Below are 109,608 nucleotides of genomic sequence, written 5' to 3' on the forward strand. Positions count from 1 at the left end.
AGTAAGTGTATCAAAGTGTGTTAAGGTTCACATCGGACTGCTATTGGTCAAAATCTACCACACTTCCATGTATGACTATCGTTACTGTATGACAATCAGGACTGCCCAGTAGAAAAATGGTTATACCTGGGCGATTACCTGTATTCTCCATCCAGGTGGAAAGAATCTCCATTGGCGTGAACCAGATATTAGGATTTGTTCATTACTATTAATTAATTAATTGCGGCGCTTCTCAGAACATGTTTATGTTAATAAATACAACAAGGAAAGTGGTAAGTTGGTCTGAACAATGTCGACTTGTCTTTGTCATAAACATAAGAGGTCCCCAAGAGGATATCTGCCCTAAACAGGCGCCTATCATTCGATAGTTTGATAATTAAGATCGCAATTAACCTCTAGGTCATTCTTTATGCCATTATGACGATACAGCAGGTAAATTGATATAAAAAGGACCCAAGCATGCTTCAGAACATCACTTCTCAAGTATAACCTTATCAACAACAGCAATAATGCCAGAGGAACCGGCTTCCGTAACAAAAGTTATCAGCTCTACTTTGAAAAAACTTCGGTACGGAGGAAAGAGTAAATCCCGGAAAGAATTGGAAAGTGGTAAAATGGAACCCGGAAAAGTCATCCAGAGACAGGAGATTGAGCTGCAGAGATGCTGGGAGGGAAAGCTGGTCTTCCTTCTTCACAACGTCTTCACCAAGAAGGCAAGCCTTGATTTCGCGCATAATAGCAACAGTCATCCCACAAAACCATTTCATACGTCTGTGTGAAAGAACGGTTTTCGTGTGTGTGATATTGTGCTTTAGTTTATATCTTAAACCAATGATTCTTTCATTCTTTGAACTCAAAATGATAGTTTGAATGATATGTTAAGAAATAATATAACCTAATTCTTATATCTATTTGTAGGAATGCTTGCAGTTGATCAAGGAATCTGAAATGAGAGGTTTCAGTCCTGCTATGATCCATACTGCTGATGGAAAGTAAGTATGACATCTTTCCTGGAAAATGTGTTTCTAGAATGTGGATAAGTACATAGACAGTGTACACTGTGTGCCTGAAATAATGTTTAATCCAATAACTATGATTATATGTCTATACATGATAAAGATTTTAGTCAACTAAGTTGAGCTCTGAATAAGTTATGAATGATAATTTTGCAGAGAAATTACAAAGACTGACACAAGAAACAATTACCACAACTTCCTGGATTCTGTGGAGGAAATGGAGAAAATACAGAAGAGATTGAGACCATACATTCCAGAACTTTGGCGAAATCACAAAATAGTAGGACTGAACGAAAGGTAACAAAACAGAAAAGTATTCTTCTGCACGTATATATTTTGAACCAAATTAAAATCTTGCTAATCTGATGAATGTCGTTTGGAACTTTTAAATGTATTATTTGAATATCATGCATTTCGGTATGAAATATAAGAAAACTTTGAAATACTAGTATACAGTAGATAAACGTATGTTATAGAAGTAAATTTTTCATTTAGACTTCGTGTTCAGCGCTACGACTCAGGAGAGTACTTCAAGCCTCACTTCGATGCCGGATTTCGCAGAGAAAATGGCGAGAAAAGTTTCCTAAGTGTGCAGATTTTTCTAAACGATGTAAGGAAACGTTGATGCTGTTTTTTAATGTTAATTTATCATTGACTATATGTCTGTGCCAAAAACTAATCATAAAGTATTACTGTACACGGTAATTCTTATCTGTAACAATGTTCTAATTTGTTTGCAGGACTTTCTAGGAGGCGACACAACGTTTTTAGACCTTGAAGAATCCGAGAGAATTGAAGTGGAACCCAGAACAGGTGAGCATTTTTTTTTTACTAAATATAGATTATCTTGTACAAATATTGAAACGTATGTATAAACTGAAAACGAAAAAAAGTCACAGGAGCACAAGAGTTTTGGGCAAATTATTTTTCGTAAAATCAAAATATTTATTTTATTCAACAATTAACAGACATTTACTTGATTTTTACGATGTCAACTTTCCAAAGAATTATACATTAAACGTTTCGAAATTTCTTCGATATAGGTTCAGTTCTAATCTACCAACACGACATCTTACATGAAGATTCGGCCGTCCTTTCCGGAAGGAAGTACGCACTCCGTACCGACGTCATGTACTCCGCAGAAAAGGTGGAGGACGAAAAAGAGCTCAGGCGACTGAGGAAAAACGACAAGGGAAAATTCGGGATGTTTATGTGAAAAATCGTCACTATACAAGATACTTTTTTCGATAATATTGTGTCCCACTTCTGGTTTCACTTTGCAGCCAGCATCACTTCATTGACATGTACCCAAAGCTTTGGCTTCGAGTGCACTTTATCATTAGTAGTCTTATCTATAGTGATTAGGTGTATCTTGTGAACACGCGCTTTTTTCATGTATGATTTTTTTATTGAGGTCTCTGTGTGATATGTGAGAATTCCCATTATATTTTCTTTTATATATACTAACGTTGTATATTTAATCTTTGTACAAAGAGAGATATTTATTGAAGTTTACTTCACTAATAAAAGCTGTAATTTGGTACCAGATTTTTTTTTTAATTCCAGTCAATGACAGTCTTAATTCGTCAGTCTGATAGCAAGCATTGCATTTTCTACATGAAAATGCATCCTTTTAAATCAGGCTTGGTCAGCTGACTAAATACACGTATAGGTATAATACAGTACAAATACAATACAAAAAATCTAAACGCGACTACCATACGTGCATGTATATAGTTCTAGATCTTTTTACCATACGTGCATGCATATAGTTCTAGATCTTCACTGTCGAAGACTGTTGTCAATCTGCTTGCATTTTTTTACTTCCAGGCAACAAATAATGCAAATTGATATAGACAGAATCAATTACTGAGTATGTTTCTGTCTGAATTAGACTGAGAGCCCAAATTTTGATAATTAGCTTCAAAAGAGAAAATGATAAAACCAAGAAAATCAATCATCAATGCCTATGGAATAGTCATCGTTTTTTAGATTTGCAAACAAACCCCTGTCAAGTTTAACATTTTCTCCATTTGATAAAAGTATTAATAAACATTTTTATTTACAAAAATGAAAAAGTGAAAAAAAGTTTCATTAAAGAAAAAAAATTAACACAAGTTGTTAGAAAATGGTAAAATAATTAAAGAATTAAGTAAACTAGTCTGTTAGGTCTATCAGCGTCCTCGGTTCCTTGACTTTCATTAAAGTCGGTTTTGACTCATTCTTCTTATCATATGGAGCAGACCTCTGCGATTTAGTTTGTCTTTTCCCCGACTCTTTGTCCAGTAAATATTTCCGTCGGTTTTGTAACGCTTCCCTAAGTCTGATCCACACAGTGTCCATTCTCTCGGAAAGCTGAGGAGCGAATGCCAATAAAGACCTGATAAACTGGTCCTTCTTGGCCACAGAAATTTCCCTCATTACAGGTGGGTTATCCCATATTTGGGCCGCCTGGGCAGCGTTACGGATAGCCAGTGATCCGAGATGCTGTGCTTCGTTTGGTTTACTGCGAATGCATTTTTTCTCGAGAAGGGCGTCTGCTTTGTACTTTTTTATCCTCTGCTTCTCTTCGACTGTAATATTAATGTTAGAAGACCGAACGATTTGATTTTGAGAAGCAATTTGAGCTGATTCTCCCATAGGTCCTGGTACCGTCTCAGATCTAGCTCCAGACAAGCGATCTTCTACAGAACTAGACACCACGTGGTGCATTAAGGGACTCCTGACTGGAGGTGGAAATGACTGAACTTCCGGTTGGGAAGAATGCGATACCCTACTTCCTGTTGCGCAAGAATAACCCGGTCTGGGAACGCTCTCCAACTTAATCTCTGGTGAAGTTGGTATTCTTGGATGTTCTCTTCGTGACTGATTGAAAAGTAACTGATGTTGTGATTTGTGAAGTTGATTTGTAGAAGGTACTGTAGAAAATCCTGCATTAACATTAGCACAGACATCAGAAATCTTAGTCGGGGAAACTGAATGCTGTGGGTTGCGTTGTGGTGCTTTTGTCGGAAGTTTAATTGCTGTACTATCCCTTTGGTTTTTACAAGATGAAGAAGTAGTGTTAGAGAATACTTTGTCGTGGATTCCCGTTTGAGTTTTGTGTTCTCGTATCATCTTTCGTATGATGAACCTGTCCTTAAATACAGAGAAGGCATCATGGATGTCTTCTTCACAAAACTGCACCAGCATTTCACCAGTTATCCCATTGTCTAAAAAATTTAGATATATGAAGGCCTGTTATGTCAGTAATAAAAGTTACGATAAGAAATGCTGAGAGAGAGAGAGAGAGAGAGAGAGAGAGAGGGAGAGAGAGAGAGAGAAAGAGAGAGAGAGAGAGAGAGAGAGAGAGAGAGAGAGAGAGAGAGATTTCAACCTCTGACACTTTGAGCTCCGCCTAGACTGATTCCACGTGCAGTTAGGTGATTACTTAACATGTTGGGGTCCAAATTATTAATTTGAAATCCGGACATGGTCATTACCGATTTCCTTAAGAAACTGTAAAATACAAAAGTACAATAATATCAAGAAAAGCATGTCAAAATCCATATATCAAACAAAATACATTTCATATGATTTGCTGATGATAAAGAGATATGTTTGTACTAAATGCACATATATATTCAACCCCCTGAACTCCTCAATAAACCTCGTTCCACCCCCTAAACTCTAAAAAATCTAAATTAATAAAGTCCTTCATAATTCAAAATAAGCATGACTTTTCGCGCCGCAATTACCTTTCGATCAAATTCCATTAATATTGAATGATCGTTCACGCTTTAAAAACTACACAAAAACTGATTACGCGCACGTTAATGGCCGAGCCTTCATCGACACAGCGAGTGTATGGCATGCTCAACATACACGGATGTCATTAAACTGCACACTTGTATTAGTGTTGTTCACTAGCATACCAATTTTCTCATCTTATATGCTAAAATTCATACTGACCTGAATTCGGCAAATCTTACTTCAAAAACAATAACGGAAGGCAATAACAATCTTTGTTCCTCTTTCCTCTTCCTCTTAATAGATTAATATGCATCCACTCCGGGGAAAAATCATTAAAAGTAATGGGAATCACGTGATCCATTACTAAGTAGATGAGTCGTCTGCTCTACATCCATTAAAGCGTTCCTGGTATAGAAATATCGATCTATACACGGGCACGGCATAGAAGATTGTTGAAACATATATTGCCGTAACTTGAATGGAATTGATGAATTTCTTTAAATATCCACTCTATGGGTGTAACATCAAATGAATACAGACAGACTTAAAATTGTACTCAGACGTTCAATTATTTCATGATACATGTATCAGTCATTGCAATGGCTGATCCATAGGGGGTTGGTCCGGGGGTTAATTCCCCACCATCCAAAACAAATGCTTTACAAATCACCGATTTTTAAGGATTACGTACAACATACCGTAATTCATTTCTTATAAACAAAACCCCATCGATATTTTAACGAAGTAAATACTCTCCTACTGTATAGCATCCGGTGTTGGTTTTTTTCCCCACTGAATTAACACGTGGAAAATTAAAAGTGAAATAAAGCAATATAGCGAAAAATTAAGACCCATGCACTAGGTATTTATTTTCTTCTCTACTTCTTAAAGATCGATTGTAGTTCATACACTTTAGAACTGGCAGGCTAGAAATCTACGCGATCGAGTAAAACGTTCGCGTATGAGTACACACATTCGTTTTACGTTCAAAAACAGCTCTGTCGAATGCACATTTGTATTGCTTAGCTAATTAAATTTCAGCAATAATTTAAGTACCTATAATACGTAAGTTTTACTTCGTATGATATCTTCTTTGTACTTTTGTGTTGACTTTGCGTGGATTATTTCTTGATCGATCAAAACTATAACTACATTGAGACCCCAAACTCCACGGATTTAAACGAACCGACCCCAGACCTCCAAGTCAGAGTTGTTGGTATATGTACAATAGTAAACTTCATATACCTGGAGAAATCAGCTACTCTATTCCTTCTCTGTGAAGGTATGGTCGACAGTATAATTGATATTTAAGGTGGTATGTGACATATTTTGACGTATTATTTATTGAAATAAAGAATAAAGTTAAGTATAATTTTATAAATACAGTGTAGTTTCTTTCCCAGAATTGTTACCTAAAAGCGTAGCACAGTCGGTTAGAGGTTTCACTACGAATTTGAAAGTCATGAGCTCGAATGGCGCTAGGGATTTTAAGATTTTTACCTTTCCAAACTTTTTTCATCTTCGCTAGCCAAGGGTTTTCGGTCCACTCTGCTCCCCATAAACCCTTGGCGGATTTCATTACGAAAACTCGGTGATGTGGTGGCGCTATCTAGCGAGCAACTTGAGTTGCGCCCCTTGCATATTTACATTTTAATCGAAATAAACAACGGGATATATACACACTACGGCATTAATACAACTTGAAAACATGTTGACTACCGAATATGGGAACATAATTAATGATGCTATTAAATACGAATTAAGTTATAACCCAGGGAAAGCACGGAATGTTTTATTCATAGTGTTTTGTAAGGACCTGTACTGGGAGCGAAAAAGTCACCGATTTATATGAAAACTTTCATGCCATAAAACCAGGTATCGATGTTGTGAATATTGCAAACCAAAGAAATTAAATAAAACAGAGCTCATTTAACCTTTTTAAAAAGCAATAACCATAAGCAGGAACGTATATACTAACGGGATAGGCAACTTCTACATTCGCCCTGTTTACTTCCCATGCTATCACGCGAGCCTTGACAAGTTTTTAGAACTTTGTGTAATCCCAGTAAAATATATACCTTAGTTTTTTAAAGCGACCTGGTTAGACCATCGTTGGGGAGGCACTGTACTCGAGAACTTGAGCCTCAACATGTTAAAAGCACCGAATGTTTTACCAAAGATCACACATGTGTTTTCTTTTAAAGTTTATATTTACACGCACTGCGATTGGATCAGCTACTCGCAGCTGCAGCCAATCATAAAACGGATCTTGTCACCGAGTTTTCGTAATGAAATCCGCCAAGGGTTTATGGGGAGCAAAGTGGACCGAAAACCCTTGGCTAGCGAAGATGAACTTTTTTAAAACTTTTTTTTTTAAAATGTGATTTGAGAATTCTAAACCGATGAAAGTATTTTATTTATAATGTACTTTAATCAACATTCATATCGACAGATATTCCATACCACCTATATAAAATTAAAAAAAATGTATTTTTAATAACTCTTTATGGATAATAAATTAATTAAATGAATCAAAGGCTTATGAAACTATGAAAAGTGTTTAATGATTTATGTATATGGTTTTTCATAGAGCTAGGAAGGAAGCAACATTGCAGAAAAAATAACATAACGCGCATTAGCGGGTTATGTTATTTCTTCTGCAATTCTAGCTGCTTTCTTATAGCTGCATGAAACACACACAAAACATCTTCGCTAGCCAAGTGTCCGATTCGTTTTTCTAATCTCCCCAAAAACGAATCGGACACTTGGCTAGCGAAGATGCACACAAAAATAATGATCGAAAATTCTGTTTTACAAAAATGCCATAAAAATGTTTTACATAAAAACCATAATGAACATGAGCAAATTTTTTTTAAACTTTCCTGATCTTGCATATACATTGCAGAAAAATTACACAACCCACTTAAATCTTTATCCATAATGATACCGAATATCACTTGATATTTCAACCCAAGTTTTCTCTAGAATTTTTGAATATTTACAGAGAAGAATCGTGTAACATTGATCAAATTTTGGTTTGGTTACCTTTGATCACTTCACTAAAATTAAAATTTATCGTATTTACAAGCGATATACTTAGCAATGCAACAATTCAGAGAAAGCAATGACTATGCTGATATACGATTCTTTTTATTTTCTTTTAAAAGGACTCAGAACCGATTTGAGCTCAAATTTAATTTTTTTGTCAAATATTGCGTCACAAGCAAGATACAGAGTTTGAAATTCTGTGTTTTGTAAACGAAGCTCGAGTCTGATTTTTGTTTACATGCGTGTTTTTTTGGAATAAGTTTAAATTAAACGTTTCTTTTTTCTGTTGATAATATTATTTATATAATAAATATATTTACCACGAGTCATTTTGTCAAAGGAAAGGTTATTCCTTACTTTACATTACTTGATAACAAATATAAGACACCATTTTTGTTTAAATAACGATAAAGTATTACCTCTGTATCTCTCTTATTACTTGACTTTTAAAATTGAATTTTTTGGTCAACCATTCATATCTAACCATTCAAAATGCACTAGTAATAAATTTAAGTCATTTTATTATATATACATAATTTCAAAACTGTCTAGGTCAATTTGATTTCTTTTCCTTATTTACTTTTTTTTTTAATGTATTCAATAACTATCCTCTGTATTATTAGATTCATTAGAATTTGATTCAATCCGTCATTAGAGTTTCTATGAGCCCGACGCATGTCAGTTAATTAGTTCGGGGTCGACATTCGTCGTGTCAACCCGGAAATAAAGCCAAGATGGCGACCATGGAAGAAGGTTTACGGTTGCACTACAGTATTAAATTCTACTATATATTCTTACCAAAATTGCACAACTTTACATACAGATTAAAAATTCAAAACGAACTTCTGGAAAAAATCCTCTTGACATCTTTTTAAACAACGCTTCATTTACAAGTTTCTAGCAAAATACACACGTGCATCCAGCAAGGCGTGCGACTTTGTTTACATCGAAGTTACACATGTGCTTGAAAATCAAGCCCGGGACTTTTCACCCCCCTCCAGAAACAACGCGCATCAAAAATTCAAATGACCTCGCATTATTACAAAACTGGGATAGTTAGACCTCTTACACATTGTTTTTCATCTCATAAAAAAAATCAGCTCCTGTCTCGAGCGGAACCGCCCCGGATTCAAAGGAAAATTCGGGAATTATTTTGGCTCAGCCATGTTTTGACGTGAACCTTCAGTGAAATACTGTTATGACACCTGCAATATAACTCATTTTTTGTTATCGCAAAATCAACATTAATAAATTGATTAATACTCATTGTGTTGTGTGACTAAAAAAAAATTATGAAGATATCTACTCATTTCAGAAAGTCATGAGCGATTTTTTAACACCACGGTGTACACGGTGGCCACTGATTTATGAAAATATGATCAAAGTTATACTGTATGCATTTACACGGTGTTTTGATATTCAGTGATTTTTTGGTTTTAAATTGACAAGTGATGTATGAAAATGTATAAAATGACGCAAATTAATTAATATCATGTGGACCCCAGAAATTATGTCGGCCAAAAATTCAATGACCCTGCCTCTGGGGGGTGGGGTAGAGAAAACGTCATTATTTCATACAATTTATGAAAATGGTGAGAACCTTTGTCCAAAATAGCACGGTATTGTTCTAATCTAACTAACATGAGTGATACATCTCAGCTTTTTTCCGCTTTCGTATCAATATTTCTCAATTTTGGACATAAATTGAGCATTTCTTACTGCAACACAAGGGCCTAAACAACCGATTTTATTTGATATTCACACCCCGTAGAATATTTTGTTGTTTACGACGATGAATACTACATCGTATTTGATCTGCTAAAAATTTTCCGGACAGTTTAGACGGTCCGATCTACTATAAATGGCTCATTGTTTTGAGGCAGTAGAACATTTCAGAGGAAATCTGGGCTAATTTTGTATGCATCATTAAAAGCAAAATAAGCGTGCTGCTGGCTACAAAACCCCATTGTTTGTCATTTTTCGTCTAAACACACTGATTTAACACCTAAAACACAGGTAAAACAATTTTTAACATTGCAAGCCCGTTTTCCTGCAGGTTGCACTACAGTATTAAATTCTACTATATATTCTTACCAAAATTGCACAACTTTACATACAGATTAAAAATTCAAAACGAACTTCTGGAAAAAATCCTCTTGACATCTTTTTAAACAACGCTTCATTTACAAGTTTCTAGCAAAATACACACGTGCATCCAGCAAGGCGTGCGACTTTGTTTACATCGAAGTTACACATGTGCTTGAAAATCAAGCCCGGGACTTTTCACCCCCCTCCAGAAACAACGCGCATCAAAAATTCAAATGACCTCGCATTATTACAAAACTGGGATAGTTAGACCTCTTACACATTGTTTTTCATCTCATAAAAAAAATCAGCTCCTGTCTCGAGCGGAACCGCCCCGGATTCAAAGGAAAATTCGGGAATTATTTTGGCTCAGCCATGTTTTGACGTGAACCTTCAGTGAAATACTGTTATGACACCTTACACTTGGAGAAAGGTTTGTTGATCAACAGTAGTATTATTTGCCACCAGAAGAAGTTTTTAATGAGAAACAAGATGTATAGCATATTCACAACATTGACCACGTGTGAAAATACGCGATTGCTCTTTTTAATATCTAGTCACATGAATGAAACTTGTGTGTTTTTTTAAAGGCCCTTCTTTTAACCACGACAGCGTTTTAAGTGTAAATTGTATGTATTACTTTTGATTATTTCAGATGTCAACAGAGCAATAGACCTTTTGGATGCACTTCAGAAAAGTAAGTTGAAGTTTTGTATCGTACAACTTGTATGCAATTTTTCGATAATAGTTGCATATTCATAATCTGATAATCTCTCTGAAAGGATTTATATTGTTTTCAATTTTGTTTCCATTAAAAAAAAGAAGTTTGTTCTATATTGTTATATTTTTGATGGATCAAAATATGTCAAATTTATGGTTACTGTCTTGATATATTGGCTATGTTGGATATAGAAAGAATGATCTTAATGTGACCAGGCTATGCTCAGGTCACAGTAAGAATTCGTCCCATATACTTGTAATGTAGCAGCCGCAAAGCAGATCAGCTTCGCTTCGATTTTAAGTCTGTTAAAAATAATCTGCAGAGGAAAAACTCATTTTTATACATTACAAACCTTTTTGAACATGCATATTTAGTTTAGTCCACAAAATATCCATTTAATGAGTCGTACCAAGGCATTTTGTTAAAATACGGTTTGAATTTGCCTGCCATTTTGTTGGAAATCGCACTCGGAATGTCTTGGATTTTATCGTTAACATGGCAACCATAAACAGCGAATTTTCAAACGTGATGTTAAAAGTGGAAGCGATTTCGTTGCAAAAACAGTTAATGTGGTATTATGGGATTATAAAAGAGCAACATTGTAGGCATTTGAGACCAATCATATGAAAATTGAGGCAAGATACAGCGCGATAAAAAAATTTTGTTTGCTACGAAGCGAGTATATGGGACAAATTCTACGTTAAACCGGGTCCGTAGGACATCTGTCATTTTAACGATAGAACATTCTATCTATATTGGATAGGATGGACATACTGGTATATGAGTGAAAGAGGGTTTGGCATGTTGAGGTCTTTGTAAGCTTTCGATCAATCTTATCCAAAAAAAAATAATGTCTTTTAGTTCAGTAAGTATGAAATGTTTTTGTTTTAAATCCTGCACCAAAATGTCACAATTGGTTGTATGAATAGGCTATTTTTGACAAAGATCAGTGCAGATCTGCGGTTGAAATTAAGTAGTCATAGCATGAACAATGCAATATGGACAGTACATCAATTTACCCAAAAGGACCCAAAGAAAATCATAAGATTCAAAAGCCTTGGAATTTATTTACAAATCGCGAAGCAAGGTGTAATGGTAACACATGTATATAAGAAAATTGGTGAAAAGTAAGAGTTGAATCAGGGTACTATGGGCTAAAAACAAAACAGAGAAGTATTCTTCTGCACGTATATATTTTGAACCAAATTAAAATCTTGCTAATCTGATGAATGTCATTTGGAACTTTTAAATGTATTGTTTTAATATCATACATTACGGTATAAAATATAAGAAAACTTTGAAATACTATATAGTATATAAACGTATGTGTGTATAGAAGTACGTTTTTCATTTAGACTTCGTGTTCAGCGCTACGACTCAGGAGAGTATTTCAAGCCTCACTTCGATGCCGGATTTCGCAGAGAAAATGGCGAGAAAAGTTTCCTAAGTGTGCAGATTTTCCTAAACGATGTAAGGAAACGTTGATGCTGCTTTTTAAAACGTTAATTTATCACTGGCCATATATCTGTGCAAAAATTAATCATAAAGTAATGCTGTACACGGTAATTCTTATCTGTAACAATGTTCTAATTTGTTTGCAGGACTTTCTAGGAGGCGACACAACGTTTTTAGACCTTGAAGAATCCGAGAGAATTGAAGTCGAACCCAGAACAGGTGAACATTTTTTTTAAATAAAAATTTGCTTGTACAAATATTGAAACGTATGTATAAACTGAAAACGAAAAGTGTTTTGGGCAAATTATTTCTCGTAAAATCAAATTACTTATTTTATTCAACAAATAACAGACATTTACTTAATTAAAAATTGATATTTACGATGTCAACTTTCCAAAGAACTATTTTTAAACACTTTGAAATTTCTTCGATATATAGGTTCAGTTCTGATCTACCAACACGACATCTTACACGAAGATTCGGCCGTCCTTTCCGGAAGGAAGTACGCACTCCGTACCGACGTCATGTACTCCGCAGAAAAGGTGGAGGACGAAAAAGAGCTCAGGCGACTCAGGAAAAACGACAAGGGAAAATTCGGGATGTTTATGTGAAAAATCTTCACTATACAAGATACTTTTTTCGATAATATTATGTCCCACTTTCAGTTTTACTTTGCAGCCAGCTTCACTTCATTGACATGTACCCAAAGCTTTGGCTTCGAGTGCACTTTATCATATAGTGATTAGGTGTATCTTGTGAACACGCGCTTTTTTCATGTGTGATTTTTTTTCTTATTTGAGGTCTCTGTGTGATATGTGAGAATTCCTATTATATTTTCCCTTATTTTATATAACGTTGTATATTTAATCTTTGTACAAAGAGAGATATTTATTGAAGACTTAGTCTTACTTTACTAATAAAAGCTGTAATTGGTATAAGAATTTTGTTTGTTTTAATTTGAGTCAATGACAGTCAAAATTAATCAGTCTGATAGCAAGCATTGCATTTTCTTCACGAAAAAATGCATCCTTTTAAATCAGGCTTGGTCAACTGACTAAATACACAGATAGGCATAATACAGTACAAATACAATACAAAAAATTCTAAACGTGCATGCAAAAAGTTCTAGATCTTTCACTGCCAAAGACTGTTATCAATTACATGCATTTTTTACTTCCAGGCAACAAATAATGCAAATTGATATAGACAGAATCAATTACAGAGTATGTATCTGAATTAGATTGAGAGCCCAAATTTTGATAATTAGCTTCAAAAGAGAAAATGATAAAACCAAGGAAATCAATCATCAATGCCTTATGAATATAGTCATTGTTTTTTTTTTTAGATTTGCAAACAAAAACCTGTCAAGTTTAACATTTTCTCCATTTGATAAAAGTATTAATAAACATTTTTATTTACAAAAATGAAAAAGTGAAAAAAAAGTTTCAATAAAGAAAAAAAATTAACACAAGTTGTTAGAAAATGGTAAAATAATTAAAGAATTAAGTAAACTAGTCTGTTAGGTCTATCAGCGTCCTCGGTTCCTTGACTTTCATTAAAGTCGGTTTTGACTCATTCTTCTTATCATATGGAGCAGACCTCTGCGATTTAGTTTGTCTTTTCCCCGACTCTTTGTCCAGTAAATATTTCCGTCGGTTTTGTAACGCTTCCCTAAGTCTGATCCACACAGTGTCCATTCTCTCGGAAAGCTGAGGAGCGAATGCCAATAAAGACCTGATAAACTGGTCCTTCTTGGCCACAGAAATTTCCCTCATTACAGGTGGGTTATCCCATATTTGGGCCGCCTGGGCAGCGTTACGGATAGCCAGTGATCCGAGATGCTGTGCTTCGTTTGGTTTACTGCGAATGCATTTTTTCTCGAGAAGGGCGTCTGCTTTGTACTTTTTTATCCTCTGCTTCTCTTCGACTGTAATATTAATGTTAGAAGACCGAACGATTTGATTTTGAGAAGCAATTTGAGCTGATTCTCCCATAGGTCCTGGTACCGTCTCAGATCTAGCTCCAGACAAGCGATCTTCTACAGAACTAGACACCACGTGGTGCATTAAGGGACTCCTGACTGGAGGTGGAAATGACTGAACTTCCGGTTGGGAAGAATGCGATACCCTACTTCCTGTTGCGCAAGAATAACCCGGTCTGGGAACGCTCTCCAACTTAATCTCTGGTGAAGTTGGTATTCTTGGATGTTCTCTTCGTGACTGATTGAAAAGTAACTGATGTTGTGATTTGTGAAGTTGATTTGTAGAAGGTACTGTAGAATATCCTGCATTAACATTAGCACAGACATCAGAAATCTTAGTCGGGGAAACTGAATGCTGTGGGTTGCGTTGTGGTGCTTTTGTCGGAAGTTTAATTGCTGTACTATCCCTTTGGTTTTTACAAGATGAAGAAGTAGTGTTAGAGAATACTTTGTCGTGGATTCCCGTTTGAGTTTTGTGTTCTCGTATCATCTTTCGTATGATGAACCTGTCCTTAAATACAGAGAAGGCATCATGGATGTCTTCTTCACAAAACTGCACCAGCATTTCACCAGTTATCCCATTGTCTAAAAAATTTAGATATAAGAAGGCCTGTTATGTCAGTAATAAAAGTTACGATAAGAAATGCTGAGAGAGAGAGAGAGAGAGAGAGAGAGAGAGAGAGAGAGAGAGAGAGAGAGAGAGATTTCAACCTCTGACACTTTGAGCTCCGCCTAGACTGATTCCACGTGCAGTTAGGTGATTACTTAACATGTTGGGGTCCAAATTATTAATTTGAAATCCGGACATGGTCATTACCGATTTCCTTAAGAAACTGTAAAATACAAAAGTACAATAATATGAAGAAAAGCATGTCAAAATCCATATATCAAACAAAATACATTTCATATGATTTGCTGATGATAAAGAGATATGTTTGTACTAAATGCACATATATATTCAACCCCCTGAACTCCTCAATAAACCTCGTTCCACCCCCTAAACTCTAAAAAATCTAAATTAATAAAGTCCTTCATAATTCAAAATAAGCATGACTTTTCGCGCCGCAATTACCTTTCGATCAAATTCCATTAATATTGAATGATCGTTCACGCTTTAAAAACTACACAAAAACTGATTACGCGCACGTTAATGGCCGAGCCTTCATCGACACAGCGAGTGTATGGCATGCTCAACATACACGGATGTCATTAAACTGCACACTTGTATTAGTGTTGTTCACTAGCATACCAATTTTCTCATCTTATATGCTAAAATTCATACTGACCTGAATTCGGCAAATCTTACTTCAAAAACAATAACGGAAGGCAATAACAATCTTTGTTCCTCTTTCCTCTTCCTCTTAATAGATTAATATGCATCCACTTCGAGGGAAAATCATTAAAAGTAATGGGAATCACGTGATCCATTACTAAGTAGATGAGTCGTCTGCTCTACATCCATTAAAGCGCGTTCCTGGTATAGAAATATCGATCTATACACGGGCACGGCATAGAAGATTGTTGAAACATATATTGCCGTAACTTGAATGGAATTGATGAATTTCTTTAAATATCCACTCTATGGGTGTAACGTCAAATGAATACATTGTACTCAGACGTTCAATTATTTCATAATACATGTATCAGTCATTGCAATGGCTGATCCATAGGGGGTTGGTCCGGGGGTTAATTCCCCACCATCCAAAACAAATGCTTTACAAATCACCGATTTTTAAGGATTACGTACAACATACCGTAATTCATTTCTTATAAACAAAACCCCATCGATATTTTAACGAAGTAAATACTCTCCTACTGTATAGCATCCGGTGTTGGTTTTTTCCCCCACTGAATTAACACGTGGAAAATTAAAAGTGAAATAAAGCAATATAGCGAAAAATTAAGACCCATGCATTAGGTATTTATTTTCTTCTCTACTTCTTAAAGATCGATTGTAGTTCATACACTTTAGAACTGGCAGGCTAGAAATCTACGCGATCGAGTAAAACGTTCGCGCATGAGTACACACATTCGTTTTACGTTCAAAAACAGCTCTGTCGAATGCACATTTGTATTGCTTAGCTAATTAAATTTCAGCAATAATTTAAGTACCTATAATACGTAAGTTTTACTTCGTATGATATCTTCTTTGTACTTTTGTGTTGACTTTGCGTGGATTATTTCTTGATCGATCAAAACTATAACTACATTGAGACCCCAAACTCCACGAATTTAAACGAACCCGGACCCCAGACCTCCAAGTCAGAGTTGTTGGTACATGTACAATAGTAAACTTCATACACCTGGAGAAATCAGCTACTCTATTCCTTCTCTGTTAAGGTATGGTCGACAGTATAATTGATATTTAAGGTGGTATGTGACATATTTTGACGTATTATTTATTGAAATAAAGAATAAAGTTAAGTATAATTTTATAAATACAGTGTAGTTTCTTTCCCAAAATTGTTACCTAAAAGCGTAGCACAGTGGGTTAGAGGTTTCACTACGAATTTGAAAGTCATGAGCTCGAATGGCGCTAGGGATTTTAAGATTTTTACCTTTCCAAACTTTTTTATAACTTTTTTTTAAAATGTGAAATTTGAGAATTCTAAACCGATGAAAGTATTTTATTTATAATGTACTTTAATCAACATTCAAATCGACAGATATTCCATACCACCTATATAAAATTAAAAAAAATGTATTTTTAATAACTCTTTATGGATAATAAATTAATTAAATGAATCAAAGGCTTATGAAACTATGAAAAGTGTTTAATGATTTATGTATATGGTTTTTCATAGAGCTAGGAAGGAAGCAACATTGCAGAAAAAATAACATAACGCGCATTAGCGGGTTATGTTATTTCTTCTGCAATTCTAGCTGCTTTCTTATAGCTGCATGAAACACACACAAAACATCTTCGCTAGCCAAGTGTCCGATTCGTTTTTCTAATCTCCCCAAAAACGAATCGGACACTTGGCTAGCGAAGATGCACACAAAAATAATGATCGAAAATTCTGTTTTACAAAAATGCCATAATAATGTTTTACATAAAAACCATAATGAACATGAGCAAATTTTTTTAAAACTTTCCTGATCTTGCATATACATTGCAGAAAAATTACACAACTCACTTAAATCTTTATCCATAATGATACCGAATATCACTTGATATTTCAACCCAAGTTTTCTCTAGAATATTTGAATATTTACAGAGAAGAATCGTGTAACATTGATCAAATTTTGGTTTGGTTACCTTTGATCACTTCACTAAAATTAAAATTTATCGTATTTACAAGCGATATACTTAGCAATGCAACAATTCAGAGAAAGCAATGACTATGCTGATATACGATTCTTTTTATTTTCTTTTAAAGGGACTCAGAACCGATTTGAGCTCAAATTTAATTTTTTTGTTTCCGTTTTTAATGTTTAAAATGGTTAATATTGGTAATTTTAATGCCTTGTCAAAACTTGAAAGTCAAATATTGCGTCACAAGCAAGATACAGAGTTTGAAATTCTGTGTTTTGTAAACGAAGCTCGAGTCTGATTTTTGTTTACATGCGTGTTTTATTGGTATAAGTTTAAATTAAACGTTTCTTTTTTCTGTTGATAATATTATTTATTATAATATATATATTTACCACGAGTCATTTTGTCAAAGGAAAGGTAATTCCTTACTTTACATTACTTGATAACAAATATAAGACACCATTTTTGTTTAAATAACAATAAAGTATTACCTCTGTATCTCTCTTATTACTTGACTTTTAAAAGTGAATTTTTTGGTCAATAATTCATATCTCACCATTCAAAATGCACTAGTAATAAATTTAGTCATTTTATTATATATACATAATTTCAAAACTGTCTAGGTCAATTTGATTTCTTTTCCTTATTTACTTTTTTTTTTAAAATTTATTCAATAACTATCCTCTGTATTATTAGATTCATTAGAATTTGATTCAATCCGTCATTAGAGTTTTCTATGAGCCCGACGCATGTCAGTTAATTAGTTCGGGGTCGACATTCGTCGTGTCAACCCGGAAATAAAGCCAAGATGGCGACCATGGAAGAAGGTTTACACTTGGAGAAAGGTTTGTTGATCAGCAGTAGTATTATTTGCCACCAGAAGAAGTTTTTAATGAGAAACAAGATGCATAGCATATTCACAACATTGACCACGTGTGAAAATACGCGATTGCTCTTTTTAAAATCTAGTCACATGAATGAAACTTGTGTGTGTTTTTTAAAGGCCCTTCTTTTAACCACGACAGCGTTTTAAGTGTAAATTGTATGTATTACTTTTGATCATTTCAGATGTCAACAGAGCAATAGACCTTTTGGATGCACTTCAGAAAAGTAAGTTGAAGTTTTGTATCGTACAACTTGTATGCAATTTTTCGATAATAGTTGCATATTCATAATCTGATAATCTCTCTGAAAGGATTTATATTGTTTTCAATTTTGTTTCCATTAAAAAAAGAAGTTTGTTCTATATTGTTATATTTTTGATGGATCAAAATATGTCAAAGAACTATATATGATAAGAGTTAAATTTGGCCCCCATAATTCGCCATTTTTTAAGTGTTTCGGGTACAATAAAATGTTAACTAATTTTTTTAAAGAGTTGATATAAAATTTATTTTTCATCTATTTATTTGATTTATATGCACTCACTGGCAGTATATGACGTCAGAAGTGACGCCATTTCTATAATTCAATCAAAATCAGCCAAAAGTTGACATTTTTCTTATCTATTTACGAATGGGAAATATAGAGCGCATGCTTGAACAAGGAATATTTTCTTGTCACTTATTAGTCTTGGCTAGATACATCTCTGATTAAAATATTTTATTTGTTCAAGAATGCGCTCTATGTTTTCGGAAGGAAAAACTGCTTGAAAACAAGCTGTTTTACGCTAAAAATGCAAAAATGGCGGGAAAAGGTTGTCTTTACAATGTCATATTTCTAAATTGTGGGCACTTGAACCAAAATGAATATTATGCAAACACATCAAATACATATCTGTACTAAGAAAACAAAGAATGATAGTAAAATGATGATGTTCATTTTAGGGGGCCATTTTAGGCCCTTATCATATATAGTCCTTTATGGTTACTGTCTTGATATATTGGCTATATTGGATATAGAAAGAATGATCTTAATGTGACCAGGCTACGCTCAGGTCACAGTAAGAATTCGTCCCATATACTTGTAATGTAGCAGTCGCAAAGCGGATCAGCTTCGCTTCGATTTTAAGTCTGTTAAAAATAATCTGCAGAGGAAAAACTCATTTTTATACATTACAAACCTTTTTGAACATGCATATGTAGTTTAGTCCACAAAATATCCATTTAATGAGTCGTACCAAGGCATTTTGTTAAAATACGGTTTGAATTTGCCTGCCATTTTGTTGGAAATCGCACTCGGAATGTCTTGGATTTTATCGTTAACATGGCGACCATAAACAGCGAATTTTCAAACGTGATGTTAAAAGTGGCAGCGATTTCGTTGCAAAAACAGTTAATGTGGTATTATGGGATTATAAAAGAGCAACATTGTAGGTATTTGAGACCAATCATATGAAAATTGAGGCAAGATACAGCGCGATAAAAAAATTTTGTTTGCTACGAAGCGAGTATATGGGACGAATTCTATCGTTAAACCGGGTCCGTAGGACATCTGTCATTTTAACGATAGAACATTCTATCTATATTGGATAGGATGGACATACTGGTATATGAGTGAAAGAGGGTTTGGCATGTTGAGGTCTTTGTAAGCTTTCGATCAACCTTATCCAAAAAAAAATAATGTCTTTTAGTTCAGTAAGTATGAAATGTTTTTGTTTTAAATCCTGCACCAAAATGTCACAATTGGTTGTATATATAAATAGGCTATTTTTGACAAAGATCAGTGCAGATCTGCGGATGAAATTAAGTAGTCATAGCATGAACAATGCAATATGGACAGTATGATGTACTGTCCATATTGCATTGTTTACCCAAAAGGACCCAAAGGAAATCATAAGATTCAAAAGCCTTGGAATTTATTTACAAATCGCGAAGCAAGGTGTAATGGTAACACATGTATATAAGAAAATTGGTGAAAAGTAAGAGTTGAATCAGGGTACTATGGGCTAAAAAACTTTCTTCCAGCTTCTGGTGCCGCCATATTGGCTGCCAATATTAATAAATAAAGATAGTTTGATTATTGATTGACTGGCACTTATCCATTGTTTATTGCCTGTAAACTTGATTAAAAACTTTCCAGTGTTTTAAAGGGGAATGGTCACAATTTGGGTCAAAATTATTTTTCCGTTTTAAATGTTTACAATGCTTAAGTAAGTCATTTGTGATGGTCAACCAAAATTTGAGTGTCAGTCTTTGTGTTATAAGTGAGATACAGAGCTTCAATCCTTTGTCTTGTAAACGTTTGCTTTGTTTACCTTTTGAAAGTAGAAGTGAAAATTCCAGTTTTAGGCCCAAAATGAATGTGATAAACACTATAGGTACTATTTATTTACGCTAAAAACGAATTAGAACAGAGAGAAATCTGCTTGAAATAGAATGTTTACTGGTATATTGAACCAATGTAAACAAAAACTGGGCACAAACCTTGTTTACATAACAAAATATTGTGAACTCTGTATCTTGCTCATAACTCAACTGACACTCAAATATTGGTTGATAATTAGAAATGTATTTCTGGATAACCGGTATTATAAACACTAAAAATAGAAAAATGAAACTTGACCAAAATCGTGACCTTGCCTCTTCAATTGAAGAAAATTTAAATTAAAAGAATTTAAAGTGGAAACCAGATAAGTTTCAATAGTGCTTCAATCAAGAAACACAACTAATTCTATGTATGTCTTATCAAATTATCAGATTGAAAATAAAAACATTAACACCAATGAACTGATCTTTCAGATACTGAATAAAGTATTCAATTTTACTACTGGTAGTCAACATATGAATTAAAATGATAAACCATTAAAAAAAAGAAATAACATTTTCAGAATCACGTGACTCTGTTTGGCTATTTCTGAAGATAAAACTTTACGTCGTTTGACGTCATAATCATGATAATGTGGACTGAGAATGCAACGTTTAGTTCAACTTTGGCTAATGATTTGATTAGGCAAATAGGCGAACAATACTGTGTGCTTTTCAAATAAATTTTGTTTTACAAAAATCAAACTGCACTGTGTTAAATCGTAGATTGTGTGAATTTTTTTCATTTATTTTATTTGCTTCACATAAACTTGTACCTTTTAATATGAAGGTGGCCAAATTCCATCCCAGAAGTTAGCAGCCTTACAGAGAGTGCTTCAGAGTGATTTTCTAAATTCAGTGAGAGAAGTCTATGAACACGTCTACCAGACTGTGGATATAACAGGGAATGAGGAAGTCCGAGCGAATGCTACAGCTAAGGTATTGCATTTAAACTCCACCTTCAAATAATTTCATTTTGCCTATAGTTCTGAGTCTTGATTCTGAGTAAATCAATTATATTATACATCTCTACAATAATGCATTAATGTACATACATGACATGTAAACCCTAAAAGTGATCTATGAAACATTTTGTAAATAACTCACTATCTTTTTAAAAAAGTATGTGCTTATACTGAAATAATTTTATCCTCCCTTTCTGTCAGCCTTATAATCTTTTTGATCCCTCAGTAAACAAACATTAATCATAATGCTCATTAGTGTTAATAAACTGCAATATCAGTAATAAAATGGAGAAAGTTCATTGCCATAATGAATCATTTCATTTTGATACATCTACTAGTATGTAGTTTTAGTACTGAAATGCCCATAAATATAATTTTAATGTACCCCTCTCTATTTGTTGCAGGCCACAGTAGCTGCCTTTGCTGCAAGTGAAGGACATGCCCACCCCAGGGTTGTAGAACTACCAAAGACTGAAGAGGGATTGGGATTCAATGTTATGGGAGGAAAAGAACAGAATTCACCCATCTACATATCCAGAATCATTCAGGATGGAGTTGCTGACAGGCATGGAGGTCTGAAACGAGGAGATCAGCTGCTCTCAGTGAATGGAGTGGTAAGTATCTTGAGTAGGGTTTACACATATTTTGAATGTGACAACGGAAATAAGAAGAAACACACGAAATTTCTTCATACAGAAGGTTTCATGCATTATAAGCCATCACCTGTCAGTTAACAAGTAGTGTTAACTCATATGGAAATTATACATACATTATAAATAAACAAGTTGCTTTGGGCGTTGTTTTGAGTGTCAGGTGATTGCATTTGCTGTCTAAAAATAGATACAATGGGAATGACATGCTAAGAAAAGAAATTAAATTTTAAGTTATTTGATTTCTGTAGTAAGAAATATGCATTTATTGAGAGTGTATCTTAATAAAAATTGGTTTCACTGAGAGGCCGCTGGTTCATGATATATGCAATGCTGCAGTACATGTACTAGTACATGTATTTACTTTCCCCTGTATGTATGGGGCTATGAAATGGAAGGGAAGCTCAATATTTATGTATTTGCCCAATGCTTACTTCTATTTTTCTCTATTAATTTGGTTTATTTACTTTTGAACACCATAATTTTTCAAAAGTTTATCTATTCATATGATATATAAAATGTGTGGAAATTGTGTAAAAATTCTATACTTGGTAAATCATGGGTTTGTGCGTTACTGTGTCTCTTTAAACAAATCATTTATTCACAAATAACATATGTTAACACCAGCAGTCACAATCTCATTTTATACTCAAATGAAATTTTGATTTGACATATTGCTTCCAAAATCATGCCTGATTTTAGTATTCTGAAATGCTTAAAATGCAGATACCGGTACATTCATATTTGTTTCAGAATCCAAATGGGTTTTTCTTTTATACTAAAGCCAATAACATGTAATACCACAGAACTAAATAGATTTTTTTTATATGATTATATATTTTCTATGATTATGATTCAAATCAAAATTCAATCATCTCAAAATCAATTAAGATCACAAAGAAATTTTATCCCATTCCAATCTAATTAAAACTAGAACTTTTATTCGCTCCCGGGTGTTCGATATGTCCACTTGTATGTATATCGAAAACCGGGGAGTGCATGGAAGTTTTACTTTTAATTAGATTGATCCCATTCTTCTACACTAGTATATACAGTCAAACTTTGTTATCTTGATGGGATGGTTTAAAAACTTTGATATATCCGAGTATCAAGATATTGAGGGTGAAATACTCATAAAAATAAGTGGTTGAGACCTACAAATCACTTCTACATATCCATTGTATTCCAGATATCAATGTTCAACTGTAATTAGAAAAAATCTTGATTTGATGATGTTTGATATGAAGCAACAGGCAATGAGTCTTTTAATTAATTTAGGTGGTTGTGCGAGATATATTTCTGCAAGGGAAATTGACTTTTAGACAGCCCCCCCCCCCCCAACTTCTGGGTGACGACTTACATGGATTAGAAAGTTCTAGACAAGTCATGAAATAATTCATTAACAATAACACATACTTTTAAGTACATGTCAATTTCACATTTTAAATTTTAGAGTGTGGAGGGAGAACACCATGAAAAAGCTGTTGAACTTTTGAAACAGGCCAAAGGTAGGTGTACATGAGCCATATTGGTATCCTAAATGCCAGCTCATCATTACGAACTTAAGATGGACAAAAGTCTAAAATGAGTAAATTTAAAACACATAAACCTTTCTTTTTCTACCATAATTACAGTAGATTCCTTATTTTATATGAGTACTTAATTCTACAATTCGGCTGTTTTGTATCAAATAGTGAGAATATAAAATAGATAACACAGAACTTTAATCCAAATTTTTTATACGTTCAAATCTCGCAAAATGACAAAGACTGAGATTTCATGCATTTAATTAGAAATCTACAGTATAATCACAAATTTTTTTTATATCTTTTTTTCTTGAAGTTTACCAACTTTTATACAAGGTTTCTGACTTTCAAAATCACTATTTAATATAGGGGTGTTTTGTTTATTATTTTATACTTAAGGATTATTTCAATCATACTTTATAACAATTATTTCAGGAACTGTGCGGTTGGTGGTTCGTTATAATCCAAGAGTTCTAGAAGAAATGGAGGCAAGATTTGATAAACAAAGGGTATCCACGAGAAGGAGACAGTCACCATAGCAATAAAACATCAACCGATCCTAGCAATTTTACAAGTACCCAAGGAATAAGCCAGGGATATAATCCAGAGTTGTAGTTTATTCTTTGTTTATGTAGAAAGTCAGCAAAATGTGTAATGGGGGTTATTACCAGATAATGTTGTATATTTGGTTATCTATTCGTGTATGTGACAAATAAGGTTAGTGAATCTTGTCTATGGATTAAAATAACTTGTTGTAAAATCTCATATTTTTTACAGTTCCATTAACATTTCATCATAATGAATGCAATTGAAATAATGCTTTGATTGTTTTGTTTGTTTTTTTTATTTAAAGAAAACAATTTGGTTGCTGACAGAAATGCTAGCTAGTATAAGTTTGATCAGGGTGAAAACAAAACATATATATAAAGAGTGTTTTAAGTTCCTCGACCAACCCTTTTGATATTTTCAAGACTTATGCTTCATAGATTTTATCAATATTTTTTAAAAATTTATTATCTTTCATATCACTGATAAAGATTTTCTATGTTAAAAAAAATGATAGTCACTGCTTGTATACCTTCATTAAAAAATGTAATTTTGTGTTTATTGTACCTAAAATGCCTGTTGTTGAACCATTTGACAAGTCAAGTGTCAAAACAACAACAAATTATATTAATAAAATATCTGTTTGACTTGGCTACCAAACCCATTTCTCCCCAGTTGAAATCAGAAAAACTTGTTTTTACCATAGTTAATTGTATATATAGTAGTATTATAGAAATACGTATCATGATGAATGAATATATACATGTAATGTTTAACATTATTTTTGAAATAAATTTGTTTTACTCAGGCCAAAATAGTGCTTTTTCGTTCATTGGTGTTGCTACTTTATAAAAAGACTATTGTAAACTTTTTTTTTCAAATATGAAACATGAAAAGTTTTGTTTAAATGTATTTCAAAGGTAGATTAAAAAAGGGAGTTGTTGGAATTTTAGATGCTCCATTTTGTCCTGATAATCTGGTTAATGACCATGCATGCAGTGATTATCCTTAACAGGGTGTTAAATTTTAAATACCTTTTGAAAAACTGGGCCAGACATATAAAGCAGTATAATATGCAGTGAGTGTAATAATCAAAATAATTCAGGTAATATGTGTTTCTGCTTGTGGAAACAATGAGTGAGAAAAAGACAAGAAAAAGATATCTCAAGACTAAAAATTGACATTTCATCTGATGACTAAAGAAATGGTTAACTTTTTTTTTTTTTTTTTTTCTTATTAAAAAGCTTAGGTTTAACAGCTAGAATAGCATTTAGGATTAAAATTTCCTATAAAATAATGTGTGATATAACGTTGGGCAATATCGAGGATTTTTCTACCTCTATTGTCACACTATATTCAAGACTTTTTTTATTGTTTGTATTTATTAAACACAATACATTTGGATGCGAGATAATACCTCCGCAGAGGCTCTCCAGATATACATCACCTTGGGTGCCAGGGGCCCCCTGGATCAGTAATGCTATTCAGCGGTATAAATAAATCATACATCTTTATATACAATGTACAAAGTATCTGTTTCCTTCAGTATTTATAATTGTATTTTTTAAGCGTAAATAGACGTAGATATGAAATTATAACACAATGTAATACAAGTAATATTAAAGTAAAATAAGAGTACTATTCGGGGAGGTATCATTCAGTCAATTGATATAATATTCGTATCAATATTGTACATATATTTGTAGAGCTTTTATATATATTGTACAAATTATCTGTTTTCTTCAATATTTATAATTGTATTTTTTTAAAAGAGTGATTAGACGTAAATTTATATGAAATAACTCATTTTAATACAAGTAATAGTAAAGTAAAATTAATAAGAGTACTATTCGGGGAGGTATCATTCAGTCAATTGATATAATATTCGTATCAATATTGTACGTATGTTAATTGTAGAACATACCTGTTCAGTAAAAATATTTTCAGTAATAAATATACAATCGGAACATAAAGCATAAATATGAATAATCAGTATTTTGATTGACCTAAAAATTCTAAAGAAAAAATAGATTTGTAAAACCAGGGACGTATATAGTAAAACGAAACTTCGATTTTTTTAATGATAACTTTAACACATTAACATTATGAAACTAATTTTTTAATGGTTATTTTCAATTTTATATGACGCGCGTTTTTTCTATGGACCTATCCTTTTGCTATAAATAACATTAAAAAACCATGCGTTGCAGTACTGCGTGTTTACCATTTCGAAGGCACAACGATTACTAATTTTCTCATTCTTAATGATAATTTAATGTTTAAAATGTTTTAATATAATATATTCACTATCACGATTGATTCAGAAGGCTGTGAAAAGAATGATGCAATTTTCATGAATATGACATTGACCTTTGATTTAAAAATAGTTTAATATTACTACGCAACTATGATAATTTTGTGTTTCCTAAATATCGCACCTATATATAAGGTAGTTTTACTAAAATATTTCTTTAAGTTTTAATTGAATAGATAAATTGAAAAATCTAGCCAACGTATAGAAAGAGAAAGTTTTGTGTTATAAATTTGGCAGATCTATTTTTGCAGAAGTATTGTTAAAGCGGGAATTTTCCGGAACTCCCTCGAATGAGACAGATAGTAGAAAACATATGACAACATGAATTCCAAATCATACCTATCAACAAAGTCAACAAGTAAGGAATGAAAAAATGAATCGATCAAGGAAAGAGTCCCAAAGTGTAACTACAGTTTCTAAAGAAAACGTATCAGCTACATTGCCCGTGAGAAAGGAAACCGATCATCGAGAAACTCCGCCCGGATTTGCTAGGTCCATGTTAAGGTGGCCATTTCATAATCCTTTTGAGTGTGTCGAATTTACTCCAATTGAATACAGTGAACGAATTAGAGACCTTATACCCGAAGAGCAAGACGACAATACGGCAACAATGCCTTAAGTGCATGTTTATGGAGGTAAACTTAACTGCCATGAACCCATATGGAAATTGGTTTTGTCGGAGGAAAGAACATTGTGATAATACTCCGGTGAAAAGAAGTGTTCCTAGTCTACTAAGACTCGACAGTACGGGTAATACATGTTGTGAGAAAGGATTAAATTCCTCAATTCAAAAGAGTATGGCTTCGTGTATAGCAAAAACTTTTAGTGGCATGACATCAAGAAGCAATTCTCGATCACCTGACAATATTGTTGGTTGTATGTCTGATTATCCTATTTTGCAAAATTCTTTTGACAGTGCTTGTGATAAAAATATGGCAGCAAAAAACTATGCTATAATGCACATGAGGCCTGAAACTTCATGCATTGGAAGTTTTCAGAGTCTTGCTGGGTGCAAGGGAATGAATACAAGTAGTTCCATTTCTCAACACCCAGGATTGCATCAGAGTAAATTTCAAATACCTTACCTTCAGTTTCATCCAGCTGTTTTTAGTGCACATCCACAGCAAAGTGACTCAGCAAAGAAACAGGTTACAAAGTGTCAAAGCCAGAGAACCGGCAAAAAGAGTAACCGCTATTTCAGATATGGATGGAATGCTCCTCAAAGAAAGCAGTCCCCTGAGGGTATAAAAAATGGTACTCCCAAAAAGTCTGAAAACACAACTCTACCGAAGAAACAAAAATGTGAAAGCAAAGAATGTGATAACCAAGTTGAAAAGAAAGTCAGTAATAGGGAACATTGTGATAGAAAAAACGACAAAAAACAAAAAACTGATAACGAAGGAAAGGATATATTATCTAGTCCATTGTCTAATTTAAGTCTTGGGGAAAGCGTTGCAATAAAAAATGCCTTAAATCAATGTTCAATGTCCAGTTCAGCAAGCAATGACATTGAAAAACCTAAACCAGACTGGTTTAGTTTTGGTAGAAGAGACTCTGAATCTAAACTTTCACCATCAAACACAGTCATAGTGTTAGACAATTGGGATGATGAAATATCTGAAGAATTTCAGTCAGAAAATATCAAGCTACAGAATGATATGATTGACCTATTAGCAACCGAGGAGGAAAAGACAAACTCATTAGAAGATAATATTATTTCAACTGAAACTTCTAAAAGTAACTCTTTTCATAATGTGGAGAAAATTTGTGATACTTTATGTACTGATGAAAAAGTGTCCAATGAGTCAAAGAGCCAAGAAAATGTTGCAGATACCAGTGCGGTGGTCACCCAAATGTGCCAAAACAGTGAGCCTCATGCTGTTCTCTATCAGCGTAACATGAATAAGAAGGGTCGTCCTTCTCACAAAAAACGAAGCAGAAAGAAAGGCAGCAAACATTCCAAGTCTAACAACATTGAACAGGGTCAAAAAAGAAAATTTGAGGATGGTACATCCTCCAAATCTGGTGCTTGCACTATAGCGTTCATCATGGGAGGTTCTGATCCCCACTCATTGGACAGCGAAAGTGATTTTTCCTTTGATAGTGATGAAGATTCATCTGACTCTGTTGATGATGACATTGACTTTGTGTGTCACTTTCCTGAACCTCTTCTTGTGAACTCGGCACCTCTCCTCATGAACATTATTTGCTCTGCCAAGTCTAGTCCTGTCAGCCAAGCAGTCAGTGCCGCTAATCGTGAATGGGAAACCATGTCAGAAAAGCCAAGTACTACAGCAACACAGAATGACAGAAAAGTAAGTCAAATACTAAATCTTATATCTTCATGGGAAATAACTACATGTATTTAAACTTTGCTCTCATCTACTTTGCTAATTCTTTAAAGCAATTTAATTTTACATTTATAGACATATGGTACTAAATTTTATTTTTATTTTGATAGGTACACTTCGCAGAACCTGAGAGTCTCACCGAAACTCATATAGCAGATGACTGGAACAGAAGAGGTCCATGGGAAGAGTATGCTCGAGACAGAGAAAGATTTAAGCGAAGAATAGAAGAAGTAAAAAGCGTCATTGATCCTATTCTGTGTGAAGATCACCGTCAGCATGTGTATTCCAATCTGATGCATCCAAATGAATAAATAAAAAAGTGCGAATTGGTTGTGGTGTAATCATGTTTGGTTGTGCCAATATAGCATAAGTCATTAGGCCACTTTTAGAGAATTGTTAGTTTACCATCTTTAAAATAACTACAAGTAACGAAAAAAGTACTTGACTGGGATGACTTTTTTTTAACACTGTGAGCCTTGATGTTTTAAAGTTGTTTATGATGTATTTTCTGTTTTAATTATGGTTGCCTTATCTACTGATTTAAAGTTAAATCACGGAGATAAGAGAGAGCAAACATAGGATTTAAGGTGGCCTTTATGCTGGTGTTTATTTGGTTATGTTTTATTTTAAAATCCACATTGAGATAAATATTGTTAACCTCATTTGTTGCTGAGCACATCATTTTTCTGGGCTTTTATTACAGCTCTTTCTTGCAGAAACTTGAGACATTTTCATGCCACAGAAAGTACACTATAAATCTGTAATTTGGACTGATTGAAAGAAGTACTGAATTTTTTATATCAGTTGAATAAAAAAGAAAACGAATATATATATTTTTGTATAAAAAGCTTGTTAAAAAGTCTCAACACAACAATCTAGTTTACGACTGGTACTTAGTGGTAATTTTCATGCAGTTAACTGTAATTTCATGCCTTGTTTCTTCTGCTTGAATTTTTTAGTGTGTTAATTGCATTCCTTAATCTAAAGTTGCTCTCTGAACTTACATTTTATGCACATTTTTACTGTATGTACATTTACTATTATGTAATGAGAGAAATGACAATAATAAAATATTTATTCTTTAGTTTATTATGACTTCAACTATATATACTCCTATTAGATGATATAAACAATACTGAATAAGAATTGATAGAAAGAAAGAATCTAACCCCCCCCCCCCTTCCCCCAATTTTTAGAAATGTTTTTTTATGTCTTGCACAAAGCAAAGCATTCTCCTTGACATGAAGCATCTTCCTCTGTCCATACACGTGTCCAATTTTTTTTTTTTTTTTTTGGGGGGGGGGTTGTAAAATGAAAAAAAAATGACAATAACAAACCTTGAACTATCTCAAAAATTGAACATTATATGCGATGTGATAAATACATGTACTATACGAGGATATGTATATATATATCGTACATGAAGATACAGAATGGAGACCACTTTTATATTTTAGTAAAATGTCAGGAATCCAAAAAACTGTAGAGAAAAAAACCCCCCAATAATAACATGTTCACCGTGTTTAATTATATATGCTTCAATAATTGATAAACAAATTCATCACGCATTATATTTTTTTAAGCATCTTGCACCAAAAAAGCACCAAAATATTGGAGCCAGAAAGCACAAGTACCCATGTGAATTCATGACCGAGGGGGAAAACCGCAATATTCTCTGTATGTATTATTGGGTGTGCGAAGTAATGTGCTTGCATCATATAGGCTATCCCCATCTAATTTCGGAAATGACGAATAAGTCTATATATATACCGTACATACATGTCTACCCGCCCTTTATAGCTGTAGAAGGTAGATACGTACGGCATGTGCGAATCAAGAGGGATGTCTAGACCCCCCCCCCTTCTACAAAATTCAAGTTTCTTTAAATTTTATGATAGAATTACCAAAAATATTCCTCGGACCCCCCCCCCCCCCTGCCCCCTGCAAACTCAAATAACCATTGCCATTGGATTCTGGATCCGCGCATGATACGTCCATATACATGTATACTCATTCGCCAGTGGGGAGTGTAACGAATAATTTTGACCCGGGTTGAAAATTGACCCAGGGATCATTTTTTAACGTTGAATATTGAGACCAATATTAAATTGGCTGCAACATATATTATGAATTTTGCTCTTAAACCCCTGTCACACCGGAGCTGCGTACTCAAGGCGATCCCGCTGCGTCCTTAATGATGTAAAACGCCAAAGTAAACGCACTAGAGTCTCCCACAGCGCCGTAACAACGCAACGGCATCTTCGTCTGTCGCGGTGGGATCGCCTAGAACATTTTAGAACGCCATGCGACGGCGCGCACTTTGAACATGCACAAAGCACGCGCCGTGGCTCTGCGTTCTGATAAACACGATGTAGAAGCGTAGTGCGGTCGCCGTGACAGCGCCGTAAGATCTCCAACAGCGCCACGGGAGCTCCGTCGGCGCGCTCAAGGAACGCAGCTAATCGCAGTGTAGACGCAGTGACAAGTCAATTGCGCATGCACGGAGACCTCAAGGAGTCCTTTGGGATCTCACTGCGTCTCTATCGCGCTCTCACTGCGCACTCAATGCGCATCCACAGCGTTTGAACAAGTTTTTTTTTTTTTCATTTGGCTGCAACCCCAAAGAGCTGTTGCTGCGTTCATCGCTCTCTCGTGACGTTTCTTCTGCGTTTATATGGCTGTTGCACAATTGCAAACGATGTAATAATTATCAAACTGGATGTAGATGACTATGTAAAAAGTAGCATTTGCTAATATTCCAAGACCTATCAATAAACGTAGATGGAATGCATGCCAACTGGTTCTGATGTTTTCAAATCTTTTCTATGTTTTATAACAACTAATAACGGATCATTTTTGTAGACTACTAAGAGTTTTGTCATAGTCATTTACAAATTGTTTAGAAGTAATTATGTTTCAATTACAATGTACCTTTTCATAAAATAATCAAAACAATTTTTTAATCATTTATTTACTATAGTTGTAAATTCTTGTTTGTTTCCTATACAAATTGTACAAATTAATAATAACCTACCAAGAAGTAAAGAACGTCTTGTGCACGCAGTCAGCGCGCAGAGCACGCCGTGGATGCGCGGTAAAAACTCCTAGCACGTCATGAGCGCTCGGCGGAGACTCAGCGAGGGCGCAGTTATAATAATCGCCAAATAGAACTGTGGAAACACAGTTACACGCCGTGGAAGCTCCGTAAGAACGCCTCGGTCGCCGTCAGGACGCCGTGACATCTCCACTTGTAAAATTTTCAAATAAAACTATACATTTTTTTCTGAAATTTCCTTGCGATCCTACGGCGGCTCCATTAATTTTACAACTCCGTGAACACGCAGTTGGGACGCAACTTGGTGTGACAGGGCCTTTACACATGCTAAGTATATTTAAACTGTAATTTTTAAAAATATTTTATTTTCACCCGCCCATTACAACATAAAAGGATATTTTTCACCCACTCTGTAAACTTTACGATATGAAAATACAGTGCGGATTTAGGGGGGGGGGGGTCGGGGGAGGGAGGGGTCCCGACCCCCCTCATATATTGAAAATTTATTAAATTTACATAGTCAAATTCTCGCAAATAAGCTTCGGACCCCTCGCGCAAACGCCACCCCCCCCCCATGGATTAGGAATTTCTTGATTTAGGGAAAATTATTATTTGATTAGTGTACCCCCCTCCCCCTCCGACTTTCAATTCAGACCCCCCCCCCCCCCCCCCGGTGGAAAAAAAATTCTGGATCCGCGCATAACAATAGGGTAACAGAATTGAGTTCGCCAAAGAGAAACGTTTTACAGCAGTCATCTTTAAAAGTTCATATTCCTAAAAGGACAAGAGCGTACAAGGCCCGACAAATCCCCCGTACCCAGGACTTTGAAATGGCATATCAGAACATATAAAAAATCTTTTCTTTTAGAAGTGTACATCAGTACATGTATACATGTATACTATATAACTGCATTCTCTGACAAATAAATAATATCTCAGCTATGTTAAGGAAGGTCTAAGAATTTTACCACGTGTGATTTAGAAAAATTTGCATAAGCCCCGCCCCTTATTCATGAGATTTTCCGAGATATGGGTATTTCGGTAATTAACAAACATCTACCAAAATGAATATGATTAATTATTGGGTTTGAATGGTTCAAGAAAGGTGTACTGAAATAAAATCATAAACTATTCTTTATATCTCGCGAAATCATGAAATTCCTAAGTCGTCTGATGACGTGTCGAGGCTGACTACGTCACATCGGCGCTTGCAGCTGTGATCAGAATAAACATGTGGACTTCAGTGATATATCTCGGAATTTAACTCGTTTACAACCAGCGTGGACAGAAATCGGCATAGGATTCAACTGAACAAGGTAAGATTTATCTGTACTTCCCCTAGATATTGTTTTATATTATTTAATATTGTTGGATGGAGCGGAAACGAAGTGAAATTCCTCGGCTTCGATTTTGTTTACTTGTTTACATTTGTTTTTTTATGTAATATTGTGTTCAAACATCAGTTTGGTGACTCAGTCAGGCAAAGTAATTGTTCTGCGTTTCGGTAGTCTTGATCATAAAGAGCATTGAGGCTCATTGTAGCTTTTTACTGGTCTCATATCGCGATAATATTAGATCGCATTTCCTCCAAGTTCAAAGTACACAATAAAAAGTCCATGGCCAAACACTGTATGTGCTAGCACTACAAAGATTACTGTGAGGATCTGGAATGATTATAGACAAGATTGTAATGTTGTTTAAGTAAATCGAAATGTGTTATTTTATTAAGCCTTCTTTTATGAAGATCTAATTAGGCCTAATTTTATTTAAGACAAAATTAAAGTGTCTTCAAACTGAATTTCCACACATTTTAAAGAATAAACATTTGATTATGCCTGTTGTAATATCACTGAAATTGAAACCGCCATTAATATGCCCAATTATAGAGTAATGTTTCATTTTCATGTTATCTTTAACACAATAGCTTGCTAATTATGACACATTATTCATTTTCAGGGTTACTTAGGCAGTAGATGGTCCACTGAAAACACTTCTTGGGATGTTGATAAAAAGTAGGTACTATATATAAATATTTCTTTTACTCACTAACTTCAACTTCATGTATAGTTTGTTGTTTTTTAATATCATATTGATAATGACACTATTGTAACCTATTATAAAAATTTGCATTGATATCTATTGAAATGAAATTTGAAATTGATATATATTCATCATTTCAGGTATTGGTTTTCTTATCACCTGGACTACCTCCTAATATAAAAAAGACAGAAGAGAAGAACATGTAGTGTGCAAGAAGAATTGTCAATTTCCATAAATTCCACATTATGACTGAAAAATACTAAAAATCAGAAAACACTAGTCTTGTTGAACAGTTTGTCACAAAAAAGCAATCTCTATAGTATTTGTAAAGTTGATTATTAAAAAAAATTCTTTATAATATTGATACATTGTTTCTTCTTGCTTTCTTTAATTAGTACTGAAATATCAATTATGATTACAAGTAGACCTGATTATACATTAAAAGAATTTATTCACCAGCAAAGTAACATAAATTATTATGAAACATACATGTGTAAATTACAAACTCAACACTTACACCCCCCCCCCCCCAAATAAAGGCAACTGATGAAATTATTTTTTTCCAATTTCAACAATTTTGTAATGATGATTGGTGTGAACAGAAACAACATTTTAACATTATTTTAGTTAAATTCACAGCGTTTAATTGTTTTAAGAATGAAAATTAAAATCATGATCTTAGTCAGTGTTGCGTTTGAATTTCACGCAAATCACGCTGAAAGTGAAATGGGTCAGTGCAAGGGCATACACTTGATCAAATATATTGAAAATTTCCATGTCTTACCATTGTATCCCCATTATGTCAAAAAGTGCTGGGAGCTGTATGAAGTCGCTACGCATTTCATAAAAATAAGCGTTAAATGCGGGAAATCCCAGTAAATTGCTGTTCATACACTGTTTACATTGAATTTAATAATTGTTCTTACTTGAATATTTTAAGCTCCCAGCACTTTTCGAAATTTTGAAGGTTCATTTTACAAGTTAGAAACAGAAATAACTATATTTGTTTATGTTTTGCCCTTGCACTTTGTTTTTTTTCGTATTATTCCTGGTTCATCTATTTTTAGCAGTATCACGTGACAGGGTATCCCCAAGAGACTAAAAAATTGCTCATGCGATAACAAATTATTTAATTTTTATAATCGATAAAATATCACTTTGTTTAACAATTTTTTGGAGTAGAATATCAAAATTGTTCAAAGGCTAACATTTTATGTGATAAATATCGCTATTTTTTTATGGACGCCCTTAACATAGCTGAGATACATTTATACATGTACTTGGTTCTTATATCCTTTGTTTTATTTGTTGCATGATCTCATATCTGTGCTAGCGCTATTTTTATCCGACATTGTGTGTACAGAACATGAACATTACTTAATTGTTGTCATAAATTGTATTAGAATTTTTGTTTTATGATAATCCAATAAAAAATAAAAAAAAATGTTTTAGTTTATAGCAAATGAATTAAAATAAAACGCCGTCTATACGATTCGAACACCCTCTACATCGAGAAGGACTACAAGTATCCGCCTATCACAGTGAGCTACGTTGAAACATTAGAGTACGAATGAATAATTAACTGTTTGACAATAATTCATTAAGTAAAACATTTTTGGCGAAAACTACGAATTTGACCCATTATGGGCCTAGAATCCATTTTAATAAATCAATAATTAAAATCAATATCAACTTATTTTTTAACTAAAAGTGACCATTCATATCTAAATTTTGGATTTTAGAACAGTGTATGTTTCACCAATGGATTTTAAATGTAATGTTCATATCCCGAATTTTCCGTGAAGTTGCGGTTAGCCCGGTAGCATGCCAATCGGCTTTCTACTAAAAATACTACCCAACTTTCACGAACGTATCTTGTATTTGATTTGTATTCTAGACTGTAAATTGTAATGTAAAAGTTCTTAAAATCCATATGGTGAATTCAGGGGAAAGCTCAATTCGTTACACTCGCTCAAGTTTACGCTGAATAAAAACTCCAAAACGAAACAAAAGTTCAACAAGTTGTATTTAAGTTGATGAAATAACGGTACATGGTATTCCAATGAAAACCGATTCTCGGAGTTCCGAGATAACAACTTGATAACGTGCGGAGATTCCAGCACGGACAGTCCGATATAATTCTGTGCACAAAATCAACACTAACGTGCGGAAATCCAGCACAGCTAGCCCGATATCACACACACTCCACTAACGTGCGGGGTTCCAGCACAGTTAGCCCAACATATCACTCTATGCTAACGTGCGGGGTTCCAGCACAGTTAGCCCAACCGTTCTCTTCCAGATCTTAAACCATTCTCCCTTACAATTATTATTATTATTTTTTTTTTGACAGGCATTGCTTTTTTGACAAAGGAATAGTAATGGCATGCCAGAAAAGTAAACATTCACACATATAGCTGTTATGATAATTTCACACTTCTATTGTCCAACAATTATTTAATTTGCCTGGAGATTAACTTAAGAAGAAATCAAAGACTAGTGTCAAGAGGATTAACATTTTGTCACATGAAAGCATCTCCGTTTGTTTGTTTGGTTATTTCCTTCTTTTTTTGTTACAAACTAAATTGCGTAATTAATTTGAGAAAAAAAAATTAAACTTAAGTTCTCATAGCAGCTTGTAAATTTTAAATCGTTAACCTGTTATATTAAAAGTTTGTTATAGATAAGTTTAAAAATCTTTGATTTTAAACTTTTAATATAACATATGATCAAAATTTCGGTATTAAACGCTGTACAACTTAGTTTGGAAACCTATACCTGTCGTGTTTAAAAAATGAAAGCACGATATTGACTTCAATCGTGAAAATTATACTAAACAATGCATACAAGCCAAAAATTAATATTCTAACTTACACTGAAATTCTGTTGTCTTTATTGCTCCGAGTGGGGGATATATAACGCCTTGTACGCCCTTGTTCTTTGTAATTTTTGTGTATTTCAGGAAGTTAATCAGTGGTTTGGGGCATTCTGCATGTACATTTTCATGCATACCCATTCCTGTACCGGGTAACTGACTATATCCACCTTAAAAACCGGTATTTTTACGTAGTTTGTTTTGTTTTGAAAATATGCTATTTAATTATTAAAATTTTACGTCACTATAAATATGCATGATGAACAGGATTTAAAAAAAAATGCATGTTTATTTTTCTATATAAATTTAATAGTTCTGCATATAATGGAATATATATCAACACAACTGTTTTATAATAATGAAATTCTGCTTCGGCCTGCCCCCCCCCCCCCACTTTTTCTCGCAGCAACAAATGTTTTAAAATTTACATACAAAAAAATGAATTATAATGGAGTTGGCCTCCCCACTTTTTTGGAAGTAAGTAAAAAATTGATATGAAAATAAGGAAATGAGGAGTCAAACTGACAAATTGAAGTTACCTCCCCCCCCCCCCCCCCCCCCCACACACACGGATTAGGCATTTCATGATTTGGAGGGGAAAAAAATTTGGTAGAGAAGAATTTTTTTTGGAAGTATAGTTTAGTCTACCCCCCCCCCCCCCCCCCCCCCCCCCCCCCCCCACGGATTAGGAGTTGGAAGATGTTTGGAAACCTTAAATTTTTTTTTTTTTTTTGCTTGTCAAGATTTTTTGGATGGGTCTGCCCCCCCCCCCCCCCCCCCCACTTTCAAAAACGATGCTACGTGCCTGTCATCTGGGATAAAAAAAAATATCAAGCCGTTGAAAAATGACCCCGGGTATAATTAATAGCTTCGAAAAGGCACACCCTGGTCAGTATTTGAACAACGTTAATAAGAAGTGACATCCGCGGCAATTTTAAACCTTACAGCGAATTACAGAATACCGGTAGAGTTTTCAATAGCTTGTTGGATTGCTCAATATGGTATTCAATTTGGTCAGCAAGGTATCACATCAGGTTTAAATCTAGGTCCTGTGTTTACCCAAGTGTAGATTGTTATTTTGCACTCAACCCATTCATTTGGCACAAAGAAAACCTCTACAACACTCTCTCCTATTGTTAGCTATTCTATTCATAGACTTTTAAAAAGAATGTTCACCTGAACAGCACTGGATTCTATAGAGCATCAATTCTGCTTGGAGTAATTTGAATTTTGTTTTTCAAAAAATGTAATTCAAAAGACATTTCTGAAGAAACAAACAAAAGAGAAAAGCATAACCTTAAGAATTACGGAGATATTTTGTTCCTGCAAAAAATCATTAGACATTTTGGTTCCCCAACTCCTGGTGCTACATACAGCACTAAGAGTATTTTTGTGTTGTGACTGCTTAATTAGTTCAGACTTTTATAGCAGTAATGTAGGATAACAGGGAGAAACAAAAAAGGCCAAAATGTGCAAATGTTTACTTAACTCACTTTATCGCTGTCATACCTGAGTAATCACATGACCTAGATTTAAACCTAATGTGATACCTTGCTGACCAAATTGAATACCCTATTGAGCAATCCAACAAGCTATTGAAAACTCTACTGGTATTCTGTAACTCGCTGTAATTGGTCGATATTCTTCGTTACAGGAAGCGCCTATGGTTTGAATGTGAAATGAGCGTGTTCATAATTTGAGCTAAAAGGACAAGGGCGTATATATTTGTATAATGTGTTATGACCCCCCCCCCCCCCCAGGGTCCCTACTCCACACATTTTAAACAATAAAATGACCTTTAATTGTAAAATGAAGACTTAAAGATAAAAAAAAAAATTAATTGGGTCGGTAGATTGATAAAGAAAATAGTGAAGAGACCATCTAGAAATTTATAATTGTATTAGTAATACCACATCCTCCCGCATCTAATACCCAAACGTACAGATTTAGAAAAGTTTGTTGATTTAAATATTGGGCAATTTTTAAGATCATAGGTCACCATAGGTAATACATGTAAATAAAGAGAAATTGGCTTGCGCAATCTAGTGTAATTAAACCGCCAGGTATATTAAATCATTTGATCCATTGAAATTTGGTTTGAAAGTAAAATAATAAAAAAAAACAAACCATTTTTTTCTATAGATACTGTAACAATTTTCGTCCTTACCGTGATTTTTTTTTGAAAGAAAATAACATATTTGTTTTATCATACATATACATGTAAAAAAAAAAAAAGTCGGTAAAGACTGGTTTGAGAAAATGTTTTTGAAAAAATGCACCAATCGGAACATTTTTTGTATATTATATTGTACATAAAGTGCTTATGACTTGGAATGAGTTTATAACAAATATTTATAATATACTGTCGATATAAAGCTTTGAAAAACCATAAACGAAATCTAAGATTCTACTAACTTCTCAAGGCATTTCTATGCGGTATGCGGTATCTAAATTACATCTAAATGAAGTTCATTGCATGGTATCTAAGACGCCTTAATTAAAGTGTGTTTGGCATGGATTTTGTCAACGACTGCTGGGATTGTATTCCCTTGTGAGTATGTATACAGCATAACCAATGAAGATAGTATGTCTTTTTTGGCAAAATGTGTATGCTTGAGCATAAGAAAGCATACATAATAGCAACGCTTTATATAATTATTTTGGTAAAATATTCAGGACCAATCAGTGTTACTTTTTGTGATAAAGTTTACCTATTATACATGTTATAGAAAAGGGGTAGACTTTATCAGAGACCAGACATGTATATGTGTTATACAGGCACGTAGCATAGTTTCGGGGGGGGGGGGGGGGGGGGGGGGGGGAGAGAGAAAATGCAACTTCTCAAAATAATGAAAATCCTAATCCGGGAGGGAATGGGGGCATTATATAACTTCAATTTCACAGTCCTTTTCCTTATTTTCACTTCAAATTTTGTCGTGGTCCTAATCTCAGCGAGATTCGTGGACTGACTGAAAAGAGATTCAGTCTCGACGAATCTCGCTGAGATTAACTAGTCCGAAAAGAATTGGGTGGAGGCCAACTTCATGATAATTCATTTTTTTTATGTAAGCACTAAAACGATTGCTGCGACAAAAATTGGGGCGGGGTTCAGCTCCCCGGCACGCTACGTGCCTGTTGCATTAAGCTCCCCCTAGCCCCCCCCCCCCCGGTTCCGGCACCTATGGTTCTATACTATTTTAAACATTTTAATCACAAGGGAGGGGGTGGGTGGGTCCCCACTCTGAATCCGCCAGTGATTAGATCAAATTCATTAAAAAAATTAAGTCGAGCTAGAGTGGTCGAGCTCATTCCGGATTTCAAATATCTGCCGTTTATTTCCAAGATTAGCGTGCAAAATCTGTTTCCTTAGGTTTTTTCCCTTAGAAGTACGAGTTCCACTTCTAAAGTTGAATACGTGTAAGAAAGAACTTTGAAACACATTTTGATTTTCAGCCTAGACTGGTATATGAGTACATGAATCATATATGTATATATATAGTTGAAGAAAAAGTAATTATACCTGATAGTTTTTAAAGCGCATAAACATGCATATTCTATTTCAAAGTACGTGCATCAATGAGTAAAATAACACTTTTCTTTACTCTCCTCAAACCATTGAATTTGATCTTGGGATGTATAGAAAGCAATGCGGGAGATCAGAATGATATAAGAGATCTAGAATTTCATCGCCACTCTTATCGAAAGTTAAGTGGCCCTTGGCTCTCATCTCTCATCTTTGTGCAGAATACCATCTTGTATTTTATTACCCTGGGAATGGACACTCAGTCAATTGAAAAATGAAACCCAAAAATCTTAATTAGGAGTTTGACCTTACTATAAAGAATATTATATCATTCTCTTTTTGCAAAGTATGGATTACACTATATATTGCAAATATTCGAGGATTTATATATTTTAAATTTCAGTATTTCAACCTCCAAGACATGAATCTGGGATGGTTCGCACCTATTCTGTTTCGCGCTGAGATGATTCGCACCTCCATGTTTCGCACCTCCCTCGGAGCGAAACATCTCACTGTATTTAGATATTTTTCTCGTGTTATTATTGCTCTGAAATTAATCATAAACTATATAAGAATTGAAATAAGTTATTAAAAAACTATTGAAACGGTGTTTGCATTTATATATGCGCCGCTAGGAAAATGTTTTTTTAGTTTTCGTTGGTTTTTTTATGAAGCCTTTGAAGCTATGGCCTTATTATATAGGTTCAGAACAAGAGGTATTAATTGTGTTGTGATAACAATTATAGCACGTCTTTCACTTGAGATTTCCCTGTATTTTTATAAAAAAGAAAATTGGGGTGTTATTGCAGGTAATTAAGTACCACAGATCTAAAGGTGGGGATAATTTAATTTCCGTTCCGATATATTTATTAATTAATAATTATGTCATTGGAGAATGACATGCTAATTACTGAAAAATACACTCAAAAATAACACATAACGTTATATAGTTCTATATGCAGAATCATTACTCCTTGTATAAGGAATAATTTGGGATAAATATTCAGGGACACACTTATTGAGGATCTTGTACAGAGTGATAAGTTTAGAGGAAATTGTATCTTTTAAAACAACTTGCAAACGATTGATAGCTCAAATTCCGTATATGCAAAATAATACTAATTTTTCATAGCACACATATTTATTGTCGGATTCATTTAAATACTATTTTAAGCAGCAAATAAAACTAAATATTTAAGATATGGCCCTACTCAAGTGACTTTTTAAAATTTATTTTCTAATTCACTTATATTCTTGTAATATCTACGATAAAAAAAAAAACTATGTGTTTACTATTTATGTTTACATAATATGTCAGTGTTTATTCTACCGACACCGGCTACTTAAAATTAACATTTACATGTACATGTTTCATAAATCATTCATTGTTAAGAATGTATTCGATGCGAAACATCGCGGTGCGAACCATCTCAGCGCAAAACAGAATAGGTGCGAACCATCTCAGCGCGAAACATGTTTAGGTGCGAAACATCCCGTACCCCAAGACATGAGGGCTTTGAAAATTGTATTCCTTTTTTTATGCTTGTTGCACTTTTTTTCAACTCTTAATTTTTTTTGAGAAATATAATTTTTCTTTTTTTTCCTTATAGGTCTTTTTCTATGGACGAATCACAAATTCTGAGATTAAATGTAGGTGGTTACATTTACACAACCACAAGATCCACTCTTGTCAAATATCCAGACTCCATGTTGGGAGTGATGTTCAAAGGCGATATTCCATCCAAGACAGACCAGGATGGAAATTTCTTTATAGACCGTGATGGACAAATGTTCAGATACATACTTAATTTCTGTAGATCTGGAAAACTATGTCTGCCACAAAATTTTTTAGAGTTTGATTTACTTGAAAATGAAGCAGATTTCTTTCAAATTCAGCCTTTAATTTCAAGCATTGCAACAGCTAGACAGCATGAAAATAAAGAGAATTTGGAAGTTCATTATGTGGAAATTGTAGAAGTAAGAACTGGTACTACAGCAACTATGCCTTCAAAGAATTCTAGAGTTAAGACAATTTTGCTCGGAAGAAAAGAAGATTTACTTGCATTGCCTTCGAATATCATAGGTGAAGAGGCAGCAGAACGTTTGGAGTGTAAAAACGGATCAAATTATGTGGAACTAGAAATCTATGGAAGTAACATGAGAATTCAGCTAGCTGACTTTTTAAGTAACAATGGCTGGATCAATGAAAATTCTGACTTATCATCCTCATCTTGTTTACCAAAGGGATCAAATATTCTATGTATCGAACAAAGTTACAGAGACAGATGGAAGATATACAGACATATATGTAGATAGATTTTGTTCACAGACTTTGCTACAGTTCTTACAGAATTACATGTGTCACCTTTTATATATCTGTATTTTAATATTGTACATTTTGATTAACGGTAACAGGATTTCAAAAATTGATTTAAAGAAATATAAGAAGAAATGGAAGATAAAATTCAAAGTATTCTATAATAGTAATGCAAATTCTTTCATGCCATTTTTTAAACCTGTTTTACACTGTACTACATGTACATTTTCTGACGAATCTCATTGTTTATTCATTTTAAGACATAGGTGCTTTGTGAATAATTGTTAATTAATAAATTGTTAATCAATAAATTGTTAATTATAAACATTCTCAAAACCTCAGAAGGTGTTGTATGCTCCTGCAATACAATGGAAAAGAAATAATTGTAAGCTGAAATTTGGTTCTATTGAAATGCCCTCAAAGCATTGAATGATAAATATATCTGCTTTGAAACACTAATATCTTTTATTTCTATGTAGATCCTCAATTAAGGGAACCATATAAAACTGTTTACGATTAATATTTTGAGAGATCGATGTCGGGGTTTCTTCTCTAGTGTAACAGACAAGTAGCAAGCCATTGGAGGGTGGGTGGGGGTGGTGTTTCTAATTCTGTTGGTTTTTTTTGTTTTTTTAAGGCAAATTAAACATTTTCTAAAATTTACATACATGTATTATATAAAAATATTTTTCTAAGCAAACTGTCCCTTCCAGATTTATGCATATAACAAAGTCTACCTCCTCCATTTTGTATCTGAACATATATTTTATTGTATATATATAATTACTTTTTATTCAAAAGGTTTGTATACAAGTTCTTTAAACTTACGTGATTTTCCACTTTTAAGTCTAGTTAAGATATGTTGACCTTGAACCACTTGTTATATCATTTAACTGACTTTAGAAATTATTCAATCTACTTAGACATTCTGTTATCTTGAGCGATAACTTTCAAACAATTTTTTATTTCTCAAATTACTGTAGTATTCAGGCATGCAGATCCAAACATATGGCGGAGTTTTCATCAAGTGATTCAAAATTAAGTTAGATAAATAATTTAATATTTAAAAATTTGAGTCTATTTTCTAATACTACCAGTTACATGGTGAAAAATAATTTCAAAAAGCTCACAAAATGATAAAGAACAATACTATCCCCTAAACTAAAAAGCAATCAGTTGATCCGATAGTCGTTCTGACGTATGTGTTCGAAAATATAATTAAATGGTTTATAAACAGTCAATCTTGTTTTTTTTTAAATAAATGTTTTTATTATCATTTACATGCAATTAAAATCCCTTTCTTTAATTGTGTCTTTTTACGGTTTAGAGAGATATGAAATTCAAAATAGATTTCAGAAAAAATAAAATAATTTCTTTTTAAATATAATTAAAGAAAGAGAAAGTCTTTGCATCAAAACACAACAAGATGATGAAATGTGTATATATGATCGGGATCGAGATGCAGAAAACGTTTTAGCAGAGGAATATAATTTCTGTAAAATATGATAAATATTATGTAAAAACCATTAATATTGACATATATAGAAAAGGTATCTAAGAAAGTTTGATACAGATATTCATTTTAACTCTCTATGCATATTAAAATGTTGTATATTATATCGTAATTTTAAGAATCGTTACTCATGGAGGAAACGTACGCGTACAAACTCAGGGGCTCGTCACGAAGTTTTTTCAACCTTTTATATCTACCACCTCTATACAAGTTGTATTTTATTGCATAGAGATGGTAGATATAAAAGGTTGGAAAAAACTTCGTGACGAGCCCCTGTGGTACAAAATGAAAAATTTCCTCACAGATTTATTGATCAAGAAGGTTTTATTTTTACCATTAATTTTTTTTAACCAAATTTTGTATTATTCATAGGTTAATCTCTTAAAAAAAAGGCGACATATGGCTATGTCAATGCACTAATCTTATACATATTATAATGTTTTTTTTTTACATAATTGATAGTGATATAAACACTAAAGTTGAAAATTAGATGATAAACATATTGGTGATAAAGATATATTGAACTGATTACATTTTTCTCTGTTGGTTAGTAAAGTGAATTTTTGTTGAAGTTTGGCCTTTATTTTTTATATTACCTGTTCTTCATTTTTTTATGAATACAACCTTTATTACTTTTCTTTTACTGGTAATTATTACAAGCTTCAATTTCAAAGGATTAGATATTTCATAACTTACATGTAAAGAAATGTTGTGAGTTTCATGTGACACAAAGTGCAGGTTAATGAAGTTCTTGGATTTTGAACAAAAGTGATTTTCAGTGTCTTTGATTTATTGGAAACTATTCACTGGTATTCAATGCGTTAGTAGAATGGGTGGCTGCAGGAGTAATATATCGTAACATTTAAATATTAGTAGATTTTTAGGAATGAAACTAATTTCATACCTAAGAAATTTCTTCATTATTGCCACCTCATCTGAATTGCTATACATCTCTCTCTTTCTGACAGATGGAAACATCAATGCAACCTGTGAAGGAATACTTCACGGTATCGGTGGATGTTGCAAGAGGAGTGACTTTTGTCAGTGGAACAACTTTTGGCAAACAGTTTCTTCTTGAGAACCTCAGTAGAATGGCCAAAACAAACATTTTTTCTGCCTTCCTTGCATTTTGCCGAGAGAAAATGATAGGTACTTGTATTTGAAAATTTTATAGGGATGAAATCATAATTGAAAATTCAATCGATGTCTGAAGTACATGTACAAAATTAGATCTATATGAATTTTATTTTAGATTCTCATATTTCATTTATTTTCTGTAAACTGAAAGTCCTTGTATATGAAAGTTTAGATTTATTGTCAAGAAATATAAATGTCTACTCCATTTTCAAAGAGCTTTTCAGCTTTTAGTACATGTATAATTTAACATCTTGAGAGCAAATTGAGAAATACACTTATGTGCAGTTTCTTTTCAGGCTGTTAGTGAAAAGTTTCTTGATTATGTTAACAATGATTTATTTGACAGATTGAATTGAAGCACTGTTTTCTCTTAAATGCAAAAATTATCAAATAGTAAGATATATCTGTAATTTTCCAGATTCAAAGAGAGTTGACATCGAGGAAAGTCTTTCCAATTCAAATTCTAAGTCACCAAAAACCATGAAGGTTTTGTATCCAGAAGAAACAGCTTTTGGATCAACTTCAGAAATTTCATTGAGGGAAACATCAGGTACTGCTGCTACAACATGTGTACATGTTTTGGTGGGTTTTTTTACACCGGAAAATTTATTTTATATAATAAAAACTTATTTTAAAAGAATACCTTCTTTACATGATAACATTGGGGAAATATTTGATAAAGAAAGCATAGCAATGTACAATAAAATCCTGGAAGAAGGTTATCAGTAAGATATTTGGAAAGTTTTTACCCAGTAAATGAAATACCTTTACTATAAATAAGTCATAAAACTTTTGTATAGGTAAAAAGGCAACTAAGAGTGGCAATGAGACTCACCAACACGATGACTCATCTGACTTGGACAATGATGTAGAGAGCAATGTAACCAATGCAGATATTGTGAGCAATGGTTGGTCATTGCAAAAAGAGAGACAACCAATTTGTACACAAGAACTTGAGGACAGTGATCAACTAACAAAAGGTACATAAACTTCATACTAGACTAGTATTACTAGTATGCTTATGTTTAATATTTAATTTTCTTCTATTCTGATGATTTTCATTGCTCTTCAACGATTTTTCTTTTATGTTTCTATAATATACATGTAGTATATATAGATAGTACTACAAAATATATACGGTACATAAAAAAACATTGAAAATTTTGGAATTTTAATTTTTTTCTGTTGAAACAATGTATTCATGTGAGGGTAGTATTTTCAAAAGGAAAATCTTAAATGACAAGTACTATTGTTTTGAGAATATTATAAGTTATAACTTGATACTTTGTTGATATATATTGTTAAAAATGTTTTAGATGTGAAGCCTGAAGTGGATTCTGAGATGGATATCACAGAGTGTGGAAACATTGCAGGGAATGGAGAAATCCCAGCAGGCCAGAAGGACCACAGCAGGAATGAAAAAGGTAATCTTCATGAATGCTTCATGAGCTGAAATCTATACAATGGGGTCATTGAGGAATAAATATTGAAAATTTTGGCTGTAGTTCCACTTCAGAATTTTAGCTGTATGGGGAAAACAGTTTGACGGGTCATGAAGTACAGATTCTGTACATATATACATGCATGCATAAAACTTGCAATTTATGGTGCACTATAACATGTGTTAATTAATTATCCTACACAGCTTTCGGAAATATTTAACACATAGAATTGTTTGGTGACATTATTTATCTTATAGCTTGCCCCAGAAAATCTTTATATATCATCAGCCACCTTGTAGGCTGAAGTGTTTTAAATGAAATGCAAATCAAGAATAATTAGTATTGCATGAAATTTTACTGTAAACACAATCACTCTTCAGTTTTATTGGGGTTGGTTGTACGAAAACAAGTAAGTGAAGTGGCTCAATATTTTGATAGGAATATCTTCAAAGACATATTAAGAATTGCGATCAACTGAAAATTATGAAAAATTTCTTTGCAAATTTGTTTTACATGTGTCCAAAAAGCCATATTATTTTTTTTTTATACAAAATAGAAGACTGACCTTAAAATAAATTGTACAGTGTTTAAAGTGATTAAAACTTGGTGCCTGTACTTGAAATGCATGGAGTAGAGCTTATATACGTGTACCTAGTTTATTTTAAATGTCTCTATTTTTTTACTTCCAATTTGATGTTGCTTTTTTTTTTGTAGAAACGAGTACCAATAAGGGTGTTGTAAATGATCAGCACCAAGAAACCAAGAACAGTTTATCCATGGAAACTGTAGGCAGCAATAGCACTGAGATCATTGATTCCATTGTCATCAAGCAGAAGCCTGATTGGGATGACCAGGAAGAGGGAGTGGGGGTAAACGATGAAGACATGCCTGACTCACTGCAAGAAAATGAAGAGAACAATGAGGATGGCTTGAACAGTGCAGATGAAGAGGAGATTGATGAAAACAATGAGATCCTGAACGAGAGTGACGGTAATTCTATTGATGTGAGAGTAATCAGGCCTAAAGAATTAGGCAATCAATTTGAAAATACATGCAGCAGGAAAGGGTTTTTTTATCTTTATTGCTAGAGATTTGAAAAGGGGAATAATTCAGTTTTCATTTTATTATTCTAAATGTAAAGGTATTAAGGTGGCTCGACACACCAATGCATTATTTGATGGATCGATGAAGAATTCTCTTTGAGAAATGATTATTCAAAAATGACACCTATATTGGCCTCTGATTATTTTATATGAATTTTTTTGTATTTTTTTATAGAAACCGGAAACATCATTTTAGCTGCGAACAAGATATATTAGAGCTAAAAATTTGTAATCAATTAATGCACAATACAATTATCTATAAATACATATCAAAAACGGCCAGATAAACTTTGAAATAATTTTGTAAAAAAAATATTTATGAAAATGAAAAAAAAGGATTGTAGATATTTTTTAAATCTATGGATAAAAACTGCAGATAAACTGTTACTCGCATTTAACAATTGCTGTACGATCATATTTCAACAAGAAATTGAAACCAAATAGTGAAATTAAAGTATAAATGGAAAATTTTAAAATCGAACCGATCCCGATTGTAATTAAACTGATCCCGAACGAAATCACATAAAGTTAGAATGACTCAGAATTTTGCAAAAATTTCAGGTTGTTTAGCTGTAAAATGGTTTTGTCAATTATATCAATTACTTAGAAAAAAAACTGCAGTTTATTTGTAAAATTTCAATTTTAAAATAATTCTGATCAGGATCCTTTTTTTTACAATCGGGATCGGTTCAAATTTGATAAATAGCAATTTTTCCAAAATTTCGCATTTTCATTTCAATTTCTTTGTAAAATATCATTGTTTAGTAAATAGTTTATGTGACTATATGTTATTTTTAAAATTTTATCCATAGATTAAAAAGATATTAAAGAATTACAATTTTGATTTTCAGAAATATTTTTTTAATTAAAAAATTAAACACTTGACCAAATGATCTTTGGCATGAATTTATTTATAATTATATTACACATTAATTGACAACAAGTTTTAAGCTCTAATATATTCTGTTATGTAGAAAATAGATATTACTGCAATCAAATGGATAGACTTTGTTTCTTTTTGTGTTAGTGCTATAAACTTGTGAAAATGTTTGAGGAAGTTCCTTAGTACTTTAATATTTTTTTAACAGAAGAAAGAAAAGACACAGGTGATATAAGCCAGGCTGGAGTTTACACTGTAGGAAATAATATGTATCTATTGCCAAAACATGATACCTTGATTTCCTTAAACAGCAAAGGTAAAAAAACTTATTTATTCTTAGATTGCCTAAATTTACCCTACTTTTTTTGTGGGTATGTTCATGAATAATGTTTTTTGCCATGGTAACTTGGCTACAAAAGGAAATCTGATTTTGAAATGGGCTAAATTGTCAGTGTAAATTGTGTATAGATAAATCAAACCACTTATTTGATTTAATTATAGGAAGCAAAATTTTGAATGCGAAGACAACAGGAGGAGAGGAGACACAGGCTGTAAAGCACCAATCGCAAGAAGTAAGAAAAAAGGATGAAGACACAGGGCTGGACAACAGTGCTGGGAAGAAGATTCCAAATTATCAGCTCCAGTTCAGACATCCAAAAACTGGGAAATTTTGTAGTTATAAGCAGCTGAAAAGAATAGAAAATGTTAGAAATTCTTTGAACAAAAGGCAAAAGCAAAGTCAAGAAAATGAGAAGAATTTAGGTAGTGGTGATTGTGTGAAAGAGAGAAACCAAGATGAAGAAGAGGAAGGAGACAGGAATAGAGTCCAGACAGTTTACTACGTCCATAAGGTTTGTACAGAATGGAAATGTCACTGTGGCCAGACATTCTCAAGTCTGCCAGAATTTGCAGAACATGACAAAGAATATCACAACACTAAGCTGAAGCTGTGTGAATATTGTGGACAATTTATGAAACGAGCGAAATACAGGTACCATGTGAAAAGCCATTTACCGGTCGTCAAGAATTATCAGTGCAGTCTGTGTGAGAAGAAATATGTCAATCGTCTGTGCTTGAAAAAGCACATGGAGTTTACTCATGACGGAAAGAGGTTGATCTGTGATGAATGCGGAAAAGAGTTCAAAGGCTGGGCGTCTCTTTACAGGCACCAGCTAACTCACCAGAATATCTTGAACCACCTGTGTACATTCTGTGGTAAAAAGTTTGTGACAAATTACGGCATGATGTCACACATGCGAGTGCATACTGGAGAAAAACCTTTTTCCTGTGAGTACTGTGGGTTGAAGTTTAATCACAACATTAGCAGACGCAATCACATTAAAAAGGCCCACCCTGGATGTGAAATTCATGACTCTGGAAGGAGTGCTTCTCATCAGGACCTTGATGCTGTCTGACTTAAAAGGACACAATGAGACTATATTTATTCATCTACATGTGTGATTCCATGCATATTTATAAATATTTAGGTGTGCTTTCACAATCATTTTTTTATTTTGTTCAAAATTTGCATTGTTCATTGCTTTTGGTCGTTGTGTTCCATCTTCTCTCCAGTTTCTTTTGAATTTGTGTTGATAATAGTTGGTTATGAAGAGTTCCAATTTGTACACATTATCTTCATCAACTGATCAGTTTTGTGTTAGATTTGTTCAGTCAACATTTTTAAAAACTGCATATAATGCTGAAATATAGGTTGGAGAATTGAAAAATCAAAAGGTTGTCAAAATGTCATATTTTCTAATTTAAACATTTAAAAAAATCAGTGAGTATGTAAACATAATGTAGCATTCATATTGTTCAAAACACAGCAATATTTTTTTTCATGATGATCTGAAACAATATGATGTTGCGAATGAATACTCAATCTTATACATGTAAATAACAACTGAGGACATGCTTTTGTTGAATGTTTTCAAAGTTGTTGAATATTACAAAATAAGAACTGTACATCTATCTAGAGTTTAAGTATTTTATGACCTGTTTTAAATTTGGTGCAAATGGTCAAGATTGATCTCAAAATATTGAGAATCACAGAATCAGTAGAATGTGTTCCAATATTGTTGTTATAGTTGTTTTTGTTTTGCATATATGTTATTTAAAAGGTTAACTTTAAAAATTGTAAAAATAAATCAATCATGATCGTACATTATTGTTGGTCATTCTGTCATATACACAAGTTTGTCATGGTTAAAGTTGATCAGGAAGTGTGTATCTTTTAAATCTTTTATAGATTCCATGACATTTAATTTGGAATTAAACCCAGTCAAATAATATTTTGGATATATAATATTAAATTTTTTAAAATTGAATACAAATTCTACCAACCATCCTCAGCAATATTAAAATGAAATATGTGTACATTGTTATAATACAGCAAACCGGGTTATCTTTTATTTGAACTGTATCCAAATAATTACTATCCAGAGAAATGGTGCAGTGGCGTCGGAAGCAAATTGAAAGTGAAAGGGGGGGGGGGGGGGGTGTTATATACATACGTATATTTTATTGATAAAGACAACATTTTTATATATTTCATTCATATTGAATTAATTTCCTTTTGTAGACCGAGTGGTATTTTATGTTTGAAATTTAATTTGTTTGATCATTTTAGAAATACATTGCCGCATCTGTTTGTGATCTCTCATGTTGACATCTCCCTCCTCTCCCTTATCCATTTCTCACAGTGATCCCCTGTTTATTGCCATTTGTTTATTTTCGTTTATCTGATTGATGGTCAGATCTTAAGACTTGCGTGTCTTTGAATTTATTATAGTAATTCCCTCCTGTATCCTGTTTTGAGAATTTATGTCTTTGAGCGTTCCCCAAATTTTGGTTCCATCTTGGAGTTATTTCATTGGTCCTTTATAGAAAAAGGGGAGGAGTTGTCAAAGATGAGACATGCGGGATTGATAATTATTTGTCACTCTCACTTTGGATTTCTTTTTAAAATGATGTTTCTTTAATTGTGATTTTGAACTTTAATAAATTCTAAATTTTAAAACTGGATATTTTTATTTACGTTACATTACGTAACCAATATTACGTAATCACAACATGGTGGAGAATCTAAATTCGTATTGTGCTTCTTTTGGACTATTTTTGCGTTAATTTATTGAGTTAAAAAAACAAAACAATGTTTACGCCTGTACGAGGACTAAACAGTGATTTTAGTACACCTCCAACTGTTATCAATATGGAAGCAGGGCTAGATGACACTCCTGTCTTCAATCCTCGAAGTTCACTAAATTATTCACGAGGAAACAATGTTTCATCAATTTCGGACAAAGTATCTTTGAAAAAATTCAGTGGATTTAGTTCCGAAAATGGCAAAAACTTTCTTATGGAATTCGAATCATTTTGTATATACCAAAATCTTACAACTGATGATAGACGTGTTGCAGCTTTCCATCTCCATCTATCTGGACCGGCATTGATTTGGTTTAATTCGTTAGAGATCCCTGTAAAACGCACATGGTTTACCTTAAAAAATGCGTTTACAGAGCAGTATGCAAAACAGGGAATGTTTGACCCTGATATGGTTGCAGAGAGTGCAGTTTTCGAAGCGCTGAGGTTGGCATCTTCACAGCCCTTGGAAGATTTTCACAGCAAGATAATGGAAAAGGGTTCCCGCCTGCAAAAACCCGAGAGAGATTTAATCACAAAATTCGTCAACGAACTACCTGATCAGTTGGCATTTTTCGTACGGACAGCGTCCGTTAAATCTTTCAAGGATGCTTTGCAACAAGCAAAGTTAGGCGAGGCCTATGGATATAGATCCCTTTCCGCCACAGCACCAATGGTCGCAGCCGTACAGCCAGCAGAGTCGAACACCAACCAGGGCCATAATCAACACCTCTTTAGCATGTTGCGCGACATCAGTCATCGTCTAGAAAAACTAGAGGCACCAACTTCTAGACCGCGGACTGGACGTGACCGGGATTTACCTACCTGCCACGCGTGTGGGGGAGCAGGACACTTGAAACGAAGCTGTAATTGGACCGGGCACGGTTCCCCAAAGTCTCAAGCAAAGTGCCAGATCTGTTTCCAGACCGGACATACCGCCGCGGAATGTCGTCTGTTCGCTACAAAGAAAACAGTCCGTAATTCCGAACCAAAAAACGCACAGCGCCCGGGATAAATGCGGCATCTGTCTTGGGCTCCAAGAATGACGTGTCAAATGGTGCCGATAAGTGTGACATTTCTCAGCAAGGAAAACTTGTGTATTTACCTGTACGTTTTGGTTCTAATTCAGTTTCTGCACTTTTGGATTCGGGTAGTACAATCAATATCATTTCATCCAAATTTTACCAAAGTTTGGGCTCAAAATCAAAAAGTGCTCTCTCACCCTCTGAAAATCCTCAAGTCAAATTAGCAAATGGCCAGTACGTTAATATTTTAGGTACTACCAGAATTCATATGCAGTTACCCGATAGGGAATCCAATTCAGTGATTCCAGTGTTTGTGCTTCAGGAATTATCTCATCCAATTATTCTTGGAACTCAGTTTTTAATGTCATTAGGGATTGTGTTAGATTTTAAATCAATGTCTGTATATATGGATTCTTACTCGCATATTAAGGTAAGGAATGCAAATTTTGTAACATTACCTCCGCATTCAAGCATGATTGTCGAAGCAAAAATACCAAAACATGTTAGTATTGGTTTAACTGGTGTATGTTTACCCAGTGAAGCTATGATGAATAGAGGTTTGATGGTAGCTAAGTCAGTTGCTTTAGTAGATATAGGGCATACTATGCCAGTCAAAGTTTTGAATGTTTCTGACAAGAATGTAAATATAGGTAGAAACAATGTTATTGCTTATTTTGAGCCTTTGAATGATCATGTTATCTCCAACCTGTCTGAAAATGATGCCTTAAACATGTGTGCAAATGTATGTGTTAATAATACTGGTGGCGAGTCATCTGAAAGTTTAGAAAAATTTATGACAAATTTTACCGTTAATGCTGAATTGCATGCTGACGAGAAGATAACGTTGCAAAATACACTTTGGGCAAACAAAGACTGTTTTGTTACCGCTGAAAATCCTGATATTGGTGTCACGAATATTGTTCAACACACAATTCATCTCAAACCAGACGCGATCTCTAAACATCACAAGCCGTACAGACTTCCACCCGAAAAACGGGAAGTGTTACGTCACCAGTTGGATGAATTATTACGTCAAGGCATAATCGTACCTGTGAATGAAAACGAAGATTTGCCGATTACAAGTCCCATTGTTTTAATTTCAAAGCGAAATAAACCTGTCGAAAAACCGGAATCTATTACAAAAGAGTACAGTATGACATCATACCGATTTTGCTGCGATTTTCGATACCTAAACTCGCAAAGTCAGGATTTCCGGTACAATATACCGAATTTACAAGAACTCACAGAATCCTTTTCTGAGAAAACACCGAACTACATTAGTAGTATTGATCTTAGTTCCGGATTCTTTCAAATGGGTATTTCACCGGAATCAACAAAGTATACTGCATTTAACACCTGTTTTGGAACTTATAAATTCAAACGCTTACCGATGGGACTGAAAACGAGCCCGAATTCATTTCAAATGTTGATGGATAAAGTTTTCAGTGGAATGACTTTCCGATCTGTACTGTGCTATATTGATGATGCAATTGTTGCCTCATCAACATTTGAAGAACATATTAAAGACCTCAACGAAGTTTTTCAACGTTTGAAAAACGCCGGACTTAAAATCAATCCTAAAAAGTGCGTATTCGCCCAATCTTCGTGTAAGTTTCTTGGTCATGTTGTATGCAAACATGGAATTAGTCCCCCATCCGACAAATTACAAGCTATTGAAACGTTACCTGAACCGAAGAACACTAATGAATTGCGACGTACTCTTGGACTTTTTAACTGGTTTCGGAAATTTATACCAAACTATTCTGCAGTTGCTAACCCGCTGAATAAACTTCTTAAGTCCAATACAAAATATAATTGGACTGATGAGCAACAATCAGCGTTTGTGGAATTAAAACGTTTATTGTTACAAAGTCCTGTGCTGGCCTTTCCGCGTTTTGACTTGGAATTTAGACTAGCAGTAGATACGTCTAGCAAAGGAATAGGCTACATGTTATACCAAAAACATCCTGATGGTACTTCCCGTGTCGTACGATTTGGATCCAAAGGACTAACAAAATGGCAAAGTTCATATGGACCGACAAAATTAGAACTTTTAGGCATGGTTACCGCTATTCTTGATTGTTCAACATATTTAAGCGGGAAGCACTTTATAGTAGAATGTGATCACCAAGCTTTGAAACCCTTGTTTCAAAAGCAGTTACGCGGTGCGATATATGAACGGTGGCTAGCTTTGTTACAACGTTATGACTTTTCCATCGAGTACAAACCCGCAGCCCAGATGGTGGTACCTGATGCATTGTCCAGAAATTCTAATTTTCCGTCAGTGATGGAAGCAAGTCCGGACGAGGACGACCCGTTTTTCCCGTATGTATCGGAACCACAAACGTCAATTACTTTACCAAACGGACAGTGCCTCAAATCTTTATTAAGCCAAGATCTTGTTTGTAGCAATTTTGTAAATGTTGAAAATGTGTATGATGCAGACACTGAGGACAATTTAGAAATTCCCTGTTATAATCCCAAAACAGCAGGTGTAAATTTTCCTATTAAGTCACACATGCGTGAAACGTCTATACAAATTAAGGACTTAGCGCCTAATATCGATAATGATTTAATTGCGACCGACGGCGGGGAATGCAGCAGTACTGGTCACAACCATCTTGATGTAACTGATGAGCACACTTCTCATGAGGTCAGTTCCGATCAGCCCGTTCGTGGTGAATTAGAATTGGATACATCAACACGCTCGCGTCCGCAGATAATTAATGAAATTGGTGTGACTGAGGATTTTATTATCCAATTACAAAGAAATGACCCAACCCTAATGCAGCTTATCTCTTATCTGAAAGATGGTGAACTACCGCAATCTCAAAAAGCAGCCCGTGAAATTCTACTGAAACATACAGACTTTGCAATCTTTGACGGCATTCTGTATCATTCAAAAATCGTGAAATCTAAGAGATCAAAAACTTTAAATCCATACCAGATGGTATTACCCCATGATTTAGTATTAAAAGTCCTAGAGATATACCACGATTCTCCAATGGGCGGACACGGAGGAATTCAGGACACATTGGACAAAATAAAAGAACATTTCTACTGTCCAAAATTGGCCACACTTGTGTATGAATATGTCAAATCATGCGACTTTTGTCAAAAACGAAAAATGACACAAAATGCTACAAAATCTAACATAACAGCATTTCGAATGCCATCAGAACCCTTTGAAGTCTGGGAGATTGATTTATATGGGCGCTTACCCCCGACATCGGATGGCGATTCTTACATTTTCACAGCTGTGGATTTGTTTTCAAAGTATTTGTTTGCAACACCAATTAGAAACAAAGATGCGTTAACGGTATCTAATGCACTGTTTAAATTGTTTACATATTTTGGTGTGTGTAATACACTTATTAGTGACCAAGGCAGTGAATTCATCGCAGAAATTACCAGGGAACTGTGTAAAACTCTCCATGTCACTCAGGAGTTTACGCCAAGCTTTGTTCATCATTGTCTTGGGGCATGCGAACGAACGCATTCAACATTAGCTGAAAAATTAACACCATATATTTCAAATGATAGAAAATCCTGGAATAAATTCCTGCCAGCTGTGGTGTTTGCTATGAACACGTCTGCGAACTCCAGTTCAGGATTTTCATCTTATGAAATCATTTATGGACAGCGACCAAAATTTCCCTTAACAAATCCCATTAGAAATTTTGAAACAATGAACAAAGGTATACAAACCTACATGAAAGAACACACAGAGAAACTTAATGTTATTAGAAAAATTGCAAAGGAAAATGTGGAATACAAAGCAGAAAAAATGGTAACATCGGCAAATAAAACATCCAAAGAACTTAATATCCAAGAAAGAAGTTATGTATACCTACAAACCGAAACATCAGGAGAAGGACAAAAACTACAAAATCGATTCAGTGGTCCGTATGTTGTTGAACAATTGTCAAGTCCGCACATGGTGGTACTGCGTGACCCGGCGACTAACAAACTCCTAAACCCTGTACACCGGGATAGACTCAAAACTGCGTTTATACGGGAACCTACACCAACCAATTTTTTCACAGTTTCAAATTGCGCCAAACCAAAAACCTATAAATCGATAGAAACACAAACAGAAAAACAACATCAACCATCGCCCACTGAAGTTCGTAAGTCAGACAGAGCAAGAAGAAAACCCATAAGATTTAGAGACGACGATCATGTGAATCCAAACGAACTTCCAAACTTTTCCATTTCGAGTGAATCAGACGGTTATCATAAAATAAAACGTGTTTTAGGAAAACGCGATTCAAATTATTTAATTCAAATCGTTGGTGAACCGGCAGACAATGCAGTTTGGGTTCCGTGGTCTGCACTTAACAACAAAGCCAGACGCGCAATTGAAATAAGACCGCCACCTAATCTGTAATTTTCTTATGCATTCTGTTGATATATTTATTGACAGTGTGCTATATTTAGTTGTGTGTATTTTCATTTTACTGCAGAGTATGTTTGACCTGTAGTAATTTATGAAGATAACTGTTTACAAATTTTGTCATTGAATGTAATCACGGATGTTTTATTCCAAAAGGATTACATGTACAACTTTTGAAATGTAAATGAATTGTTTAGAATAGAAATGTATCTTGTCTGTATTGTGTTAACTTAGATGGATGCATCGACAAGGTTTAACAATTATGATACAAGTCGAGATATATTGAGAGTTCATTTTGTTTATGTCATATAAAAATATATGCAACTTTTTGTTGTGGTTTACATAGATATTGCTCTCTCTAACCAAGGATGTGTTATTCCGACAGGGTTATAATTTATGCAATTCTATAGTATTTGAGATATCTTGAATAATTGACATAGTTATTGCTGTTTCTAACCAAGGATGTGTTATTCCGACAGGGTTATATTTTATGCATTTCTATGGTGACTGAAATATTTTCAAGACAAGATTGATATAATTTAGTTGTTAAACTTTTCAGTAGTTTTTGTGTGCAAAGAATAAAAAAGTAAAGAAAAAAAAAAAAGTTTAAAAGTTAGGATAATGACCATGACATTGCAGTGTAAGGAGAATGTGTGAGTACATGTACTGCGCAAATCATGTACAGTGTGAAAGTGATAAAAATAATTTTCGGGTGACATGATCATTATCTTTTCAGTTGTGTTTAATGTTTACTTGCATGACTTGAGTTTTGTGTTTTTATATGGTGAGTAATGTGTATTTTTTTAATGTTTTTGCAGTATGATTTTATTGTCTTTATCAATTTTTTTTATATCTAAAATTGAATGTCAATTTTTTTTTCGGGGCGGATGTTATATACATACGTATATTTTATTGATAAAGACAACATTTTTATATATTTCATTCATATTGAATTAATTTCCTTTTGTAGACCGAGTGGTATTTTATGTTTGAAATTTAATTTGTTTGATCATTTTAGAAATACATTGCCGCATCTGTTTGTGATCTCTCATGTTGACATCTCCCTCCTCTCCCTTATCCATTTCTCACAGTGATCCCCTGTTTATTGCCATTTGTTTATTTTCGTTTATCTGATTGATGGTCAGATCTTAAGACTTGCGTGTCTTTGAATTTATTATAGTAATTCCCTCCTGTATCCTGTTTTGAGAATTTATGTCTTTGAGCGTTCCCCAAATTTTGGTTCCATCTTGGAGTTATTTCATTGGTCCTTTATAGAAAAAGGGGAGGAGTTGTCAAAGATGAGACATGCGGGATTGATAATTATTTGTCACTCTCACTTTGGATTTCTTTTTAAAATGATGTTTCTTTAATTGTGATTTTGAACTTTAATAAATTCTAAATTTTAAAACTGGATATTTTTATTTACGTTACATTACGTAACCAATATTACGTAATCACAACAGGGGAGGCTAGACTTATCATCAGAAATCTTGACATGGAAAAAAAACAATTAATTCCCAAAATCATAAAAATCCTAATCCGTGGGAGAGAGAGAGAGAGAGTATACCTATGACTCCAATCTTTAATACACTGTATGTGCCATTTTCCAAATCATGAAATTCCAAATACATGGGGGGGGGGGGCTGAACCCTCCCTGATGCTATGTTCCTAATGGTTAGGTCTAACTTTGCAAAAAAAGTAAGCCCCAGCCCCCCATCCGGTTCCAACGCCTAATTGGTCTACCCTAAATGCAATATTCAGCGAAAAAATGACCTAAGTTCCACAGCTGGTATTTATTATGGCGTCGAGCGAAGCTCGAAAGCCATCTAGGGATCGTACGTCCGGAAGTTACATTTTTACGAGCCAAAAAACTCAAATGAGTGCAAAGTTTTCGTATGTGTTTGAAGAAAAATAGATGACATACTTCAATTTCGAGCAGAACTGTATGTCAACAAAACAAGTTTGCAGATTCGAAATGGTTGCCGTCTTTAAAAATGTTCACATTTTATTGAAAACAATATGTCTCGGTTTCAGCGGATGAATACACTAGCACCGAGACACATGCGATAGCTGGGCTTACATACTCAATTTGGTTATGAAATGTACTAGCCTGCAAAATAGATTATTTTGTATCCATATCGAAAATTGACAATGCACAAATGTTTGATCTTGTAGAAACAAAACTTCCTAATCGAGCGATAAGTACATCTACAAACAAAAGTTATTTTAAACCAACTAGTGAACTACTTTCACTTTGTAAACAACGTGAATGGGTGCTTTCTTTTATCTACCCCTGATCTTTTCGGCCCGTGTCATTTGGATCCTTGTGAATTTTAGATGAAATTGATAATGAGAGACAGAGTGGTTATCAGCAGTATACAATATATAAGATTAAACACAATAATAATTTTAATATTCATTTTCATATAAAATAGAGAAAAAAAATCTAAAAAATTTTTAACTCCTAAGATATTTCTATAAACTTAAATTTTCAATTGAAATTCAAAACCTTTTAAGAATTAGGTGAGCAAATTTGTAATGAGTTGTTATTTTATTAGTTATGTGATAAATAACATTTTCTATTTTTAATTTTTTTTTATTTTCGATAATTTATGAAAAAAAATACCAGCTTTTGAACTTGGTCATTTTTTTGGGCAAAATATTGCATATAGGGTACCCTCATTGTACGGATAAGTCCTCCTACAGTTTTCAAAATAGGAAGTTGTTCTTTTGCAGATCAATTATACATATATCAGAGGTATGCATACTGCTAGGATTTTGATTTTCGATAATTTATGAAAAAAATACCAGCTTTTGAACTTGGTCATTTTTTGGCAAAATATTGCATATAGGGTACCCTCATTGTACGGATAAGTCCTCCTACAGTTTTCAAAATAGGAAGTTGTTCTTTTGCAGATCAATTATACATATATCAGAGGTATGCATACTGCTAGGATTTTGATTTTCGATAATTTATGAAAAAAATACCAGCTTTTGAACTTGGTCATTTATTGGCAAAATATTGCATATAGGGTACCCTCATTGTACGGATAAGTCCTCCTACAGTTTTCAAAATAGGAAGTTGTTCTTTTGCAGATCAATTATACGTATATCAGAGGTATGCATACTGCTAGGATTTTGATTTTCGATAATTTATGAAAAAATACCAGCTTTTGAACTTTGTCATTTTTTGGCAAAATATTGCATAAAGGGTACCCTCATTGTACGGATAACTCCTCCTACAGTTCTCAAGATAGGAATTTTTCTTTTGCAGATCAGTTATACATATATCAGAGGTGTGCTTATTGCTAAGAGTTTGGTTACTGATAATTTATGAAAAAAAATTGCTTGGATTTTGGTTACTGATAATTTATGAAAAAAAATCAAAAAATTTAGTCATTTTTGGGCAAAGTATTGCATATAGCATACCCTCATTGTACGGATAGCTCCTCTTACAGTTTTCAAGATAAGAAGTTGTTCTTTTGCAAATCAATTATACATATATCAGAGGTGTGCATATTGCTAGGATTTTGATTACTGATAATTTGTGAAAAAAATACCAGCTTTTGAAGTTAGTCAATTTTTAGCAAAATATTGCATATAGAGTAACCTCATTGTACAGATAACTTTTCCTACAGTTTTATAGATAAAAAGTTGTTCTTTTGCAGATTAATTGTACATGTATCAGAGGTGTGAATATTTCTAGGATTTTTATTTCTGATTATCTATGAAAAAAATACCAGCTTTTGAACTAAGTCTTTTTAGCAAAATATTGCATATGGGGTACTTTATTTCACTGGATATGGGTTGACATGGATTATGGTTACAGTTCGCATATAAAAAGAAAACCCGGTTAGCTGTCACATTGACAGCTTTTCACTTGTTAAAAAAATTATTTAGGTTTTTACTCTTCAAATTAACTTTAACTCGACGCCATTGTGGCCCTTCAGGCCTTTGATTTTTATAATTCATCAAAAGTCAAAAATCCAAGAAATATGCACATCTCTGTTATATATGTCCAATGGATCTGCAAAACAACTTTCCATCTTGAAATATCCATACAATAGTGGAGCACATGGCTCGGTGATCATGAGCATTAGGCAGGTAAACGAAAGGTCGCTGGTTCAAACCCCGCTGTGGTCAATTGATGTTGTCTGTTGTGCACCTGGGGCCCGTTTCTCAAAAAGGCCTACGTCCAGGCATAAGCTTAGTCCGGACTAAATCAGGGACTAAACCTCGAAACCAGACTAAGTTGCGTTTCACAAAAAGGCGGAAACTTAGTCGGTACTAAATTTGGGTTTAAATCTACGCCTGCTAATGGGTAGGCGTAAGTCCTTAGTCTGTGCACAAAAATGGCGAGTGTTTTGTTTTTAAGGCAAAATAAACAGAGAATTTAAATTTTTTGGTTTGTTTTACGTGTTATTAAGGGTAAAAATTCTCATCTATTGAAATATTTGTACATGTACGTATAAGTTTAAAAGATACCTATTGTTCGATAACTGTTTCTATTTCTAAATAAATTAAGATTAAATCAAATTGATAATTAATGGGCTTACCTTATTAAACGCGTGTAATATACATTACTACTCTTTAAAGAAATCTACTTTAAGTATGAAGAATTAAAGATGGTATACTCCGATAAATGATATAAACACAATAATTAAAAAGATGATATAATTCTAAATTGAACATGTATTCCCCAACAAGATAGATGTATACATAAGTACGAATAGATTATTGATTTTTAAATCAATACTCAGTAAGCATAGACTAGAATTTAATGTTTCTAATCAAATTTGAACCTTTGAAACGAAACAGATTTCAAAATATTGAGAATATTACTTTGAATAGGAGCAACGCAAAACGTTTACGGTTGTAATTTGTCCTTGTGTGTGGTTGTTTATTTTTTACCTATATTACTAACAACTTGACAACACGTATACATTCTCATTTTCATTTTTTTTACCCCTAGTATCTTTACAAAACTGCACGAAAGCTACATGTATTTTGATTGTTTATAAACTCGCATATAAACGTGCAAAGCGTGTATCAATTCATCGATTGTAATTCCTTTAAATAGGTATGGTTTACATGTACTATCAATGATCTTCGTGCTTGTATCATTTAACTGAATTGATCTTTATTTACTCGAGTTGATGATTGTTTTGTTTCATCATATTTACATGTAAGATGTATGTATATCAAGGGATGTTTTTTTCCCGAAGTTGTCGGCTTGCAATCGATGTTAAATATGAAGGCAATTATTCACTTAATCCTAGAATAAATAAGATTAATGAATTTGATTCCCGAAAATTCAAGGAAGTGTGCATGTGAAATTTATAATCTTCAAGAACCTTGACAAACGCTTGTCAAGAGTTCTTGATCTAGAATTGATACACGCTCTGCACGCTTTGAAAACATATATTTTTAAGTAATTAATATTTTAACAAAAATTGATTGTACATCAATCTAAATGCGAGTTTATAAACAATCAAAATACATGTAGCTTTCATGCAGTTTTGTAAAGATACTAGGGGTAAAAAAATGAAAATGAGAATGTATACGTGTTGTAAAGTTGTTAGTAATATAGGTAAAAAATAAACAACCACACACAAGGACAAATTACAACCGTAAACGTTTTGCGTTGCTCCTATTCAAAGTAATATTCTCAATATTTTGAAATCTGTTTCGTTTCAAAGGTTCAAATTTGATTAGAAACATTAAATTCTAGTCTATGCTTACTGAGTATTGATTTAAAAATCAATAATCTATTCGTACTTATGTATACATCTATCTTGTTGGGGAATACATGTTCAATTTAGAATTATATCATCTTTTTAATTATTGTGTTTATATCATTTATCGGAGTATACCATCTTTAATTCTTCATACTTAAAGTAGATTTCTTTAAAGAGTAGTAATGTATATTACACGCGTTTAATAAGGTAAGCCCATTAATTATCAAATTGATTTAATCTTAATTTATTTAGAAATAGAAACAGTTATCGAACAATAGGTATTTTTTAAACTTATACGTACATGTACAAATATTTCAATAGATGAGAATTTTTACCCTTAATAACACGTAAAACAAACCAAAAATTTAAATTCTCTGTTTATTTTGCCTTAAAAACAAAACACTCGCCATTTTTGTGCACAGAGTAAGGACTTACGCCTACCTATTAGCAGGCGTAGATTTAAACCCAAATTTAGTACCGACTAAGTTTCCGCCTTTTTGTGAAACGCAACTTAGTCTGGTTTCGAGGTTTAGTCCCTGATTTAGTCCGGACTAAGCTTACGCCTGGACGTAGGCCTTTTTGAGAAACGGGCCCCTGGACAAGGCAACTTATCTACATTGTCTCAGTTCACCCAGCTGAAATTGGGTACCGGCTTACGCTGGGCGTTAACCTACGATGGACTTGTGTCCCATCCAGGGGGAGTCAATGATCTCATCCGCTTTGCACCACGGAAACCAGGGATACTCACCAGCCTTATGCACCTTCCTGGCACGGAGGAGGATTTAACTTTAACTTATTCTGCGAGAAAACGATTAAGTTCATCAGCTGATATGTTTTTCATAAATTATCAAAAATCAAAATCCAAGTGATATCCACATCTCTGATATATACAGTACAGGCAACGCGGATCCCGTGTTTCCCGCGACCCGTCACGGTATAAACACATCGAGGTGATCGGCCAGGTGAGACAGGTATACCGCGTTCCCATCACGGTAAACTCATCATCTACCTGTCCCCGCCACGGTAAAATTATCGATGGAAGAGTATCGTATACAAGCGGGAGTTATCTCCCCGAATGACAAATAAATTGCATGTTTCTTTATATTTAATGACGATATTTAACCAGATTTTGACAGAGATTATAATCGAAATACTTGGAGTCTTTTTTAATTTTTTTTTTATTTCATAGCTATTAATTAAATTATAAAAGTATTTAATTTAATACTTGTGCAGCAATTGCAAATAAAATATTTTCGAATCCATTATCATATTTTAAAAAGGTCGTTAAATTAAAAATTATCATGAAATGATTTTAATTGCCAATAAAATTATAAATGTGTACGCAGTGTGATTGTGTTTTCTTAACAATTAATTGGTCCGCCTACATTTGTATTGTTTGTTGTTGAAGTCCATGCGTGTCAACTAATCATGAGCAAGTGATTAAAAATTAGGGCTTCCTATAAAATTACCAACCCAGTATTTTTAGCACGTTCCGTTCATTTCTTACAAGGTCTTTTTGTGTAAAGAACATTTTTTGTGAATTCACGTTTTAGTGAATTTGTGTTGCGTTACTTTAGGTACATGTATGGCTCGTCGTTTGTCATTGCGCGAGGATTCCCACTTTCTAGTGCGTTACGTTTGCGACGACAATCTTTAAGTGCAAAGCCGTGTGTTCTTCAAGACTCAGTCTGACTTGAATATTCAGTGTGGAAATGAGAATGACGTTCAGTGGGGCCGGCCTGAGGAAGTCGATCGAGCTGTGGTCTTGCATACTGGATGTGAGCAGGACATGAGGGCCAAGCTGCGAGAGATGGAAGATGCCGGGTGTCTACCAGCCTCTCCTTTCTCATCAAAATCTTTGCCACCTTCGAATACGCCCCATTGTAATGCGAAAAGTCAAATTAACGTATATCTCTCTGAACTGAATTATAACAAATAGAGAGTATGGAGCCTTAGAGATACCCAGAGTTGCATAAAATTATGTAATCGAAAGATATTGTGGGTATCCCATGTGGTGTACCAGCTACCTGCCGTGACGGAGGTTAGCGTTCGCTCGCGACCGAGCCTCTCTCTCTCTCTCTCTCTCTCTCTCTCTTAACAGAATAACTAGATAAAAAATTTTGAGAAGGAAATGTTGTTAAACCGTTCTTTTGTTCTTTCACATTTCAAAGAAATTAAGAACATGTTTTGAAAGTGTTGCTGTTGATATTTCATGCCGATAAAAAAACATTTCAGTAAATGTATTGATATTATTTTATGTGTGCATGTACATGTAATCTTATTGAAAGCTTGACTAAAAATATATAAACCCGTTTCCTGTTATCGTAACCTTACCCCCCCCCCCCCCACCGCTTTATGACTGTCGGAGTTAACTTTATTTGACTTTAGTCCCAATTGTTTTACACAAAGGTGTGAAACCTGTGGCCGCACTGACAGGAAATCACTCTACGCTTGAACGCACAGAATACACAGGAATGAGGCAGGTAGATAATCTGTGTAACGATTGACCAAGAAGAATTCTACATGCATATCAAACAATTTTACTAATAGTTACATCAAATAATTAATTCATTTTACTGCGTTCTTTAACCGCTAAACGTGTTGAAGATGTTCCTTCCCGCAAAAAACCTCCATAATAAACTAAACGGGAGATAGGGAAAAACAACAACGAATTAAACTTTCCAAACACAGTATATCATGCATCACGAACATTGTAAAAAAACTAAACTGTTAAACATACCTCTTATTTTCTTTATTGAAAATAAAACTAATAGAACGAAACTTTATCATGGAGGAAACATGTGGTAGAGCTAGCGGGCTAATTTGATTGACAGATGCAGCACGTGGACTCAAATTTGAAATTGCATGATGGATTCAATCACAGTGTACCATAATCTTTTATGAATACTAATTTTATGAATATTTAGTATTGGATATTAGTATATTTCACATAAGTGTAAGTTAAATTACGCCTAAACGCCTCTCTCTCTCTATCTCTCTCTGTCTTTCCCCTCTCTCTCTCTCTCTCTCTCTCTCTCTCTCTCTCTCTCTCCTGTAAGTTGTTGTGCGATTAGACGAAGCCGTACGCGATATAGACTTTTTCTTTTGTCGTGAATAGGTGTGAAAACCCTCAAGGGCATGTCGTTTTCTACCCTGAGTTTGTTAATCACAACATTTATACACAGAAAATGATCGTGACTTAAACTGTATAATTATGTATACACAGGAAACGCATACTGATAACACGTTACGATTCCATGTGTTTTAACGCAGCACCAACTTTATATATGAATGATAATTCTATTACTGAATGGAAAAATAGATTTGTTAGTTGATTCCCGACATTTGTTCATTTCTCAATTTAAAACATACACATGTATTGACAGTTTACGGCGCTATGCGTGTCAACTTATAAAGTGAGAAGATGAAATTGCTCTGCATTGATACGAGTTCATCTAATGAAAATATTCAATGTTAATATTGTTATAAAAACAGGATTATCAACTAATAGAAATAATAACTGAAATAAGCACGTCAAATAAAAAGATATGTGTTCTTATTTACACATCACAAAATTTAACAGCGTAATAATCATGTTATGTTGTAATTCGAATGTAGTTTCCGATTTCATGAAATTCTTTTCCATAAATTTAATCTATTAATTATATAATAATATGGATCACAATTTATTTACAATGCAGCTGTTATGCTTAAATCTGAAGTCACATATTTGACGTGGATTTACGCGACCCACATTGCCTGTAATGTACAGCACAGGTAAAGTAACAACAACAAGCAGCAGCGGGATAAACGGTAAATCACACCGTCGCGGTGTCATCACGGTCGCAATCCATACCGCGATCAAAAACCGCGATGATGTATCGCGGGAACGGTAAAAATACCGTGACGGTAACGCGGGCCAATACGGGATCTGCGTTGCCTGTACTGTATACATGTATGTCCAATTTATCTGCAAAACAACTTTTTATCTTGAAAATCAAAGGAGGAGTTATCCATACAATAGGGGTACCCTATATGCAATATTTTGCCAAAAAATGAATAAGTTCAACAGCTGGTATTTTTTGCATTAATTAAATATGGGTTTGGGGTGGTGCACGGTTTTGTTCACAAGTACATATGTACCTGTAAAACATATGGTGAAATAGAAATAAAGGTAAATTAGATTTAAAAATGTTTTTGAAAAACTATTAAAAGGGCCGGGGTACGTTATGCTTAGAAGTAGCCTGTCCTTTACACTAGTACGTGTGAAAATGACCACGTGCACGAATCACAATCTGACTCTCATTAGGCTACAGTGTTGTATATTCCTGATTAAACGCGAGGAATTAATATCCGCGTAACATTCCGATTAGCACACCTTCCAGGTTTTAAAATCTCACTTATTTTTCTGAAATTTGTGAACTTATGAAATTAAAACAAAGTTTAGTCAAGCGATTTTATATTCTTGCGATTTAGCACCAAACTGCGGAATCGCAGAATTAAATACATGTATACTCAGTAAAATACATTTTCGACTTTTAGTGGACTGTACATGTACAACAGCAAATTCATAAAAAGATACTCAACCGACTTTTCAAGACCCGATCAAATTTCTTTTTAATCAAAAGATCAATCTTCAATCACACTTAATGCTCTTTACAAGAGAAATGTCAAATAATTATGTCCTTTTTTGGAATGCAAAATGATAGCGAAATTTCCTGAATGATTATTACAAGCTGACTACACAGTATATATAATTATATGATATATGCGACGCAAATATGACACCAGTACCTTGGTTTGCTTCAGTCGTTTAGGTAAGAGAAAAAAATATGAAGCAGGGATGTATAGACTTGTAAAATAGAATTTAAGCACACTGTGCTGTTCGAATATTTTTATCTCAGAGAATTCAAAGCTTTTATAAATATTTTTCTTTTTTTATCATGACAAATTTAGAAGATTTGAAATTTTAATTAGCAGAGAAGAAAATGAAAGTTCGTATTGTAGATCGGAAGTAAGACGCAGATGAAAATGTACGGAAATGTATCAATCCCTGTATTATCAAATTGTGATGTTATCTAAATATTTATATCGTGTATATATGGCCGATTCCATGTAATTAGAAATGGCATCTCTCTATAGTTTTCTGAAATATGCAATTAATTTGAGTACTTCAGTTTTTGAAGAAATTGCAATGATTTGTTTTCAAGTTATGCTTGGAAAATATGAAGAAATTTGCAATAAATTAATAAAAAAAATAATAACTTTAAATTAAACTCATTATATAAGTGTTTAATAAAGAATTATTCGCAGTGCCTTTCTGTGACCTATACTCAAACAAAATATATAATGATGTAGATACATGTACATCTATAGAAAGTCTAAGAAAAGAAGTACTTATATTAATATTGGTTTGTGATAATTATTCTTTCTTCTCATAGCCTCTTTTATCAACGACTAAAGTAAAAACTTTTTTTTTCTCAAGGTCTGAACAATGAGTTGGGCGTTTATTCTCATCGCCGTCGTCGTTTTCACAACATGCCAATCAGAGGCTGAGGGACAGTCATGCCAACGCCATAAGAACATTAATGGCTGCAGCATTCCTTTGGGAATGACCTTCTTTTACAAACGAAAGTTTAAATCTGCCTGCAATTTGCACGACCATTGTTACAACTGTGTAAGTATTCTATATAAATACATAATAGATAATTGATCAGGAGGAAAACCTAATATTCTTTATGTATAGAGTTGTAGACCAATATATTGACATCATCGTCTTTTGTTATTTTTTCCAAATATTGTTAAAAAACTTGAAAATTCAAAACATTATTCATTGAATTAAACGTTGAGTGTTTTGCTTGCTTTACAAGGCCTTGTATTTCAACCTTGATCGGAGATACTGCGATCGGAAATTCCGGAGGGACATGCAGAGAATCTGTGTTAAAACAAACAAGACTTTTGTTGGGAGGATTGCATGTTTGACTGTGAGAGAGACCTACTTTACTGCGGTACAAACTGCCGGAAGTTTGTATTTCGCGAGACCTTCAAAGAATTACTGCAAGCAGTCATGGGTCAGAGACTGTGTTTTCTAAAATTTTAAATTCTAAAATTTATTTAAATTTTTTTTTGAAAAATGCACTTTTATGCTGACACAGGGATGTACCTTTTAGTCTCTTTAATTATCTAGTGCATTGTTTACCAATAAAATTTTCCTTGAAAGTCAGGGAAAAGTTTTGCTGTTGGTTTTATTTTTGAATAATTCATAACGTTGAAATAAATTGGTAGCAATGACAAATCAATAGATTATTTTGTTATACGTATTCGTTAACCCAATTTGTTTTATCGCCCGCGAGCATCAATCCATCATTTACAAAGTGTACTTGTTACGTGATCAAGATAAAATCATGATAAATTATTTTTCTGTTGATCAAAGTGTTGTATTTTAACTAAAGCATCAAATACATGTAATGGGAATTTTATACTGTTAAGTGGAGGTGAATTTATTTTAAGAAATTGATATGCTCAAATTATCTCACTACTCCTTATACATTTTAGACACTACGTCACAAGATGGCGATTTAAATGTGTTTTTAAACGGTTTGTACCAATCGATTTGATTGAATATCGTCATAGCTCAGTGGCTAAAGTATCGATCTTAATTACACAACATTCGTAAAGAAAATCCATTTGAATTCAAGAAACGAACAAGTTTTGGGGGGAACTATTTTCTCGTGCGGAAGGTTTTTTAGTCGAATATGACAGAAACAAGCAATTTTATGAATTTTCAATATACTTTTCTTTTTATTATACTTTATTCATTATTTTCATTTTTAACATTTGATAGGTTTGTGACATGTTCTATAGGTTCTCTATGACTTGTACTAAACTAAATTTTGAAAGAATAATAGACGTTTAGTATAAAATCATGCAAATATATAGAAAATGTCCGAATTTTTTTAAGCCAAATTTTGCAATAATTTTACCTTTGAAGCCATGTATCTAAAATTTGAAATCACTGACCCCCATGTTTTATTATGTCAAAATGATACTGAATACATATGTTGGCAAACTGGATTAATCTTCTAAAATTCTTGATATTCAAAATGTTTTTATTTCAAATCAAATTGTAACTATTATAAAAATTGTCTATTTTAAGTGCAAAAAGGTCAAACAAACATTTATGCAGCTTCATGCCATTTTTTTTTTCGTAATCCCTCTATTCAGTGTGACCTTGTACATAATTAAAAATAACATTTTAAGAAAAGAGTTTGCTTAATCAAAAATTCTGACAACAAATTCTAATCAGGCTGAAATCGCATTTTAGGTGCAAAAAGGTCAAATTTAATTGACCATAACTCAGAGGGATGAACACTGACCTCCCATTATCTTTGTATTATTTAAGTGTGTTTTGTCTACAGATTTCAATAGAATACTTCTCAAGAAATTCTTGATACAAGAACATTGAGGAGTGGGATACCTTAAATTAGGATGATCTTAGAACTAGATATGTGTTATCCTAAAGTAAGGACAAAGAAATGACGGTTCCTAAGTTTACGAAAGCTTCGAGAAACATACTTTAGACTCAGACGTTGACTATCCTTGGACGTATTTTGGACGCACATAGTCCTAAGATACTTTTGTGAACATACTGCACGTTATTATTATTATGTCAAACAACAAATTCATCTTTGATTGCAGAAATAATGGTTTCAAATAATGGTAGGAATTTCATACCTCAGCCCTAAAGCTGAGATATTCTGTATTCGTATCAGCGCAATTAAATAAAAAAATTACTATTACCCTCTTCATATTTTTGACCTAAAATTACAGCTACACAAATAAAAAAAAACATGTAGAAAGGCAACAATTAAGACAAAATATACTTTATTATCATTTGTTACACCAAAATATACGCCTTTATTATCCTTTCAAAAATGTATATCAAGATATGAGAAAATATACATTTACATAAGGCACATTGTAAACCTTTATTTTCTATGCATGTAATCCTTGATCTCGCAGTCCATGTGTAAATCGAATAAAGAGACAATATCCGCCACTTTATTACTTGTTAGTGACTTTTATATGACTTTCATTGGTATTAGATCTGTTTTATTCCCTCAATACAAAAATATAACCCCCTTATCGAAGGAAAGAAAAGTGTCCTATTCTCTCTTCAGTGTACAGGTTAGTACAGTGACTGTACAATTCCTTATTTTTTTTTTATGATTACTTAACATGTAAAAACGTTATTTTTAAGTTTGATAAAGAAAATCATTTTTGAATCATTCCGGATCTGCACGGACATTTACTGCTTTTGTTGTTTGTTCCAGTCAGTTGTTCCGGGCGATGGTGGCCATTCTCTCAATTTTCACACTCCCGTTTCTGTTTCCTTTCATCGTTGTCGGACAAAACTGTAATGAAGCAATCGAGGGATGGGTTAACGGGTGTTCCATTCCATTTGGAATTGACTTCTTTTACAAGGAGAGATTCAAGTTAGCCTGTAACAAGCATGATCACTGCTATAATTGTGTAAGAATTACTATGCACATTTTTATCTTGTATCGCTTTTAAACACTGAAATTTAAAAATCCACGCCATAAAATTACCTAGTCGTACAATAATATGTCTATATACGTTTACCTGATATAAGTTTTATATATCATTTGTAATAAATGAACCGGGAGCTATTCAATGTTCAAAGAGAAATGTTTGTGGATTACGTCTTACCCTTTCTTCCAGACAAATACAAATGAAATTAAAGTTATACAGGCATATGACATTTTCACCTGAAAATTAATAGGATACATCCATCAATGGTCACATATTATTTTAAGTCTGATCACTGTTTAGAGCTCTCAAGATATATATGTACCCTTTTCAATTGAAAGTTACTGATCTTGCCAACTTATGCATTAAAATTGATGACTGCTCTTCAGATAATATTTGGACAATAATCCATTAGCCTGGTACTGTAACCTTTAATCTTTCAAAATTAATTAGGAATATCTATGGAATATTTATTAATATATATTGGTCTACCCCACATTTGAATGTCAATTGCAAAAGAATGTCTATGGCCAATATTTCAAACATACAAATGTAAAAGATATTTCGAGAGAGTTGCATGTAAATTCCGTGAAGCTAATCTAGTAATGATTATTAATTGACAGGCTAGACATGCAGATTTCCTGAAAACAAGAGCGTTTTGCGATGACCAATTCAAAGCAAACATGAAGAAGACCTGCAATCAAATTAAAAACCCGCTGATTCGGGGACCGTGCACCATGTTCGCCAAACTATACTTTAAAGCAGTTCACAAACTTGGCGTATTTTTCTTTGAACAGAAGCCACCACCTTATTGTTCTTCCACGTGGGTAAAAAAGTGTGTTCTGAAATAAAAGTAATCTGTTTTATGAAACCAATAAAATAATTTTTTAAAACCTGATTACACAAATGATATTATTTATGCTTTGCTTATAAAAAAGTGTTAAATTGGTTAAATGAAAGCAAATGTTACTATTAATGGTATAGATTAAAAAACAAATAGAAGCCAAACATGTTTTATTAATTTAATCCAATTAGTTTACACAAGAATGAAACCAGCAATAGAAGGTTAAAATTTTTTCTGTTTTATCATTCATGTTATAACGTTATAATTGCATGTAAACTTAGGCATTTTCACAACGCGCATAAAATTCAACACAGGTTAAGTGTTAGTTTTCTTTTCATGTACTAACATATATACATATATTTCAGTAATTCACTCGTCCTTACTCTTCCCCAAAATCAAAGGCATGCTGTCAAATGCATCTGAGAGAGAGAGAGAGAGAGAGAGAGAGAGAGAGAGAGAGAGAGAGAGAGAGAGAGAGAGAGAGAGAGAGAGAACAATTTCCCACATAGTTTGAACTATGACGTCTAGACAAAAGCGGATGAAAGATAACAAGAAAATAGTTTGATAAAGTAAATGGATTGCACTCTTTGCTGTATAATTGTTTAACAAAAATTTTTATGGGTGTATCATTTTCGCTAGCCATCAATATAATGAACAAGGAGAAAGATTCAAGTGTAAAATTATGGAACAATCCATATAACGTAGGTTTCAAGTTCTGTCATAATCTGTATATACCAGCTAGGGTATATATATCGATCTCTTCGTCATCAGAAGACTCTAAAACTGGCTACGATCTTCCAGCTTCTAAAACCTCAGACAGACAATGATCGTGAAAAATTTCAAATAAACTCGTATCTATCCTCAAATTCACATACAAACGATTTGATAAGCCTTTTAATGAGAAAATTGGGGTGTTTTTATAACGAGAGAAAAAAGTTTTATATAAAAATCACAAAAAATTAAATATACTTGGATGAAAACACCAACAATGCGCCAAACTTTCATCTTCAAACTAATCTAGGAACCTTGCACTTTTTGAACTGCTTAATGAAAAATATGTACTCTTTAAATAAGTAAACTACTGGCTTTAACCTATAAAATTTCAGCAAGATTTAACTTGTATTTAGAACTATGAGGTTTGTATTTCCAATTCTTTCTTACAAAAAAAAAAATAAAAATAAAAAATAAAGATACATGCTTCAAACTTGATTTTATGGAAAATTTGTTCATGTAATTCAACTGATACACAATTTGATTGATTTTTGAATAAGTAAGAAAAACTTAAAACAATATTAATATAGACACTATCATGAACAAGAGGCCCATGGGTCCACATCGCTCATCCGAGCAACAATGTGCGTTCAAAAGATATTGTGCCATATGACCCCCAGAATAGTAAGAAAAAATAAATATTGTAAAGTATTCGAATTTTACACTTATTTTTGCTTACACGTAATCTTTGACATTGGACCTTTATGGAATACTATTTTTACCCAGAATAAGAAATTCAACGCAAGATATTAAACTTAACGTTTGGTAGGGATACATTGTTAACTTCCAATTCTCTATATTTTCGTTCTGCCCCCCCCCCCCCCCCCATTTTACCAAGACTCATGGAATACCGAATCTGAAGCTATAAATTGATTGAAACACGCCTTTACTTTATCATTATTTTCGTAATAACTCAGATTTGAAACAGAATTAGCCCTTAATTTTTGCAATTTATATTTTCTTTTCCATAATGATTATTCATGTTGAATAACATTGAATTTGACTCAGAAGTTCTTGAGAAGAAGATTTTTAAAAATGCACCCCCTTTTCTACAGTTTCGAGGTTTTCTCCGCTTTGAATTAAGATTGGTCTTTCATTTTTGCAATTTATATTCGCCTCCCCATAAGAATGCTTTGTGTCAAATTTGGTTGTTCGGCCATGCGGTTTTAGAGAAGAGCTTAAAAATCTATCTATCTATCTATCTATCTATCTATCTATCTATCTATCTATCTATCTATCTATCTAACTATCTATCTATCTATCTATCTATCTATCTATCTATCTATCTATCTATCTATCTATCTGTCTGTCTGTCTATCTATCTATCTATCTATCTATCTATCTATCTATCTATCTATCTATCTATCTATCTATCTATCTATCTATCTATCTATCTATCTATCTATCTATCTATCTATCTATCTATCACTCACACAGTATGGTGCCTGTGAAAAGGTAGTCTTTGCAATATGAATGCCTCGACCGGTAAGCAACTAGCCGTACAACATTTCTCGAAAATAAATTTTATACACGTACCTCTGAAACAGTGGATGTACTATTGAAAAAATAAACGTAAGCGTCGAGATACCTTTATAGCTCTGCATGTGTCGGCTATAATCAAATGTTACTCATTATGGGTAAGCAGTATGCTAAGGTTTATGGATAATGATCAGAAAATTTAAAATTGTTCAACAACTGAATAGTGCAAAATATTTGCAATTAAATTTGTCTTAATTTTCCACATCACACGACTTGACGTTCTTTAATTCGAGCATGTTAAAGCAAAAGTTTAAAAAAATGCTACAAAAAAGATTGTTATCTATCAAATTTAAGGGAAACATTAAAAATAAATGTGGTTTCAAAATATTTTGACTGTTTCTATAGCGATTTCAATACTATAAACGGTATTCATCAGCATGGGAAAGCAATTAGTTTACTGCGGAAACAGACATAGAAAAAGGTAAATTCAAAATGTTTATGTACGTATGTTTTGTTGAAATAGTTATAATAGATATGGAGTTTACACTTCTCCCCTGTGGATTGATTTGTCATATCTTGTCAATCACAGTAAATCTTTACCTTTATAGCCCGTATATACTTTCTATGATGCTTAAAATACTACAGTAAAACTCGGTTATAGCGAAGTCCTAGGGACCAATGGAATTACTTCGTTATATCCGTAATTCGTTATATACGTATAATGAATTCGTAATAATAACTATAGCGAAATCACAATGTATATGTTTTCTTTCACCAGACTACAATTTTTGCTAATTGAGGCTTAGAATGAATATACATTTTTTGATACCTTTATAAATCGGATTGTAAATTGAAGAACTTATGTAAAAATAAATTCATTCAAACTATTATGTTAAGGTCAGACGACACGTTCCTCAATTTTAGATAACTTTTTCCAGGAATTTGTTAATGGTTTACTACTACTTTGACAAGCTTTCTTGCAAAAAATTAGGGTACCTTACCAGGCATTTCTGCAAAATACTAGAGTATGCAATTTCCTATATAATCTTCTTGAAAATACACTTGAATTGCTGATATAAAAATAAATACATCTACAGCAGAGAAATTCACTAAATTAGAACTATATCTCCGCCGGGGCGGGGCTTTGAACTCACGACCTCTAGAACCTATACACTTCTGGCAGTGAGCGGCCACGATTTTAACCACTCGACCATGTACACATATAACCAAATTCAAGTTAAATTTGATCATTTTTAAAGTAATTAAAAAATTAATATATTTTATTGGAACTCTTTATTACGAGGAGATACAAAAAAGATTCTCGAGGAACGTGTCGTCTGACCTTAAATGGTACTGAAAGCTTTTTAAACTGTAAAGAAATTCGTTATAAAAGTGTTAAATTCCGTCATTATTCATCTCTACGGGACTCAAAATCAGTACGCTAATTCCGTAAATTCGTCATATTAACCGTAAAATTTTGCAACGATTTGATAAGAATTTTACCGGAGACTCAAGAAAACTTCTCTATATCGTTATATCGAATATATTCGATATATCGAATTCGCTATATCCGTGTTCGTACTAAACGAGTTTTATTGTTTTTTTTTTAAATTTCAGATTAAAGTTTTGAAACGGGTATTTTAAAGAAAAATCTGTTTCTAAATAGATAAACAGAGGAAAACTGAACAGCTGATAGAAATTTGGTAGTGAAAAATTCATCATGAAAAGTTCATTTACAAAGGAACTGTGTCGTATGTTGAACGTAACAGACCTGGAACAGCTTATAACAATATATTAAAACATTTACTTATAATTCTTATAGAAATATTCAGAAAACTAGTGCAATCATCAAACGGGATATCGATGCTGAATCTTTAAATCGGTTTTTCATTTGTTATCATAAATAAACCAGACATTAAGTAATTGTAAAATGTTAATTCAGATTAAAAATCAAATTTGATATGATATCATGTCTTGGTGCATTTAGTTCAAAATTCAACTATTTATGACGGAGCAGCATTTGACCCATGTAAATGCATTTAAAAAAGTTACTTTTCATCTTTTTGATTATCATATATTAAAGAGACATGGTCACAATTTTGGTAAAAATTTATTTTCCTGTTTTTAATGTCTACATCACCTCGGTAAGGCATAGCTACTGCTAGTAATCAACCAACATTTAAGATCCAGTCATCGAGTTATGAGCGATCGAGATATAGAGCTCACAATTCTTTGGAGTGTAAACAAAGCTCTGGTCATGTTGTTGGTTTGATTTTGAATTTTGAAACGAAATTTTCAGTTTTAGGTCTTAAATGAATGTGTTAAACTCTAGCAACTGTTTATTTAGTTCAAAACAAATTAACAGATAGAAAAATCAGCTTGAATTAGAACTTTGGGTGATCATAAGAAATGCAGAACTAAATCATTGTAATCAATAAAAAATGATTCAAAATTGTGTCCATACAATTAAATAGACAAATTGTATTTTCTTTTATGATTACGTGATATTGATTATCGCACAACTTTGATACATTTATTTATGAACGTTATAAAAAATCTTAATGTCTAAGATGCATCAGCCAGATAAATTGACGAAGTATTTCATACTGACCAGCAGGTTTAGCCATGGACGCCCCTATGATGTTAAAAGTGGCACTCGTGCTGACTATATGTGCATTGGTATTCCAAATCATCGGTCTGGCAAGCCCGTATTGGGTCTACATGGAATTTAGAACTGGCAAGTTCTTTTCCGGTTTGTGGAAGGAATGCACAGAATTAAAGGAAGCAACATGTACAGATACAAAAGATGATAAAGGTACAAAATATCACAAAAATGGCAGAAATATACTTGTAGGACTTGTTCATATGGTTTGCTTCTCAAGTCTTAAAACCTTGCACTTACATAATCAAGTTTGACATGCGAATAGAGCACGACTCTATTGACCGTTTTGATCAGCAAGTAAAATCATCTACTTAGTTTAAAACCTACTTACTCTTAGTAGTTGATGGGTTCTTAATTTAAAAGTAACTGACAAAGTTTAGATGAAATCATTTAAGTATCTCAAGACAAATTTTTTTTTTTTGAAAATTACGGATTCTTATTTATTCATTTTCTTTTCGGGCGCGCTGTACGTCTACTGAAACATTGGCATATTTTAGTAGCTACCTAAATATTTTGTACAATCATTTCTGAACGAGAATCACAGTTCTAATCAGAGTTTTTACTTATTGATGGGAAAATATATTGGAAGCTCTAGCTAGCTAGAGCGTTTTGCAAATGCATGATAACTGAGATATTTCACACCGCGTAGACATATACATGTTTAACCTAGACATATACATGTTTAACCTATTCAGTCTACGAAACATGTCTGATATTGTTCATTTGAGAATTCATCAATCATATTGTGTTTCAGTTTTTAATCAACATAGGGACATCAACGTTTACATTATATCGTTTATCTTGTTTATTAATTAATGTAAATACAGCAAGTAAAATTATACGTATGACTGAAATTAAAAGTTTGCTTAAGTGAACCTCAGTTTCATGCATTTGCTTACTTAGTAACACCAAAGAGCAAAGAACAAAATAATGGTTTGATATTTACATTGAAGGATGTGCTTGGGAAATCAATGATAAACAACAAAGATGATGTTTTATCCTTACTTTACTTTCCTACTCTATTGTAGAAGACTGGTTTAAAGCTGTACAAGCTATGAGCATTCTGGGGTTTCTTGTGTTGATTGTCGCTGTTGTCATGACTGTTCTGAAACTTTTCGTCATGAAAGACAATAAGCCTGTCCTGTTCGCCGGTATAGGAACATCATTTGCTGGAGGAACAAACATCTATAGAACCCATTTGAGTGACATAGACAATGTTAAATAACCACACACTCTTTAGAAACAAAACTCAAGAAAAAATGTAGCTTATGATATCAAACAAACATTGTGTAGCAAGTAAATTTAGATGCCAATTAATTAAGATTAAGTAGAGGATTGTGATATTTCACATTATTATTGCATTTGTGTACAAGTTTCTAGAATGAAACCTTATTCTATCTATATTGCAGGGATCTTCATTTTGATAGCAGTAGCAGTCTATGCAGCGAAAATGAATGACCTTCTCACTATTGATTTTGACTATCATTTTGCGTTTGCCTTCAGTATCATTGCAATGATAACGGCATTTGCAGCAGGAGGTGTGATGCTAGTCGGAATAATGAAAGAATGAATGTCAAAAACATTTAAGGAATTTTTAAATACATGTGTATTTAAGATAAGACTACATTAGAATCTTTAGTGCTTTCCAGTATTTTTTTTTATTTAAAAGGATCAAAACTTTCATTTTTATTCATAAGAGACGCTTAAATTAAAAATGTCATTATTAAAAGGACCTAGACACGATTTGAGCTAAAGAATTTCAATTTTTTTTATTCATTCTTAGAGACCAGAATTTTTAATTTGGGTATTTTTCATGCTTTGTAAGAATGTAAAAAGTTAAATATCGAGTTTGAAGCACGATACAAAGTTTGAAATTCCTTGTTTTGTAAACAAAGCTCGAGTCTTGTGATTGTTTACATATGTTTTAAAAATATGTATATTTCAATCAGATGTTGTATTCTTTTTTGATAATATTATATATGAAGACATTGAATCAGTTTGCCACAAGTCGTTTTATCAAAGAAATAGTTGTTTCTTTTCTATACAATAACTATAAACAAATATATGACGTGACCTTTTGTTACATAACATTGAATTCTTACCTCTATATCTCGCTTGTTACTTAACTTTACCATTATAATTTTGGTTAATCATTCAAAATTTACAAGTAAACTATTTTATGCATAAAAAATAAAATTCCATCTCAAATCGTGTCTTGATCCTCTTAAAAGCAATCTCTTGTGTGATTTTTTCTCTCAAAATAATCGAAATAAATGTAATGGGAGATAATTCGGATGATAACTCTTGTCTTTTAAAGATGACCTCATATGAACTTTGACCACTGGACTTTGCTTAGCGACGTGCGTTGTTTGTTAACAATTCAATAAATATATATCATTTGATATCATATTTGAGTAAAAGCAAATCCAAATTATGCAATGCAACCATATAGTCAAATATCTGTTCAATTATGTCAATAGCATAGTGTGCTACTTCCCAAGAAAGAAAGGTGTATCATTTTGATTAGGTATACCATGTTGTCAGCTACCCCATTGTTGTAACTATTTTGTCCACTGTGAACTTCACCTGCCAATTTTACTAAAGTAGTTTTAAAAAAAAGTTGTGTTGTTTGGCATATACTAACATAAAGTCTTTGATAAATATCTAACATTTGATTTCCATCAACATTAAAAAACTGTACAAAGTTTTAAAAAATGCAGTCTTTTCGAGTATTCTTACTAAACCATCTGATACAATTTTTTGGGACCCCCCATCAATTATATATATATATATATATATATATATATATATATATATATATATATATATATATATATATATATATATATATATATATATATATATATATATAACTCTTGAATAGTGATTAAAAAAGATAAAGCCCATGTGACAAGATAATGATTACACATGTAACTAAACTGGTGAAGTTACTGAACACATTGATGTCATGGAAGTTTTTTTTTTAAATACCCTTCACCCTCCAGAATCCTAGAACAAGGTCTTTTAATGTGGTTTTCAAGAGTTTAAAGAGGAAAATAGTCTACATGCCTTTAAAATATAAAACAGACATAACTTGTCATGTTTCTAATGCAAATTTGTTTTTGTAGTATTGTTTTTCTCTCAATATTGTTGGCATAAAGCCATTTTAAACGAGAAGTGTTTATTGATCCCAGTCAACATTGCAAAGATATTTGGTAATGGATAACTTGTTAATTTAATACAAGACATCATGTTAAGTAGGTAAATTTGAGTCCAATTCTCTATACACATACCACTAAGAGTAAATACAAAAAGCTATGCTTCAAAGAAACCTTTTAAGTGAAAATCAACATTACTTAGTGTTTGTTATTCAATCAATCTAAATTAAGCAGTATATTTTTAAGAAAACTAACAAAGAGCAACAACTGAAGATTGGCAGTCAATTACTTTTCAGTTACTTTAATATTTTATAAGTAAATAATTTAATTTTGGTTGTAACGCGCTTTCTGATTGGCTAAAAAAATATTTTATATCGTATTAAGAATGTTGCCTACGTCATAGTAAGACTAACGTCATAAACGTATTAATACGCCTGAGTTACGTTTGAATTTTGTACAATTTAACGTCATTTTTAAGGTCAAATGACCGTTTTTATCTACAATGAAGAGTTAAAAAATTAAATTATAAGCAATGAATTCAATATTTATTAGTTTTCATACGATATAAAATGGTTTGAAACAGTATACGCTTTTCTATAAACCGCTTCGCGGTTTACAAAGCGTAAACTGCCCCAAACCATTTTATATCTTATTAAACAAATAAATATTGAATTAATTCCTTATTTATTAATTTCTACGTATGGCATATGATAACGACTTTTTCCAGTCGGAAAGCGATGTTGGGCGCTCCTTATTAAAGGCAGAGAATGGTCGCTTTACTGTTGAAAAAGGTGATTGCAAGTCAAAGAAAAAGAACTCTACGTAATTCGGAGTTAGATACCAATGTGTTATTATTAATATACCATTGGGTAAACCATCGCGGAAACAAGTGCATGTGTAAATTTGTTAGAGTATCACGCAATATGGCCTTAAATTTATATAAAAGATAGAGTTGTGGCCACAACGAGGAAATAATAGGAAAAATGTAAACAAAAATGTTTATGTTTTTTCTCTATCTTGTTTATATGCATTCAAATCTTGGTCCAATTCCATAAATGCTAAATTTGCATATATTTGTTTAAACGATTTTCCGTTGAAACATTTTTTAAACATGCAAATTAATAATCATTTATTAGTATATTGTGTGTAACCAATACTTTCTTGTACATGTATGTGTTGAATTAAAGGACATGTATACACTAGTACTGCTTCCAGGATAACCGTGTATTCACCTATATGCATACATATAATGACAGATTCTCATTTTTTTTCTCGTATTTACTGGTGACAGGTAAAGAACATTTAAAAAAACATGAACCATCAAAGTTGATCAACAAAAAAATGAAAATGATTATTCAAAATTTAATAACAATAAGCGATTAAATTTCAACAAATTTGTACAGTTACTAAAACTTGAAGCACGAAATATTACTTCTTAATAATATTACTTATCTAAGGCTTCTCTAAAAATGGCGAAGCACTATTTCTAAGCTACATTCCGCGCCTATCTTTCCGACTGATGCAAACCATTTGATTACGATCGTGTCACAAAAAGTTACCACCATAATTATGTATAATACGAGTTGTAATACTTCAATTATTACTTTGTAACAAAACACATTTTTATATTGAGTGTTTTTAATTAACCATATTCTCATAGCGGTCAGGCACCGCCTTTTCCAATGTATACGCTTATCCGTCCAGCCTCCGCTATCCCCAATAAAAAAAAAATTAAAAAAAACCTCACAAAGTTAAAACGCTTCATTTTTAAATTTGTTTACACAAATGTGATACCGGTACCGTATCAAAAAATTTAAAACTAATAAACATGAACACCTTAAAAAAAAATTAAATCCTTGTATCTATTCTCACTTTCATACTAAGTATGTGATAAAACTCAACTAAATAGGTAATTACACATCTCAACTTAACACCTTAGCATTTTCATAACCTGAAAAAATTCCTGCATTCCTAAAGTAATCGAAACTAAGCATGCTTATTTTCATTCATTTCAAAACCTCAAAGAAACACACAAGTGTAATCATCCGAAAACCATTCAATACAAAATGTGATATTTGACCTTGGCCATTGGATCTTAAAATCAATACGGTCTTTTTATTCACAAAAGGTCTTTAAGTAATATAATTGCATAAATTCAAGAGTTTTAAAAAGTTTACTACATAGAAACTTTAGATTCATCTCTATGCGGGATCTGTTTGAAAAAAAAATTAAAGGGTTTTGTATTTTTAAAAAACCAAAACTTGGTCTCAACACACAAAAAAAACAATGTTATGAATAAATATTAATAGGATTTGTTCAGGCACGTAGCATCGTTTTTTGAAAGTGGGGGGGGGGGGGGGGGGGCAGACTCATTCAAGAAATCCCGACAAGCCAAAAAAAAAAAAAAAGGAAATTTAAACTTTCCAAAAAATCTTCAAAATCCTAATCCGTGTGTGTGTGTTATTTTCATATCAATTATTTTACATACTCCCAAAAAAGTGGGGGGGGGGGGGCAACTCCATGGTAATTCAATTTTCTATATGTAAATTTTAAAAAATTTGTTGCTGCGAGAAAAAGTGGGGGGCCAGGCCCCCCCTGCCCCCCCCCCCCCCCCCCCCTGATGCTACGTGCCTGTTGTTGATTCAACGTTATGTTTTAAAGGTAAAGTATTATATGCAACGATAAAGAAAATTTATATTGAAGCAGGAAAAGAAATCTTTTTTCTTTTTTTGCTTCACCGTTTTATGCAGCAATATTATCGCAGAAGTTTGTTTCTACCATCCTCACAATGTCAGGAATCCTGAGTCCATTCACGGCCACGAGTGGACTCAGGACCCCTGACATTGTGAGGATGGGTTTCTACGTGGTTTTTGTTTTAACGAAAAAACCTTATTGCGCAATTAGTGTTGTACGATAATTTAATGTACAGGCTGATACGCAATTGAAACAAATCGAAAAAGTACATTCATTCCAGATAGCGTATTTAAAAAATCTAATTAATCATTGACTTTATCCTGAGTGGACTCAAATAAATATGAAATGCTTGTCATTGAATGTATTGTATGTCTCATGTGACCTTAATATTGACTATAAAACTCAGTTCAGTGAATTAATTGTATCCAATTCCAGAAACTCAAAGAAGCATTTTGGAATTAAATATAAATAGCAGAAATAAGTGAAATTATACAGATATATTATTAGAAGAAAGCTTATAAAAATAAAATATATGTGAGTTAATGCTTAAAGTGAAACCCCTGCTGTAAAATTTATATACCAAATAAGAGAAGTCGACATTTAACAGGAAAATGACGTTATAGTTGTTTAACAAATAAATCCTACCGTATGACATAGCTTCACAAGGAGAGTGTGAAAATTCCAAGCATCTACAATTACTAGTTGCTAAGAATTCTTTGACGAAAACATGTTTAAAAATTAGGCTAAAAAACAAAGTCGTCTTTCAACAAGAAGATGACGTTTGATTGGTACAACAAGGGATCAAACCTACACAAAGTGTTAAAAATTTAAGCTCCTGCGGTAAAACGTTGTTACGGACAGAAATATACTTTGGAGCGGGAGTATAAAAAGTATTAAAATATTTGACAAAGTGACCGATGGACAGACGCAAAGAGAGAAATAAAACCTATGTCATCTTCAAGTACTACTGTTAATAAATAAATAAATGCATGTAGATATTTAAGTAAAAGAAAAAATACTGAACATACCAAATGTTTAGTCTCATTGAGACAAAAAGTATGCACTATAGTATACACTTTAACAAGTTTTGACCTGCTTGAACGGTTTGTTTGAACAGTTTGCAATTTATTTTTGCTTAGAATGCCACATCATTTAACTTCAACATTCGTTGCTTACACAACTATTTGATCAAAGGTATTAAAAATGGATGCAATTGAGAAGTTAACCGTCTTATTTCAAGAAGTCTGAAAAAGATATCGAGCAGTTTTAAAATATTTGACTGTTTCTATAACGATTGAAACGATTGAAACACAAAGACTATAAACCTTGTGCGTCTGCAATAAGCAAACATAACTGGGGGAACATCACACATGAAGGTAAATTTAAAAAAAAACCCGGAATGAGGTGACTTTTGAAACTTTAAAAAAAATAGCCATTAAAACAATTTAAAATCTGTTTTTGCTTCAATCAGCGAACGATATGCATATCGTGTTTATGTAAATTGTCACCTTAAAACTATTATTATTATTTTTATATTATTATTTTCAAGATCATCTGAACAAAAGAGTAAAGTATTGTCAAATTTTTCTTTTCTTGATTTCTTGATATATTGCAAAGGTCGGTTTGGAATGCTTTTAAGATTATTACTCTTAGTCTACAGGAACCACAGGGGACTAGATTAAACAATTATTGGAATTAATTTCTAAATATTCTGAATCTAGTCTAGAAGACAATTTTACTCGGCAGAGAAGGCGTTCGAATTAATACGGTCGTTTTTCTTTTATTTTTGTTTGTACTTCTTTTAAAGAAAAACATTATCTTTTTCTCATTTTTGGGAGTTGATTTTAATAAACTCTCCTATGCAGTTACTCTGACAAACCGAAAGTGAAACGGTGTTTGGACCTAAGCACAAATCATCAACGCTGACAAGACGTAGATCTTGAAAATAATAGAATAATTCGGTGTACTGTATGCTGTACCATTGTTTTTCAAAAGAAACGTATTTATAAATACCTTGAAAATAGTCAGATCTTATATAGTACGAACAATTTAATTGTTTTTTGTAGTTGTATGTATTCCTACGCCAAAGTTCTATATATTCTCGTTCAACCAGACGCTCGGCTGTCTCCGTAAATCAACGACGAGCAGAGAGTCTCTCTTGGTAGTCGGAGATTAACGGAGACAGCTTAACGTCTGGTTGAACGAGTCTAGAGTTCAATATTGCTTGGATCCAGACGTGTATAATTTTTAGACACATTTCTATTACTGATACACAGTTTGATGGAATTTATTCTATCTTTAATGTGCGTAATTCAAATACGGTTAGAAACTACTTGCCAGGGAAAATACCATATCGTTGATTTTAAAATTGATAATAATCAATAAAATCAACTCCCGACAGTACTTCAGTACTCTGATTATTTCTTAATATCGCATAGTACCCTAACTCCATCACTAGCCAAACTCCGTCAGAAATCAAACGATATTCTTATATTATGAAAAGGTCTTTGTGATTGTTGTTATTCTGAAGATCATTTCATTACAATGAAATTAAATAACATTTAAATTGTATGTCCCAATTTTACTTATTATAACTTGGTCTAGATACAAATTACGTCTAGACTAATTGTTAATTTATCTTCATTCCATGGCGTATTATAGAGCACGTGGGTGTCGGAGTTAGGTTTATAAGATATGATAAGTACGTGTGATTAACGTCGTTTTAGTGGGCGTATTTGAATGATAATAAAATTATAATGTTTTAGGTTAAGTTTTTCAAATGACAAAAACCATTTAAGATAATTTACAGAGAAACGTGAGATGTTTTCTGCTGATGGTGATGGAGTTTGGGTACTAGGAGATATATAATGAAATTATGTTGAGAAATTCTTAAAACGATATAGACAACGACTTAAATACATATGCTCATGACCCGGATTTAGAAGCGCTTGCACCTTCATTGAATGGGATCATGTTGTAATATTTTGAAAACTAAGAGATGAAGTAAAGAAAAGTCAATATAAATGTATCTTTGTTCTATACATTGTAAATTGGAGAATATGAAATGTGAAATTTCTTTGTATGACTTGTACGTTCGTTTTTTTAAACATGGGTGCGGGGATTTGACAGGTATTGTACGCCAATGTTCTTTGCAAAAGAAAGGCGAAGGGGCTTTTAAAACAGAATTCTTGCTTGTTTTTTTTAGTTTGAATGCAAGAAGTTTAAGCACTAATGCATTGTCGATAAATATATCGATATCAATAGAAATCCAACATTTTTGACGCTCGCTGTCGAGGAACTAATGGCATATTTGCACACCTTGATAAGGAATGATGACAAAATAGTAATTTGCCATTATCATTTCATATTTAAATAGAAAATTTGAAACCTTTCATTTTTTTTGGGTCAGTCCTTTGCAAATTATCACATGTGTTAATTAAATAGATCCCTTTGTCGTTGAAATATGATATTATCTATCATATAAAAATTAAAATTACCCATTTTTAGCTATGTTTTCCAGACAAATAAATAACAATTCTTATAAAATATATTTTTTTCTATTTAATATAAAAAAATTATGACCATGTTGGGTTCTTGTTTTTAGAAGATAAATGAATAATTGGTTTTCATAAAATGCAAAAGTATTTGATCATATGAATGAATGAAATGTATTATTAATTTTAGACCGTGCTTTACCTTTCACAACTTTATTGTGTGTTATTTATAAATTTATCTTATTAGCCACTCTGCTATTTTAAAGTTGCGAATCATAGATTTGATCATCATGGTATATGTGTATTTTTGGAATAGCTGATGAAGACATGACAACCTCGGTACTTTTGATAGTAGCCCTCGTGCTTACGATATGTGCAGTGGCCTTCCAGATCATTGGCGTGGCGCCACCGTATTGGGTCTCCATAGATACTGTTTCTTTAAAGATGCATTACGGTTTGTGGACTACTTGCACTGAAGTACAGACTGGGACAACATGTGAAGATTCAGATGCTGATGAAGGTAAAGCAATTTGTTTTAATGTTAAAAATTTAACGATTTCTCAAAAAGTATCAATCTCGATCGTTGTAAATTAATTATGCAGGAGTTATCCTTATTGGTTTCTATATGAATATAACACGTTTTAAAATCAAAAGGTACCAAACTCGATCGTTTTATTTTCTCGCTGCAAGAGTTTACCGTATTTGTTTTTACACGGCATTATCAATCATAGTCAAGTTCAAAGACAATCATGTACTCACTGAGTCTAGCCAATCCTATTTACATGCATGTATCCTAGTGGTCAATATTAAATTATTTTAACAAAAATGTGTGAATAGATAAAATAGATTATACAGAGATATACTCGCCCCCGTTTTATGTTCACTCATTTTGCCCTTTGTCAACGGGCGAAGTAAAACTGCGCGCATTCCAATGTCTTCAATAAGAACTGTGTCGGGGCGGACCTGTTTGCAAAAAAGGCGAAAATTACATGCAGCAAAAAAACCCCACTGTAAACAGTATTTAAGATGTGAATATTATGTAAAATCTGCTTTGGCTGTTGCTCCGTACAATTTTGTAAGTTCAGTCATAGAAATGCAAAAACGACATGACTAATTGCAAGGAAAATGATAGATTTAGATTTTGCCAGTGTTGTAATTTACTTAAAATGGCATACATGTATGTTTATGTATCAACTTTCTTACATCTTAAATGCAGATTGGCAGAAAGCTGTACGAGCTATGAGCATTCTGGGGCTTCTAGTGTTGATTGGCGCTGTTGGCATGACGGTTCTAAAACTATTCGTCATGAAAGACAAGAAACCGGTTCTTTTTGCCGGTATAGGAACATCATTTGCCGGAGGTAAGATTTACATTTCGACGTGTATTCTGGATATATCTTAAAATATCTAAATCAGCTAATTTATACAAAACATTCAATACGAAGGGTATGTAAGATCAATATTGGTTGTTATATCATAATTATTCATACTTGTAAGATGAATCTTTCATGTATTTCAGGTATCTTTATCCTGATAGCAGTGGCAGTGTTTGCAGCAAAACAAAATGATGAATTAGCTAATGTTGATTTCACCTATCATTTTGCGTTTGCGTTCAGCATCATTGCGATGATAACGGCATTCGCAGCAGGAGGTGTGATGCTGTTTAGCATGACGAAAGAATGAATTGTGTTTACAGACATATTATTGAAAACATAGTTTACGAAGCATATGTTGAATGATTTTGTACAAATATTTTGAACACTTTTATTAACTAATCTTACTGTGCATTGTTTTTTACAATCTCGAAAACCATTGTCAACCTCCGCTTCGCGTCGGTTGACAATGGTTTTCTCGGGGTGTCAATGTCAACTGTTACCCTCCCAAACAGGCACTATTTATATATTGTTATACTTTCATGTTAAATACTGAAATCTGATTGGTTAAGACGCAGTTAATAATATTTACTATTACCCTCAGCGTTAGCAACGCACTTGGCAACGGGTAACATTAAAAAATATTACATGCGCGAAAATTATGCGCGTACGGTTCGCTGTAGAATTCACGTTATTCCTATATAAAAGCAGTAAAATTTTCTTAAAAATTTTAAAAAAGACATTCAGTATAACAAAATAAATAGTGCCTGTTTGGGAGGATAACAGTTGAAATTGACACCCCTCGAAAACCATTGTCAACCTCCGCTTCGCGTCGGTTGACAATGGTTTTCTCGGGGTGTCAATTTCAACTGTTACCCTCCCAAACAGGCACTATTTATATAATGTAGCCTTTTGACCTGATTACTCTCTGTATCCGTCAAAATAGATCTTTATAGAGTCTGAACCTATTATGTTTGTTTGTTTATCCATATACGTTAATAAATTGCCTGCGGTTGATTTTTGCACCTCAACATTTCATTACCGATTTTTAGTTCCCGTTTAAGTCTAAACCATATATTTCAATTATGTCTCAAATCTGGATTCTGAGCGGGCCAACCCTTGGTATGCATGTTTTTTTGTAATCTGAATTCTTAAACAAATTTAGCTCAGTGAATGGGGTGTTGTCATCTTGAAAATGCAAGTATTTCTTGGAAATGATGGGCAATAACAGGCCAAATCAACATGATTTCGGACATTATTACAGAAAGTGATAAGAGCAGAAAAATTGATGCAAATAAATATTTCTTTTGTCGATTTTGGCCACACCTACATAATAAAAATAGATTTGTGCATAATTTATTATAAACATTTTAACTAAATAATTCTTAATCCTTAATGTCCTTATCTTTAAAATCATTTTGCATATAATATTTTTTCCTTATAAGCAGTGACAACAATCATACTTGTGCATGGTGAGTAAAATGACGCTCGAGCTGATGTAAGGCGATATCGGACTCATATAGAATGCGATATTAAAATGCCATGTAATAATCTATATTATTTTACTGTTCGGTAAATTTTTGAAGGAAAAGAAATATTTTTGAAATAGTTTAACCATGATTTAGTGTTGATGTATGCAATTTTGTATACTAGTATCTACATGTATCTACTGAAACAAGAATTTATTAAATCTTAAATATTATAAGTAAAATAATTGCAATTGCTAGTTCCTATAACATAAATCCTGTTTTAAAATGCTACACACATATATACCTAACGTCATAATAAAAACAATTTTTTGCATGTGCAGTGCTGCGTTGTCAAGGACTAATGCCATAGCCATATCTAAAGTTTACGCCTCTTGTTACGCCGCTTTACGCTCGACTAAGTCTCGGCGTAAGTCCTTGGACAAGACTAAAGTTAGGGCCAAAGCTTATGCCTCTATATGAAACGAGTCCCTGAAGCCCACATGAACCACACTATCTGTAGATTCTGTAATGCCTGAATGTATTAAACTATCGCCTAAATATATATATTTTTATTCTTTTCTTACAAATGTTTTCATTTATAACCTACATTGTGACTTGATCATCTAAACTTATAGATTAAGAAATTTTGCAAATAGACTACAAAATGCCAGCACCAGAGTAACTGCTTACACCTTTGATATTTCTAAACGTGTGAGATGATGTCCGTAGGCTATAACTAAATTTTAACTGATAAGTAATCATTGTAAAATTAATAAAAAAAAACCTACTTTCATTTCATGATAAACAAGCCCAAAATAGCAAAAATGAGAGTAAGGAGGTGGACACGCTTTGGCGTATGGTAAATTTAATTTTAATATATTTTCAGCAACACGTTTTGAAGTTTAACATTTACTATTATTAGTGAAATCGAGTTCGTTATTGTAATTAATTAACGGGTTGACTAATTAACGTCATGGAGAAAAGGGTAGGACTAGGTCATCATGTATCGCGGGCAGACACCTTGGATCGAACGTCTCTGGTTAATACAAAAAATATGATAAATAAAATGGGATATTTAAATAGATTTTAATTTTAATAAAGTTTTTTTTTCAATCCTGCAACAAAAAGAATTAAGGCCACATACATGACTGTATATACCATCAATTTTAGTTAGTATTTTTCACCCCTGTTTTCTCCTCTAAGTATCAGCTTTCTAGCCACTGAGATAGTTTTTTATTTTGATTTAAAGAATAGGTTAAGAAGGAAATATTCGGACGCAGTATACACAATAATGAAAAAAATCATGGTTCAACATATATTTATAATGTGTAAAGTGTTAATTCCCGGGCTTGCGCGGGATATCATCTAGTAAGATTTTAATTAAAACGAGTTACCTCTCCTTTCCTTGCAATAAGGAGACTCTGCTGTAGGTTTATGACAACCTGATGGCGGCTGTCCTTTTGTGATTTTACTTTGAAGTTCGCAATGGATTGTTTAATTGAAATTTAATTCGAATCGTTATACATACGGCCCTTATAATATACGTCATCCATTTCGAGGGTTGTTCGAAATTATTAGTATTGAAACATTTGCTCTTACTCCCTTGGAAAAAAACATAAATCATTGAAATATCACCAGAAAGTAAACCAGGATACTTTTTTATTGTGGAAATTTTGAAGTTAATGACACCATTGTTCATCACTGGTAAGCTAACAAACTTGCCTACACCCACTGACCCGGAGCAACCACAAACTCATTGCAACGTCTCCTTGCTCCTATGTTTTGAGCACATCACATATGAACGGAAAACATGAAATATTCTTCATTTGTTATCTGTTCTTTTTTAATTTCCAAATTTCAACATTTACATTTTCGCTCCATTTTTGATTTTTTGTAAAAAAACAAACCGAGTTCTTTCTTCCTAAAAATCAACTGACTGTGAAACGTCTCTTGCATTTATTCTTTATATATGTATTAGACCTGTTGAAATCAATTGTGTGTGAAAATTACCTGATACATGTATTTAGCCGCATTGTTTTAATTCTAGTTAAGCAGTAAGTAAATAAAACCAGATTAACTGAAGCTTTTGACCCCTTTTCACCGTATAATTTTTGTTTCAGCAATTTTGGGACATATTTTTGAACTTTCTCCGTATTTCACGAACATAAATTAAATTTGCCTAAAGTGACAATGAATAGTATATTTTTCTTTCTTTTTTACTATCATACAACTTGGAATAGAAAAATGTAATCAATGTTTAGAATGGAACAAGGACTATATTTTTGGCGTAATATTGGCGTAGGAAAATATCACATGTTGCGCAATTCAGAATTGCTGCAGATTATATATATATAATGAGTCTGTTTTAGCATTTTAAAAACAATAACGATAATGTTGGATTTTTTTTTTACTAATGTGAAATAATAATATACTTGGGTTTCAGAATATGTTTTTAAAATATGATTTGCTTATCAAATAACATTTTTATAAGCTTTTTAAAGCGCCCATTCTATACATTGATTTTTGTGAAAAAATCACTAAAATCAGTTTTTCTCTCTTATGAAACGGTCAATATATTAGCTTTTCTGTCAATTTATATCTTTATATAAAGTCTTCAGAATACATAAAAATTAGAAATATTTTATTATTGGAAGCATAAAAAAATAATCAAAATTTCTTCAAAATTTAAGAAAATTAGAGGAAATGCGGGCTAAGCAATATAAATTTGAGTATAAATATTTATTCCAATTTAGTAGTATAAGCTGATAGACACTCTCATGGTCTATGATTTCATTGAAGATTTGAATCTTCAAATCTTAAACAAATGTCTACAGAACTATAAAGAGCTACACTTATTTTTATCACTCTTTACGTTGAGGAAAAAGGTAGTGACCTTGACCTGACCTTTATCCGAAAACATAAAGGTCAAATTTAATTAAACTGATAGAATCATTAAGTAATATGATCCGTTTGACTGTGTCAAAATTTCATGCATTTCTTATTATAAGAAGTATGTTTGATAATAAAAAGACTCCTTCCTTAAGGGCCTGAGCCCTTCTTCAATTTGTCACTGTTACTAGATCACGAACTAGCCTGTTTAAATCATTAAATCACGCATCTATACTAATAAATGAAGACATTTTGTCAATAAACTTCAAAATGCCTGCATCAGAGTAGCTGTTTACATCTTTGTCCGTAATGTCCGTAAATTATAATTGAAGTAACTATTGTGAAATTAATTAAAAGCCTACTTGGTGGACACTCTTTGGCGGATCCAAGTTAGTGGAAGTTTGCGTCAAAATATATACTTGCAGGGAAATAATATTGAATGAATACGTAAAGAGTGAATATATTACTTGGAACTTATTTAGAATATTCACGGAAATTAGAGATTTGACAAATGTTGAATTGATAAGATGAGCTAATTCTTTTCTTGAATGCTCGATTTTAGTTTTGATGGATAGATCTTTCTACAACGGAGTAACCAAAAACGTGGGTTGACAAACACAATGTCGGCAAGTGAAGGAAGAGTTCATCATGCACCAGGCAGATAAATTGTATCAAACATAATCGCTTAATACGAAAATTGAATACTAGTAAATATACAATTTTAGTTTTAATAGGAAGAACATTCCAGAACAGGATGCCTAAGAATGCTTTTTAATCGAAAGCTTCTCTTTCCCAATTTCAATGAGGCGCTGAGATCCTAGGCTGTACTAACAATATGATTGAGTTTTTCGTATTCCTTATGAACGGAAAATAAATCTTATCTCGCTATCCAAAAATGTTTACATACACTAAGAAAAAATATTAAACCAAAGGTACTCTTTGAGTGAAGTTTAAGCCAGATTGGACCAATGGGAGTGAAGATATACTCCGAACAAGGATTTTTCCCATCAATCTAATATGACCTTCAGCTTCAACCTTGAAGCATGGTTCAAGTTCACTGCACACCCTTTACCCAAAGGCGGATTTTTTTTATATAGATCTACTATGACCTTAAGAATCAACCTTAAAGCATGGTTCAAGGTCACTGCACACCCTTTACCCAAAGGCTCCCTGTGGGTGAAGTATGAGTCAGACTGGGCCAAGGGGAGAGAAGATTTGCTCCGGACATGAGATCTCGGATGGACAGATGGACGGAAAGACGGACAGACTGATAACTATAGGGCGCCTGCAGAGCGGTTATTTAGTCAGCTGATTTTCTCAATTGTCATTAGAAAACATCTTAAAAATGCTATCCACAAATCTACAACCCCTCTAAAAAACACAAATAATCAATAAAGTAAAGGAGGTGAAAAAGGCATGGGATGTATCAATCTTTTTCATAAGAGGGGAGGTGTTACAGGAAAATTGCAAAAAATGATATAATCATACTATAAATTTTACCAAATATTATTAAAATTTCGTTATATTGATTTTCATCAGTCAATATCAATAGAATCAAATCAAAGAAAAGCAAAGTGACAAAGCACAGCTAGAATTTTTCAAAGAATTATAATATGTTTACTCATATGAGGAAAATTAGACATCGTGAATCGAAAAAGCAAACTAATATAATTGCAGCATAAAATCAAAAATATGAAATGTATATAAAAATGAACCATGTATATACAATATTAGGTCAACTACAAACCAGAACCATTTAGTTGATCTAATATGGTTAATACATGGTCAGTAAATTCAATATGGAATTTACTGACCATGTATAAACCATATTAGGTCAACTACAAACAAAGTAACTAATAATATTGACCGGCTAGGAATAATATTTAAAGAATATTTCCTCTGTTTCGATCAATAGCTTCTGCTTTGATGATTTGTAAACGGTGACGTAAATAACTCTTCGCGACTCCAAAACATTAGATAAATAGATAGTTATAATAGGCAATCAGTCAAGGCAAGTAAACAACGGACGCACAGAAAATTACGGCGATCTGATGTAAAATTCTTCCTTTTTTGGTTTGTTCCTTCATATAACAAAACAAATGTTGACCGAGTTTTCGGGCAACATTGATTATATTAGCCCCCTTGGGACGAATATATTGCCCTCCACTTCGCAGCTGGCAATATTTCGTCCCTCGGGGGCTAATATAATCAATGTTGCCCTCAACCCCAGTCAATGTTTGTTTAATGTAGCAGCATTTTTTTTTACAGAATAGAACTTTGTTGTATACTGTGGAATCATTTCACATTCGCGGGACCCGGGTCAATGTTCGTGGTTTGCCAAAATGTTCATGGTTCGTGGGGATTAATTTCTTTGGTAGCAATTTCGGGATTATTTGAACAAGTTTAAACAAAATGAATGCTAGTAAATACGTTCATGGGGATATAAGATTGTGGGCAAGGATAACAAATCAAAGCGACGAACCTTGACCCCACGAGCAATGATGATTCGACAGTAGGTTTTTAATAAATATTGCTTGATCGGCAGGAGTTAGCTTTCTTTATCATATAATATTGAAGGTTTTACAAACAGTAAATGATAAATTGCCATAGTTTCTAATTAGTATTTTGTTTTTCAATTTAGATAATATAATAGTATATCGGATCCAAAAATCTAAGAAATGCTAAAAAAAGATACCAAAGTATTTTGTTGATGTAATAACACAAAGAAGATCAAATAAATGCTTTTCAAGTACATGTAATTGGTGTGATTACAATATAGGGATAATATTCTAGGCCTTAACAAAGTGTGATATTGTTCATTTTTGGGAGTTGACTTTAATCAATTCTCCTATGCAGTTACTCTGGCAAACCGAAAGTGAAACAGTGTTTGGACCTAAGCACAAATCATCAAGGGAAGGAAAACCCTAACAGAAAACCACCAGCCCTCCGGGTCCTGGGGGTTGGGCATGGGGTTAGCAACTCCACCTCATAAAAACCCCACAGTGTTACAGAAACCGCAACAATACCACGTCAAGAGCAAGACCTAGATCAGGAAAATGGCTTGCAAGATGAGCTCATGACATGTGCAGGTGAAAGCCATCAGGAAGCCAGTGCACCGACAAATCTGCGGCCCTTTGCTCCCCAACGAGCGAACAGGAATAAGTGAAGTGACAAATCATCACCGCTGACAAGACGTAGATCTTTGGCTGTTGCTCCGTACAATTTTGTAAGTTCAGTCATAGAAATGCAAAAACGACATGACTAATTGCAAGGAAAATGATAGATTTTAGATTTTGCCAGTGTTGTAATTTACTTAAAATGGCATACTACATGTATGTTTATGTATCAACTTTCTTACATCTTAAATGCAGATTGGAAGAAAGCTGTACGAGCTATGAGCATTCTGGGGCTTCTAGTGTTGAGTGTCGCTGTTTTCATGACTGTTCTAAAACTATTCGTCATGAAAGACAAGAAACCGGTTCTTTTTGCCGGTATAGGAACATCATTTGCCGGAGGTAAGATTTACATTTCGACGTGTATTCTGGATATCTTAAAATATCTAAATAACCTAATTTATACAAAACATTCAATACGAAGTGTATGTAAGATCAATATTGGTTGTTATATCATAATTATTCATACTTGTAAGATGAATCTTTCATGTATTTCAGGTATCTTTATCCTGATAGCAGTGGCAGTGTTTGCAGCAAAACAAAATGATGAATTAGCTAATGTTGATTTCACCTATCATTTTGCGTTTGCGTTCAGCATCATTGCAATGATAACGGCATTCGCAGCAGGAGGTGTGATGCTGTTTAGCATGACGAAAGAATGAATTGTGTTTACAGACTTATTATTGAAAACATAGCTTACGAAGCATATATTGAATGATTTTGTACAAATATTTTGAACACTTTTATTAACTACCTTACTGTGCATTGTTTAGCACTGTTAGATACTCTAATATTTAAATATTGATTTTTTCTTATTTGGATTGAATTTTAACCTTAAAGACTTTTAACACTAAACTTAAAGCATGATGTCACAGATATCATTTATTTTTCAAGGAGCTATATTGTTAATATGTAAATTTCACATATCTTTTATATCTACAATGTTGTGTTTTTAGTGTTCATTATTTTAAAATGGTAGTAAACTTAATAACGCGATGCTTTGGAGAAATAAAACGATCAAATAAAACCACGAGATATTTTTACTTCGCATAATACAGTATTTTGTATAATCATACTTTCATGTTAAATACTGAGAGCTGATTGGTAACGACGAAATTGATAATCCGTTCTTTTACCCTCAGCGTTAGCAACACACTTGGCAACGGGTAACACGACGAATTGTTACATGCGCGTAAATTATGCGTGTACGGTTCGTCGTAGAATTCACGTAATTTCTATATAAAAGCTGTAAATTTTTCTTTAAAATTAAGACATTAAGTATAATAAAATAAATAGTGCCTGTTTGGGAGTGTAACAATTAAAATTAGACACAGTTCATAATCTGTTCTATTACCCTCAGCGTTAGCAACGCACTATACAATGGGTAACATTACGAATTGTTACATGCGCGAAAATCATGCGCCTACGGTTCGCCTTAGAATTCACGTTATTCCTATCTAAAAGCAGTGATGTTTTCTTTAAAATTAAGACATTCAGTATAACAAAATAAATAGTGACATTTTGTCAATAAACTTCAAAATGCCTGCATCAGAGTAGCTGTTTACATCTTTGTCCGTAATGTCCGTAAATTATAATTGATTTTCACCTTATAAAGTAACTATTGTGAAATTAATTAAAAGCCTACTTGGTGGACACGCTTTGGCGGATCCAAGTTAGAGGAAGTTTGCGTCAAATTATATACTTGTAGGGAAATAATATTGAATGATAACGTAAAGAGTGAATTTATTACTTGGAACTTATTTACTAGAATATTCACGGAAATTAGAGATTTGACAAATGTTGAATTGATAAGATGAGCTAATTCTTTCCTTGAATGCTCGATTTTAGTTTTGATGGATAGATTTTTCCACAACGGGGTAACCAAGAACGTGGGTTGACAAACACAATGTCGGAAAGTGAAGGAAGAGTTCATCATGCACCAGGCAGATAAATTGTATCAAACATAATCGCTAAATACGAAAATTGAATACTAGTAAATATACAATTTTAGTTTTAATGGGAAGAACATTCCAGATGCCTTGGAATGCTTTTTGATCGAAAGCTTCTCTTTCCCAATTTCAATTATGCGCTGAGATCCTAGGCTGTACTAACAAAATGATTGAGTTTTTCGTTTTCCTTATGAACGGAAGATAAATCTTATCTCGCTATCCAAAAATGTTTACATACACTATGAAAAAAATATTAAACAAGACGCTCATGGGCCACGTCACTTACCTGAGCAACAACAGCTATAATGAAATCAACTTAATGGAGTTTTCTATAAAAGAAATATCTGGACAATGTACGTATCTTGTATTTAAACAGATTATCAAATTGTTCTCCAGATATTCTTGTGTAAAACATTGAGCCTCTCTTGTATCAGGAAGATTTTATAGTCATATCACATATTGAACATTGCAGTTCTTAAGAAAATCTTAAACAACCGTTTATATACATATACACCTATATCAAACTTTGATCATGGGCCCCTTATTAGGACCAATATTTTGTCCCGGGGCTCCAGTCTAAACAGTTAAGAACTAGACAACATTGAGATGGTGACCATGTCAAAGGGCCCCGCTTAAATAATGGACAATAGAATGAAAAGCATTTCAAAGAATTTTTCTTTGACCTTGCCCTATAACAAATTTTCCAGCTGGCAAAAAACTTTTCATTCAATCTCCTTACCCCTTACTTACAGGCATTTGTGTTCAACCTGAGCAAGATTAAGCAAATGGGAAATAATCTACTAAGAGTATATATATGCTCTGAAAAAATGAATATTGCATGATCCAATGCGACCTTGTCACTTGACCTACAAACAATATCTAAGGTCACTGCATATCCTCTGATCGTATGATTTCTGTAAGTGAAGTATGAGCCAGATGGGACCAAAGGGAGAAAAAATATGCTCCGGACAAGGATTTGACATTTGACATTTGACCTTGAAACTTGGTTCAAGGTGACTGCACATCCTTACTCAAAAGCTCTGTTTATGTGAAGTATGAGCCAAATAGGGTTAAGTGAGGAATATATATGCTCTGAAAAATAGAATTTGTGCATGATTAAATATGACCTTGACCCTTGATCAACAAAGTTCATTCAAGGTCACTGCACACCATTTGACCATAGGTACCTTTGAGTGAAGTTTAAGCCAGATTGGACCAATGGGAGTGAAGATATACTCCGAGCAAGGATTTTTCACATCAATCTAATATGACCTTCAGCTTCAACCTTGAAGCATGGTTCAAGTTCACTGCACACCCTTTACTCAAAGGTGGATTTTTCATATAAATCTACTATGGCCTTAAGCTTCAACCTAGAAGCATGGTTCAAGGTCACTGCACATCCTTTACCCAAAGGCTCCCTGTGGGTGAAGTATGAGCCAGATTGGGCCAAGGGGAGAGAAGATACATGTATGATCCGGACAAGAGATCTCGGACGGACAGATGGACGGAAAGACGGACAGACTGATCACTATAGGGCGCCTGCAGAGCGGGGTATATAGTCAGCTGATTTTCTCAATTGTGATTAGAAAACATCTCAAAAATGCTATCCACAAATCTACAACCCCCCTAAAAACACAAATAATCAATAAAGTAAAGGAAGTGAAAAAGGCATGGGGTGTATCAATCATTTTTATATGCGGGGAGGTGTTACATGAAAATTGCAAAAAATGATATACTCATACAATAAATTTTTCCAAATATTATTAAAATTACGTTATATTGATTTTCATCAGTCAATATCAATAGAATCAAATCAAAGAAAAGCGAAGTGACAAAGCACAGCTAGAATTTTTCAAAGAATTATAATATGTTTATTCGTATGAGGAAAATTAGACATCGTGAATCGTAAAAGCAAACTTTGCAGCATAAAATCAAAAATATGAAATGTATATTAAAATAATCACTGTCAATTCATATTAAAATCAATTTTTATATTCAGTAGTATATTCTCACTATATAATTCTATATAAACGAATAGTCAATAATTGTAATATAAGCTCGTCCGAAAAACATTGATCGGTCAATATTTTTTTTTGTTTTCCCTTGGACTGAAATGTCACATTTTCATTGGTTTAAACATAGCACGTGATTGCCTCACATATCTCTATATTTGTTCTGTGAGAAATAATATTAAGCAATATGGCCGTCATTGTTCGACGCTTCGCTTACTCATTTCGACATTTCATAGTATTTTATACATAAACTGCATGCCGTACGTTCTTAAAGTATTTGGAGTAGTTGTCCCTTGAAATTCTTTAAAATTAGAGTAGTTGCCCTTAGAATATTGACGTCACATTGTTTTGTCTGTAGCAGAACAAAATGGCAGCGTCGAAATTTGCTCAAATCTCTGCAGAGGAAAGGGAGAAAACATTTAAAATTGAATAGCAACAAAACATTGTAAGTAAATTGTTGGGTGAAGCAAAGATTTTGAAAGAGCTTTGCGTAGATCATCGCTATTTGTGAATAATAAATATGTCGCTTAATATTCCTCGCCATCTATGAGATTGATCAACCCAATATATTTCCGTAGTGAGTCAGTAACTAACCTAATAAGTAATAATATCTTACCTCCTGCTAAATTGTAGGAAAATCATTGGCTTACAGCAGTCACGTTGAGACTATGTATATTCCCTACTCGTACTCAAAAAGAAACTTATAATATTATCATAAAAGCTTGATTTCCATTGTTTTATTTTATTTTTTATCATTAAAAAAAGACAGTCGGTAAGAAATAATCTTTACATGGTCAGTAAATTCCATATGGAATTTATTGACCATGTATAAACCATATTAGGTCAACTACAAACAAATTAACTAATAATATTGACCGGCTAGGAATAATACTAGTATTTAAAGAATATTTCCTCTGTTTCGATCAATAGCTTCTGCTTTGATGATTTGTAAACGGTGACGTAAATAACTCTTCGCGACTCCAAAACATTAGATAAATAGATAGTTATAATAGGCAATCAGTCAAGGCAAGTAAACAACGGACGCACAGAAAATTACGGCGATCTGTTGTCAAATTCTTCCTTTTTTGGTTTGTTCCTTCATATAACAAAACAAAACGAATATATTGCCCTCCACTTCGCAGCTGGCAATATTTCGTCCCTCGGGGGCTAATATAATCAATGTTGCCCTCAACCCCAGTCAATGTTTGTTTAATATACCATTTTTGAATAAGTTTTCTCGTTATGTCACAAATGAAATAATTTTATTACTTTGCCCTGAAAATTGCTGAATCACACCGGAAACAGTTATATTGCCCTCCCGGAAACAGTTATATTTCACAGGAAATAGTTATATTGCCCTCCCGAAACTGTAATATCACCATCACGTGCAAGAATTCTGCATATTAATTACGTCGGGTTCGAAATTCATCGAGCCAGTTGCTAAACAAACGTAAACAGATCCGCGAATTTTAAACATGTCAGGCCAACGTCTGCGCTTTGTTCATCTAAATTCAGATGAACTCGATAGTTTAATTGATGAAAAAAATTCGGCAAGTACGACAAAAGTGATAAACTCAAGCGTTAGTGTTTTAAAAAATTTTCCTCTGCCTTGTGAATTAAATAATATGTTGATAACCCGAGTTTGATTTGTTTAAAAATGTTATATAACATATATTACATGTCTTCTCGGGCGACAATACCAGAATATTTGTCCCTCGGTGATAGGAAAGCCCTGGAGTGTCAATGTTTGTTTAATGTAGCAGCATTTATTTTTTTACAGAATAGAACTTTGTTGTATACTGTGGAATCATTTCATATTCGCGGGACCCGGGTCAATGTTCGTGGTTTGCCAAAATGTTCATGGTTCGTGGGGATTAATTTCTTTGGTAGCAATTTCGGGATTATTTGAACAAGTTTAAACAAAATGAATGCTAGTAAATACGTTCATGGGGATATAAGATTGTGGGCAAGGATAACACATCAAAGCGACGAACCTTGACCCCACGAGCAATGATGATTCGACAGTAGGTTTTTAATAAATATTGCTTGATCGGCAGGAGTTAGCTTTCTTTATCATATAATATTGAAGGTTTTACAAACAGTAAATGATAAATTGCCATAGTTTCTAATTAGTATTTTGTTTTTCAATTTAGATAATATAATAGTATATCGGATCCAAAAATCTAAGAAATGCTAAAAAAAGATACCAAAGTATTTTGTTGATGTAATAACACAAAGAAGATCAAATAAATGCTTTTCAAGTACATGTAATTGGTGTGATTACAATATAGGGATAATATTCTAGGCCTTAACAAAGTGTGATATTGTTCATTTTTGGGAGTTGACTTTAATCAATTCTCCTATGCAGTTACTCTGGCAAACCGAAAGTGAAACAGTGTTTGGACCTAAGCACAAATCATCAAGGGAAGGAAAACCCTAACAGAAAACCACCAGCCCTCCGGGTCCTGGGGGTTGGGCGTGGGGTTAGCAACTCCACCTCATAAAAAACCCACAGTGTTACAGAAACCGCAACAATACCACGTCAAGAGCAAGACCTAGATCAGGAAAATGGCTTGCAAGATGAGCTCATGACATGTGCAGGTGAAAGCCATCAGGAAGCCAGTGCACCGACAAATCTGCGGCCCTTTGCTCCCCAACGAGCGAACAGGAATAAGTGAAGTGACAAATCATCACCGCTGACAAGACGTAGATCTTGAAAATAGTAGATAAATTCGGTATACTGTATGCTGAACCATTGTTTTTCAAAAGAAACGTATTTATAAATACCTTGAAAAAAGTCAAATTTTATATAGTACGAACAATTTGATAGTTTTTTGTAGTTGTATGTATTCCTACGCCAGAGTTCAATATAGTCTCGTTCAACCAGACGCTCGGCTGTCTCCGTAAATCTCCAACAAGCAGAGAGTCTCTCTTTGTAGTCGGAGATTAACGGAGACAGCCGAGCGTCTGGTTGAACGAGACTTGTGCTGACTTTACACAGTGAAATTGCAAGTTACAGACGGGAGGTAAAATAACACGACAAGTAGGTGGATGGGACATTGTTAACTATACTCCGGTAAGTTTCTGACATGTGATAGTGCAACATGCACGCGGTACGGAAGGTCAACCCTCTGCAGGGAATTAGCTGAGAGAGGTCTAAAAAGCTGAAAAATCATGAAAAATTAGCAAAATATGAAAGGGTCAAAGACTCATAAAAACCAGTATGTAGAGAATTTTACAGGTTTTGACTAATAATTTTCTTCAGAAATTGGTGATTGGCCTTAAAAAGAGTGAATTAAAGGTATTTGTGCTGAATGGAAGCTGAGGAAATTCTAGTTACAGAGTTCAGAAGACATGCATCCCTTCATTGTATCAAAAAAACTGTCCCCTGCCACCTCAAATACATATTAGAAACTACTTGCCAGGCAAAATAACATTTCGTTGATTTTAAAATTGATAATAATTAATAAAATCAACCCCCAAAAGTACTTTAGTACTTTGATTCAATTTTGTTTTCCCATATCTGTTCTCTCAGAGGAAAATATTCTTACTATTATTCAATTTAAGACATTTGAAATGTTATTATTTTCAAATGATGCTAACTAATCTAGAGTTTGCAATTTCTTGGTGAAGCTTTTATCCCCATTTATCTCTATAGCTATAGAGAGAAAAATGAAAAGTTTCCGTCCAAAGATTCTCCGGCTTAAAACATCGAACACATATTGTTCATGTATTGTGTAGTAACTACAATTTAGTTACATTTGAAAAAAGAAAAAAATCCGTGTGTGGGGGTAAGGGAGTTTGGTGAGAAGGGAGAGTGGCAAAGGGGCACAGGTATTACCTCACACACAGCTATGTTAAGGGTGTCCGAAACTATAATGATATTTACACAAAAGTGGGTTTCTTTGAAAATAGGGTTTCCCCAAGAATGACTTTAATAGGCACTTATTTTCTCTCCCTATTTCATGTAAAATATACTAAAATTTTATTGACCTTTTTTGCGCCAATCTGGTTTTTACAAGAATTGAAATATATCCATCCATTAGTTTAAATGTAGCAGGGAGAGTATCCAAACCAATAATTTGTAAAGTAATATACTTAATACAAAGCTTTATCCTGAAAGAATAAAGGACTACACTGTTTGAAATATCTGTCAGTGCTTTTAATTATTAAGTTTTGAATATTACAACATATACATATGATTCATATATTTTATAAATTGACAATGGATTAGCGCCGATCCCCAACATGGGATTATACACGCTAATAACAAGGAGACATGATTTACTGGCAACCCTGGAAGGTGAACAGAGGTTGCCAGCGATGGCTTGTTGTAAAATTCTGCCAAGTGGATTGCGGGACCAATCCCAAAGCCATGACGTTGATTGGATTATAACTGTAATGAACAATAAAGAGAAAGCAGAAAAAGAGAAAGCAAGGTTAATAAAACAATATAATTAAGATGAAGGTGCTCTTTGTGATTAAATTGCAAGACAGTAATACAATTCTATAACTATTTAGTCAAGGGACGAAAAACCTATTTTTATATGTTTATATGAGTACCCGCGCCCTATTAATTTTTAAAGATCATCGCGTTTGAAATAAATATTGGTTACTAAAATTATCAGAGTTATGCCGCTTGGTTTATTCTTCTTCGATAAATGGTATTCATCGTATATAACGATAAATGTAATTAAATCTTCTAATTATTTGATACTCAATACAGACAACTTCTTTCTACAGATCGCTGTGAAATCAATCGGGGAGCCTTAATAAACCCGCATTAACGTTTTACAATTTAATAAGTCTCTTGTATTTTTTAAAATCAGTTTTTGTAAAAGTTTTCTATATTTTTTTGCGCCCTGCCAAAAGTTTGGACCAAAATTCTTCCGGTCATGTTTTTTTTCTACGTTTGAGTTTATAAAGTTTTGCCTTTTAATAAATTTAGGTCAAGAACCGCCGTCTTTTTGCTACATGCCTCGAATAGTTCCGAGTTAACAGAAAAAAAGTGAGATCATTTTTCTAAAGTTATCCCTTTTTCAGAGGAACATTCCACCTAAAGGGAATAATTGAATACAAAATTCAATGTAAATAAATAATTAAATATGGCCTTTTCAATGAAATTTTAAAATATAACGTGGGTTAAAGAGACAGTACAGCTAAAACATGTGTGAATAACTTCAGATTTACCCATTGTATTGTTAGGAAATAAGAAATAACGTTGACGGTAATAGTTGAAATACATAAAGATCCTTTTTACATACTTAATTAACGCATTTATGAGCTTCCGGAAATTTAAGGGTCGTACAAACCGGAATAATCTTATATCGTTTATTTGTACCACGTGGACTTTGACTGACAGTATTTGACACGTGCTGAAAACTACTAGATCTTCGTCCGACTACGGTCATGCGGTTATACGAGGTTAAAGGGACTCTCTAAACGGAACACATTCTCACTTACTCGATAATTATAAATGATTTACTAATTTCATTTCCTTTTAAAATGAACAGATATAAATGTGTAAAATAACCTCCAAGGGGCCTCATTTACAAAAATGAATCTAGGTTGTAACAACTCCTATGAAAAACACGAAAAATACATGGTTATAAAATAATGATTTTGGTTATTTTAAAAAACTTTGAACAATTAACACCTGGGAGAAGTAGACATATTTTTATTAACAAACATGTCCAGGAGAATCTTTGCGAGCCCTGCATGTGTTTTGTTTACAGTAAATACGCAAGCACAATTGTATAGAAGGCTGAACCCTGTAATTATTAATTTTAAGGAAATAATTAGATTTATTTCATGGAGAACTTTGTTATTTTCTGAAAGTTTATACATTCATGAGTAGTACAAAAATACCGAACCCAATCGGAAATCTTTTTCAAGTCGGTTTTTTGATAAGATGCGTCGTACTGTCTCTTTAACAAATAACAATGTAAACAGTAAAATGATATCGCTGATCTATATTTTCATGGTTATCTTTATGATTTATAATTGACCTACATGTACTTCAGTGTCATCGACTACCATGCAACGTCCTCATATTATTTGTAAGAGACGGCAAAAACTTCCAGTTTATAATTTTGTAACTTGTGGCAACGGCGTTCACCAACACCTCCACCTTCGCTAAAATTTGCCTATCTCTCGTTCTTCGAGTCCATCTTTGAAATCCAAGAATACGTAGAAAACTTTTTTCTAAGAGTAGCTTTGTAAAAAGCATTTCACATGTTTGTAACTTTAATCGTCATTTGTAACTTTTTACGTAGTTTACGTCTACGACCTTTTGTAAATATGGGTTTTTAAAATATTTCTTTACATCTGATATCGGTAACAAATCATTTTCGTCTGTTGAATGCTCCTCTTAACATTAGCTCTTACTAACAATGGCATATTGTATCCATTCATCTTTCCTATCTTCGCATGGAACAATCATAGTGTTAACATTATCTATGTTTGTTTTACATTCACCATGTTTCATAGCAGGCAATCAGTGGGACGTTTTAAGTCCTCAGTAATTCCCCCGCTGTCGGTGAAATCGTAGCGGTTTCGGGTTACTTTTAAAAAATATTTTATGCAGGATTTCTAATTGTCAAAACAACGACTCTCATTCAATGTCCACGTTTTTCGTATATTTGTAATCATTTTTTTTTATTCAGTCCATATTTAAATCTTCTATTTGTATTGTACTTTTTGACAATCCATAATGAAATAATTTCTGTGTTTTATTTATAAATAATAAATTAAGAGTCTTTTGTTTTCTACGAAAACCCACTATTTAGTATAGTCAGCACCTCTACATGGATCAAGGTTCAATAAATAACGATATGAGACTTCAATTCTATGACTTTTTTTTTAAAAGCATGCCCCAATACTATTAACATCGATGACAAAAGTCATCTTTACTGAGCCGTATTAATATTGTCAGGAACTTTGCATAATCAGCAACTCTATATGAATCTTGTTTCTATAAATAACGATGACATAAGCCTACTCTTTATACGCATGCACTAATGCTATAAATATCGATGACAAAGTCCCCATGTAGTCAACACCTATATAGGGCCCCTGTAAAACTGTATACAAACTCCAATAGTTACGTCATTTTCAAGACAAATTCCTCTATAATGGTATTCATGCGCATATTTAAACAACCATAAACAAAATCAATTATTTGGAAAACCTTACCGAACAAAATAAATCGCAACCTTTGAAATTGCATTTTATATCCATTGCAAAACATTACAATCTTCTAAGGGAAATTTTCAAAACGTAATTAAAGATAGTATATTCTAGAGAGCAAGTAATGTGAAAAGACGGACCAAGGTAACATGTGTCGTTTTTCTACTTCCAGAAATACATATGTGCTAGCGATACCGTATCAAACCTTACATAACCAGATAATGAAATCCACGTACCTATTCTCACTTTTATGTGTGTAAAAACTCAACTGAGGAGGTGTTCACTTAACTCATCTTATGTATAAACTCAAAACATGTTCATAACCTGAAAACAATTACTGTATTCTTAAGATTATTGAATATAGCATATTTTTATTCTTCTCAAAATCGCGAGAAAACCCTGTGTTATCATGTGAAACTATTCAATACAAAAAATGATATATGATCTTGGCCGATATATCTTACAATGAATACGGTCTTTTTATTCAAAAGAGGTCTTCAGGTAATATCATTGCAAAAACTCAAGAACTTTTAAATAATGATTGCACGGAAACGTTAGATTTTCCTTTATTCAGTGTCGGAGTTAAAACAAATTTTAAAATAAGATTTATTATTTGAAATCAAATATCGCTCTAAACACACAAGATAACAATGTTTTATTTAAAAGATTTGCAGTCTATGTTTCTTTATTTAAGTTTTGTTTTAAAGCTATAATAGGATATGCAACGACAAAAAAATCGTATTGAAGCAGGAATTTCAGACATTAAAAAAAAAATACTTTTTTAACTCTACCTTTATTTGCAGGATTACCAGGCTTCCTGAGAGTTTGTCTCTCTATATTCAATACTCATGTATTCTCGCACTGTATACAAAGGGTTTATATAGCGTAAGCACAGCAAATGTTTCGACAAAAATCTTATAAGCGCCGACAGCAGGTACCGAACCCTGGATCCTAAAATCATTACGTCAAAATCCTAACGCACTACCGTTACGTCAAAGAACTCGATAATTGGCTGTATATATATATATATATATATATATATATATATATATATATATATATATATATATATATATATATATATATATAAAGCACTAAAAATGGCTAACGACACGAACAATAGAAATTGTCAAATTTTCGGGACAACCCGTCCCTTCTTCAGGACCAAGAAATAAATTACATGAGAAAAAAAAACAAAGAAAACAAAATCCAAAGCTACTACTAAACTACTTAAGAAACTATGAAAAAGAACAGCTACATTATACACATCATTTGATCACATTCTTAAAGGTGTTGATACTGATTAACTTAATCAGGCATGAAGTTGGCAGTCGATTGATTACTTTATAGCGATCGGCGACAGTATCAACACCTTTAAGAATGTGATCAAATGATGTGTATAATGTAGCTGTTCTTTTTCATAGTTTCTTAAGTAGTTTAGTAGTAGCTTTAGATTTTGTTTTCTTTGTTTTTTTCTCATGTAATTTATTTCTTGGTCCTGAAGAAGGGACGGGTTGTCCCGAAAATTTGACAATTTCTATTGTTCGTGTCGTTAGCCATTTTTAGTGCTTTATATATTCAGTTTACTGGCTGAGTATCTATATATTAGATCCGACACCTTAAAGATGCCTAGTGTTGTTGATTCTATTCAGTGCTTTATATATATATATATATATATATATATATATATATATATATATATATATATATATATATATATATATATATATATATTTCGTGAGTTATAAACAAGTTACAGAACTTATAATTCTTTGTTATGGAAACAAACTTTTGTTAACATTTTGAATGTTGAAGTGAAAATTCCAGTTTTAAACCCAAAATGTTAAACTTTTGAAAGTGTTTTTTTAAAGCAATATGAGCTGCAATTTTCATGCTGAATTTCTTTTTTACGACTACCCAAAGGACAATAAAAATCAAAGTTTCTTAATTTCTGTTAGCCTATTTTTGTGGGAAAAGCCATTTAGAAGCTTTAATTAGAGCAAAATTGAATTATTGTCGTCCTGTACAAAAATTGATCTGGAATATATTCCTTAGAAGAGAAGTCTTTCTTCTGACAAAAACTAAAGACTTTTTCAAATCTTTTTTATCATAAAAGTTTAAGTTACATGCAGACCTATCATACTAGTGAGTGAATTCCTAACGATCAAATGAGATTTCGTCTACAACTTAAGTTCTTTTTTTGGTAAGATCAATCGTGTCTCATTTCTTGGATAGAACATAAACGTTTGTTGATTTTTGTGATTCTTTAGCAGCTGTTTGATTAAATAATGAATCAAATTAATTGATAAATATAAAAGACCTAACGCTTGCTTTTCCGATGATTATTCTAAGGAACTAGACAGAACTCAAACGTTACAGCTACATATTAAGCAAGGCACATAAGTGTACAGTCAGCATAAACATAGTGCTCGCCTCCATCCCGTGCACTATGTACATGTACATGTACCAAACCCTGACTACAATTTAGGCATAGTACATGCACAACATACCACTATTTCATGCATATTAATAATATTGAAGAAGTTAAGTTTATATGTGTGTGTGTTTTTTCAAAAAAAAAATCTATATATAAAATTTCAAGTATAAGATACAAATAACTTGCTGATACGCAATTGAAATCCTCTGAAAAGGAAACTTTATTCCAAATAGCATATCTAATTGATTTAATCACTGATTTCAGTGTGGATGCAAATAAATAGAAAATAAATTGCCAATGAAATTTATCTAAAATTGAGAAATCTTGTGTCCTTAAATATTGCCTGTTTAAAAAATTTCATTTTGTTTATCTATGCATCCCACGAAAATTC

General features: G+C 33.2%; 10 protein-coding genes and 2 long non-coding RNA genes across 20 annotated transcripts; 10 read left to right on the forward strand and 2 right to left on the reverse strand.

Annotated features, from left to right (window-relative positions):
* The first annotated feature begins 438 nt into the window (after positions 1-438).
* LOC128179058 (uncharacterized) lies at positions 439-12,977 on the forward strand. Of its 2 annotated transcripts, none has more exons than XM_052846561.1 (6): positions 439-713; positions 919-992; positions 1,173-1,313; positions 11,958-12,072; positions 12,204-12,276; positions 12,496-12,977. In XM_052846561.1, exons 1-6 carry the CDS (start codon positions 510-512, stop codon positions 12,666-12,668), a joined length of 780 nt encoding a protein of 259 aa, XP_052702521.1. In that variant the 5' UTR covers positions 439-509; the 3' UTR covers positions 12,669-12,977. The 2 variants fall into 2 exon arrangements, with proteins under 2 accessions (XP_052702521.1, XP_052702515.1); XM_052846555.1 differs by lacking the exons at positions 11,958-12,072; positions 12,204-12,276; positions 12,496-12,977 and adding exons at positions 1,512-1,626; positions 1,757-1,829; positions 2,060-2,919 and having other exon boundaries at positions 455-713.
* On the reverse strand, positions 3,057-5,210 carry LOC128179028 (uncharacterized). Of its 3 annotated transcripts, none has more exons than XM_052846503.1 (3): positions 4,988-5,210; positions 4,393-4,514; positions 3,057-4,228 (listed from the first exon to the last, which is right to left on the reverse strand). In XM_052846503.1, the coding sequence occupies exons 1-3, from the start codon at positions 5,107-5,109 to the stop codon at positions 3,174-3,176; spliced, it is 1,299 nt and encodes a 432-aa protein (XP_052702463.1). In that variant the 5' UTR covers positions 5,110-5,210; the 3' UTR covers positions 3,057-3,173. The 3 variants fall into 3 exon arrangements, with proteins under 3 accessions (XP_052702463.1, XP_052702471.1, XP_052702480.1); XM_052846511.1 differs by having other exon boundaries at positions 4,968-5,066; XM_052846520.1 differs by lacking the exon at positions 4,988-5,210 and adding an exon at positions 4,754-4,921.
* A 15-nt stretch (positions 12,978-12,992) lies between the features above and the next one.
* Positions 12,993-15,485, reverse strand: LOC128179010 (uncharacterized). Of its 3 annotated transcripts, none has more exons than XM_052846476.1 (3): positions 15,345-15,485; positions 14,750-14,871; positions 12,993-14,623 (listed from the first exon to the last, which is right to left on the reverse strand). In XM_052846476.1, exons 1-3 carry the CDS (start codon positions 15,464-15,466, stop codon positions 13,569-13,571), a joined length of 1,299 nt encoding a protein of 432 aa, XP_052702436.1. In that variant the 5' UTR covers positions 15,467-15,485; the 3' UTR covers positions 12,993-13,568. The 3 variants fall into 3 exon arrangements, with proteins under 3 accessions (XP_052702436.1, XP_052702442.1, XP_052702450.1); XM_052846482.1 differs by having other exon boundaries at positions 15,325-15,476; XM_052846490.1 differs by lacking the exon at positions 15,345-15,485 and adding an exon at positions 15,111-15,275.
* A 2,589-nt stretch (positions 15,486-18,074) lies between these two features.
* Positions 18,075-24,498, forward strand: LOC128179097 (protein lin-7 homolog C-like). Its single transcript, XM_052846597.1, has 6 exons — positions 18,075-18,139; positions 18,363-18,404; positions 21,330-21,478; positions 21,909-22,118; positions 23,608-23,662; positions 24,116-24,498. Exons 1-6 carry the CDS (start codon positions 18,103-18,105, stop codon positions 24,217-24,219), a joined length of 597 nt encoding a protein of 198 aa, XP_052702557.1. The 5' UTR covers positions 18,075-18,102; the 3' UTR covers positions 24,220-24,498.
* Positions 24,499-26,800: 2,302 nt separating this feature from the next.
* LOC128178975 (uncharacterized) lies at positions 26,801-29,980 on the forward strand. The gene is made up of 2 exons (XM_052846425.1): positions 26,801-28,855; positions 29,002-29,980. Exons 1-2 carry the CDS (start codon positions 27,164-27,166, stop codon positions 29,200-29,202), a joined length of 1,893 nt encoding a protein of 630 aa, XP_052702385.1. The 5' UTR covers positions 26,801-27,163; the 3' UTR covers positions 29,203-29,980.
* Positions 29,981-32,963: 2,983 nt separating this feature from the next.
* On the forward strand, positions 32,964-34,297 carry LOC128179255 (uncharacterized). The gene is made up of 3 exons (XR_008243050.1): positions 32,964-33,262; positions 33,903-33,958; positions 34,127-34,297. It is a non-coding gene; the product is annotated as an uncharacterized LOC128179255 (long non-coding RNA).
* A 5,935-nt stretch (positions 34,298-40,232) lies between these two features.
* Positions 40,233-43,160, forward strand: LOC128179073 (BTB/POZ domain-containing protein KCTD6-like). 3 transcript variants are annotated; one of them, XM_052846577.1, is made up of 2 exons: positions 40,233-40,278; positions 41,995-43,160. In XM_052846577.1, the coding sequence occupies exon 2, from the start codon at positions 42,005-42,007 to the stop codon at positions 42,698-42,700; it is 696 nt and encodes a 231-aa protein (XP_052702537.1). In that variant the 5' UTR covers positions 40,233-40,278; positions 41,995-42,004; the 3' UTR covers positions 42,701-43,160. The 3 variants fall into 3 exon arrangements, with proteins under 3 accessions (XP_052702537.1, XP_052702530.1, XP_052702546.1); XM_052846570.1 differs by having other exon boundaries at positions 40,241-40,323; XM_052846586.1 differs by having other exon boundaries at positions 40,253-40,371.
* Positions 43,161-44,066: 906 nt separating this feature from the next.
* Positions 44,067-50,938, forward strand: LOC128178961 (zinc finger protein with KRAB and SCAN domains 8-like). 2 transcript variants are annotated; one of them, XM_052846414.1, is made up of 8 exons: positions 44,067-44,251; positions 45,183-45,363; positions 45,770-45,901; positions 46,152-46,331; positions 46,668-46,775; positions 47,508-47,783; positions 48,985-49,092; positions 49,278-50,938. In XM_052846414.1, exons 2-8 carry the CDS (start codon positions 45,183-45,185, stop codon positions 50,189-50,191), a joined length of 1,899 nt encoding a protein of 632 aa, XP_052702374.1. In that variant the 5' UTR covers positions 44,067-44,251; the 3' UTR covers positions 50,192-50,938. The 2 variants fall into 2 exon arrangements, with proteins under 2 accessions (XP_052702374.1, XP_052702367.1); XM_052846407.1 differs by lacking the exon at positions 44,067-44,251 and adding an exon at positions 44,485-44,535.
* A 14,492-nt stretch (positions 50,939-65,430) lies between these two features.
* Positions 65,431-69,294, forward strand: LOC128179249 (uncharacterized). Its single transcript, XR_008243046.1, has 3 exons — positions 65,431-66,032; positions 68,562-68,753; positions 68,947-69,294. It is a non-coding gene; the product is annotated as an uncharacterized LOC128179249 (long non-coding RNA).
* Positions 69,295-70,977: 1,683 nt separating this feature from the next.
* Positions 70,978-72,947, forward strand: LOC128179222 (conodipine-P2-like). Its single transcript, XM_052846615.1, has 2 exons — positions 70,978-71,608; positions 72,250-72,947. The coding sequence occupies exons 1-2, from the start codon at positions 71,426-71,428 to the stop codon at positions 72,475-72,477; spliced, it is 411 nt and encodes a 136-aa protein (XP_052702575.1). The 5' UTR covers positions 70,978-71,425; the 3' UTR covers positions 72,478-72,947.
* A 4,398-nt stretch (positions 72,948-77,345) lies between these two features.
* On the forward strand, positions 77,346-79,174 carry LOC128179205 (uncharacterized). Its single transcript, XM_052846614.1, has 3 exons — positions 77,346-77,535; positions 78,411-78,584; positions 78,792-79,174. Exons 1-3 carry the CDS (start codon positions 77,346-77,348, stop codon positions 78,950-78,952), a joined length of 525 nt encoding a protein of 174 aa, XP_052702574.1. The 3' UTR covers positions 78,953-79,174.
* Positions 79,175-84,577: 5,403 nt separating this feature from the next.
* Positions 84,578-89,267, forward strand: LOC128179189 (uncharacterized). The gene is made up of 4 exons (XM_052846613.1): positions 84,578-84,610; positions 87,045-87,248; positions 87,945-88,088; positions 88,247-89,267. Exons 2-4 carry the CDS (start codon positions 87,056-87,058, stop codon positions 88,408-88,410), a joined length of 501 nt encoding a protein of 166 aa, XP_052702573.1. The 5' UTR covers positions 84,578-84,610; positions 87,045-87,055; the 3' UTR covers positions 88,411-89,267.
* The last annotated feature ends 20,341 nt before the right edge of the window (positions 89,268-109,608 follow it).

This window comes from Crassostrea angulata, chromosome 1 (assembly GCF_025612915.1).
Source record: "Crassostrea angulata isolate pt1a10 chromosome 1, ASM2561291v2, whole genome shotgun sequence".
NCBI lineage: Eukaryota > Metazoa > Mollusca > Bivalvia > Ostreida > Ostreidae > Magallana > Magallana angulata.

What these genes read in the sequence shown, in the direction of transcription:
- LOC128179058 (XM_052846561.1), top strand. Translation starts at nt 510, where the DNA reads ATGCCAGAGGAACCGGCTTCCGTAACAAAAGTTATCAGCTCTACTTTG. An exon ending in ATCCATACTGCTGATGGAAA is followed by an intron (nt 993 to 1,172) that starts GTAAGTATGACA and finishes ATAATTTTGCAG; the next exon opens with AGAAATTACAAAGACTGACA. An exon ending in TGCAGATTTTCCTAAACGAT is followed by an intron (nt 12,073 to 12,203) that starts GTAAGGAAACGT and finishes ATTTGTTTGCAG; the next exon opens with GACTTTCTAGGAGGCGACAC.
- LOC128179028 (XM_052846503.1), bottom strand. Translation starts at nt 5,109, where the DNA reads ATGGATCACGTGATTCCCATTACTTTTAATGATTTTTCCCCGGAGTGG. An exon ending in CTTCCGTTATTGTTTTTGAA is followed by an intron (nt 4,515 to 4,987) that starts GTAAGATTTGCC and finishes TGTATTTTACAG; the next exon opens with TTTCTTAAGGAAATCGGTAA. An exon ending in CGGAGCTCAAAGTGTCAGAG is followed by an intron (nt 4,229 to 4,392) that starts GTTGAAATCTCT and finishes TAAATTTTTTAG; the next exon opens with ACAATGGGATAACTGGTGAA.
- LOC128179010 (XM_052846476.1), bottom strand. Translation starts at nt 15,466, where the DNA reads ATGGATCACGTGATTCCCATTACTTTTAATGATTTTCCCTCGAAGTGG. An exon ending in CTTCCGTTATTGTTTTTGAA is followed by an intron (nt 14,872 to 15,344) that starts GTAAGATTTGCC and finishes TGTATTTTACAG; the next exon opens with TTTCTTAAGGAAATCGGTAA. An exon ending in CGGAGCTCAAAGTGTCAGAG is followed by an intron (nt 14,624 to 14,749) that starts GTTGAAATCTCT and finishes TAAATTTTTTAG; the next exon opens with ACAATGGGATAACTGGTGAA.
- LOC128179097 (XM_052846597.1), top strand. Translation starts at nt 18,103, where the DNA reads ATGGCGACCATGGAAGAAGGTTTACACTTGGAGAAAG. An exon ending in AGGTTTACACTTGGAGAAAG is followed by an intron (nt 18,140 to 18,362) that starts GTTTGTTGATCA and finishes TGATCATTTCAG; the next exon opens with ATGTCAACAGAGCAATAGAC. An exon ending in ACTTTTGAAACAGGCCAAAG is followed by an intron (nt 23,663 to 24,115) that starts GTAGGTGTACAT and finishes CAATTATTTCAG; the next exon opens with GAACTGTGCGGTTGGTGGTT.
- LOC128178975 (XM_052846425.1), top strand. Translation starts at nt 27,164, where the DNA reads ATGTTTATGGAGGTAAACTTAACTGCCATGAACCCATATGGAAATTGG. An exon ending in CAACACAGAATGACAGAAAA is followed by an intron (nt 28,856 to 29,001) that starts GTAAGTCAAATA and finishes TTATTTTGATAG; the next exon opens with GTACACTTCGCAGAACCTGA.
- LOC128179073 (XM_052846577.1), top strand. Translation starts at nt 42,005, where the DNA reads ATGGACGAATCACAAATTCTGAGATTAAATGTAGGTGGTTACATTTAC.
- LOC128178961 (XM_052846407.1), top strand. Translation starts at nt 44,500, where the DNA reads ATGAAAAATTTCCTCACAGATTTATTGATCAAGAAG. An exon ending in TTCATTGAGGGAAACATCAG is followed by an intron (nt 45,902 to 46,151) that starts GTACTGCTGCTA and finishes ACTTTTGTATAG; the next exon opens with GTAAAAAGGCAACTAAGAGT. An exon ending in CAGTGATCAACTAACAAAAG is followed by an intron (nt 46,332 to 46,667) that starts GTACATAAACTT and finishes AAAATGTTTTAG; the next exon opens with ATGTGAAGCCTGAAGTGGAT.
- LOC128179222 (XM_052846615.1), top strand. Translation starts at nt 71,426, where the DNA reads ATGGTGGCCATTCTCTCAATTTTCACACTCCCGTTTCTGTTTCCTTTC. An exon ending in ATGATCACTGCTATAATTGT is followed by an intron (nt 71,609 to 72,249) that starts GTAAGAATTACT and finishes ATTAATTGACAG; the next exon opens with GCTAGACATGCAGATTTCCT.
- LOC128179205 (XM_052846614.1), top strand. Translation starts at nt 77,346, where the DNA reads ATGGACGCCCCTATGATGTTAAAAGTGGCACTCGTGCTGACTATATGT. An exon ending in AGATACAAAAGATGATAAAG is followed by an intron (nt 77,536 to 78,410) that starts GTACAAAATATC and finishes ACTCTATTGTAG; the next exon opens with AAGACTGGTTTAAAGCTGTA. An exon ending in CATCTATAGAACCCATTTGA is followed by an intron (nt 78,585 to 78,791) that starts GTGACATAGACA and finishes TCTATATTGCAG; the next exon opens with GGATCTTCATTTTGATAGCA.
- LOC128179189 (XM_052846613.1), top strand. Translation starts at nt 87,056, where the DNA reads ATGACAACCTCGGTACTTTTGATAGTAGCCCTCGTGCTTACGATATGT. An exon ending in AGATTCAGATGCTGATGAAG is followed by an intron (nt 87,249 to 87,944) that starts GTAAAGCAATTT and finishes TCTTAAATGCAG; the next exon opens with ATTGGCAGAAAGCTGTACGA. An exon ending in AGGAACATCATTTGCCGGAG is followed by an intron (nt 88,089 to 88,246) that starts GTAAGATTTACA and finishes CATGTATTTCAG; the next exon opens with GTATCTTTATCCTGATAGCA.